At 42.0% G+C, this 115,306-nt stretch overlaps 2 protein-coding genes, 1 long non-coding RNA gene and 3 pseudogenes across 5 annotated transcripts; 4 read left to right on the forward strand and 2 right to left on the reverse strand.

Annotated features, from left to right (window-relative positions):
- Nucleotides 1-6,686: 6,686 nt before the first annotated feature.
- On the forward strand, nt 6,687-12,158 carry LOC104578102 (general transcription factor IIH subunit 2-like; annotated as a pseudogene). Its single transcript, XR_015914264.1, has 9 exons — nt 6,687-6,817; nt 6,919-6,994; nt 7,755-7,793; nt 8,459-8,545; nt 9,395-9,445; nt 9,929-9,983; nt 10,837-10,942; nt 11,783-11,873; nt 12,039-12,158. The product of XR_015914264.1 is annotated as a general transcription factor IIH subunit 2-like (transcript).
- Nucleotides 12,159-13,417: 1,259 nt separating this feature from the next.
- Nucleotides 13,418-15,914, forward strand: LOC148590729 (uncharacterized). The gene is made up of 4 exons (XR_015914260.1): nt 13,418-13,540; nt 14,968-15,070; nt 15,363-15,402; nt 15,804-15,914. It is a non-coding gene; the product is annotated as an uncharacterized LOC148590729 (long non-coding RNA).
- A 549-nt stretch (nt 15,915-16,463) lies between these two features.
- Nucleotides 16,464-35,582, forward strand: LOC148590730 (uncharacterized; annotated as a pseudogene).
- A 1,578-nt stretch (nt 35,583-37,160) lies between these two features.
- Nucleotides 37,161-41,648, reverse strand: LOC104569472 (survival of motor neuron protein-like; annotated as a pseudogene). Its single transcript, XR_015914265.1, has 9 exons — nt 41,637-41,648; nt 41,503-41,574; nt 41,247-41,366; nt 40,714-40,914; nt 39,786-39,926; nt 39,228-39,299; nt 38,595-38,705; nt 37,697-37,782; nt 37,161-37,272 (listed from the first exon to the last, which is right to left on the reverse strand). The product of XR_015914265.1 is annotated as a survival of motor neuron protein-like (transcript).
- Nucleotides 41,649-42,439: 791 nt separating this feature from the next.
- LOC104569470 (small EDRK-rich factor 1) lies at nt 42,440-44,819 on the reverse strand. Its single transcript, XM_088538654.1, has 3 exons — nt 44,815-44,819; nt 44,008-44,136; nt 42,440-43,130 (listed from the first exon to the last, which is right to left on the reverse strand). Exons 1-3 carry the CDS (start codon nt 44,817-44,819, stop codon nt 43,058-43,060), a joined length of 207 nt encoding a protein of 68 aa, XP_088394780.1. The 3' UTR covers nt 42,440-43,057.
- Nucleotides 44,820-53,751: 8,932 nt separating this feature from the next.
- On the forward strand, nt 53,752-100,590 carry LOC104570966 (uncharacterized). The gene is made up of 39 exons (XM_088538655.1): nt 53,752-53,930; nt 57,782-58,328; nt 58,940-59,049; nt 61,652-61,711; nt 62,079-62,210; nt 63,294-63,427; nt 64,072-64,166; nt 64,754-64,808; nt 66,134-66,277; nt 66,914-67,192; nt 67,536-67,541; nt 67,590-67,704; nt 68,737-68,896; nt 70,255-70,322; nt 79,245-79,389; nt 79,552-79,628; nt 80,299-80,458; nt 80,883-80,965; nt 82,061-82,292; nt 82,782-82,966; nt 83,024-83,043; nt 83,078-83,210; nt 84,360-84,576; nt 85,425-85,618; nt 86,590-86,962; nt 88,308-88,424; nt 88,711-88,747; nt 89,414-89,491; nt 89,937-90,168; nt 90,903-91,060; nt 91,509-91,650; nt 92,103-92,289; nt 93,630-93,690; nt 95,275-95,470; nt 95,770-95,986; nt 96,882-96,924; nt 97,790-98,078; nt 99,432-99,672; nt 100,276-100,590. Exons 1-39 carry the CDS (start codon nt 53,752-53,754, stop codon nt 100,402-100,404), a joined length of 6,030 nt encoding a protein of 2,009 aa, XP_088394781.1. The 3' UTR covers nt 100,405-100,590.
- The last annotated feature ends 14,716 nt before the right edge of the window (nt 100,591-115,306 follow it).

Below are 115,306 nucleotides of genomic sequence, written 5' to 3' on the forward strand. Positions count from 1 at the left end.
GGCATACCTACCGACCTCATGACACCGTTGTTCGAACTGCTGAAGGGCCAGATCGAGGCCCTAAAAAAGATCAAAAGCCTAGCCTCTGAAAGCCACCTTTGCAGGTGGGACCCAGCGCACCCTGTTGAACGGCGATGGCTAAGCTAATCATTAAAGGCAGGGCCGCATGCATTAGACATTTTGGCGTTGAACTGACTGCGGTGTGGGTGCCAATTAAAAAGGAATTATGGGATGAAGCGATGCAAAAGCAGAGCAGTCTGCTCGTGGCCATAGAAGGGTACCCTGGGGAGGTGAAATACGGCCCCGCCTTGGAACTATACCGGCACCTGCCACTCGTTGCACTACGGTGCACCCCACGAGTGTTGAGCGAGCCGAGGGAGGGCCTTACAGTCTTCACCGATGCCTCCTCCACGACTGACTCAGCTGTTGTAGTATGGCGTGATATTACCTGGGAAAGGGTCAGGATTACCGTACCGGGCAGTAGTGTACAATATCTGGAAGCTACCGCGGTCGCTCATGCTTTGAGAATCTGGCCAGGACAGCATGTGAACATAGTTACTGACTCAATGTTTGTTTATAAGCTACTGCTTAACATGGCCGCCCCCGGATGGGCAGGAACCCCAATAGCAATCATGCTGGAGGAAGCGTTACAGTATAGAACGGCCACGGCCTCCATTGTGCATGTACCAAGAAGGCAATCAGAAAGCTGATGAGGCTGCAAAAGGGGTTTGGACTGCTGCACGTGCCCGAGAGGTGCACGAGTACCTACATATAGGAGCCAAAGCGTTAGCAAAGCATTGCGGGATCCCACTAGCGGCGGCTAGAGACGTGGTGGCAGCTTGCCCGTACTGCCAGCGGTCAAGCCTTTGGGGAGCAGGAGTCAACCCACGAGGGCTGCAGGCGAATCAAATATGGCAGTCTGACTTTACCCTCTGCCCTCTCTTGAAGCCGCAACTATGGCTGGCTGTCACGGTGGATACGCACAGTGGGATAATCATGGCTACGCAGCACCGCAAGGTGACTGCACGTGCCGCACAGCAACACTGGACTACTGTCATTGCCTGGGTAGGTGTTCCACACACCATCAAGACAGACAACGGCTCTTGCTTCACGGCTCAGTCCACACAGGACTGGGCCGAGAAGTGGGGGATCCGTCTGGTACATGGAATCCCATACAACAGTCAGGGGCAGGCTATAGTTGAGAGAGCGAACCAAACACTCAAAGAGAAGATTAGGGTTCTTGGGGAGGGGGAAGGACATCCCCAAGGAATCCCCGTGGTGAAGCAACCAGAAATTTTAATGCGAGCGTTATACTCGCTAAACCACTTTGTCCGGGGTGACGAAAACAAGACGTCAATAGATAAACATTGGGCGGTTGCGGCTATGGAGGATGGACCTCCAGTTCTGGTCAGATTCCCGGAACAGGGGGTTTGGGAACCCGGCTGGGACCTGGTAACCCAGGGAAGGGGTTATGCAGCTGTGCGACGGCAGGGAATAATCAAATGGGTGCCGGCAAGATGGGTGAGGCCGGACCTTAAGACTAATAGCGGCTGCAAGTCTTCTCTTACAGGACCGAATTGTGGGACGTCCTCGCAACCCGTATGCCCGTCTGGAGGAGACGAGGAAGCCGGAGGAGCGAAACCCTCGTAGACGCGATGAGAAAAGGCCACCGCACTTGTGTGTTATCCTATTGTTGCAGGTTTTGTGGTAGTTCGTTCAAAGTAGTGATGTTTAGGTTAACATGGGATGTTTGGGTTAACATGGGACGTTTACGTTGACATAGGATGTCTAGGGGAGGGGGAGATGTAGGGTACGGCGGTCGGAAGATCTCGTGCTATGCGGAAAGAATAGGGGAGATGGGCACGTGCAGGGGAGGTGGGCACGTGCAGGGGAGATGGGCACGTGCCCGTATAAGGCGATGTTAACGCTATTGGCTACGGAGCGCGCTTCTGCACACAGGCGCCCTATATAAGTTCGGATGTACCTGCAATAAACGCCATTTGCTGCATCCACCATATTGGTGTCTGTGCTCATTTGGCCCGGGTTCCCGGGTGGTGGCGCCCGTGCTCGCTCGAGGTAACGACGAGGCAATTGAAGCCGAAAGGCAGCACTAGTGGATGGAGTACATAACACAAGAAGCTAAGGGAATGCTGAGAGAATTAGAAGGTTTGGCACCTTTTCCTTTGACACAGGCTTACGTCTTTCCCACTTGGAAGGTCTCAGTATCTTTTTCAGTCTGAACTGGGCAAAACGCAGTGCTATCCCTTGTCCTCGCTCTCTTCTCCGTCCTCTCTGGCTCAAGTTTCCATTCCTTTCAGTATAAAGGAAACCTCCCTACCTTGTAAGGGGGCTGGGACCAGGTGTTTTATATCTGTTGAGCTGCAGAAACGTGACAGGAGCTTCTGTTTGTAAGACATGTCCTTGTACAGACTGCTGTGGGTTAAATGCCCGCTCATTTAGCACCCAGATTTGCCTTTTTTTTTTTTTTTTTTTTTTTCTCAACAGCAGTTCTGGGTGTTGAGTCAAGGGAAGATGAATCCAAGTTTAAGGCTCAAGTAAAGTGCTAAAAAGATCCCCTCGCATTCCACGCCCCACCTTGCTTGCTTGGTGGTTTCTGTGTTAGGTTTCTAGTCAGTCCCTGGTGCGAGGAAGGCCTGTTAAGACTATGGAGACCCAGTTCCAGTCTCCTTTTGACAGTGGTCCGAGCTTCTCACTCTGAGAAAACAGCTCTCGGCCCCTGTGAAGCCAGTGAAGTGTCTGCAGAACCATCCAGCTTCTCTTTTCCATCTGCGTTTCCCTGAAAGGGGCTTGGAGAAGGGAACGCTTTGCCTCTTGTTGGAATGGGAGAAAGACCTGATGGAAGACACTGCGTGTGGCTCCCTTGGCACCTCCTGCAACGCTGCCACGTGTGTGTCTGGGCTCGTTTCCTGGGTCCTGGGAGAAGGTGGGCAAGAAGACCCTTCCGTGACTGCCAGGGCCAGACAGGATGTGGCGCCAGGTGTTGGGGTGGCACGTGCGGAGCATCAGACAGCAAGTCCGGGCACTTGCCTGCGGCTTAGGAAGTGCAGCCCGGCAGCGTGTTGTGGCTGTTGAGGTAAAGTACTGCCTTGAGCCTGGATCACATTATAGATCTCAACACTGCTGAGCAGGTGGGAGAAGGAACCAACAACACGCGAGCTGGTTTTACTCTAACCTGTGAACAAAGAACCAGTCTAAACATGCAAAAATAAAAATATTAGACTAAGAAACAATCTCTTGGAGGAAGAGATCAATGATATAAAAATTGGTGGCTGGGAGCTGAAGCAAGGCAAAGATGAGACAAATAGGGAGTCAGTCCAGTCAGATTTGGTTGCAGTTAAAATTCAAGGAGAGTTGTCTCCTGATGTCCTGAAAGAACAGAAGTTAGGTGAACACAACTGAAGATAGTTTTGTACTTAATACAGAGACTGGCAAATGTCACGCAGGTCTCTCTGTCTCCACTCTGAATCTGCATTGCTGCATGTAAATGTAAATATCTGTTACGCAGCCTTGCTAATGCAACTGGGTTTTGGCAGAAGGCAGTAATACTCATTAAAGCTTGCAAAAAATATTACCCTAAATCAAACAGATAAGCACGTTACTTCAATTAAAGCTTGTCCTCAGCCACAGAGTGTATGTAACAAGGACTTCCTTCCTCCAGTCTTCCTCTTAGGAAATACCTGCCTGTTTTGACAGATCCATACAGGCAAATGTCCAAGAGGAACTCGCAGGTTCCAAGATCATACGTGTTTTAAAACAGACCTGAGTTATGAAAAGGGCTCATTTTTCTTGATAAACAACTGGATGACTGTGATCAAGATAACTGGAAATATCCTCTTATTCCTTACTACCTTGTATGTTTATTCAGGGCAAGTTGTGTAATCAACATAAACTAAAGTGTGCATCGTATATTAGGGTGATATCATGATATCAACTAAGAATATTGATGTTGATGAAAAATGTAATGGCTTTAAATTTGTAGGAATAGCCATCCAGCTTTTAGTTTATTAATCTCAAAATTCTGTTGGGATTTGAAGCTTTTAGACAATCATAATCAACAGGATTGTATATCCTATATTCATCTGCAGTATTGCAATTCTTGACCTTGACAGTAAAAATCATCCCAGTTCTTGGGGAGAAAAAAAAATCATTTCTTTTGTTGTTGTTATAGCTTGAACCCATTTCTCTACTTCCAGATCTTAGAAATTGGGCTTTTCCTTTCTTAAGAAAAGATGGCATGGGAGTCAATCAAACTACAATTGTATTTCGGCTCCTAGAAGCAAATCTTGACTTCTTAAAATAAAGTAGTAATTTTTTTTCTATCCTCAGTAGTTTTTATTGCTTTTCTCTAAAACTTCGGATTTTTCCCAGGGTGTGTTTAAATTCACTTCTTCTTTGTTTTGCCTGTTCTTATAGTTTGCTGCCAATAAAGACATCGTTTGTATTTAATTGCCAAGTTTTCCACTCCTATTTAAGGAAAAAATTGTTTAAGTATTTTCTTCCTCATTTCTTGTCTTGCTTGGGTGCACAGTAACACCCCCTAGAAACGGATGCCTGGCGACTTTCCTGTAATTGAAGAGGTTGAACCCAGTGTTGGCGCATTTCCACTGTAGCTAGTGAGGTTCTGATTGCTCTGTAGAGACATTGGCCAGAACTACCTTAACTCCAGTGAGCAAATTCTTGGTATGATGCTTGTGAAATGGAAACTCCTGGTGAGATGGGTCTCCCTACTTACCACAATCCTGATTTAGTAGTGTATTACCTACAGCAGATTGGATCAAGCTAATTAATGTAAGCAAAAATGTGGCCATGCACATATAGTTTAACTTTATCACTGATGACAACTTACGATGTACTTGGTACTAATGAACTATTCCTGCAAAACCTAAAAGGCTTGTGTTTGTGCAAATAGCTGTTCAGCCTTGTACCATGTTAAATCTGCAAAGGAAGTGAGTGCTAGGTCAGTTGTGACAGTCTTTGCTACAGTAATTGTGAAAGGTGATTAGTGAACATCTACAGCTCTAACACTGCATTTTCAGTGTGAAAAGTCCAACTTTTACCAGCACATCTGGATAACTGAAATAAATTACAAGTGTTTCATTTTTTTTTCTTATACAAAACAGTAAAAATCATCTTGGACCTATCTACCAGCCAACAACCCAGTATTTTTACTAGATGTTTAAACTGTGACTCACTTTTCTCCTTGATGCTTATAGTGTTGAGTCAGAATTTTGCATGTGCAAGCAACTCAAGACCAGGGCTGTAAAGAGAAACAGCTTGTTGCCCAGTTTTGAAAAGTAAATGACAAGGAAAAGCCGGGAATACAATAGCTTAAGGGATTTTTTTAAAAAATCCTACATCACACCATTTTCTAGTCTACTAGTGAGGTGTTCCTGGTATAGACCAGGAAAACTTTTCAAAGTTGTATTTGGGGTATGTGGGGCTAGAACTCAAACTGCAGCATCTTGGCCATCCATGTTCTACTCAACTAAGCAATATTTCAAAATATCTCTGTGATCAACAATGTCAAAAGCTGGTGGATTTGAACTACAGAGTACTCCTTAGGGCTTCCACTCTTTTAAATAACTATTATCCTGACAGCATTTAAAAGTAAATTGTATGCTTGCAAAGAAACAAATAGTAATTTTATAGACATCTGAAAAATGGTGCTTACATGGTATTTAGTGAAAAACCCTTTAATTTGGTCAGAGTAATTACCACACCACATTCAGCATGAGATGACTAACACCACAACTGTTTTTTAAATGCAACTGCCAATTATTTTTTGTGGGTTTATAATGATAGCTTATTAAAAGAAGTTCCAAAATAAAATCATCATGGTGAGAGTTTCCAGGCTGAAAGAGGCAGTTCTGGGAGGGTTTTCCACAGCGCTGCAGAACACAATTCTGCAGTTCTTGGGGATTGGTGTGTGTTTGAAGAAATAGCTACCTTATTCAGCACTGTTTGCCTATGATGGCCTGTCCCTGGCCTGGGCTTAATGGCACTTAATGGGGGAAAGAGTACTTTAATATTGCCGAAAATCTCCTTTATAACACGTCCCCGCACACGCCTAGCTCGCAGGCAGTGCGTACTGTGGTGTCTTTCTACGCGTGCTGGCACACCTGTGCGTTCTTGGGCTGCCTTTGCCTGCACTGCCTCGCTTCTCCGTTAGCGTTTGTGTGTGAAAACGCGCAGCCCTGCGCGGCCTCACTCACCTGCTCCCCCTGGAGTCCATCTTGTGTCTGGCGGCGTCCCGGCCCGCAGCACCGTCCCCTCGCCAGCGGCGCCAGCCCCGGTCGGACCCGAGCCTTCGTCCTCGCCGGCTCCTCACGGGCTCCGGCTCCTGCGGGCAAGCGGCGCCTCCAGCGCGGAACGGTCGCTCCGCGGCCCGGGCGCCGCAGCCGGGGAGGATTCGCGGCAGCACCGAGGGAGGAGCGGGTGGACAAGCACAAGCGCTTCCGTCTGGAGCGGCGCCGCCGTTGGGAAGCTGGTAGGGCAGCTCGCGCACCCTGTCCCTCTCCCCAAATACCCTCACGCTGGGCCTGGCCCGGTTCCCCTCCGTCTGCAGCAGCCCCCCGCAGTGGCGGCTCCACAACCAGATTTACCTCGAAGCGGTGGCCGCGCCTCCCTGCCCGGCGGGTGGCGGCCCCTCGGCGAGGCCAGTGCCATTTGTGGGAAAGGTTCCGTGGTTCCAGCTATGACACGGTTGTGCCGCGCAGCGTAGGGAGAGCAGAACCGCAAACATGGATGACGAGCCTGAAAGGACCAAGTGCTGGGAAGGAGGCTACGGAAGAACATGGTAGGCTCTCCCTTTCCTTTGTGTGCCTCGCCTTACCCTAGTCTTCCTTGTGCTTCATTTTAAGTTTTCTGTATATTGCAGTAACAATTTGTTTTATGTAGGGAAATCCTTAAAGAAGACGAATCTGGTTCACTAAAAGCTACCATTGAGGACATTCTTTTCAAGGCTAAGCGAAAAAAGGTACGTTTATCCACAAGCATGTTTAAGAAATGTGGTTATTGTCAGCTATGAGATCTTTGTTTCAAAACTGGATCCTTTGGGTAGATGAAGCATCTCTACACCTGCAGTAATTTTTGGCCTTTGCTCCTTCAGAACTCCAGATGTAGAACTCGGGCTCCTATTTGTTGCTTGACTCGGAGCGGGGGGGGGGGGGAGGAAAGACTTATTTTAATCTTTAGTTTCTTCTAAGAGTGAGTGGTGTATGCTAACCAAGGAGGTTAGGTCTTGATCTGATATGCTGTATGGAGCAGTGTAATTGCAATAGTTGGACTGTTCAGAGGAATTCTGTAACTTATCTACAAATTTTGCTTTAAATTTTTTATTGGCACCCAATTCTTGTTTGATGCCGTCAGAAGAGTTGCTAGACAGAATTAGTGGGTTTTTTTGGTTGGTTGGTTTGGTGTTTTTTTTTTTTTTTTTTTTTTTTTTTCTCCATATTACCGTAAAACTTTCCAAGTTAGGTGAACTTTTAAAGTTTCATTAAATCTGGTCATAAGAACTGTACTTTGTTTTCTAAGAGTTGTTAGATCTGTTTATAGTTGAAGGTTGAGTTTATAATCTCCCCTTTTGTTTCTTTTCAATTGAAGTAAGCTACTGTGATTATCATGATAAATGATAATTTCATGTGTGCTGGAACTGTAGGATTAGAATCTTTTAAGATGCAAAAAAAAAGATTGATTTTATTTAAAACCTGTGTTTGTTTATTTATTTATTATTTAGACTCCAGGAACACCATGGACAGGTTCGACTTGGAATGGTATAGCTTATTCTTGTCTGTCCTATGTCCAAAACTACTTGAACTGCAGTAGCATGCCTAATATGAAGAACACTTTTAATTTATATGGCAGAGACTGAAGCTTTCTTTTTGCCACCCTGCAGTTTTTTAGACTTTTTTTTTGAGCTTAGTGGTAGTGTGGAATGTGAAGCATTAATAGCTTCAGAGGTTGAGATTTGGTTTATTTTCTGCATCAGGGCATGCTTTGCAGATGCAGTCAGATCATATACATTCTTGCTGTTCTGTTTTCTCTATCTGAATAGGTGGACAGAGTTTAAGAGAATTGTAAACTGTAATACTGCTTTATGACATGTTGAGTTCCTCGGGTGAAGAGATTAAATAAGTGCAAGTTTGCAAACTACGATTATTTTGTAACTTACTTGAGAGCATAAGAACAGTGACTATTAGTCATAAAAGACTCTTTTGTTTCCTTTTGAAGGAAATGTGGAAAAATATTTCTTTTTTTCTGCCGTTTTTGATTGCATAGCCTTAAAACCTATGATTTGGTTAGTATTTTAAATTTTCTTTGACATTTGAGTAAGGAAAATAATGAATCACTTATATAAACAACTCTTCTGTAGAGGATAAAATTTGATCTTTATCCTAAACTGGAAACTTGTAGAATTAGTATTATGTTGATACTGCAGATGCGTCACCTTTATGTAGTCATTGATGGATCAAGAACTATGGAGGACCAAGATTTAAAACCCAACAGACTTACTTGCACTTTAAAGGTATTTCTGTACTGAAAAATTATCTTTTACTAACCCACTGCTACTCTGTAAATAATTTTCATGTTGTATTTAGAAGTAATCTCTTGTGACTAGATGACTTGCATATCCTCATCTCTGATCTCATCTCCACTTTTTTTTTCCCCCTTTTTTATGTTATTAGACTGTAATTTTCCTGGAACAGTTTGGCTTTGTTTTTTGAGAAGTAAATGTAAGATCAGTTTGCCTTGCAGAAGTGCTACTGTAGAGTGTAAACAGTTCCTAAGGATGTATTGTGAAAAGATGATAAAGAAGTATGTAGAAATTGAGCTGAAGTGCTGCCCATAATAAGGGGTGGGAAGAGAGAAAATGTACTTTGTTTACACATATAGCAATGTTTACTTTTTCTTATGTTTGTGGCTTCAAAAAATTCTGATTTGAGTGGATGCTAGACAGAAGTTGTTTCTAAATGCAGAGAAGCAAAATTGGATTCTAAAATCCTATAGGATTTTCGCTTATAACATTAAGCATTGTACAAAATATTCAAAACCCAGGATTTCAGATTAATGCTTTTTGTTGCATCTTAAATGTCTATTTGAATTAACATGAATCTAGACCCTTAATATACAAAGTCAGTAAAATGAGTTTTCTGAAATATACTTTCCATAATAATACGGGAATGAGAAGGGTGCAAGGGCTAAGGCTTCCTTGGCCAGAGGAAGGAGAGTGGAAGTGAAGGCTCGTGCATCCTTTTTCTCCTACTCTCCCATTCTTAATGTCACTGAATCTTTGCTTTGCAGGTGTTAACCACTCAGTGTATGTGGAATTAAACTGTTTATATATTTTTTTAACAGTCTTAACTTTTCTTTATAGTTATTGGAGTATTTTGTTGAAGAGTACTTTGACCAAAATCCTATTAGTCAGGTATGTACAATCACTATTACCACAATTGATTAGAGAACTGAAGCCTGTTCTGAAAGCTTAGTTTTATTTATAACATTGTATAGTAAACTATTTTCAATTGATATGTTCCTTTCCTTCCCTTCCCCATCAGCCTGATGACTTTTTTTTTTTTTTGCTTTAACTAATGAAAAATGGGAAGACATATATATATTTCCCCCACCCCTTTCTTTTTTTTTTCTAGATGTGAATTGTAACACAGAAGACTTGATTAGACTTTATTTCAGCATTAGAATTTAGAAAGAGTTATTTTACATTTTGTGACAATGAAGGTGCAGGAATGTATGTTAATCGATACGTAGCATTGTGCTGCTGTTGTTACCCTTAAAAGAAAGCCTTTATGGTTAGCTAATTTGTGCTAGGTCGTCTTTGATACTTCTTGGGTCAAAAATATAAATTAAGTTGGTTCTAATTTCTTAAGAATAATTTTATCTTTTTCTCCTCCAGATTGACTTAATTGTAACGAAGAGTAAAAGAGCTGAAAAAATGACAGAACTTTCAGGTAGGATGGTAGTGTTCTCTTTAAAATTGGAGATCTGTTGTCATCTCTTGTACTATAAAGCCTTGATATTGCAATTTCCACCTGGATGACTCTACTGACAGTGGAGTATCATTAACATAGTATTTTCGATTAAGGTTACACTTTTCAGTGTAATTGTATGCTTTTCAGTATAACTGTTTCAGACAACTTGCAGATAACGATTTCAATCTCTTTGGATCCAGAACTGGCATCATCCGTTTGTGCCTGATCAAGTCTTACCCAGAATTCAAGGGAAATGTGTTTTGTCTCCCTGAAAGTTAATATCTTATCCTGTTAGTTAACTTTTATTTGCTGACATTCGTGTGTTCTGTAAGATTAGACAAAATAATAAGAAGCAAGATTTCTTGGTTTCCTATATTCTGCCACTAACAAGTTATGTGGTTTCAGGGAAGTTGTTTAAAATCTGGTCTCTTTACCCACCTGTAAAATTGGAACAAATTTACTGAGCTTGAGGATCAATCAGTGTTTGAAGAGTACTTTGGGGAAACAAAAAACAAAACACTGTTTCTACTGACATTCTTTAAGTCAGTTCAATTTTTTCTCTTTCATCTTGTTAAGCGTTTAATAATCTATATCAGTAACTTTGTTTTTGACCTTCTGAGTTTCTAACAACTGTGCCTGTAGAATAAATGTATTTCTGATAGTAGTGCACTGTTTTTAAACATTCCGGCCAAAGGGTCAATTTGTAAGAAATGGGGACCTGCAAGTAACAGGCTGAAAGCCATTACTCATCAAGTAAAATTTGTAAAATATGTATCATAAATATTTTCATTTTTAACTTGTTATTTCAGGTGAATGTTTTATTCCCTTACAGGTAACTCAAAAAAGCACGTAACTGCTCTGAAGAAAGCAGTAGATATGAACTGCCATGGAGAGCCATCTCTATATAATTCCTGAAATTTGGCTATGAAGACTTTAAAGTTAGTATATAAACAGCTCCTTTCTTTCCCTGTCTGTTTTCCTTAATCAGTATAGTGCTGAGGGGTAGGAAAGGCTGATTTTGACAAGTACTGCCTTGCATTGTGCTGTCCAGAGCCTTTAAAGAAGGCTTTACGTTCTTTTATGTTACAAATGGTTAGAAGCTAACTTCTGCGCTGCTAGCATATTCAGTATTCAAAGACAAGATGCTTCTGTTTAGAGATGCGCCTCTTACAAAAAGTAGCAGAGAGATGAATTTGGGGTAGGATAGACTTCTTAACCCCATTTTATACATATTCGCCATGTGAGGCATTGAGAGGGTAAAACATTTGTAGGAGAATTTGCTTAACAAAATTTGCTTAACAAATAGCTAGTAACACTGACAGAAAGAAGCTAGTAGTAATGTCATAGAAAATTATTTGACCATATTGGAGGAGGGTTTTCCATGAAGAACTATGAAAGGAAAGGCAGTAGTTAAAGTACATTTACGTCTATCAACAAATCCAAGTTTGTTATTTGTTGTTGTTCTTTTTGGTTTTGTTTTAAGAAGTTGAGAGGACTTACTACTAGTTTGAAGGTGAATTTTTACTTGTGAGAGTATGGATAAGTTATGGGGTAGCATGGTGACCATATCTATCAAGCAATCAGATGAAAGACAGAGAAAATTAAATATTGTATGTGAAATACTGATTCTCAGAAAAGGATCTTACCACAGTTTTTTGTAATCTGTCGGCATTTTCATATTGTGTTCTTTTCTGACTTCAGTACATCACAGTCCTTGAAAACTTTAGCATATATATAGCTTAGTGTACGTAGGTAGATTAACTGTATACTTTCTTTAGGCACATGCCAGGACATACAAGCAGAGAGGTTTTGATAATCTTCAGCAGTCTGACAACATGTGATCCAGCCAACATCTATGATCTAATTAAGGTACAGAAGTAAAGTTTAACTAATACTGCAAACCTCCAATCTCTTAGACTAAAACCAGTCAGTTAAGATGTCGTAACCGTTAAATTATCATTTAAAACTTTGCACCTTTCTACCATTTTCAGTTCTGCTGATGAATTTGAGTATGCTTTCTTTTTTCATATGAAGTGCTTAAAAGCAGTTAAGATCAGAGTATCTGTCATCGGTCTAAGTGCTGAAGTTCGAGTTTGCACTGTGCTTGCCCGAGAAACGGGTGGTATGTATCTGAAGTCTTGTAAATATACTTGAAAGTTGAAATTTGAAATTAAGTAACTACTTTGTTGCATTTCCTTGTTTAAAGACAATTATCCTGTTATGTTAGGAGAAAATTTTAGGGCTTCTCCAAGTTACAAAATTAATAAAATTTAGTGAAATAATTATCAGCTTTCAGCTGCTGCTTTGGAAGAGGAAATATATCCAAAACCTAGTGTTCCACAGATAAAGCTGTATGATGTGGAGCTTTAATATGTTAACATCAGTTTCTGTAACAGTAACTCCTACAATGTAATTACTAGTAATGTTAAAGAGAAAAGCTGTCAATGTTCTTATGTAATTATAAGGTGTTCTTATGTAATTTAAATATTCTGGTTTTCGGGGTTTTTTTTTTTTGTTTGTTTGTTTTTTTTAGTGACAGCATTGGTTACTTTTTTTTTCTAACTTAAGTTGTCGTTATGTTATTTGTGGAAATAAGTCTGTGTTACTTCCCAGCTTACAGATTAACATTCTGAGTGTGGATCATTTCTTTATCTTGTGTTCTTCTCTAAATAAGTATACTTTTAAAATTTTACTTTAAAGAAATTTTGAAGGTAATGCATGGCTTAGATGTATGTTGTGCAGTGTCCAGAACACAGGGATCTCACAAGGTATTGAAATTATTACCAATTTTACTAGCATTTTTGCATTGAAGAATTTTCTTATCATTGTAAAGATATAATCATGATAAAGAAGGGTATTATCTGGAATTAACTTTTTGTTTATTTATTGCTTTACTAATGTTTAGTGATATAAAATCAAAGTTTAAAACAGTTGCCTCAGTTTGATTAACATAACAGTGCTCTGTAAAAAGAATCATAGCCTTCAAGGCTGACAGCAGCATGAGTTTTCAGAAGGAAATGATGCTGTTAGAGGGAATAAATATTAATGTGCATCATAAAGTCAGTATAGACTATTGAGGGAGTAGTACTGATACATTTCATAACTTTATTTTTCTAAAGATAATTTGATTCTTCTTTATGTGGGGAGAAATTGTTTTTGTTCTACTTTTGTGGGAAAGTGGTCACTGATGTCTCACTCGGTTGTTTTCTGATTCTCCTATATAGATAACTGGTACAGAAACTTTTTAAACAATATTTGTTCTGAGAACTAGTAGCATTACCAGTATTATGTAGTGTTACCAGTTGTGTAGTATTACCAATATAGCCATTATTAATGGTGATATTTATACAGCTTCACAGCATACCATAATTTAGAAAATGGTACTGATTTCTTCCTCCAACCTCCTGTCTCTCCTGTCTGTCTCCATTCCAGGCAATTGGAAAACAACAGTGAGCCAGGTCTTACGCTGGGTGGATATTTCTGTCCCCAGTGCAGAGCCAAATATTGTGAACTTCCTGTGGAATGCAAAATCTGTGGTGAGTAGCAAGAATAGTTGAGCAAATAGATTGCGTTAGAGATAAGATACTTAAAGGTCAGGAAAACTCAGCTGTAACTCAGTAATCAAAGGCCAGTTGTGCTTTAAGAAGCCTTCATTCCTCTGTTTTGAAATGTCATCTTGTTGTGAGGACTCTCGGGATTCTACCTGTAGTGGTAAAGTTATATCACGTTGTTAATTGTAAATAAAGGGTGTTTTCTTGTTGTTGTGTTTGTGTGGGGCTTTTGTTTGTTTGTTTTGTCCTGAATTATTTGTGTATTCAAAACTGCCACAGACAGGGGAAAGCTTGAGTGGATGATGTAATTACCTCCTGTTCAGTTTCACAAATACATCTGCAGTAATAGTATGAATATTTTGATACTATTTGATACTATGATAAGAGGCTTAGGATTATGATGGAGAAATGCAAGAACTCCAGAAATATTTTCAAATCAGCATATACTGTATAGAAATGTAGCAGAGCCTAATAAGCTGTAGGCGGTTTGCTATCTTACATCAGGGACTAGGACACCTAAGACACGCACAGCAGGCATAGTGGTGTTTCAGACTCCTCAGTGTTAGGCCATGAGGAGGAAGTACAAGGGTGGAAGTTTTGTCCCCTCTGCTACGAATCTGTAGATGAAGGTTTCAGAAGGGAAAGCTGAAGGACAGACACTGCACATGATACATGAAAGGCTGCAGAGTTGCAAGTGGGAAAGTCTTCAACCTTGCAAAGATTAGGGAACTGTGCAACATATGGGTCCCTGCCTCCCTGCTTAATGGCAATGGGGGGATTACTTTTCATACTAGGAGTGTTGTGCTAGCTACAGCTTTACTCCTGTTAGCTTCTACATGTGCATGACTAATGTGTGATAGATGTGCATTTGGCAAGAGAATAAATAATTCTAGTTTAAGGTCACTCTCTCATAATTCATATCATTTGTTTTCATACCAACAGCAGTTTAATTTCAGCAAGCTAATAGTGTGCTTAGAAATCCTATATATCAGCAAGAGATTCCCTGTGGTTGTCAGCGAAACAAGAGGTGAAAAGTTTATGCTGCACATGAGTGAGTGCTGAGGAAGTCCCTGCCAGCCCACATGACATGAGCTTGTGTTAGCCTGAAGAGGCCTGTGGTGTGGCTTGGCAGCATTATAGCAGCGTGCAAATGTATTTCTAAAGGCTCAATTAAATCTTTTAATTGCAAAATTAGAAGAAATATATTCATTGCTTGTTGTTTTAATTAATTTAATTCTGGAAATGATTACAAACTTGGATTATTGAATCTGACAAGCTTTTTAATTATTAAAATTCTGAATCATTGACTTATTAAGCATTGCTTTTCTGTTTTGCCACTCTGTTTTGTTTAATATAAAAGAAATGCTTTGGAGGAAGTTCTGTCTTGTAATAATTCTGATATCTATTTGCAGGTCTTACATTAGTGTCTGCACCTCATCTGGCTTGGTCTTACCATCACTTGTTCCCTTTGGATGCCTTTCAGGAAGTTCCCCTGGCAGAATACCAAGGGGAACGGTACGTAAATCATATACGTGATAATGAATGTACTTGTGGAGTTTTTATCTTAAGAAAGTAAGAATAGTTGGCAGTAGCTTTAGTACTGTTGGTGATACTGTTGAATGTTTGGTGGGAATTGATCACCTCTGATAGTAAATGTTTGTAGTTTTCATTAGTTTTTATCCTGTGTGTTCAGGTGAATACCTGGAGAAAAAAAACATAAATTATTATTGTGTATGCAAAGACTATATAAAATGGTGTTTAAAAACTTTTTTTTTTTTCAGTAAAAATGTGCAATTTTACATTGTAGGTACTGTCAAGGCTGCCAGGGAGAAATGAAAGCTCAAAATGTAAGTATGGAAACAGTATGGAAACTTGCATTGAGAGGTGTCAAAGATAACCTCCTAGTAGTGTCTTTTAGGGAAAAAAAAAAAAAAAAAAAAAAAGCCAGGAAAGTCTGTGTCAGTTTCTCTTGTGGCTAGATAGAGTTTTCAGTCATATAGTTTTGCCTTTAAAACTGCACTTATTTTACACGTGTGGGAAGGGAGTTGCATAAACAAACATCCATCCACTGTTTGCCATTTGAATGTACCTCAGCACTTTATGCATTTTAGCTATAGAACCCATACTTCAGTTAATGAGCAAAATATTCAGTATATTACGTTATCTCGATGACATAACTACTGTCCTATTATAGTGCTTTAATGCTAATAATGTTCTTTTGTTTTATTTTTCAATCTTTTCTACCCAGGTTTACATATGTAAAGTATGTCAGAATGCATTTTGCGTGGAATGTGACTTGCTTATTCATGATTCTCTACACTGCTGTCCTGGCTGTATTCATGAGCACCCGACTCCAGCATCTGTATGATCTGCCTCTCTTTAGAGGCTATTCTCTCTGTTTCATTCTTGCATAAGTCTGTTGTGTTTATTCAGCCAGAGTTCTCACTAAAGCTTTTGTATTCATCTATGCCTTTCTTCTTGTTTTAATGTGCATGAATGCTGTCTTGGGACCAAATTTAATTTTATCTAGTGTAGTAATGATTTTGTTACTGTTAGTATATTCATGGCTCATCTGTGACTTGTTTTCTCTGCTCTTGTTTGAAAGGCTTTATTTTTTTTGTGAGTGCATTTATGTGGGTAACATGTAAATTTGTAAATGTAAAACTGATAAAATTGGTTTGTATGTTAACATGATTTGTTTGTTTCATCATTATTGGAAGAAAAGCTCTGAAAATATATTTTATACACTAATTGTTATATAATCTATGTCATTGTCCACTTAAAAAAGATCTGTTAAATTCTAGAGTAGAATATTTTTGTAAAAAGTTAACAAAGATATTTCTGAGCGATTAGTTGGAAGACATTTCAAAAAATTTAAAATGCAAGTGTGCAAAAAAGTAACCTCCTTATGCAGTTCCCCATTTTATATACTTACTGCATATAAAACACTTATGTTTTCGCAATTTTCGCAAGCAGTTTTTGTTTCAAAACCTTTAAATATGCAAGTTCTCTTATTAGCATAGCTGCTTCAGTGCTTAGTCTGAGGTTTATGTCTACTGGCTGTTCAGAACACGGGAATTCTGGGGTTTGGGGTGAGGGCGAATGAGAGTTCCAGCATCTGCATGTGTTTGTTTCTGTGCAGGGTGAAACCTTCTCTATTGCAAGCTGGGTCCTTCCCTATTGCAAGCTCATTTTTCCCATCTAAATATGGATTTTCACAAGTTAGCAGAAACAATGGAGGTGAAATTCCAACAAAGCCGTGATCAGCTTCAGAGTGGTTATAACCCTACCGTGAGAAGTGAATGCAAGAGATTAAAATCTTTCTTGTCCTATAAATCTTACTGATCTCATACTGAAATGGCTTCTGCTGGGTTTTATCACACAGGTGTTGAATCTGGGTGCCCAGTGTTTATGTTGCGGATTAGTTTTATTTGCCACTAAACTTGGATGTTCTCCATGTGAACAACACAAAAAAATCATCCCACGTGAATTTATTCTTGGTAAAGAGCTGGGTAATATCCCAAAGTATGACATATGTGTTTGGTATTTGAAGCAAAACCCAGCAGAGCTCATATGCAGCTACAAGGAGACTTCAGTCCCTTGACAGGTGGCCGTTCTATGTCAGAGGAACACAGCCTGGTTTGCTTGCCAGAGCTGGATTTTTCTTTACAGGTAATGAAATGATGCTTGGAAACATTTCTGTTTTAATTTATGAAACAGTGCAGGTCTGATTACAATATTGAAATGGATGCTATATTTGTACCTTATGGGTTTTTTATTATTATATAAATTGTATAAATCCTATTTTTTTGTCTGTTTTCTCATTCTTCTATTTCAACATTGACTGTTTGTTTACCAAAAAAAAAAAAAAAAAACCCAAACATCACAGAAGCCTAAGAACGGCTATATTAGTTGAGACTGCAGTAATCTGACCAATTTCCAACAGAGATAGTGTAGGGGTTAAATAGCTAATGTAGAATATGCTGAGTCTTAGAGTACAAGGACCCATGATAACTGGCGGAGTCCGGATGTCCTGCTCATGGCAGGGTCTGGACCCTTGATAGATGGCAGGGTCAGGATGTCCTGCTCATGGCAGGGTCTGGACCCTTGATAGGTGGCGGGGTTAGGATGCCCTGCTCTCAATCAGGATGATAGAAGGGCTGCTTATCCAGATGTTTTAAGTCAGCAAAATAGATAACATTAACAAGAATGCAAAACAGGAAAACGGGAGGGGGGAACACTCTTGGGTAAGAACGGTATAAAAGAGGGACGCCCGAAGTGGTCGGGGTCCGTGGTGTGACCCTTGCGTGGGAAAGCCCGGACCCCAGCTAGCTGGTAATACTTATTATCTTTCTTCTATTAATAAAAAACAATATATATCTATGGTGGTTGTCTCTCTCCCTGTCAATTCGGTTACCGGACCTAACATTTGGGGGCTCGTCCGGGATCCAAATGCAGGGGAGGAGAAAGAGATAGAGAAAGATAATAAGTTAAGGGAGGCCTCAGGGGGTGAGGGTGAGCCGACAGAAATCCAGGTGGATGCACCGAAGGATAGTCGGCTGGAGTCTGAGGGAGGCGTCCCTCAGACTCCCAGAAAAAGGAAAGGTGGTTGGTTGGGAATACCATTTCTCCTTGACGAGGGGAGACCGATTTGGGAGGGGCGAATTCTGTTAATAATCGTCCTTACTGGTTTACTGGCAGTTGTATTAATTTTGGTTTTAAGCGACGAGCTTGATACGATGGGACAAGGGAAATCCACCCCTTTGTCATTAATGTTAAATCATTTTGGATATGTTAAGCATCGGGCACATGATTTATCTGTAGAAGTGTATAAAAACCGATGGGAGATATTTTGTAAAAGTGAGTGGCCAAGTTTTGATGTAGGCTGGCCGAGAGAAGGGAGTTCAGATTTAGAATTAGTAAGGAGAGTAAAAGAGGTAATAATGAGACCTGGGTCAGAAGGACACCCAGATCAATTTCCATATATAATCACCTGGGAGGATTTGGTTTTACATCCACTCCCATGGCTGAAACCTTTTGTGGGGGGGATGGAAAGAACGAAAAGGTTGATATTTACTTAATGAAAAAGGAAGGGAAAAAGGCGGTATTATCAGATTCGACCTTATATCCAGAAATATTGGATGAAGAAAGTGGGCACAATTCCCCCCCCCCCCCCCCCGCCTTACGCACCTCCGCCCGAGGCACGAAGGGAGGTGAGTAGTAGTGATCAAAGAAGGGAGGGAGGGGAAGGTAGGGGCCCAGCGTTTGGGACTCGATCTCACCAAAGGGGAGACGAGGGAGGTGTGTCGATCACCTCTCAAGCTTTCCCAGTTAGAGCAATTGAAACAACAGGGCCTCAGGGACAGCGTACGTATCAATACTGGCCATTCTCTTCTAGCGATTTGTATAATTGGAAAAGTCAAAACCCCTCCTTTTCCGAGAAACCGGGGGCGTTAATCGATTTATTAGAATCCATCTTGTTTACACATAACCCTACCTGGGATGACTGTCAGCAGCTTTTAAAAGTACTGTTTACGACCGAAGAGCGTGAAAGGATCGTGGCCGAGGCGTGAAAGTTGGTGCCGGGAGAGGACGGGAGACCCACCGAGCAGCAGAACCTTATCGATGAAGGATTCCCATTGGTAAGACCACCGTGGGATTTTGAACAACCTGAAGGTAGGGAGCGTCTCCGAACATACCGGCAAACGTTAATGGCAGGGTTGCGGGCGGCGGCGCGTAAACCTACTAACTTAGCAAAAGTAAATGCTGTTAGGCAGGAAGCCGAGGAAAGTCCTGCCGCTTTCTTAGAGAGAATATTAGAGGCGTTTAGACAATTCACTCCTTTAGATCCTATGAAGGAGGAGAATCGGGCAGCTGTCATCTTGGCATTTGTAAATCAAGCTGCACCAGATATAAGAAGGAAATTACAAAAGATTGAGAGGTTGGGGGACCAAACATTACAGGATCTTTTAAAGGTAGCAGAGAAAGTGTACAACAACAGGGAGACTCCAGAAGAAAAACAGGAGAGAATAAGAAAGGAAGATCGGAAACACCAAAGGGAAATGGCTAGAGTATTTTTTGAAGCAGGAGAAAAATCAGAGAGGCAAAGAAGGGGACCGCCACCCCCCAGAGGAGTTGAGGTACGGTTAGGAAGGGATCAATGTGCAATTTGCAAAAAGAAAGGACACTGGAAAAATGAGTGCCCGGAAAAAGGAGAAAGGAGGCCACCTAGAGTACTGGTGGCAAAAGAAGATAGCGACTGAAGGGGCCGGGACTCGGAACCCTTCCCCGAGTCTTGGGTAGAATTAGAAATGGAAGGGAAACGTGTAACATTTCTGGTAGACACAGGGGCTGAATACTCAGTAATAAATAAAGCAGCGGGGAAACTATCGACAAGGAAAGCTCGAGTACGAGGGGTAAATGGGAGTAAGATATATCGGTGGACATCAGAAAGGAAGGTAGATGTAGCTAATAGACAAATCACGCATTCGTTCTTGTATATACCGGAGAGTCCGGTACCCTTAATGGGCCGGGATCTCCTAACTAAATTGGGGGTAAGGATATATTTCGAGGACGATGGGGTAAAAATCAATGACCGGGAAGGACAACCGATTCAGGTCCTGACTGTTAGATTAGAGGACGAATATAGACTGTATGAAGAGAGGAAGGAAGAAATTGGACCAGAAACTCAAAAATGGATGAGGGAACTCCCAGAAGTATGGACAGAGAATTCGGGGGTGGGAGAGGTTAAAGGGAAAACTCCTCTGGTCATGGAATTAAAACCAGGAGCTCACCCGATTAGGGTTAAGCAGTACCCAATGACCCCTGAAGCCCGACAAGGAATAGCAAAGCATATTAAAAGGTTACTGGAAGCTGGCATTCTGCGTAAATGCAAATCTCCATGGAATACTCCTCTGCTGCCAGTAAAGAAGCCCGGAGGAGATTTCAGGCCAGTTCAAGATCTGAGAGAAGTTAATAAAAGAGTGGAGGATTGTAGAGGAATGGTTAGAGAGCCGCGGACATGGCTGCCTAGCAGGCCTGCTCAATTCCAGCCTTCAGGTTTCAGTGAAAGAACAAAGGGACTGCTAACTAGGAGATAAGGAAGTAGACCAAGGTCAGAGGGAATAAAAGAGCTGTTGAACTAAAAGGATGAGCTAAACAAGTAAGGGGGGCTGTAAGGGTCTGAGTTAGATCATTGTCTACCAATTAGGAGCCTGTGTAATTACATCACTAACTGTTAGAATCATATAAATGTACTGCATGAAAAGCTAATAAACGAAGTCAGTTCCAGCTTCTATGAAGTTGATGTCTGGCATTCCTGACCCGCTCCAAGCTGCAACAAGTGGCGCCCGAACAGGGACAAGATTCCGAACAGGGACAAGATTCCGAACAGGGACCGGTACAGGGACTTGGCACAACGGTGCGGGATTCCGGAGGACGACGTACAGGTGCAGCCGAGTGATCCGACCAAGAAGGGGACCGGAGCGGGTAAGCCGGCCGTGATTGCGCACACGGAAAAGACGGCGTTGGGGGGCGAGAAGCCGGGACCCGGGACGGAAAGTCAGCGTTGCGGGGCGAGAAGCCGGGACCCAGGTTGCACGTGCAAGAATAGAGCGAGAAGCTGTGGTACAGCTGCTGCAGGCGAAAAGAGAAGCAGCAGTGAGTACGAAAATGGAGCAAGAAGCTGCTGTACAATTGCTGCTGGACTTATTAGCAAAGAGGGAGGCAGCAGTGAGCATGAAGAAGCTGTATGAGCTGTATAAATGGGCTAGAGACAAGGGACACTTGCAAAGACCCAAGCTGAAGCGAGGGGGTTCTGAGCCCCACCGTCGCCCAAAGGACATCACAGGTCCACCGCCGGATCGTGAGCCTCCCGAAGCTGCGAGCAGTGTACCTGTAAGGGCCTTTGCAAGCACTTCAGGACCAGGACCGCCACGCCACCAAAAACCGCTGGTGTCTGGAGATCCATTGCCAACCCCCCCCACATGCGTCCTCATCTGTGCCTGTGGTGCCTGCACTGTCTGTGCCCCCACTCCCAGACTCCCCCCCCGTCGTGCCTAAGAACGGCCCGGCTGGGTCCAGGACTTGTTAGATCACCTTTAAAAAAGGAGAAGGGGGGCCAGGGAAGAAAAGGCGAATGAGATCAAGGAGACTTATGTTGCTGAGGGCTTGACAACAGCCAGGAGGGAGGTGCAGGGGGATTTGATCCGTCTTTTAAAGTGGGGGTTGAAGAACTGTAATGCTTTAAGTGAGGACAGAAACCATTAGTAGGGCTATTATTTCTGTTTGCTATGTTCATCTCTATTATGTGTTGTATCCTTTGTATATTGATGCCGAAACGAGGTATGGTTGAAAGGTGGAAATTTGTATGATCCGTAGAGTCATAAAACTATTGTACAAAACAGAATCCAAGACCTTGAGAAAGAAGATGTTTGCCTGCCCAGGCTGAGTGATAAGGAGCATGGAGGCGGCTGCTCAGCCAGGCTCATAGCTGACTCCTCCGAAAGCAGTTGAAGGCAGCTGCTCGACCAGGCTTGTAGCCAACTTAACTGCAAACATCCTCTAAATTAATTTGAAGGTAAAACATCCGAGAGGGAGGGAGATGAGAAAGGCAGGACCCTCGGACTGACGGCTGGGACCACTTACTGGTAAGCGCACCCGCGCAGCCAGGAGGGAAGGTTATGTGACTGAAGGCGGAGTTTGTCCGCCCCCTGGTCTGCCTGCTGGCACGTACTGGCCCTACGTGGCAGGATGCACCGGGCATAAACAAGACAGTGCAGAGAGAAAGGAGGGGTGAGACTCCTAGCACCGAGACCCACGTTGTCTCTGCGGGGACGCCCGCTGAGTTAGGAGCCTGTCAGCAACCCTCTAATCTGCCAACTCGAGAGAATGTTCAGTCTCAGTGTCCTGCCGACAAGTATTACCTCACGAGTAATTAGGCATACTTTGCTTCTTTAACGTGCTTTCACCTGAATAGCCGTAGCCACTTTGTTCTGTGTGATTATTGCCGAATCCCAAACCCATTCGCAACCTAATTGGCAACGAGGATGGGATTAGGCAATTGAGACAGTGGAACTCACTAGTGGAGTGCACAGCTACGTGAGGTCGTGCCACTGGATGGAAACTGTGTTTGTGCTGTTTGTATGTGTGGTCTTTAGATCTTTATTGTATAATATATGTATCAGCAGAGAGGACTGAATAAGCACAACAGGAAAGTGCAGAATTTGAAAGTGGGAAAGCCAGGAATAACTCAGACTATGGCGTCCCACCCCCCCAACCAGTGGAGGACTGGGAGCCGTACTCTGACTTGTATCCTTGGAAAGAGACTAGGGAAGTACTTCAGCATGGGAAACAAGAATGAAGCGATGGCCAAGCTCCAGTGCAACTGACACGGAAGGACCTGCAACAGTCCTTACAAATTGTAAAAGCCTCAATGCTACTGGAGCGGGGGCCTCCTTAATATATGGAAATCCCAAGCAATTTCTGGGGAGGAAACCAAATTGAAGCTATGCAAACATAAATAGAAATGGAAATCGAGAACCTTTCAAAATGATTGGGACATCTTAATAATCGATTTGAAAGATTGTTTTTTCACCATACTATTGCATCCTGAGGACCTTGACATAGTGGAACGTATGAACCAAACACTGAAATGCCAGCTATTAAAAAAAAAAAAAAAAAAGAAAAGAAAAAAAAAATGAAAGAAAAAAAAAGGAAAAAAAGGAAAAAAAAGGAAAAAAAAAAAAAAAAAAAAAAAAGAAAAAAAAAAAGAGAAAGAGGAGAATTGGGAATTATGCCTGCAGAAAAATTGGCAAGAGCAGAATATGTTTTAAAATTTTGAGATTATCCCAGGACAGCCTAGTCCCTCTGATGGTCAAACACAGGGCTGGGCTAAAGGGAGCCCTGACAGAAGTAAAGTTGGGTCCGTGTAAGGTGATACTGAGAGACTGGAACACGGGAAAAGGGACGGGACCTTTGGACTTGATAACCTGGGGAAAAGGGTATGCTTGTATCGTTACAGATGCTGGAACCAGATGGGTGCCAGCAAAATGGGTAAAACCTTGGCTGGAAGCAAACTTGCATACACCAGATGTAGCAGGCAAGCAGCCGGTACCCTAGCTGTGGAAAGTGTGAGTCTGCAGAACAACAACATGGGAGGAAGAAGTGTTACTGTTCTTATTAGCTGTATATTGTGGCTGTTAGGAGGTAATGTTACTTTTAATGCTATTATAGAAGCTGATGCTACTTTTAACACTAATGGATATGTTATGCTTCTTGGGCATATTGTTAATTATACCCAAATTAAGAGTTGTTGGTTTTGTGGGACAGCAGACCAATTTGATGCACTGGTGTCAGGTATTCCTTTAAACAACTGAACAGTGTTGTAGAGTGACAAGAAAAGGATCTTAATAAGCTCCAGGCAGAGGTGGAAGATCTTGAAGAAAGGAACAGAAGTGTCCAGGCAGCACTTGACAGTGCTTACAAGGAACTTGCAGATCTTCATAAAGCTAATGCCACAAAGGACAGTGAGGCACAAGAGGCAGCCCTAAGTCGGGAAATGAAGGCAAAGGAAGAACTTGGTTTAGCTTTGGAGAAGGCCCAGGATGAGGCACGGCAGCAACAAGAAGCTTTGGCGATTCAGGTGGCAGACCTGCGGCTAGCGCTGCAACGTGCAGAACAACAGGCAGCAAGAAGAGAGGACTACTTACGGCAAGGAATCAGTGAACTACAACAGAGACTGCAAGAAGAGGAGAGTCGGAACCAAGAACCGAGCCAAAGTGTTACATCTGCTACACGGCCACTGCTTCGGCAGATAGAAAATTTGCAAGCCATGCTGGGAGCGCAAACCTCCTTGTGGGAAAAATTGGAAAAGAATCTTTCCAACAGACTTGGTGAATCTCAAGCCCTTTTGGCAGCAGCTGCCGAAAGAGAATGGGCTGCAACAGAAGAACTTCTTTCTACTAAAGTTCAGATGTCTTCTACTGAATCCCAGAATAGTCTTTTAAGGCAAGAAAATGCTCGTCTCCAGGCTCAACTAGAAGGGGAGAGAAACAGACTGAAGAAAATGGAAAATGAGAACAGTAGATACGAGGCTGAACTGGAAGGTCTCAAAGTTGAGTATGCAAAAACCCTTGAGGAGGCAAGAGGGGAAAAGGAATGGTGTAACAGAAATGTTACCCACAATACGGGAACTATCCGGCCTAGGAAGCTTCCCACCGGGTGGTTTTTGATATGTGGGAACCGAGCTTGGGCTGGCATTCCGTCCCAGCCTATGGGTGGGCCTTGCACATTTGGTCGCCTTGGTATGATTTGGCCACACGGCCCTCCGGGGAACAGCAAGACCCTGTTAAGACGATCAAAAAGAGCAGCGAACTCTTTTAGCTCAGAATGTGAGGATAGCGTTGATCTCTGGAGCACTTGGGGGTCTTCGTCCCTGGGGTATCAGCCACGCGGGCACACTGAAATATTGAGCTCCTTGCCTGCTAGGCCTTGAAACAAGCGAATGCAACCAGTACTGTGCTTAGTGAGTTGTCAGATGATTTAACCCAGGTACAACACGCTGTACTGCAAAACTGTGCCTCTGTTGATTTCCTGCTTCTTGCTCACGGACATGGGTGTCAGAACTTCGACGGAATGTGCTGCATGGACTTGCAAGATCACTCGACAACTCGGCGATACATGGACAACTCCACGACTTGACCAAGCATACGGAGAAAGTAACAAAGGATGCGGGATTTTTCGGTCTAGACGGACTAACGGACTGGTTAGGAATTGGGGGATGGATAAAATCGTTGATGAAATCGCTGTTAATGTTGTTACTATGGGGACTGTTGCTTGTAATTAGCTTAATGATTGGTTGTACCTGTTTGCGCGCTTTAATGTCACGTTTGTTAACTGCTTTTTCACGCAATCCGAATCTGACACCTCAAGGCTGGCTTGCTTCCCGGGGTCACCTAATCTAAAGAAAAAGGGGGAATTGTAGAGGAATGGTTAGAGAGCCGCGGACATGGCTGCCTAGCAGGCCTGCTCAATTCCAGCCTTCAGGTTTCAGTGAAAGAACAAAGGGACTGCTAACTAGGAGATAAGGAAGTAGACCAAGGTCAGAGGGAATAAAAGAGCTGTTGAACTAAAAGGATGAGCTAAACAAGTAAGGGGGGCTGTAAGGGTCTGAGTTAGATCATTGTCTACCAATTAGGAGCCTGTGTAATTACATCACTAACTGTTAGAATCATATAAATGTACTGCATGAAAAGCTAATAAACGAAGTCAGTTCCAGCTTCTATGAAGTTGATGTCTGGCATTCCTGACCCGCTCCAAGCTGCAACAGAGGATGTGCATCCTACAGTCCCAAATCCATACACTGTTAAGTACGATGCCACCAGATATGGGATGGTATACAGTTTTAGACTTAAAGGATGCTTTCTTTACCATCCCCCTGACAAAACAGAGCCAGGAAATGTTTGCTTTTGAATGGGAAGATCCCGAGAGCGGATACAAGGGTCAGTTAACTTGGACCCGATTACCACAAGGGTTCAAAAATTCGCCGACTTTATTTAATGAAATACTGCAGGAAGATCTGAGTGAATTCAGGAGACAGAATCCTAGTGTGAAATTGCTTCAGTATGTGGATGATCTGCTGCTAGAGCAGCAAGAACGAAAGAGGAGTGCGAGGAAGGTACGAGGAAGTTGTTGCAAGAATTGAATAAACTAGGCTACCGAGTGCTAAGAAAGCTCAGCTATGTAGTCCTGAAGTAACATATCTGGGATATAAGATACAAGATGGTAGGAGATGGCTAACTGATGCCATGAAAGAGACTGTTCTTCGGATTCAGGAGCCCAGATCTCCAAGGGAGGTTCGAGAATTCTTGGGGACAGTAGGATACTGCCGTTTGTGGATACCTGGGTTTGCAGAAAAAGCGAAACCTCTGTATGAGGCGAGTCGAGAGAAACCGGACTGGCAGTGGACAGACGCTATGGGAAAATCTTTTGAGGAACTGAGATTAGCCCTGCTAGAGGCCCCTGCACTTGCACTCCCGGACCCAGCCAAGGATTTCCATTTATATGTGAGCGAAAGAGCGGGAATTGCTAAGGGAGTGCTAACTCAGAAGCAAGGACCTTGGAAAAGGATAGTGGCGTACTTATCAAAGAAATTAGACCCAGTCGCCGCAGGGTGGCCCTCGTGCCTTAAAATCATTGCAGCCGTGGCAATGATGGTTAAGGACGCAGACAAACTCACGTTTGGGCAAAAACTGTATGTAACAGCTCCCCATTACGTAGAGGCATTACTCAAACAACCGCCTGAAAGATGGATAACAAATGCTAGGCTGACTTACTTTTAAACCCAGGAAGAATTATGTATACGTCCCCAACGACTTTAAATCCAGCCACCCTCCTACCTAACCCAGAATATGAAACACCTGTGCATAATTGTCAGGAGGTGTTAGCTGAAACTGCGACAGTGTGGGAAGATTTAAAGGATGAGCCGATGCAAGGAGGAAAAGTGTGGTTTACAGATGGAAGTAGCTTGGTCGAGCAAGGAAAAAGAAGGGCGGGAGCTGCAGTGGTAAATCAGAACAGAGAAATAGTTTGGAGCCAGCGTTTACCAGACGGCACTTCAGCTCAGAGAGCGGAACTGATAGCCTTGGCTAAGGCATTAGAAATGGCAGAAGGAGAGCGAGTGATGATTTATACAGATAGTTGCTACGCATATGGGACAATGCATATACACGGAGCTATATATAGAGAAAGAGGATTTCTTACCTCTGCAGGAAAAGAAATCCGAAACAAAGAAGAGGTTTTGCACTTGCTGTCAGCTTTGCAGAAACCAAAAGCAGTGGCAATTGTGCATACCTTAGGACATCAGAAGAAAAACCGATACGATAAGCAAAGGAAATGCAGCTGCAGATATTGCAGCCCGGCGAGCTGCGTTAGAAGGACAAATACAAAGGGTACTAGCCCTGACTCACAACACTTTAAGAGAAGAAGAGGAAATTGGAGAGGATGAATACACCCCGGAGGAGAGGGAGTGGATTCAAAAGGTTGCAGAAAAGCAAAGTGCAGGAGAAGGACATTACGATACAGAAGGAAGAATGTTAATTCCTAAGCGGTTGGGACAGAAGATGGCGCAACAGTTACACAGTACCACACACTTGGGGGAAAGAAAAATGGGACTGTTAATAGAAAAGTTTGGGTTGAGATTCCAAGATCAGAGGAAAATATTAAGAGGGATAATAGAAGAGTGTCAAGCATGTCAGGAAATGAAGCCATCGAGGGTCAGAAAGGTACATGAAGGTATAAGGGAAAGGGGTGGTGAACCTGGAAGGCATTGGGAAGTAGATTTTACGGAAATAAAACCAGGTAAATACGGATATAGATATCTGTTGGTATTAGTAGACAACTTTTCAGGGTGGGTGGAGGTCTTTCCCACTAAGCAAGAAACAGCCCAGGTGGTAGCAGTCTCATATATGCAAACGGGACATTCTGTGGGATAAAGGGGACAGTCGACGGGTTACAACAACAGTTCCCTGTGGGATTACCCTTAGGAGCATATGGGGGGGATCCATCAGGACAGGTACATAAGAGTACAGATTTACTCCTGTTGGAGTGAGAAGCAAGCAAATGTGACAACCGAAGTATTGGAACAACTCCTGCTCAATCAGAACAGCCTGCGTTCGATCCTGTTTGATCAGAACATTACTACAGGACAGAGCGGCTATAGACTTCTTGCTCCTTGCGCATGGACAGGGATGTGAAGAGTTTGAAGGACTATGTTGTTTTAACCTGTCCGACCATAGCCAATCGATTCAACAATTGTGCTGGCTCAAGGAACACACTCAGAAGATAACACGGGAAGAAGGACTGATGGACGGATGGCTAGAGTCATTGTTTGGAGGGTTACCTGGGTGGATATCAGGACTGATAAAAGAAGGATTACGCGTATTTGTAATTCTGTTATTACTGTTACTGTGTATCTGTATAATGTGGAAATGTGTAATGGGGGTAATGGAAAAAGCTACAAATCGAGTTAATTCTATGCACATAACGTTCATGCGACAAACTGAGAAGGATCGAGAAAGGATTCTCTTGATATTAGCAAAAGAAAAAGGGGGGAATGTAGGGGTTAAATAGCTAATGTAGAATATGCTGAGTCTTAGAGTACAAGGACCCATGATAACTGGCGGAGTCCGGATGTCCTGCTCATGGCAGGGTCTGGACCCTTGATAGGTGGCGGGGTTAGGATGCCCTGCTCTCAATCAGGATGATAGAAGGACTGCTTATCCAGATGTTTTAAGTCAGCAAAATAGATAACATTAACAAGAATGCAAAACAGGAAAACGGGAGGGGGAACACTCTTGGGTAAGAATGGTATAAAAGAGGGGCGCCCGAAGTGGTCGGGGTCCGTGGTGTGACCCCTGCGTGGGAAAGCCCGGACCCCAGCTAGCTGGTAATACTTATTATCTTTCTTCTATTAATAAAAGACAATATATATCTATGGTGGTTGCCTCTCTCCCTGTCAATTCGGTTACCGGACCCAACAATAGTAAGCAGATACCTTGGAAAGAGTAAGAAGGGGAAACATGATAGTTCCTCCTAGTATTTGCAGAACCCCAGGCTAGTTTCTACATGCTGGGCTTTTCCTAGCAATGAAGTTTGAACTGATGATATTCCATGGTGTATGTATGATCATGTGGCTCATGTAAAACCTGCAAAAGGATATGATAATCTTTGAGAAATGGAACTCTCCACAGGCAGGTGAGAAAGATATAGTGCAGTGTTTTGCTTGTGGTGGATGTCTGGGAAATTGGGAAGATGATGATGTTCCCTGGAGAGAACATGCAAAATGGTTCCCCGAGTAAGTGACCGACTATTCTAGAGATACTTTTTCATGTATAAAAAGTTTGATTAGTTTTGAGATTTCTTTTTTTTTTCTCTCTCTCTCTCAGCAATAAGGTTTTTTGTTTGTTTGTTTGTTTTGTCTTTGAGGTGTTTTTTTAAATAATTATAACTTTTGTATAGTTGAAGAGTGAAATTAAAATAGAATATGCAATTAAAAATAAGCATTTAAAAAAAACTGCAGGGAAAGGATTTTGCTGCTTCATTTATCAATGAGATTTCATCTACTGGAACAGGTATAAAAGTAGAATGTACTGACTATTTCTTTTCTTTAGAAAACATTGCCATTGTATTTTTTTTTACTACAGATGACCATTAAAAATGAAAACCGAGAGAGAGAACAAATAAGTAAAACCTGAAACGCTTGAAAGAAAAGCAAAGATTCTTATCTGTGCTATAAAATAATAATATACATTCATAGTTCTCTGTAAGATACATTCTTGTAATGATTTTGCTTTGCTGTGAGCTTGTCAGATATATTTGTAAACTGGTTCTATCCTGCTTTAAAGGCTTCAACATCTTTAATGATGAGGGAGTTCTACTGGATTCTTTTAAAACTTGGCCAGTAGAAGCGTGTGTCAAAGCCACCACTCTTGCCAAAGCTGGATTTTTCTATACGGGTTTTTACCAAGTTTATTAGCTATACAAACACGGAATAAGTAGAAGACTTGCCTTCCAGTGCAGATGGGATGCAGGTTCAAGGTAGCCCTGGTATCTAAAATCTTATGTTAATTTTCAACAGGGAGAGTAACACAGTTGCAAAATCAAAATGACTCCTGCAAAAGCAGAAGGAAGGAAAAGGAAATGCAATGACCACTTCTCAGATGGAAGCCAAACTGAAGAATTGAAAGTAGGGTATATTTTTAGAAAAGGGGCAACATTAATTTTTTATACTTATCTGGTGCCACAACCTAAAGGATAATAATGCCAGAAGAGGGTATCAGTATGAACTGGCAGCAAATGATTTTTAACTTGTGAATTAGGTGATGACTTCTAATTGTAAGATTGCCATTATGGAATAATGGGGGAAATGTGCAGCAGACTTGATTACCCCTGTAAACAGAGGGAAGGAAGGACTTGGCACGGTTCTTGCAGGTAGCCAGGAGCTCGGCTTGCAGGACCTGTGCCTGTGGGTTCCTTCAGGTGTCTCACACATCCCCAGGGCTTCTGCCTCTTCTTCATGCTTCTCTCAGAAGCAAAAGAGGAAAAGCCTCTTTCAGTAGTTTCACATGTAGAACCAGTGGCAGCCTCACTAGTGTCAGTGCAAAGCAGTGAAACCTCAGGGTTATTCTATAATTAGTCACCATCTGAAAGAAATACCAGAGACCTCCACTGTTTTCTGCATAGGCTTTCTTTGTTTGTTTTTCTTTTGGAACTAGAAGGGAAGGGGCTACATCATTCTAATTCTGGGAAAAAAAAATAAACAAAAGGCATGTTAGGTGTCTCGCCTGTCCTATGGACACTCTGAATCTGAGATTTTTTTTCCTTCATTTATTTTTGTATTATTCTTGCTTTAAGAAGCTACTAATTCTATTAGTAGACGGAGGCTATCGGTGTAAACTGATGAAAAGCTTTGTTGTGGTTGTTACACTGCTGGCATGTGAATGAGGACAAAATGCTGTATGTGATCGTTTCTGATACATCATGTATTCATTGCAGGAGAAGGTGATTGGGTGCAGTGTTACAATTGGGCAGGGTGCTTAGAGCAATGGGAAGAAGGTGACGATCCAATGGAAGAACATGCAAAATGGCTCCCCAAGTGAGTGGCATGTTGTCTTAAGAAAATTTCCTGCTCTGCAATGAAAACTTTTGCTTTTTTATTTTAGTATTACTATAGCATATAAATAGCTACTGTTTTTTTAATGCATAGGACATTGTGGCCTGGTGAACATGCTTTTTGTTCATTTAAATTTATTTTTAAACACTAAAATATGGTAGAAATTTGTGAAATAGTTCAACTTTCTGTTCACCGTAAGCAAATGTAGTGCATTGTACTAACCACCGCATCTTTTTAAAATTTCATTTCAGCTCCAACTGCTCAGAAATACTCGAAAAGTTCCTGGAAGAGCAACCAAAGAGCCAGTCAGCATCACAGTCTGTGCAGGTTTTCACAAGTCTGTCTGCACTATTTGCTGTCAGTCAAACAGTCTCATACTTTGCAATTTATAAATAATAGTTCTGGTGACAGTGAATCTCAGCAGTCTCTGTAGTAGAGTCTACACAGTAATCCAAAGTAAAGGTCGGTCTCTCTGTTTTTGAAGCTGACGCAAGTTGTGCTATTTTTGTCGTGTTGTCCGCTGAGCTGATTTCATTTTGGCGATGTCTTCCTCTTGGGAGGAAAAAAAGACTTAATAACATTTAGCTCCATCCCTGTTAACTTTGCAGACTATTCTTATTATGAGGAATGGGATATATGGTGCTCAGATTTGGGTTAGGACAAGGTTTTGTGTTACACAGGGTTGCAGTAACATTTTAGGACTACAGGAAGCTAAAGGATAAGAAGTTATATTGTAGGAGTTTATAGCTCCTCTTTTGGGTTGATTTGTCAGGTATCTTTAGATGGGTACAAGGAGGCTCTATGAACAGGATGTCTACAATTTACAAGTACAAAACAGTTATATATTGGCTAACGCATGTGAAAGATAGGATGTAATGAGCTATTAGGCTAATTAACAGTTAGCATCAGCACACTCGCCAGCCTGATGAGGCAAGCAGAGTGTCTTTGCTGGGCAGACAACTGTCAGAATCCTTGAGCTATGAAACAACTCCGTGTCACCAGTGCTTCCTCTGGCTGTAATGTTGCTTTTCTTGGCTCTCTACAGACTTTCTCACAGCTTTCTCCCAGCAAGCTGAGTGAAGGTTACGCAGCTGTGTCATTATCAGAGCTAGACCTTGCTTCTTTGCTAGACTGGCAGCTAAACCCTGGTGTGGGAGATGCTGGCAGTCAAGGTCACAGCAAGTGGGTGTTGCAGAAGATGCAGATGGCCTTTGTGTCTACAGGTGAAGACATTCTGGCTGTAGTCCTGCTTCTGGGAGGAGAAAAAGGCTTCTGCTAGTGTCTGTGTGAGACAGGGACATGTTGGAAAATAAAGAGCTGTTACTGCCCCTGTTGCAAATTGCTTTTGTAGCTGCTGGTGCTTGCTGGTACCTAAGCAAACTGAATAACTATTTTAAGGGGCTATAACTGGATTTATTTTTAATTTAGGAAAGTTCCTGTAGAGCAAATCTAGAAGAGGAAGAAACTTATTTCTGTAGCAGCTGGTAAGTTTGGTGCAGCTACAAAAAGCTTGGCAAATTGTCAGAAGAACAAATGGATTAAACTGATCAAGCTGGTTTCATTTTATGTTTGATTTCTTTGCAGAATTGCTTTTTTCAAATTTAGACAAATTTATCTGCCTGGAGGAACTGTCAGTGCTCCAATATGAAAACTGCAGTATATTTGATACAATACCTAATGGCTTTAAAAATCTCCGTAACATAAAGAAATTGTTGATCGATGAGGTGAAGTTTAAAAATTAGGTAAGGTGCGCTTTAAAACTTTAAGTTCTGTATTGCATTAGAATTAGTGAATATTCGTCCCTCTTGGTTGATCACAGTCTGCTGTACTTTGGGGGGAAGAGCACATTTGGGAACTCGGTCCAGATCATGGGCATAGGAGCCAGGTGAGTAAGCAAGTCTTGACACCAGTTTCAGCTGTCTTATTCCAGGAAGAAACTAATTTCTTAGTCCAAAGCCCCTAGATAACTATTTTTTTTTTGTGTTGTTATAATAATTATCCATCTGTATTGGAAAATCTACGTATAGTACAAACCAGCACCATTGAGAGCTGAACGTTCAACATCTGGCCAATGGGTAGCACTTTACACCATACCTAATAACTGTAGAAAAATTGTTAAAGGTGTTTTAGTCATAGTAAATGCTGAAAAATTATAGAGTATTTTTGTATGTGAAAGAAAACGGAAACAAATCTATAGAAAGTTTGCTTATAGTTTAAGGCCAGAACAATTCATAATGATTCAAGTTATAAAACACAGGCAATCTGATTTGTTTAAAAATCACCACTTGTATAAAACAAGATTCTGATTGCTCTTCTGAGTGATAATTTAATGCTTCCATTTTTCTTTGTATCTTTCTCTCTCTGTGGGGATAGAAGATGCATACTTCTGTAGTACAGTACAAGGTGGACGTAGTAGAGCCTTCTTAATTTCTTTTTCTTCTTTTTTTGATTTTCTTTTTCACTGTACAATGAATCTTCAGTGTTACTACACTTTGTTTTATAGTTGAATTTATTGAGAGCTTCCAAGACCTCTCTGTGTTTCATCTGAACTACGCTGGCTGCTTTGATTCTGAATCCCTTCCGTCTGCAATTTCTTCATGCAAGAAATTAACAGAAATCAAGCTAACTGGGTCATTTTTGAGAGATCAACACTTGCTTTCTTTAGGTAGGACAACTATTTAATATAAAAACCTAATTTGTTAAATCTTAGTAGCTTAAAGAAACTCATAAATGTAAGTTGCAAGCATGATAATACAGACTTTTTTTTTCCTATTCTCCTAGCAGTTGCTCTGCCCAGTTTTGTGCATCTCGAAGTGTTGGACCTTAGCAGTCAATATTTTGTTGTCAAGGAAGCTTCTGAAACATTTGGTCTGTATATATCTTCATTTGCTGTTGCTCTCATTTGTTGCATTGACAAAATTATTTTGTTTCATATGCTTTTGGAAATCTGGTTGGTTAGGTGACTTCAGTAGCTTAAGCACAACTGGAGATACTGGCCAATAGCTGGAAATAAGATATAAAATCGGGTGTTGCAAAACATAGTTTGTGATGAAGGACTTAATTGAAGGACGTGCATCCATGTCCTCCTGAGGCACATGAGTTGAGTGAGATGGACAGCTGTCTGAAGCCGTGGAATCAGGCATTCAGCACCTCTGAAAAAAAAAAAATCATCTCCCTACAAAGCCATGTCTACAGGGAACGGGTATAGACTGAGGGCATACATTTTGGGAAGAGGAGGTTACCCTGATTTTCTGTTGTCCCCCCTACCCGTTTGTCCTTTGAGTTAGCAGCATGGAAGGCGCCGTAAAAGATCTCTCTCATTTTTTGGAGGCTCACAAGACCTCTCAGTCTTTCTGGAGAAATAATCCTGCCTTTTCTGCTTTGACCTTTTCAACTATAAGATTAAAGAATGAATCCACCCTTGCTACAGTGGTGGCAGGGAACTGCTGAAAGGATGCTCACTGTAACAGCGTTGCTAGCCTCCTCCTTGACCCTGCTGCTGTTGCTATCCAACATCGCCAGAGATTTAGGAATATGGCTTCTTGTTTAATCTTAATGGGAAAAAAAAATCTTGCTCTTTCTGCATCTTATAATTTAGGTTTTCTCTTCAACCTGGAGAGGCTCATCCTTCCCTCAGGGAAAGGGATAAAGTCTGCAGCCAAACTCATTGTCTAGCAGCGTCTATGTCTGCTGCATCTCAGATGCTTCTTATTTTCCCCTATGCTGAATGATGAAAGCCTGTTGGAAATAGGTGAGTTAGAACAGAACATCAAGTGTATGAAACAGCATTTTCACACAGGGAAGATGTTACTTTGGAATAAATTAATATTCTATTTGTACACATTGAAACAGCAGCAAATTAATTTCTATTTTTAATGGATGTGAGCTCTTTCTCTTTGGTTTATGGGCAGCCCCAACCATTTCTTGTTCTGCTTTCTCAGCCTTCTAGCAACAAGTTTGTTCTGTTTTCATGTATGATGATGTCTCAGATTAATCTTATCTGTGCTCATATTTCAGATGGATTTGGAGTGTCTTTAAATCCTCACTGACATCTGTGTACTTTTGCAGCAAAGGTTGCAACCAGTGGGGGTTTCCAGAAACTTGAAGAGCTCTTGTTGTCAGCAAATCACAATGTTAGAGAAACGGGTTGGAGGAACTTTAAAACACTGAATAACATGCTTAATTTAAGAGCTGAGTATCTGTCACATGTTCACGCATCAGATCAAAGCCAGCGCTCCAACAGTGGCATCTTTTGTCCAGTGTGCTTTTTGGCTGCCTGGCCTTGTGACAATAAATATGCTGGGGTGGCTACTTGATGCAGAGGACCTTAAAATGTTTGATATCATGAAAGAGTAATGGCTCTTGCCCTTTTCACCAAATATTCAAGACTAGAAAAGTTTCAAAGCATTGTTTCCCCCCTTTGGTTAGGGGTTACATATATTGCCAGGTACTGCCTGGCAGATACTACCCAGGTACTATAGGATTATAAGCAAGGTGAAATGTGTGTGTCTTCTACAGCAGTGTTAAGGCAATGTAAAAGGATCACAGAATAGAAGACAGGATTAATGTTGTAAAACTTGACTTGTTTTATAGATTTTATTTATGGATCATACCCAAGTCATATCTTCTGTGGAACATGAAGCTTCCTTAACTTGTACAATTTCACTTAAAACCCACATAAAATAATGTTAATTTCTATTCTGATGTTTTGATTGCCATTAAGTTAATTACATAACTACTCATCATGAAATAAAAGTCATAAACCATTTATAGTCATGATGGCATTAAAAATAATGTTGGACATCACATTTCACTAGCTCTAAAAAATGAAGAATGTGACTTTCTCTTAGTGCCAGATACTAGCACATACCTAGTTTAGAAGGATGTAGCAATTTATGCCTCCGTAGCAACTGCTAAAACTGCTAAGTTGTTGAACTGTCAGCTGAGAAACTCTGCATCACTTGCAGCAGAGCAGTCTTTGCTCACTTCAGTGAGGCAATGAAAGCAGAGCCTTCCAATGGGCTTAGAGCAGTTAAGACTTCAGGTTATGATGTTCTCTTTTTAACATTAGTGGTGGGAACATTTATTCTTTTGAGACTCACCAGCCCAGGGAAAGGAACTGATTACAGCAGAATTCAGGGCTGTTCTATTGGGCTGCTTTTCCTGAAAGGCAAAGTGCTGGGGCTAACTCGATCATTATCCAGTTTTGTAGCTGCAGCCTTCCTTCTACAAGAGCTCTAAGATGGAAAGAGCTGAGGTGTAAAGCTGGACTTTCTCTTACCTTTCCCTAGCCTGGTTTTTTATGTTGGTTTTAGTATGGTACTACAGGAGTAGTTAAGAAGGCCATATCGCAAAAACTTCCTGGCCTATTTCAGCAACTCATATAGCAGACAGACTTTTATGGAAACTAAAAACCAAACAAAATCACACTAAAATTCAAAGTTTGAAAGGAAACTTTATTCACAGGCATGTGAAACAAACAAACCAACCAACCAACCTTTTTGAGTTCAGCTAACTATAAAAATAGGCCTCTCTCACTTGGGCAGTGCACTGTTTTCTAGGTCAGTGTCAGCAGCAGCTCAGTAATGGACATTGCTGCCATAACCATGTCTTGGCAGAAAATACTGTGCTTGCTTGCTCTCGTGCAAAGCACGGGGCTTATAACTCAGAAGACAAAAAAAAAAAATCAAAACTCTAAGGAATACAAGATAAAATAATTACAAGGTGTTAAACTGTACACTGAAAGAAATATATATATATATATATATTTAATTCACATTAGGCCTAAAATTTTTTCAAGGAAATAAAGAGCATTTTATTGATTTTTTTTTAAATTGCTGCAGTGCTTACTAAATATATGTTTGACTGGATGTTGTTAAGAAATAACCTGTTTCAATGCACATAGACAAATTACTGGAGACTAGAAATTCTACTAATTATATCACTATTAACAAAACGTTGAGGTTGTCTTGATAAAATTCTAATCTTTACTATCAACTAATTCAGAAGTGATATATTCCTCTCTGTGGGAGAGACTTGTACCTGGCTTTAAAAAAGAAACAAAATTTAAGTCAGTATATGTGGATTTTAACACCAATAACTCATCTGCACAGCAATGAGATGCTTGTCAGAATCAGAAGAGTTGTGTGATATAGTTTTGTGCTGTAAGGAATTGAACACTTTAGTGAAGAGTTTAGATACAAGCACAGCCAAAAAAGTAAGGAGCAGGAAATAATTCAACAGAATATAAAAATATTTTCTTTCTCTTTGGCCATGAAAATACTATGCCGTTGCAGCTAAGCAAGAAAGGATCAATACTGGCAGAATCTGAGGCAAGAGCAGTGGGAATTCTTGGACCCCAAAGCATTTGCATGGATATCAAGCTCTCCGCGGGCTCGTGACACTGTCATTTCAAACAAATTTCTCAACTGACAGTGTATCTTTGTTTAGGATAAAATTACAATACTTACAGTCCTTCAAGGCAATGATGGATAGTCAGTTATTTAGGATGGGATTCTCTCTCTAGGGCAGCTTCCATTTGACTCTGCTTTAAACCCTATAGGACACAATTTAATAAAATCCTGTTTTTACTAACATGAAAATAAAAGCTTAAGCCACAAAATAAAAACTTTTTAGGATTTTTCTTTCCAGTCCTTTATAAAGCAAGAATAGCTTTTATTTCTTTAGGGCTATCAGAACTTGAGAATTAAAAAGGCCAGATACCAAACTGTAAACTAAATGTCTTCATCATAACCAGTGTCTCCACACAATAATTTCAGATCAGTTTTCAGCCACTGTCCCATTCCCAACCTCCCCAATGTCAAGACTTGAATTCCTTCTGTACTTTTCTTCATAAATATACAAAGACAAGAGAAATCAATCCTCTGTCATAGATTTTAACACTGACAGCTCATAACAGCCCTTCACAATCACCTGAAACAATTATTAAAGAATGAAGTCTTTTCACTATTGTCAAATCTGATTCTAAGCATTATGAGCATCAATGCTCAAAGAAAATCCATAGAAACCTACTGAATAATAATCATATTGAGATTTACACCACCTGTCCACAAAACCAGAACTGCTTGTTTTACTAATGGGGCCTAACAAGACACTTTTGGGGGAACAAAGACTTAAACACTGCATAAATGTGCAATTTCAGCAGACAGGTATTTTCTACTTAAAGATGAGAAAACTTGCACAGCATGAAACACCCTTCTATCTATCTTATACTCGCATGCCTAGCTATCATATTAGAACAAGAGGGCCAAAAAGCAACATTCCCAATCAACTTTTTGCTGAAAACAGCAGCAGCAGCAACACCTGAGCAAGCTTACACAGGTATTTCCCAAGAGAAGTAGCACGTACCAGGTAATACCTGGTATGATAACCGCGCATATACCAGGCTATCAACATGCTCCCCAACGCTTCATCATCCTCAGGGGAATCTGGCCCCATAGGGGGTGGAGGAGGAATCAGCTACGAAATTACAGAAGAAAATGTGAGTTGACTGTTTCAGACAATTCTAAATGATCAACACACAAAACTGAAAAACAAGAACATATCCTCAAAGCATTATTTAAAAGGACAATCAAATAAGAGTTGAAAAAGATTTCATTGCCAAAGCTTGAAAGAAGTAGGGTTCCTGTGGCTTAATGATTTAGATGAAGTTTTATTTAGAAAAAATATTTGCCTGTATCAATTAAATGCTGTTAATCAAGTGAAAGGCACACAACCCTTTTGAGAATTTACTTCTCTTCATACAAGTAATTTTTTTTCTTGATATTCCCACCAACCGCTTTGTTGTCACAAAAAGATGATTACACACTATGCCTTACACATTCAGTTCTTGTGATACCGTCATTAAGTACATAGACAATACCTAGAAAATACACTCTAATAAACATGCTCCAAAACCAGAGTGGACCAGGACATTCCCTTAGAAAACTGGAGATCACAACTACTCACCTGCCATTTTCTCCTCACTCTACTGTCACTTACTGGGGGTCTTGTTGGGAAGGGTGGGGGCCAGCATGATAAAAATGGCAGAGATGCATTGAATTTTGATCCAGGCTAAATTGAAATGATTGAATAGTTCAAGTTAAAAGGAAATTTAAGGCATTGAGGATTTATTTAAGAGAATTATTTGAAGCAATTCACAAACCCTAACTAAAGGCAACACATCACAACAACATAAAGAAATGGCAACAAGAACACGAAGTAGCTGTTTCTTTCTAAGAACTATAATTTACACTACTTATGTCATTTAATGTCAAGGAATTGAAACTGTACTATTTAAGCATTTTTGTTTTCTAAAGAGAGGTCTGTGCTTGTACTATCACATGAAGAAACTTATATTCACCACTGGCAAGTGAATATACTCCAGGCCTGTGTGTGCCAACAATGTCACATGCAGTGCTGGGGTGGCCTGTAAACTGGCTGGTAAACTCACAGCTTTAAAGCATCAAGAGTGTGTCATTAACAGCATGAACACTGTCCAGGGAACAAAGCTCCTCCTTGAAATTAGATTTTACAGGCAAAGAAGAAGGCTGAACTTACCTTTCCCAGGCCTGGAGCTGCATGGGGCATGGGAAAATGTAAATTTCAAGGAGAGAATCTAGCTTTTGTGCAGTTTTTGTTTCGAGGTGACTGGGAAGATTTTTCACTTTCATCTGTTGAATACTGAGTCTCATTTTCATTCTAGAAGACCAAGACATGTTTTTATAATATGCATTAAATAGAAATCTAAAGTAAATACTTGTTGCACCTTGCGAAAGAACGGACTCAGTCTGGGATGCAGAGTGAGACAACTTTATTCTCAAACCAACTTCTTTTATACTCTCTTAACACAAGTGTTGCAAAGCTTATAACCAATCAGCATCTTGCCAGCCGTGCAGTTGTGGTTATCTTCTTCTCCTTGCTGGTTATTCCTTATCTGCTAACAAGACATTCCACATGTGGTTGTAGTCCTCCTCCTTTTCCTGCTTTGCTCTTTGCTGATAAGACATTAGTCCTTGCAGGTCAGCCCATCAACCGTGCACTACTAAGGCATTCTTGTGATTAACTATCTATTAACAAGGCATCTATTATCTACTGACAAGGTACTATGCCTCCACAAATACTTCCAGTGTAAAACTGCACTTGGAAAGCACTGTCCACATTCTTCCTTCTTTCTCTCTAGCTTCCCAGTTCTACTGTCAGTTTTCTAGGCCATTTGGGAATAATCTGATAATGTGTCCCCCTGCTCATCATTTGAGCCATTTTATCTTTTACTCATAGACTTCACCACTGCCCCATCCCTTTCATCCATATTGAGTTCAAGGGGATGCTTTCCACTTCCATTCCCTCTTTTGCTTTGTGCCCCTTCACAGCAGAAATGCTTTCTGATCCTCTGTCTCACCACAGCAGGGTAGATGAATTACTGAAAAAGTTGACTCTCCTGCTTTTTCTTTCCTTTTCAGTGGAACAAAAAAAGTTGCCCTCTCACCTCCCCAGAATTCCCCATCTCATTTACTGCTTCATTGATGGCTGGAGGAAGTAGGTCAGACAGGTTCTGCTCTTCCTTATTGCCATATCCAGTGTAAATAACAACACACATCCCCCTCTTGTGATTAATGGAGGCGATGATGGCCAGGTAGCCGTTGCCATCCTCAGACCAAACCACATTACAACTGCCACCAACTTTCCACTGGAACAGAAGCAAGGGGGGCAGGTAAGAGCCTGTAGCAATGACCACTGAAAAAGAAGCCAATTTGCAAACATAACTTTTGCCCCCCATCTTGAGGAACATGCCTCTCACCCTGGCAGATTTTTCCTTTGTATTTAACTAAAGCGCTCGACATAAGTTTCCTATAAACAGGATTCTATAAATAAGGTTCCTATAAACAAGGTAAAGCTTCAACATCATCACACCCACCCTTTCAAGATGAAGAAGCTACATTTTAGCACAGGCAGAACAAACACACTACACAACACTTGGTTCTACAGCTACACGACAGTTGATTTCACAGCCCAGGTGACCTGTTTCGATAGCACGGAGTTGCTCTTTCTGCTTCGGTTCTTCTTGTTGTTCTTCCTCCCGGTCCTCGACTCCTCCTGCTTGTCTTAGGGCTCAGAGCACTCCCCGTTCTTCAGGGTGTTCTGCAGAACAGAAAAGCGAAGGAAGCCACTGCGTTGCTGCCACACGGCACGCGTACTGATATCTATATAACATGATATTTATGTTTACTGATTTATTTACATGTGTGTTTCTGGTGCAGCCTCCCCTGCCCCTCACCTTGAAGGAGGCCACCGCCTTGTCGTACGCCTTGATAAGGGCCGTATCGTCCCAGATATTCAAGTTGCTGCTCTGCGGAAGAGGCCGTGCACACATTACCGCCACCCATCCCCCCTGCCCGGCCAGAACAGCACCGTGTCCGCCATGGCAGGGGCCGCCACAGCCCACACCCACACTGCGCATGCACTGCCACTGACTCGACACAGCCGACTGACATGTTCCCCCGCCCTCCTCCCCCCCCAGTGGCCAGCAGCAGCTGGGGCAGCATGAGGTGGCCCCAGGAGGCACCTGCAAGCAAGGCAGACCACTCTACTGCGCAACAAGGCAGCTCGAGGTCGCAGGGGCTGCCCCTTCCCTCCCCTTGGGTCCAGGGCTGCAGGGAGCGTGAAGTGAGTCCAGCCCAGAGCCTAGCCTTAGCTAAAGGAAGCTCTCAGTTGTTCTCACAGGTGGAGTGCCTAGCTCCAACAGCACTTTCTAAACTGGAATGCACTGTAGTTTCTTGCAGCACTCAGTGACCATGTGTAAGTACAGTTACAGCACTTTGGACTCACATTTCAGAAAAGCTTGCAGGCAGAGGGCAGAACCCAAGGCTCACTCAGCTTCACATCAACTACAGGTATAGCCAAAATGTACATTCCCTGAAACTGCTCAAGCTGCAACAGGTCTACTGTTTTTAAACAATAAAAGCACTTAGGCCCACAGAGTTCAGGCAAGCAGTCTGAGAGACTGTAAAGACCTTCCCCCTCCCAGGTATTTGAAGCAGTTAGCTCAGTACATGTCCAAAGCAGTCAACTTGTCCATGAACAAGCACTGCATTCACTTGCACTAAGCTTTATTCTTGAGATCAGTTTGAGAAAGTTGCAGTTTCAACCCCTTTTAGTGACAGCAGTTTTGCAATCTGTTAACATCTGCAGTTAACAACTTCAAAACCTGTGGCTTCTTAGCATAGTAATAGCTTCATGGTCTGCTGAAGTACACCAATGAATACTATAACTACATAAGCATCTTCTATAGTACAGGCTTCATACTGCCAGGTTATATTTCTCCATAATTCACTGTTCTTAATTCTTAAGGAACTAATGTATCAACCATAACCATTTTAATTAAACAATATTCCATGCAACATTATTGTAAACATAATTTAAGATGTAATTTACAGTTCAGACCTTTTCAATTTAACCACATTTTACAAGTATGTTCCATTCTGAAGTTGTAAGAAATCAAAAAAGAAAACCTGGTCTAACTGCAGTTTCAGAAATTCATTATTACTGGGACCGTTAAGTGAAACCAACAATTGCAACAAAAAGCTGAAGTTAAGCTATTGTCTGGTACCATTACTTATATGCATGCAGAAGAATACAGTCAGTGCTGAAATAACTTCAGATAACTAAGCCTACACTAGCCTGAAAATACTCTAAAGAAACACAAATTGAACAAGTCTGCAAGTATGAGAAACATAACAATTTAATGGCTGGCCATTTTTATAAATGTCTGATCTCCTTGGCCCTTTAGCTTCATTGACGCCCTCTCCTTAGGTCTTCTCCATAGAGACAGTTCATTCTGCTCCTGCCTGCAGAGACTTCCTTTCATTAGCTGCTTTTTGTTTCTGCTGCATGATTTCAGAGTCTCTGTAAAGAAGCAAAGTTAGATTTCAGATATTGGCTCACCATTTTTCTTGCAGAACATCTCTTGGCTTGCTTTCCAACAGCCATTGAGTGATGCCAGTTTCAAGGAAAAAGATCAGTGGTTAGGTATTAGCATAAAACAGTTTGCTGTTAAGTAAGCCTATGTTGTAAGTAAATTGTTTCATTAACAAATCTATGTTTAAGTTTCAAAAGTAAAGGATATAACAGATAGAAGAACTTCCAAGTACTGACAATCTCCTTTATTAGGCAAAAATTGCTCAAAATAAATTCCCTCCACCCCAGGGCTCACAAAATGAAGCTGCTTTATATCAGATACAAGCCTGCATCTAGTATTTATACTTTAGCACATTAATGGACCATGAGCTAAAGTATTTAAATCTCATTTTGACTGAGACTAGATTTCTCTGAACCATTTTTTTTCTTCCCACTTTGCTTATTTTAAGGACTTCAGCCTATTTGAGTAGCTACTGAGCAAGCCCTTACCAGTTTGATTTCAAAGTCATTTGATTTAGATTCAAACTCTTAGATGTTATAGCTGCCAAATTGCTACTACTTCTGCTCATGAAAACCTGCTACTTTCATTTGCCCACAACTGCATTCTGCTTGTTTTAGGGGTGCCAGAGTAGTTTGAAGTTACTTCTATTCATTCTGGAAAGCATCTCACACATTCACAAGTAGTCTGGGCAAGTAGCACAGTCATGGTCTGAATTAAGTCTTGCCTGCTTTGCCCCAGAACTCTGAGGCTTTAAGGACCTCTAACTCAAAGGCTGATCACTACATCTGGTATGACTACTTTGCCAGCAGAGCTTCTCTTTAAAAAAAAAAAAAATGGGCTCCTTCCTACAGTACTAAATCTTACCTCTGTTTCCTCTGAGAGGCAGACAAGCTATCCTCTTTCCTTTTCCCTTTGTGAATCTCCTGGGTCTTCTTCAGGTTCTTTTGGCGGGCAAGTTCACGCTGATTTCCACCTATGAGATATATTATATAACTTTATGCAAGACCTGACATTATACGTGTTCCTTTTCCTCTTATAGGAAGGACTACAGAATACCATGCCAGTTTGCAATACTGAACCTATGCACTGAAGTTGTCTCCAAGTTGAATGTGGCTACTACAACAGCCACTTGGTACATACAAATATAACTACTCAATATCAACATAAGGTTAATGCAGCACTTGGACATGGCCCTGGCCAGCACTTAAGTGTAACTTAACAAAACCTAAGTATGGAGTATATACACCCCACTGCTTGCAATGGGGAAGGCAACTCTTCAAGAGACAGGCAGGCCTTCCATGGGACTAATCAGCCCCTAGACTGATTATACTTCAGGCTTTGTTTTTGATCAGACAGCATTCCTGAGGGCATAATATCAAGAACAGCACACAACTGCTGCCCAGAGCAGATGTAACTTCCCAAATACTCAGTCCTCCTGGCAGCAGCAGCCATAGCCACCTCAGCTAAAATACTCTTTTCTGCACACTGGTAACCTTTTAATTATATCCACTTTCTTAGAGCAGTTCAAGTATGCTCTCCTGCTCATCTGACAGGGGGTTCTTTACTTAGTATTTCTTGCCCTGCTGCTTCTGGGCTCAAAATATTCCAGCCTATTCTAGGAGTAATCACTTGTATTCTTCAACACACACAACCACAAATTATTTTTCATACTCCATGTTCCTGTAATTTGTTGTGCCCATTTTAATCTCTCTCCAGTTATTTCAGGTGTTGCAGAAGCAGTTTACAACCAGGTCCAGACGAAAATTAACACTAACTTTTGGCATAATCCATGGCTTCGTACTCATTCTGTTCAAGTGGATCTGCTATGTCAAAAAGCAGACAAGAGGCATCCTATGGAAGCAGGGGTACTGCATATTCTGAACACCACTGTTTTTATGGTGGTGGGTATTTTGACTGCTGCTTCCTGAAGGCCAACACAGCCTTGGAAGGTAGTGGCAGGACATTATGTACTACCTTTTGTAAGTGCAAAGAGAACACCTAAGCCTCCTCCTCACTAGCATCCAAGGGGATCTTGTCCCCAGAGTCCTGCAGTATAGAGAAGGACCACTATTTGTTAAAGAACTGAAGTGAAACAGCTCTCCAGCAACATTACAGCTTGACTGGGGCTTGATGACTCATGGGCAGATGACACATTCCAGGCTATAAATAGTTCCAGAGTTCTATAATGCTCAGGAGGCACAAATGTTGTACACAGGTCAGCAGCAATCAAGTAGGTCTCCTATGGTGCTTGAAGACATTTTTTGCCCATAAAGAAATGCTCAAACTCAGAGCACTGTTTAGTCCCAGTTCATCCAGCAGCTACCCTGCACCCCTAACCTAAGGCATTCCCTCCTTCTCCCAGGCAGTGTTGTGCACAGCATCTGCAAAAGTCTTCTGCAAAAAGATAAGCTGAAGAACCAGGTTGAATGATTTTGGTTGCTGGTCTTGAATGACACTTCTGCACAGCAAAAGAGAGCAGGTAGAAGAACACTAGACCAGCAGCAGAGAGCAAAATTACTATCTGAAATGAAGGTTAAACTTTCAGGCCAAAGATTATTTGGCTCTAGTACTTTACCTGAGATGCAGGATAAGTTCATTTTTTTCTGAGTTTTCTACAGTCTGTAACATCAGCCTAAGCCTTCCATGGAACACAGTCCAATGCTGACTACTCAGCTTTCTCAAATGTGAAACTCAAGAATGAAGCACATATAGGCACATATATAATCTGTCTGCTTATAACTATGCTCCAGATGCCCCTACCTTACCAGACTCTGTAGAGCTTCTGTTCTACCTGTCCCTGCTCTTCAGGCTGCAAAATCAGGCAGTTGAAGATACACTAAAAACCTCCAAACACAGAAACTGGACCAAACAGCAATCATCTTTTTTGGAAAAAATGATTAGAAGAATGATAACAAGGATTGACATTTAAGATCAGGATCCCCAAGGCACTTTCCAGCTAGCAAAGGAACTTAATCACATACCAGAAGTTAACAATGGAATAATAATAATAATAAAAAAAATAACCTGCCACCATTTATTTGAAAATGGATCTAGGTCAGTTCTAATCATACTGAAATTTTGAGCTCTGGAAACATACCCTAAAGATAAGGCCACACAGTATGTCGCACACAGCTTTCTCCACTCACAGTATCTCTGATACCATATTGAACTAGGCTGTCCAAAAATGAAGTATGGGATTGTCAGACCAGATGTAATCTGATATGGAACACTGTACCTCCCTGCAACCTTAAATTATAGGTATTTTATCACAGAAAACAAGAATATATCAAAACCTGCTTCCTCCATAAACCCAAAATCTACCCGTGCACAAATTGCTCCAGATTTAATTCTTATGCACATCTAATTCTTCTGCATTTTCACCAGTACAACAGATTTGAAGGCACTTTTTAATTAGGTCTCGTATCAAGACACTTCCTCAAATAACAGGCAGCTTCTATACTGCCAAATATAGCAAGAAGAAGACAAAACGGCAACCCTGCTGATGCTCAGTAATCCCAGCATAGTCTAGATTTGGTTTAGGGGACCTCCACCATTTTGGAGCAGATACGCTAACACTTAATTTTAACTAAGGTGATGATTTGGAATCCCTGTTTCGCTTTCAGCGACACTCTCGAGAATCACAAATGAAGCAGTAAGCTCTTAAGTAATTAGCAACCCTTTAAATACCATTTGCAGCCAACATCGAAATAGAGCATTAACACTTTTTTAGCTGACTATCATCTCCTCTCCTCCCAAACAGCTACACTAGGGGCTGCTGAGAACACTCCGCTTTTAATCCTAAAACGGCGGCAGGACCTCGGGAGCCTCAGACCCAGTGCCGTGCCCAGACTGTGCCCGTCCGCCGGCCTCAACTGTCCGGCGCCATTACAGCGGAACTGCCGAGGCGCTCCCCCACCCCTCCGCGAGCCGCCACGCAGTCCTACCGCTCCAGGCACGGGCGGTGGAGCGAATGGGAGCCCGCCAGTGGTGAGGCACTCACGGGTCATAGCGAGACACTGCGCCTAGCCAAACCACAGCTCGTCACGCCAAACGCTCCAGCTGCCAAAACCTTGTAGGTCAGTGCCCCTGGCGCGCCCGCCTTATAATGTCTTATAATGTGACGTCATGGAGGGGCGGGATCGCCGCCCAGCCGCGCCCAATCGCTGGGATGTGCTGGAGGGGCGGGGCTTGCGGCGAGGCAGAGTCGGGGTACGAGCGGCGTCTGTGAGCGGCGGGGTAGGATGACTGTTTTGCCTCGTTTCGTCTCACTTCAGGGCGCTGTGTCTCTGGGAGCGGAAGGGAAAAGGCTGTTAGTATAAACAACTGCCTGTTCTTTCCTTTCTCAGAGACGGCTGGAAAAGGGAAAGAGGAGAGATATGATTATTTAGGGTTAACAGTGGTCTGAGAAAGAAACATGGGCCTATAAGCATGTTGTATTGCCCTGAGGTAACTAGAGGGGATTGATCAGCTTCCTGGTGAGCAGACTGCTCAAGTTTGTGTATTCATCAATATAAGGGGATTTCTCCACAGTTTGGCTGAAGAGCAGGACAAAGGGAGGGGGGGAGACTGAGTGGAGCCATGAGCGAGTGGGACAAAAGAGCATCTGCCAAGAGGTGGGGGCCTTTACAAAGGAGGGAAATAGGGGAATTCCCCCACATGCTTCAGCAAGGGGGACCAGGTGACCTTAGGTGAGAACAGATGGCAGGAGGCAGGAGTTTGGTGTAGGCGGGCCGGGAAGGCTGTAACTGCTGAGTACCTTGGCCAACGGGGAAAAGGAGCGGGCATCCCTCGGTCGGGGAAATTAGGATAAAAGAGGGGCTGCGTCCCCCAGCAATTTGAGAGACCCCACAGGGATATGCCCGGTGGACTCTCCCTTTATTTGAATAAAGTTTTAGGACTCCCCTGTCTCCTTTTTGGGCATTCAGTTCTTGACAGCGAGACTTAGAACTACCCAGAGATCCTTTCCATCAGACTTAGTAGTCCTTTCCATCAGACTACTTGAGGACCCCCCTGGTCCTACCTATGGATCCCTCTGATCCATTGCTCCTAGCAGTCCTTTCCATCAGACCTAGTCCTTTCCATCAGACTACTTGAGGACCGCCCCCCGGATCCTACCTACAGATCCCCCTGATCCTCCTCTTATCTGTCTCTAGACAGTCTCAGGAACCCGATCAGTCATCCGGTGCAGGCTGCCGTCAAAGGGAGTCAATCACCAAAAGCTTTGGTGAGGCACACCGTCAACCCCAATCACCATCTGCCATTCCCAGAAGGTGGAAGGATCCCAGACAAGCTCCCAATTGTGCAGAAAATCTCACTGTCAAGAACTGAACATCTAAAAAGGAGAGTCCAAAAACTTTATTTGAAAAAAGGGAGAGCCCACAGGACATAGCCCTATAGAGTCTCTCCAATTGCTGGGGGACGCAGCCCCCCTTTTATCCTAATTTCCCCAACCGAGGGATGCCCTCTCCTTATCCCCGTTGGCCAAGGCACTCAGAAGTTACAGCCTTCCCGGCCCACCTACACCCAACTCCTGCCTCCCTCCATCTGTTCTCACCTGAGCTCACCCACTCCTTTGTCCCCCTTGCTGAAGAATGTGGGGGAATTGCCCTATTTCCCTCCTTTGTAAAGGCCCCCCACCTCTTGGCACATGCTCTTTTGTCCCACTTGCTCATGGCTCTGCTCAGTCTCCCCCCTCCCTTTGTCCTGCTCTTCAGCCAGACTGTGGAGAAATCCCCTTATTGATGAATACAGAAACTTGAGAATTCCGCTCCGTCCCTCCTCTTTTTTTTTTTTTTCCTTCCTCTTTTGGACAATATTTGTTATTACAAACCTCTACGCCCATCTCTAGAAGCATAATGGACTCTGCATATGTTATTGACTAACAACCTGCATTCAGTAGGTCTAGTACCCATGGGTAGTCTTCATATCCTCCTGGACTCCCACAGACCCAGCAACCCAGCGTTTATTTTCCAGACCCACTCCCAGCCAGCGGTACAGATCTACGGAGAGTTAGCCGGGGCTTTCCATCCTCCTCCTTCAACTGAGAAGTCCAGACTTCTGGAGTCTTGGAAATCTTAACTCTGGTATGATGAGTCCACCCATGCTCAGCTGTCTTGATTGATGTTTCTGTGGTTAGTAATACCTGATAAGGTCCACACCACTTTGCTAGCAGTGGTGCTTCTTTCCATTCTTTGACCAAGACCCAATCCCCTGGTTGGATATCATGGAATGCAAAATCCAAGGGGAGGGTCTGTGTGAACTGGGCTTCCTGTCGGAGAGACTTCACAACAGAAAGTATTCTGGCCACATATTGCTTTAAATATATCTCACTTATCTCCACCTCCTTGCCAGGTTCGGTGTTAGCAGGATAGGGAATCCCAAACATTATTTCAAAGGGGGACATCTGAATGTCTCCCCTAGGTTTTGCTCTTATTCTTGCTAAAGCTAATGGTAGAAGTCTTGTCCACGGCATCTTAGTTTCTAACACCAATTTCAAAAGATGCTTTTTAGAGACTATCTGCCCTGGTTGCTTTAATGTAATTTGGAGAGGTTCCATGTCTAGTTTTCCATATTTTCCTCAAACTGCCCAGACTTCTGGGTTCACTTCAGCATAAGCTTTGTCAGACATTTTGCGCAAAGTTACAGTAGTGCTAGCTTCTTTATCATCTCTTATAATATTGATTTGCATTCCCAATTTAGCCATCAAATCCCTTCCCAGCAGACTGCAATCACAATTTGGGACAAAGAGAAAATCATGCACCTCAACTTTATTTCCTACATCCACTACCAGCAGCTGGATAATACGCACTCATTCGTCTTTTCCACTTACCCCTTGGATAACCAAGGAGCCTTTTGACAATCGCCCTCCTTTTGGCATAAAATTCAAGGTGGATCGAGAGGCTCCTGTGTCTATCCAGAAACACACTTCCTCTCGGTCCAGACCCACCCTACATGTTATCAAGGGCTCCCATGTGGTGGATCCCTGGTATAATGGGAGCCCCTGACACCCCTAGCAATCCATTTCCATCAGTCGGTGAATTTCCTCTTCCTGAGGATCTGTGGCCTCTGTGGGCATTCCCTCCTCCAATGTCCTTCCTCTTTACACAATGCACACTGATTTCTCCCCAATTTTTGTTTTAGTTGGATATCTTCTGTTGAAGAGACCATCCCCCTGCTCTGCCTTTGATTACGCCCTTGAGATCGATCCCTTCCTCTGGCTCTTGGGGGTCCCACAGGGGGTCCCACAGATCCTCGTGATTGTCTTATATACTGAGCCATAATCATGGCCTTTGTCTTTGCCTTTTCCTTATCCCTTCTCACATACACCTGTTGTGCTCTCTTTACCAATTCCTCTAATGGTTTATCCTGCCACTCTTCATCCTTCTGCATCCTCCTTCTTATATCAGGCCAAGATTTAGTGACAAACTGTACTTTTAGTAATGTGTCAAAGGCTGGTCCCTCAGGGTCCAGTCCTCCCTGTTTCCTCAAAGCATCTCTAATTCTTTCTAGCCAATGAGAGGGGCTCTCATCTTTTCCCTGTTCCAAGGCCATAGCCTTTGACATATTATTAGTTCTGGGGACTGCCATTTTAATGGCTCTGATTATGTATGCTCGATAATCTCGAAGACGGGTCAAACTGACTCGATCATTTGGATCCCAATGGGGGTCTCCCACTGGGATCATATCATCCACAGTGGGTGCATCTATCGCATTTTGGCCTGCCTGCGGGTGTTCGTCCTCCCATAATTGACGAGCTTTTTGCAAGATCATCTTCTTTTCCTGGAATCCAAATAGGATTCCTAAAAGAAAACCCAATCCTTCCAAGTGTAATCTGCATTTCCTAGATATTCATCTATCTTTTCCCCTACTCCTATGGGATCATCTAAATAAGAAGGTAGTTCTTTAATCCCCTTATATCTTGGGTGGTCAGTGGCACGATTACAAATCCAAATCCCCCATCCTGACCTCCCAGTGGAACCTGTCACAGAGGCATTTGCCAAATTTTTGTCTGAACTTGAGACTTTTGTCTGAACTTGTTTTTTTTTTTTTTTCTCCCCCTTTCTTCAGATTCCTGCTTCCCTTTTTCTCCTCTCTTTTGTTACATGGATTCCTCTAGATGTTGCCCTTAACCATATTGATGCACATTCTTTCTCAATGAGACCCTTCTCAGTATCACTGAGATACTGGCACAAAACCTGACAAAGACTAGGATCATAGTCCGACCCTACAGGGGGGCACCTAAATCCCCCTGGTAACTTATATTCTGGCTAATCAAAACAACAATATTTTATCATTAGTTCCTTGGTTATTTCTGGGGGAATGCACAGGTTATCCCAAACCCTCAAAAGTCTCCCCAAGGGACTATATGGGGATAAGTCGAGGTCATCATTCCTTTTCCCAGCATCCTCTTTTGGCTTCCCTTTGCTGCTCTCCCTGGGCGTCCATGTAGGGATGGTCACCCCTTTTGTTCCCCACTGTCCCATAGTACTCACCAGTGAGATTTCAATGGTCCTTTCCGTCAGACCTAGTCCTTTCTTCGGACTTTAGCGCTACCCGGAGGTCCTTTCCATCGGACCTAGTCCTTTCCATCAGACCTAGTCCCTTCCGTCAGACCCCTTGAGGACCCCCTCCCGGTCCTACCTGCGGATCCCCCTGATCCGCTTCTCATCTGTCTCCGGACAGTCTCGGGAACCCAATCAGTCGTCCGGTGCAGGCTGCCGTTGAAGGGAGTCGATCACCAAAAGCTTTGGTGAGGCGCGCCGTCAACTCCAATTACCGTCCGCCGTTCCCGGAAGGTGGAAGGATCCCGGACAAGCCCCCAATTGTGCAGAAAATCTCGCTGTCAAGAACTGAATGTCCAAAAAGGAGACAGAGGAGACATAAAACTTTATTTGAATAAAGGGAGAGTCCACCAGGCATATCCCTGTGAGATCTCTCCAATTGCTGGAGGATGCAGCCCCCCTTTTATCCTAATTTCTCGACCGAGGGACGCCCTCTCCTTTTCCCCATTGGCCAAGGTACTCAGCAGTTACAGCCTTCCCGGCCCGCCTACACCCAACTCCTGCCTCCCTCCATCTGTTCTCACCTAAGGTCACCTGACTCCTTTGTCCCCCTTGCTGAAGAATGTGGGGGAATTCCCCTATTTCCCTCCTTTGTAAAGGCCCCCACCTCCTTGCAGATGGCTCTTTTTGTCCCACTAGGCTCATGGCTCCACTCGGTCTCCCCTCCCTTTGTCCTGCTCTTCAGCCAAACTGTGGAGAAACCCCCTTATTGATGAATACAGAAACTTGAGCATTCTGCTCACACTGATTATTGCTGTTCTAGGAAAAGAGAAAGGGTTTTTGCATACTTGAAATTATGTCAGTATTAGGTCAAGTAAGGCATACCCTCTTTGGTCTTCTGTATGCTTAGGTCATGTTTTCCAATTTTTTACAGTACTTCTGTATGTTTTTATACAACTGAAAAACAGATGTGGCATCTCACAGTTGTGGAATTGCCAGAAATAAATTTTAAGGAAAAAAAAAATTAGAGGTGAAATATCTATGATATACTAGTTTGTCCTGCTGAGCTTTAGGTGTTCTTGTAAAATAACTACTTGCGACATTGCAGCACCCCTATTCTGAGCCTTTTGGGTTAACAGCTGTTTTTGATAGAAATTCAAGTTTTCAAATGAGAACATAAGTAAATGGAGAAAAAAAAATCAAAATGGCTTTGTGTAATATGAAACTTCACATCTTTTGATCAAGCAGAAAAATGGAGATCAATTTAGATCACCATCACTTATAATTACTGAGCAAAGTTAATAAATGTGCTTTGTGGCTCCCTTTAAGCACAGCTTGCTCTCTCCTCCTAGCTTTGCACCTTTAGTTTGCTCTGGCGTCACCTTTCCCTTTCATCCCACCACTTATCTCTCTCCTCCAGGCTCTTGCCTCCCTCACATCTCATGCCACCTTCCCTTTGCAATACTGGATCCAATCCCAACACACACTTTGATGTACCTGCACTTATGTAATAATTTAGAGTAGGGTTTGAAAGTAAAAGTTCATTTTTCTAAGCCTAGGGTGCTTTCTTTGCACTGCCTCAGCCCTTCCAAAGGAAAACACTTAACCAGCTTGAGGAACTAACCATCCTGGTTTAGCACGAATTTGATTATCACGAGGAAAACTGATTACTGGGAGTCTGTTCATAGAGATCTAAATTAAGTACAAATGGCTTTCGAGTTAATGAGATACTAAAAGTATTGTTTTGGCATTGCATTTATAGAGCTTTCTGCCTAGATCAAGGGTCAGCCTGTACAGACTTGCCTTTTAAATCAAAACTCCAGGTCCCCGTAGGTAACAAAGCAATTAACTTCATTCACACGACCATACCAGGCCAATGAGGGCATTTTTATTAATAAAATTAATTTGCGCCCTGTGAAGCACTAGGCTTAAAGACATAAACGTGACTGCGGGCCAACGTCTCCCGCGCAGCTGTCGCGTCCGTCGCGCGCGGATGACGTCAGCGCTGCAGACGGGGCAGGTGACATGCCGTGAGCGGCGGCGCCGTGTCCTGGGTCAAGCCGAGTTCAGTTTCGTGTCTGTTGCTGCCTCTGTTGGTGTTGGCGCCATGTTCCGCAGGGTCCACTGCAGCCCGCGGCCCAACGTGCGGCATGGCGGCAGAGGCAGCGCGGCGAGGCTCGAGCCGAAGGGCAGCCCAGGCCCGGGAGCAGCAGCAGCGGCCGCCAGTGACGAGCCCGGAGTGGGACCGGCGGCCGAGCTCCTGCCGGCCGCACCAGCGGTCAAGAGGTGAGTCCTGCCGTCTCGGCGGGCCGCAGTGGTGGCGCTGCGGGCGGGCCGGGCCGGGATGGCAGTAGGAGACGGGTGGGGGAGTCTCCTGCAGTGCTCGGTGCCTCTGCCTCCTGCGGGGCCCTCGCCTGAAGTCGCGGCTTCTCGCCGGTTCCCCGCGACCACGTGGGCCAGCAGCGGCACCCTCTGCCAGCGGAAACAGCGACTCGGCAGTGCCCGGCGCGTATGCTGCCTCAGCAGCGTTTCTTGCGGCGACGTTTGCAGACTTGCCACGCATTTCTTGCGTTCCTTGCGGTGGCGTTGCAGGTGTGCGAGGTGAAACGCGACTTCAGACTGCAGAGGAGGGGGCCTGGCGCACTCGGAGTCTGTGTTATGCCCATACCACTGCTGACAGTCGGAGCTTCCCTGGGCAGCACAACTGCTAGCCACCACAGCATGACTTTGTTTCATGTTCTTACAACAGTTCCGTTCTTGGCATTCGTTGCCATACACTCTTCCCTGTTAACGAGTGACAACTTTCTTGCTTTTTCTTTATTTTTTTTTGCCTTTATTATTATTGTGTGTGTGTTATTCCAAGGAATGAATATACTTTCTACGATTTTTCCCAGGACTGGTTCCTCAGGACCTTTCCCAGTCTGGTAACTGCATTTCAGAACAACTTTCTCTCTGAGTTGAATTTACATCTTGTATGAATGCCTATAAATACATATTTAGTTGAAACCTGTCCTTCATGACATGATGTGAGATTTTATAATCCTAAGTGCTTCTTTTGTCTAAAAAATCAGGTATAGTGCAAGTCTGATGTGATGTTTTTGGCTAGCCATACTGCCTTTTATCCAATTTCTATCATTTCTTATAAAGAGCTTCTTTTGCAATATGCTGTAACAAAGCTTTGCCTTCAAACTTTATTTTAATGTTCTATATGTAGAGAGATCAGATTACTGGACTTCTGTTATTTTTTTCTCTCAAATGTAGAATCATAGAATCATAGAATGCTTAAGGTTGGAAGGGACCTCTAGAGATCATCTAGTCCAACCCCCCTGCATACGCAGGGTCACCTAGAGCATGTGGCACAGGACTGCATCTAAGCGGGTTTTGAAGATCTCCAGAGAAGGAGACTCCACAACCTCTCTGGACAGCCTGTTCCAGCGCTCTGTCACCCTCACTGTTAAGACATTTTTCCTTAAATTCCTGTGGAACTTTTGGTGCTTCAGTTTCCAGCCATTTCCTCTAGTCCTATCAGTGGCCACCACTGAAAAGAGACCAGCACCATCCTCTGCACTCCCTCCCTTGAGGTACTTGCATACACTGATTAGATCCCCTCTCAGCCTTCTCTTCTCCAGGCTGAACAGGCCCAGCTCCCTCAGCCTCTCCTCATAGGGCAGATGTTCCAGGCCCCTGATCATCCTTGTGGCCCTGCGCTGGACTCTCTCCAGCAGCTCCACATCCCTCTTGTACTGTGGGGCCCAGAACTGGACACAATACTCCAGATGCGGCCTCACCAGGGCTGAGTAGAGGGGCAGGATCCCCTCCCTCGACCTGCTGGAGACACTCTTCTTAATGCACCCCAGGATCCCATTGGCCTTCTTGGCCACAAGGGCACACTGCTGCCTCATGGTCAACTTGTCATCCACCATGACACCCAGGTCCCTCTCTGCAGAGCTGCTCTCCAGAAGGTCAGTCCCCAGCCTGTACTGGTGTCTGGGGTTATTCCTCCCCAGGTGCAGAACCTTGCACTGGGCCTTGTTGAATTGCATGAGGTTTTTCACCGCCCAGTTGTCCAGTCTGTCCAGGTCCCTCTGGATGGCAGCGCAGCCCTCTGGGGTATCGGCTACTCCTCCAAGGTTTGGTATCATCAGCAAACTTGCTGAGGGAGCACTCTGTGCCTTCATCCAGGTCATTGATGAATAAATTGAACAGGACTGGACTGAGGACTGACCCCTGGGGGACCCCGCTAGCTACAGGCCTCCAACTAGACTCGGCACCACTGATCACCACTCTCTGGGCCCTGCCATCCAGCCAATTCCTAATCCACCTCACTGTCCACTCAAATGTAGGTAATGTAGTTGCTATTTTTCAGTTATATAGTACTGCTGCTGATTCAGTGTGTTTATAAAGTATTTTTATATTTGTAATTTAATTGTTGTTTTAGTGTAACTTAAGTGCATGCCTCAAAAATAGATACCAGTGCTGTTTTAAAATGGAGAGTATTCTAAAGGAGTTTGTTCACATGACTTGAAAAATGGATTTCTGCCATGTCAGTTAGAGACTCAGGGGTAATGACAAAGAAACTATCCAGGCAAGCGAATCGCGAATCCACAAAGCTGTTTTTTTTTTTAAAGAAAAAGCAGAACAGCAGTATAAATCTGAAGGTGTTTGGGATTCGTGGTGTTCATGCTGAAGTCAGTGTGCAAACTTCTTCAGCTTGCCAGCCCAGTGACATGTGTGGGGCAGGGAAAAGGGCTAAGAAAGAACTTCTTCACAGAAGTGTGGGTTTGGAAACGCCTTTCTTTTTTTAAGGAGACACGTGTGGTCAGCTGAAACGCTGTGGTGGGGTCCTCAGTTCGGATTTCAGCTGGAAGGAGAGGGTAGCCTCTCAAGTCTCCCTAGATGATGCACTGTAAAGCCCATCCCCCTGGGTGGGTGACTCTGAAAACTCTTGCTGAGTGGATTTGAGGGAAGTCGCACAATTTGGTTTCTTGAGTTCAGTTTCACTGTCTCCTGCAATGCAAACAAACAAATGATGGAAGAAATGGAAATAGCAAATATCTTGCACAAAGCACACAGAAAAGTACTGCATATATGAACAATGCTGAAATGTATGGGGCACTTTTTTTTCAAAAAAAAACCAACAACAACAAAAAACCATTGGGGCTGTTAAATGTGAAGACATCATCTGTAGGCTGCGCCTGAGCCACAGACAGCTAGTAGCTGGAGAAAATTTGGAACAATTTTGCTACGTGTTTATGCTTTTCTTGTAGTCTTTCAGAGGCATTTGCTTCTGACCCTTCTTGGAGGCGGGTTATTGGGTGTGGTCATCCCTATGTACAGAAAAACAAAAGGCATAGCTCAAATGTGAAATTAAGAATCACTTTATGACTCAGTTTTAATTGAGCTGCAATTTTTACTATAAGGGCAGTGAAGGCTCTGGAGTTGCTTGCAGACTTGGGAAGGGGACAGTAGTTGGCATTTTGCTTGCACTTTGAACCTTACATATTCCTTATGCAGAGATAAGAAAGCTTTCAATGAAAGCTAAAAGCTGTTAAGCTGTTGCTTCAAGAGGGCTACTTATTCTTGTTATTAGTGTGGGAAATGGAAAAATAGTGTCCAGTAATTCTCTCTCTTTTTTAAAATTTTTTTATTATTGCAATCACAGCTGAAACATGATTTACTTACAAATACGTAAGCGTAATTAATGTTCAAGTTTATTGTTTTGAAAATCATGGAACTGCTTATTGCATATAGATTTCTTGAATGTTTTTCATATGTAACTGACATAATGTGGCATATTTTTACAAGGCTTTATTATCTTTATTGTACTGCGATGTTTGATATTCTCTGATTAAAAGTAGAGAGCCTTTTATAAAGAATGGGGCAAAGGCGAAGAAGGAACATTCTTAATCAGCTTATAACGTTAGCAATTAATATTATAAAATAATATGTCAGTTCTTATGATGAGTTCAGGAGAAAGCAGCAACTGCAACCTAGTTTTCGTGTACCTTCTTGTATGTAGTCGCATTTCTCTGTAGCGTTGCATTTATATTATTTGGTCCATAAATATTCATACTGATTCCCAAAGCTGTAAAACTGCCACCATAAAGTATTTCAGAATACTCTTTTGAATTTTCCAGAGATGAAAAGACTGATAGCTCAAATGATGCTGGAGAAGCCAGTAAAGCTGCAGAGATGCCCACGCAGAGAAGAAAACGAATTTCTACTCTGCCTAATCTTGCAAAACCCAGAGCTGGACCTTCATCTGCACAATGTTCCTCTTTAAAACCACAGAGGCGAGCGGTTTCTCAGGCTCTTGATGGAAGTGCTTCACTTCAGAAGGATTCCTTCCCATTGGAAAAGACCGATGTGGAAAGTTCTCCAAAGTCTCCCATATTGCCTGAAAAGAAAACGCCTGTGCCACAGTTCTTTCCATTAAAAAAGTCAGCCAGCAAAGAACCAAATGTGGATGTAGCAGCTCAGAAAAATGATGATATACTGCAGAAGAATGTATCCTCCCCACTCAAGGAAAGGCCAACACAGGAAAGATCAGTGACACAAGAGAAAAAGCTACCTACAAAACCCACCCCTATAAAAGGGAAACGAATATGTTCTGACTGTGAAAGGATCCTCAAAGCTCGGAAGTTAAGAGAAATGCTTAAAGAAGAGCTGAAGAAAGAGCGTCTGGTAGGCCTCTGTGGTGCATAGCGCTCATGCGTGGAGGGCAGAGAAGTGTCATGTGCCTAATATATCACTTATGTATCACTTCTCCTTTGCAGTAGTTTTCTGACAGTTATCAGCTGCTTACTGTTAATAGTCTGTGATATCTTATAACTCTTTACAGAGGCTTAAATGATTCGTAAGCAATAGTAGCTTGTGTTCTCTCATAGTACAGATTATTTTATGAAATACTTTTTTTTTTTTTTGACCCACGGGTTTCGATCTGAGGCCTGCTAATAAATAATGGTCAGCATTCCAATTTAAATAACTTTACAGTTGGCAAATACAACAGGGAAGTGTGCTGTAAGAAGCCTGAGGTTTGGGATTCCTCATGGCTTTTTGACTTAATCATTGACTAAGTACTGGGATGTCTCATTTCTGACTGCCTAGAGTATTGAATTTCTGTAAGAGTTTAAGTTACTTAGGGATTGCTAATGTCTTCTCTGACAAATGGACACTTGTAAGATAAAATTACTGAAGTGATTGGGGAGGGGAACCTACATCCTAAATTGAAACTATCTATTTATTAAGTAAAAAGTATTTTTTAAGGTGAACTCATTTGTTTTATTTTTACACAGAAACAGTTAAAACACAGGCCTCCAGTAATTGAAGGATGTTCTCCACCAGATCATTCCAAAATGACTATGAGAGAGTTGATATACTATTTGCCAGAAAACAATCCTATGAAGTAAGTATGATTCCCCCACCTAGATCAAATGATTTTTTCATCTGCAAATTTAATATCTACATTAGAACCATAAACTTATAAACATTTTCACACTTACTCAGCTTTTGTACAGAAGTGAGAATGGAGCTTATGAAAATATATAAATATTTCCCTGATGAAATATTAAAAAAAGCTGTCCCCACTGATGATTTATCTCTGAACAATGTCAAATGCAGATTAACATTCAGTCTGTGTGTCTGTGTGTTATTTTTATGTACAGTTGCAACTTCCCTAGTTATGGATACTAGGGATGTTATAGGTCACTAAATCTAGTTGGCTCTAAGACTCGAGTGTTTCTCCTTCCCACAGGCTGCTGAAGTGCAGCTGGGTGTGCTCCAAGACCCAGGAGGTCTCTCCCTCCCAGCTGGATGGATGCAGCTGCTGCTGGTCCTGTGAGCAGGCTTGGTCAGTGGCAAGGTTGAGAGTGTATCCCAGATAGAGCACAGAGGTCATTCGCACAACTAGCCACATGGACAACCAGACAGAGCAGTGCCTTTACTTGCAACCTCCGCTAATGATCACGTGAATATAAATACAGCAGCCATGTCCTTTTTGTCCTTTCTCTCTGCTCAGAATTGAAGTTCCAGAGTGAAAGCACAAGCACCCCTCACTGTAGATTTGTAAGCACACTTGCAGTGACAGGTCCCTTAAATTCAGCATGACTTCGAAGTCTTGTACCGTGCCTGGACTGTGAGCTTCCTGGCCCAGTTTGTGGTTTCCTCTTACTTGTTGGTTAGTTTGGTTTGGTGTTTGCTAGCAAACCAGATGCATCTAGTCTTGCACTTGTCTTGTGATCATTGCCACAGTTGTGGATCCCTCTGATATTAGTATGCGTTCTCAGTATCCCTAATATTCCTGCCCAGATCTAGGGCCCTTACCAAGCAGCTGGTTCAGATCTTTAGTCTTTTTAGCCTGATATTTGCTAGTAAAGCACACCTATACACATGCACACAGGATTAGTTTTGCTGGAAAAATGTTAACATAGGCAGGTTTTTGCAGTTGCTGGCACTTAGATTTCCACACCCCCCTGACCTCTGCACTTGCTAGCCCATAGACTGCAGGCCCTGTGACCTGCAGCCCCTTCGCTAGTTGCCGGCAGTTGGACCTTTCAACCCCATACATCACACACCCTACACTAGCCAGTTCTTGGCACTTGGACATGTGGTCTGTGGTCTCTGTGGTTGTTGGCAGCTAGACCTACAGGCCCAGTGACCTGCAGCATTTTTTCCAGTAGCTGGCATGTACACTTTGCTGCCCTCACACAGAGAGAGTAGCAAATACACAAAAACACAGAAGAGGATAGACTGCAGTGGTCAGTCAGAAGGGCTTATTCAGATTGCATACTGTCTGGCAGCTTGCTTCGGAGTGGCTGCCTGAGTTACCCTCTTCCTCTCCCTTTTCCTGTGGGTCTTCCTCTCCATCCATACAGATATTTCCCATAAATATCCTCTAAGAAGTTTAATGTAGTCCCACAAGCCTGTACTCATACACAGTAAATTTCTCACAATCCTGCAAGACCCTCAAGTATTCCATAATGCTTTATGATAACCATATTTCTCCATTTTTATCAATTGCACAGTTTAGATTGATCCTCTTGAAGAACTACTTGGGCATAGACTTGTAATAGTCAGTCAATGAGTGGTTGAAGAGTTCTGGTGTTTCTTGTTGTTTGTATGTCTGTTTTATTTATGACTTTCCTTGTTACTTGTTATTTCTTCTGCACTGAATAGTCCTTAACCCAGGTAACTTACTGAACCATATGCTCTCATATTCCACATACTCTTAGGATGGATATATCCATATGCCTCTAAACCTGACTCTTGTCAACCATGATAGTGCTATTCAATTGTGATTCTCATGGCAGCATATGCCCTGAAGGTATTCACTCTGTAGATCCATTTGGGATGGTGTGAATGATGCAGGAAATGGTGCAAAGTCTTTGGAATGAGAACCTGATAAGCAGCAATTAAAAAAAAAAACAACAAAAACAACAACAAAAAAAACTTTGTTTAGCTATTCTCAAAAGTATGGTGCTTGCTGGAGGGACCAGGGCTAATAACGATTTTCAGGCTCACAGAACTTGTTAATCAGTGCAAAATGCAGACGCTTGTCTATAATAGCACTGTTGTACCCTCAACTAGCAGCCTCTGATGCAAGGTAGAAGGTACTTGTTTCTCAGTGAGTTGTTGGCTGCTGTTCATCCTTACCTATAAGGCACTTTGAACTCTCAGTGGAAAGCACTGTGGACATTAGTCAGCAGTGAATCACCTGATGATCATCATCATAATCTTATGGATCACTACCTGAAATCTCTTGCTTTGTCCTTTTAATAAGTCTTGAGCAATTAAGGATTATACAAAAATCCAGCAAAATTCATTAAGCAATCATGTTTGTTCAATCAGATCAAGTCCAGATATGGTGCAAAGAACCTAAAAAATATGAAAACTGTGTGTTTCTTTTTTTGTTATCCACTAAAAGCAGGGTTGGGAGTTTGTGTTTTATTAGATTGAAGCAGAAATGTGTCTGTATGAACTTTCATCTTTAGTGTTTTAAAAAATTTTAGGTCTTCACTGGCAGAGGAAAAGAGAACAGAAAAAAATACTGCACTGGGTCAAATGAAAGAGTAAGTCTTGTTGATTGGGGTATTTAGAGTCAAAAAAGATTTTTGTTTTTGTTGGAAAACAACACGCTGTAATGTATGTTGTAATATTAATTTAAGTTTTTGCTTTCTTTGCTTACTGTTTCAACATTGTAATTCTTAAGCAAAATGTAACTTGGGAGGGGAAGGTGGTTAAGTATTTTGTTTCATTATTATGTTTCTGGGTTGTTTGTTGTACAATGGAATGAAAAGCAGAGTTCAAGGTCCTTGTTGATTACAATAGTGGGCTATGTTGCTGAGTGGTTCATTAAATCGTTGAATGTCTGGTGTATTGAGCAGTAATTCAAAACATTAACAAAAGTAATGTTTTTGATTGATCTCTTAATTGTAGACAGGAAGAGAAAAATACTCCTGATCATGAGGAGGAGGAAGCAGAGAATGGAGAGGAGAGTCAGGATGGTCCCCTTCTAGTTCCTCGAGTGAAAGTAGCAGAAGATGGCTCAATTATTCTGGATGAAGAAAGGTACCAGATTCTGCAATCCAACTAGCGGACAATATATACTGGACTGCTGCTTGGTTTGTGGATAAAAAATAGTTATCTTGGACAAGGATGTGCGGAAAATCTCGCTGTCAAGAACTGAATATCCAAAAGGAGACAGAGGAGTCCTAAAACTTTATTCGAATAAAGGGAGAGACCACCGGGCATATCCCTGTGGGGTCTCTCCAATTGCTGGGGGACGCAGCCCCCCTTTTATCCTAATTTCCTGACCGAGGGACGCCCTCTCCTTTTCCCCATTGGCCAAGGCACTCAGAAGTTACAGCCTTCCCGGCCCGCCTACACCGAACTCCGGCCTCCCGCCATCTGTTCTCACCTGAGCTCACCGACTCCTTTGTCCCCCTTGCTGAAGAATGTGGGGGAATTGCCCTATTTCCCTCCTTTGTAAAGGCCCCCATCTCCTTGCAGATGGCTCTTTTTGTCCCACTAGGCTCATGGCTCCACTCGGTCTCCCCTCCCTTTGTCCTGCTCTTCAGCCAAACTGTGGAGAAACCCCCTTATTGATGAATACAGAAACTTGAGCATTCCGCTCAAGGACAAACAAGAATGTATTGATGTCTTGACAGCCAAGCTATCTTAATTTAGAAAGCAGTGCAAGCATATGATAAAATATGAGCAGCAATTGCCTACATCACCACTGTGGTGATGTAGATAATTCTCATATTTACTATGAGAAATGTATTTTTGGAGAAGAACGGAGAGAAGATGGTGCAATGTTTTATTCAAGTGAGTGAATAGTGAATATTTATCAAACTTCCAGATGTCTTTTGTTTAGTTTCCTCCTTTGTTTGTCATTCTTCACGAGCTTGCTCGTTGCTATTCAGTTGTCAGCGTGTCATTTGCTCCGGCTTTGTATCTTGAACCTTGCTGCCCTACTCAAGTGTCTGTTTTTTCTCTAACTTTGCTTAGAGTGCTATGACCGTTCAAAAATACTAGAGTATCAAATTATTGACTTTCCAAAAATCTGAATAGTTCATTGATAAACATCAACAATGTCCTGTTAGTAATATTTTCAGTAATATTTAAGTATCTTTTTGTTTGCTGTTCCAGTTTAACTGTAGAAGTACTAAGGACAAAAGGTCCATGTCTTGTAGAAGAAAATGATCCCATCTTTGAGCATGGCTCTACAACTACATATTCCAGCTTCAGGAAAAGTTTTTACACAAAACCATGGTCAAATAAAGGTGAGCATATTTTTGAGTATGCTATGCCGAATTCCCAGCTTTATTAGAAAATATTGATATTATTTTAGCGTTTATCTTCCTGAATGGAGAATGAGCAAGGCTGTTTGTGTATGTATGCGAATGTATGTGTGTGTATGAAAAGATGCTTTATTCAAACATGCTTTTGCTAAAATGGGTGGTGTTAGTAAACCTGATAACCACTAGGTGATGGGAAATGCTGGTTACTTATCTAAATAATTTCTTAATGGACATGTTCTGTATCGGTGAATTGATGTATGAAAATTGGAGAGTGTATAATTATATTGATGAGCTTAATACTGCTTTGTGTTATGTTTCTCATTAATGTTGGGAAGGTTTGTCACATGATGATAAAAAAGAAACTCATTCAACTTTTTAACTATGTAACTTTAAATTTCACTAGAATATTCCAATTCAATTTGCAGCCCTGTTAGATAACCCAGTGGTCAATTGTACTCATAATTTCTCTGATTATGTAGAATGAAAAAATGGTGTCTTCTATGAGTTATCTGCTTAGTTGTATTAATAGTTTATAACTAGTCTATTTTAGATAGTAAGAGGGATAATAACTTCTAAAGTATTTCTAAATATTGTCTTTTTTTTTTTTTTTTTTTTCTTTCTCCCAGAGACGGACATGTTCTTTTTAGCCATCAGTATGGTAGGAACAGACTTCTCTTTGATTGGGCAGCTGTTTCCTCATCGAGCTAGAGCAGAAATTAAGGTAAAAATTCAAGCATTCAAATGCTTAAACATCTATTTTCACTCTTCCGTTTCAGTTTGCTATTCTTGTTCTTCCTAGTAGTTGATAATTTTGATGCTAATTGGCTTTAAAGTAATGCTTTTAATAACAATTTAAAATATGAATATGCTGGGTTGCATTCTGATCACTGTATTTAATAAGCAGATATAGCTAATAATGATTTTATTTTAATTGAAAAATGCTGATAGTGGATGATTGAGGTTCTTTTGTGTTACTTCTTTCTGGTATCTTGTTAGTACCAACTTCTATAATTCAACCTCTACCTACATGGGATGTAATGAGGATGGACAGAAGATGATGTTGAAAAATAACCAAAAATAAGCTAGTGATACCTACTGATGACAGAAAACAATTTTTAATTGTCTATTTAAAAATTAATGGCAAAAACTTGTGTTCTATGAGTGTGCTTGTAACATTTAACAACTTCAGTTCCTAGAAAAATGTATTGTTATAAAATAGTGTAAAAACTTTGTCTTATTCTGTGTTTTGCAAACTATTATATTGTTGCGTTTCTTGCTTATTTAATTATAAACCTAACTTATTTTTAGAATAAGTTCAAACGTGAGGAAAAAGCAAATGGATGGAGGATAGACAAAGCTTTCAGTAAGTAAAGAAAACACTCCACCTCTCAATGACTCAGTTAAATGGAAGCCTCTTTCAGCATTGTCATTTTTGTGCTTTGCCTTACTTGAGTTAATTATATGAAAATTTTTGGTCTTAAATGAATTTAGAAATTAGGCACTCTCAAGGTTTTTTATAGTAAGTATGATTCACACTAAGATCTTTAGGTTTAACTTTTGGCTTTGTATTCATTCAGTACATGAGATAAATATAAACTTTCAGCTGAAGATTATTCTGCTTCACTGGAATTTAGAGCATAGTTACTACTTGTAAACTGCTTTGAGGCCCTTTAAGTGCTTTGTATGTTTTTTTGAAAGGGTCATGTAAGTCTTATGTTAGGACATGGATTCATTGTTTGCTGCTAAGATACAGTTGGGTGTCATGGTGGACGACAAGTTGACCATGAGGCAGCAGTGTGCCCTCGTGGCCAAGAAGGCCAATGGGATCCTGGGGTGCATTAAGAAATGCGTCTCCAGCAGGTCGAGGGAGGGGATCCTCCCCCTCTACTCAGCCCTGGTGAGGCCGCATCTGGAGTATTGTGTCCAGTTCTGGGCCCCACAGTACAAGAGGGATGTGGAGCTGCTGGAGAGAGTCCAGCGCAGGGCCACAAGAATGATCAGGGGCCTGGAACATCTGCCCTATGAGGAGAGGCTGAGGGAGCTGGGCCTGTTCAGCCTGGAGAAGAGAAGGCTGAGAGGGGATCTGATCAGTGTCTATAAGTACCTCAAGGGAGGCAGTGAGGAAGATGGTGCTGGCCTCTTTTCAGTGGTGGCCACTGATAGAATTATAGAAAACAGCCTGAAACTAAAGCATGAAAAGTTCCACAGGAACTTAAGGAAAAAATTCATAACAGTGAGGGTGACGGAGCCCTGGACCAGGTTGCCAAGAGAGGTTGTGGAGTCTCCTTCTCTGGAGATCTTCAAAACCCGCTTGGATGCAGTCCTGTGCCACGTGCTCTAGGTGACCCTGCGTGTGCAGGGGGATTGGACTAGATGACCTCTAGAGGTCCCTTCCAACCTTAAGCATTCTATGATTCTATGAATTTATCTATTGGTCACTTCTCAGATTTTTCTAAACTGCTAAATATTGTACTCTTTCTGCAGTCTGTTTTTTTTAAAAAAACAAGCTACCACAGTTTTTATACATCACATCTATCTGGTTTCTGCCAAGTGATATTCAGAAAAAAATCTGTTTAAATATGTAATTGTTACTTTTTAATATAACATGTAACGGTGATGATTTTACAAAAGTAGAATTTTGAAAAGATTATCAGCTACAGAGTCTTTTGTTTTTCTTTAACTGGACAGAAGAAAAGCAGCCCTTTGATTTTGAGTTCTTTGCTCAGCTCCTTGAGAAGGTTTTGGCTGATGAGGAAAAGAGAAAGCAGAAGACAGTTAAAAGCCAGAAGCTGAAAGAAGAGAGGCCATCAAGGACTCGGAAGAAACCAAAAGGTACTTCGAAAGAATGCTTGAGATACCATCATAGAGCAGCGATGTTAATGTTGCTTCAGAAATATATCACTAACAAAGTAAAAATCACATAGGGGATCTCTTCCTCTCCTGTTCTGAACAGGGCAAGAGAATTCTGGCTTCGTACCATAATTCTTTTTCAGATGTAGTTTGCTTATGTGCAGGATGGTAATAATTGGTTTCTTGAGGGACACTTTCTATAGGCCATGCTAGTATTATTGCTCTTCCAGTGTATGAAACACTGGAATACTAAAAGCGTTAATTTAATAGTTAATAAGTATCTTTGTGAGTTGCTGGTGAACTCACTTTTTAGCATCTTTGGCTCAAAACTTTGTTTTTGGTGCACTGTTTAAATTCTCATTTAAATTTTAACTTAATTTTATGATGCTGTTTCTCCGTTTAGCTGCATTTTGACTCCTAAAGTCTGTTGCAGTAAATCTATGCTGAAGTTTTTCTTTTTCATCAGTGACTGACTTCTCATGGACCTGCTTGTATGCCTAACAGCGTATCAGCACTGATTTATGAATTCACAAGATGTTACTTTTGGAAATATCTTTGAGATTTATGGCTCCTAATAGTTTATCAGCCTATTAATCAGGAGCTATACGGTCTCAATAGAGAAAGCTGCCAGTTCAGAAGCTGCTAGTGATCAAGATAATTCTCAGAAAGCCAGAATTTCTGATGTAGAAACAGAAGCAGATGCTGTGATGGCTGAGAAGGAGAATGAAGAATCTTTGGGTGTTTCTGAACGGACAGAACAACAGGCTACATTAGAGCTAGCATCAGCGAAAAATAAAAGAAAAAGGAGGAGAAAAGATGATCCTGAGCAGGAAGTGGAGAACCTTCCAGAAGGGTTGTCAGCAAAAACTGCTGTCAAAAGCAAATCCTCAAAGAAAAGTAAGAGGCAATGTTCACTGCTCACCTGTAAATGTTCAAATACAAAGTTTTTATGTGAAGACACTGTGGTCTTAAAAAAGAGAATTGGGGGTTTGTTTTGTTACTGATCTGCCTTGAAAGGTGCAGAACTGTGCCTTTCAAGAAGTCAGCTTTCATACTAAATCTAAATGTTATGTTTTATTTTAGCTGAGAACATTTCTCTTAAACATTAATTATGTTGTTTCCACCAGGGTTTTCTTTGTTCTATATTAAATCTTGCTTCACTGTAGCTGGTATGTGAGAATTGGAATTTCGTGCTGTTACCTAGAATGTCCAAATCAATTTCATTCCTATTTATTAGCAGGAGAAAGTTCAGTGTGTGATACAAACGGTCATGGTCCTACTACTTTGGGAAAAGAACTGGATGGTGTTACTGAAGAAAAGCAAGATCAGACTCCTGTTGTGGAGGAGGAGAGATCAGAGTCCTGTTTACCAGTGGATGACATAACTAAAAGTGATCTCAATTTATACAGGTATTTTTTTTAATAGAAAGCTTAGGCAAAATTTTTAAAAAATGTTTATTTTTTTAGAATTTATTGAATTTGATTCTTACCATCATGTTAATTGATGTAGATGGGCAGGATTTTCAGTTTCTTTGATCAGTGACCGTGTGTCCTGCAATGTTTTAGTCATTTCCTTTCAATTTATACCCTCAATGTATTCTCTGCCCTGATGCTGTCCTTGTAACTCAGTTTACATCAATATTAAAATCCCTTCAAAATTACTTCTGGTGGAGGCAGGGGATGAGGACATTGCTTGAAGATTGCCTTATCCTAAACATTGGCTTAAAACTCTTAACCGTACTCCTACTATTTCTCTCAAAAGAGTGCTTGGTAACGTTGCTTGGAATTTATTAATAAGGGTTTCCTTGTGAAAAAGGAAAGCTGCTCAGATTTTACTTGTGTTGAACTTGCATCTTGGGTTGAGAGGCAATATTTTAGTCTTGACTTAGGACATTCTTTTACTAGAACGAATGTGAATATTTGTATTTTAGATTTTTTTTTAACATATGAAAGTGGTAAATCTAAAAACTTAATGTGAAGCTGTCTGTAATGCTTCAGAGTTTTGCATATTAAGTACTCTATATGCTTATAGTGTAATTGCTGTTTTCATACAGTTTTCTTGAAACATTTATGTTTCATCCCTCACAGGAAGTATATGGAAGAGCAGTAATTCTTGTCTTTCAACTCAATGTAGATTGTTATGGAAGATCAGGGAAAATATTTTGTATACGGTAACGTCTGTTTATAAGCCTTTATTTAGTTTAGAATATTCAGATGGTATTTTTAATTTTTCTTGTAATGGTATTGCAAAAGCACAGAAGTGGTTTTAAAGCTCATGTCATGGGGTTATCACTAAAAGTTATGGGTGTTCTAGAGAACCTGACAAACATCTAATGTACAGAATTTGCAAACTGCTGTAAATCTAAATTTTACTGTTCAACTTAATCTGTAAACAATATTAGGTTTTTATTTACATTTTCACGTGCTTTTATTTGATTTCAGCTTTCAGGATGGCAGCGATAACATGCTAGAGACAGAATCTGCTAAACTGAGAATGCTAGATACTGGAGATGAAGCATTTCAGGAAAGCCAGCTTTCAAAGTTCCCACTTTCAAAGATTACAAACAAGGAAAGACAATCTGAAGAAACTGTGGAAGCCAAGGTATTTTTTTTTATTTTTTTAAAGTAATTCTGTTTTCTTAAGATCTTCCTGTTTACTCTTAGCAGTGTTTATGTAAATTAAAGCAGCTTTTTGATGTTTTTGTAATGTTTTTACTACTTACTGAACAAAAGGCAAAAAAACTGAGACCATCAACAGAATTTAAATTCTATCAACTTAGTTGGCTTGAATGTTTTTTGTTTGCTTGTTTTGCTTTTGTTACACTAAGCTTATTCAGAGAACATAATGCTCATGTTTGCCTTATAGTTTAAACATTTAAGCAGTTTAATTACTCAAAATTGAAGCACTATAATATCAAAAAAAAAAAATGAAACACTGTAATAACAACAATGAAATTTGATGTACTTCCTTGGAGCAAGTTTCTGCTGTCTGGCATGTACTAGCGATGCTGACAGCTGATTTGGGTGGGAAGAGTATAGGACTCTGTGTTGCCTCAAAATGTATGCCTCTGTATCCCCTCATCTCTGGCTGGTATGAGGTGTTTCAGGAAAAATGAAGTAAAGTGGAGCAAGACTGAATGACTTTTAAGGAAAAAGGAAATGACTTTTAAGGAAAAAGGGTACGCTCTAACCAGTGCTAGTGGTTCAGGAACTTTTTGAGATTGCATCTAGCTTCTTTCATAGCTGTCATTGGACCTTTTTATTCATCAGTTTGTCTAGCTGACATTTTGAATCTATTTGTACTTCTGTCATCAACTGCATACTACAGCTTCAGAGTTTCTTGTTTTATGCACTGCATGAAAAAGTATATTCTTCAGCTTATTTGAAGCCTGCTGCCTAATAGTTTAATATGATATACTCTCATTATTATGTTCCCATTCATCTTCTCCAGGCTATTCTTGTTTTTACAGCTGTTTTATCCAGCAATATCTTTTATTTATGTTTTCTAAGGTGGATAAAAATGATCTTATGGATAAAGCTTGGTGTGCATTTAGATTCTGTTTCCTAAAATAAAAAAAAAAAAAGCTGCTTAATAGAAAGTAGAAAATATAAATTAACTACTTAATATCTTCATAAATACTAACTGCTTGTAGTGGGAAGTGTTAGAACAATACATTCTTCTGATACTAGTTGGTGTAATAGTCATAAGAAATAATGAACTGAACAGGACAATCTGCCATTTACATGAGCAGAGTGTAGTGAAGTAGCTGAGCTTTCAAACTAATTCATTATGGCTGCTTGAAATAAGAAGGTCCTAAAACTTTCCAAACTTGATAATTTCAAAGGTAACTATTCTGTTGTGATTCTTTTGGCCTACTATGGTTATTTTAATTTAAAAGTTATGGAACACAATTATTGTCTTGCAGAGCTGAAGTAATAAGCATTTGTTTTCTTACTTAGAACAAAGATGTATATGACTCATGTAAAACAGAGTGTGCATCAGATGGTAATTTTCAACCTGAAATAATGTGAGTAGAATTATTTTACCTTGCATTAGTACTTGAGCTAAATGTGCATTTACTTATTTTGGATACAAATTCTGTTTAATCATACTAGGATTAGATGGTAGAGCATGATGACTTTTCTTCCTTATTCAAGAAGGACTTTTGGTAGAAATTTTGATTTGGGGAGGAGTGATGCTTTGACCAAAGCTCTAGAATATTACCTGGGAATGAGGAGGAAGACTTAACTAAGCTTAGAAAACCTAGTCCTTCTATGATCAGTGGCAGCAAGAGAGATTTTGCCATTTTGTTTGGGAATGCCAGTTATGAAGGTTGGCTAAAAATTGGGTCCTGTTGATTTCTTTGAAACTAGCAGATGTTCGTCAGAGCTTGTTACCTGCACACTCCACATGTTTAATGTATTCATATGTATGGACATTTTTGCTCTTTGGAATCTAATACTAGAGTCTAGGTTTAGACACACCTCTCTGGAAAATACTCCATCTCTGTGTGGCTGTTCTCCTATGTGAAGGTAATCTTTGTTACTATTTCTTACAGTGATGTAGTAGTGTTCAATCCTCTATATGATCAGAGACTTAAAAGTCATAATATGATACTTTAGAGATGATTTAGAGATAGTTTTCTGGTTTGCATTCAGTTAGCAGCACTTCTAAATGTGAAAGTTTCATCTTTCTCCTTCCCTTATTGAATGATAGGTCACTTCCATGGTAAAGATTGTCAGTTTTATTTGCCCTGTACTAGGGTATATTAGATCTGTTGGCTAATATCTATTATCTAATATCTATTAGGTAAGATAAGGTGGTAGTTCCCAGAGTGAAGATTATTGATCATCTTTCTTACTACTTTATTGGCTCCAGTAAAAAGTGTTGGGAACTTAGGAAACTCTATTGCACTTGTTAAGGATGCAGAGATTGATAAGTGCTTCTCATTTTTCAAGAATATTTGGGTTGTTGGCAGTGGGACAGAGTATAAAAACAGCAGATCATAGTTTTGTGAATTGGATAGCCCTGAAAGGGAAGGGACAGGAAAGGGAGACAGGAAATTCTATATGTGCACTAAGTCTGTTGTACTTTAGAAGCAGCTTTCTAGTGCTTCAAGTTTTAATTTCTGTTGAAATCAGTAGGCCTGTTTTCAGTAGCTTCAATTCTGAATCCTCAGGGAAAAGAGGTATTCCTGTGTAGCAGTACTTTCTTCTGGTATTTTAAAGTTGGATTCTGTTGGAACCAGGCGCAGGACAACTGCACAGGCCTTTACGGGAGCCGAGCCGGATTACAAGACACGATCCCAATATGAGTTTAGATCTTGCTCCGTTTATTAGCGGAAGTGCACATATATTTATACCTACAAGCATCTGAGGGATATCCAGGTTAGCTACGATTGGTTGCTAGGGGGGGTTGCTATGTCCCGGCCGCATAGGCTCTTTCCCAGCTCTGCAAAGTTGTTTACCAGAGACGGCTAACTACTCTTTCCCACATAGCTCCCCATTCCCAGCCGGCCAAGGACAACTCACTAACACTCCCCAGTACATTATCAGCAAGGCGCAGGTGGTGCAGATTCCCAGCACAGTGCAGATTCCCAGCACAGTGCAGATTCTCAGCACAGCATTTCTCTACAATTCCCCCTTTTTTCTTTTGCACTAACAAAGCCTTGCTGGTAAGTGAGAATACCTTATGTCTAGTACATGCAAAAACAGAATACCTCATGTCTAATACATGCAAAAGCACAGCCAAAAACTACAAGGCCTAAACAATAAAACAACTAGTAATATTAGCCGTGATTTACTAATACATGCACCCATCCCCAAGTCCGTGTTGGTCTGTAAGGTTTTTTCCAGTCAAAGAGTCCGACGTCCTGCTGAGCAGCGTCTGTTGTCTATTGATCTGCTGATGGGCAGTTCAAGGACTCTCGATCATTTCATCGCCAAGGTTTTACCAACCGCCTGGAGCCGTAAGGTGTCCTCGATCTCCAAGCCATTCCTCTATAAGTCCTCCCTTTTTCTTCTGCATTAACCAGGCGTTATGAGTAAGGGAGGATAGCATTCGCCTTAAGCATGCAAAGGCACAGCTGACTAAGCCTAGGATTAAAAGCATAATAATCAAAAGCATTAAACCTGTCTTAAGCAAGGATTTCAGCCACCCACCAATACCCAATAAATTAGTTAACCCATCCAGTCCAAAGAAGCCCACATCCTTCTGTATCTTCTGGGTGTGTTCCATCAGCTGTTGGATTTGCTGGTGGATTGCCTTAGAGTGGTCTTGCAGATCCATACAGCACATTCCTTCAAAGTCTTCACATCCGTGCCCATGGGCTAGCAGCAGGAAGTCGATGGCCGCTCTGTTTTGTAGCACCGCGTGTTGCATCTGTGATAAATCTAGCGCAAGATTAGAGAGGACATGACTGGTGACATTTGCTTGTTTAACCACCCAGCAGGATAGGGTGTCTAGGACTTTGTGAGCTCGCGCCGCTGCCGCCCCCAGTACAAAGAAGGATGCCAAAATTACCTCCCACTTGGACCAGAGATGGACGTTGTCGTTACAGTCCTCCGTCTGGGTTATGCTACGTGCCATTCGTCGAGTTCTTCTTTTGACCCTGGTGCTGTTAGGATGGACCCAGGGCAAAGCCATACTTACTTGGCCTACTGTACATGGACCCCCTATGGGCTTTGATGGAATTCCGGACCAAGCCCGGTTGCCGCATATGAGAAAATATCCTGCAGGCAACGTCCGAGGGGTTACAGGGCTGGATCCCGGATGTGAGGAATTGTGGGACATCTTACCACACCATTTATTCCAACGACTCCCGTTGCTGATTGGGTACAACCAGGTGGGCGCCTGAGAGCTACTGCGACAATTATTACTATAACCCGAAGCGCAACCCTTTTGCGATGCATTAATATAAAGGCAAATAGAAGCATTAAGAGAATCTATTAACTCTATCTCCTGTGGTTCAGGCCCTGCAGGCAGGTTGTGGCTCCAAAGATCGAAACGGTTGATTCCCGTTGCCAAGTTCTCGAGTGCTGTCAATCTTTTCAAAGTTTGAGGATTCCCCAACGACAGCATTGCCTTTACTGCATTCCAGAAATACTTCCACGTGGTCTCGTTTACAGGTACCCCAACTAGACAGGTTACAAAGAGGGTACTAGGGGTGGCCAGACTAGCGCAGAAGCGCGTGGTATTTAGCTCTCGAGCTAAGGTCACCCAGATGTTCTGTCGAGGATCAAACAACCGTGGATGGTACCCTGGAGCCCCTTCCGTTCCAGAGCCCAGTACCCAGAACATCAGCAACGCTGCTGCCCACCACTGTCCTGCATGTCCCTTTCGACAGGACGCTCCCTCGTATCCGTGGGCCCTTTTGCAGGGCGAGTCCATCTGCTGGGAACCCATAGTGGACCTGTGGGTGTAGAAACACACATATGCCCTCGACCATTGAATACAACTTCTGCTGGACCCTCCCATAACCCGGTCCGAGGGTGCCGGTAGTGCACGCTCATAGATGATTCTTGTATCTTTTGACTACGGACCTGCTGCGCGTGCACCCACATGGGGGGTTCCGTGTCATCTCCAAACACACAAAGATGGTTTAATACAAACAGTGTATAGGACAACCGTTCTTTTGGGTCTGTCATTTCCTTAAATTTCATCAGGTAATCTTTTAAGGTGCGACTAGCCCGTTCTACCATGGCTTGGCCAGTGGGTGAATTTGGAATTCCCCTGACATGCTTAATACCCCATTTTTCACAAAACTGACGAACGCTGTCACTGGCATATGCCGGACCATTGTCTGTCTTAATCACTTCTGGGACTCCTAATACTGCAAAGCAAGCGGTTAGATGTTTTTTCACATGAAGGGCTCTTTCCCCAGGCTGAGCGGTTGCCCATATTACATGCGAGTAAGTATCGATAGACACATGCACATACTTAAGTTGAGCAAACTCCGGAACATGTGTGACATCCATCTGCCATATCTCTAATGCCTTCAGGCCCCTGGGATTCACACCAATGCCCAGACCTGGCCCATGATGACTACATTGGGGACAGGCCTGCACAATTCCGCGGGCATCGGACATAGTTATACCATACATCCAGATCAGGCCTTTGGCATTAGTGTGGAACTGTTCATGCGCAATACGGGCGACTTCAAAACAACTCAGTGGCCCATGCTCGCGCACCAAGCTCACTAACCGGTCAGCCCGATCGTTACCCTCCAAACCTAGTGTCCATTGATGGCTCCAGACGTGGATGACACAGAACACCGTCAAGCGCCACCTCACCGCTCTTTTGATTTTGATTTGTAGAAACAGCTGGAACAATCGCTGGTTAGAAGTTTCTTTCAAAAGAGCATCCTCAATTCGCTGTACTACGATGACGACGTACAGGGAGTCCGATACAATATTCAACGGGGTGTCCTTCCAGTGCATCAGCGCCCATGCGACAGCTGCCAATTCTAAAGTCTGCAACGAGTCACCTTCTACTGCTTGTAGGGTGTGGGCTTTCCATAGGTCTTTCTCCTTCCAGGTGATATCCGCCCTTCTGGAAGATTTTCCTGCATCTGTGAACACCGTGAGGCCATCACGCAGAGGTCTTTCTACACACTTTGGTCTTTCTACCCACGAATAGCTGGTAAGAAAGTGGCCAAGCTTTCCTGCAGGCCTTTCCGAAGTCACCTCCCCAGGGAACTCCAGGAGCGCTAGCTGCAGCGCAGTGGAGTGCCACAGGGCCCATTCCAAATCTGCCGCCTGCAGGGGAAGGTGGATCGCCGCCGGCTCACCCCCTGAGATTGCCAGCACCCGAATTCTCCCACGGCGGACCATGTGAGCCACCGCTTCCAACCGAGGGGTCACACTCTTGCACGGTTGAACTGAGGAGAAAATCCATTCTAAAACTGCAAGGTAGTCTTCTCCCCCTTTTTTCTTTTGCCACTGCATGACTACCGCCGTGAGGGAATTCTCCCGTGAAAGAATGAGAAGGCGCAAAGGCAATCCTGGAAGATACCGCGGGCATAAGCGCGTAGCTACTAACTCCCCTAATCGTTCGACACAGGCTTGCTGCGCTGGCGTGAGCGAAATCGGCTTCCCAGCGTCTGTACCTTTGAGCAAAGGACGTAGTGGCTCAAGGCCTCATTAGAAATACCCAGCAATGAACGCACCCATTGTAGATCTCCCATTAGGGTCTGCACATCAGTTAATGTACGTAAATTCACATGTAAGGTAACCTTTTGAGGAGCGACTGTGGATTCTGTAATAACCCAGCCAAGGTATTTCCATGGGCTGGTATGCTGTACCTTTTCCGGAGCGATGACCAGACCGGAGCTGCTGAGTGTGTTGGCAATTGCTTCCTCATCCTCTGTCGTGAATCGAGTCTTTCGGGCAAACAGGATGTCGTCCATATAGTGGTAGATGATGGTATCAGGCCATCGTTGTCGGAGAGGCTGTAAAGTAGCAGCGACAAACATCTGACACATGTTTCGCATACCTTGAGGCAGGACGACCCACCGGAAACGCTGTGCCGGTTCTGCACGGTTCACCGAAGGTAGCGTGAAGGTGAACCTCGAGGAATCCTCCGGAGGTAAAGGAATGGTATAGAAACAGTCTTTTAAATCCACAATCAATAGATCCCACCCCTGAGGTAACATGACAGGGGATGGAATCCCCGGCTGTAGCGCACCCATAGGTTCCAGTATCCGTAATGACACAAGCATACCCTTTCCCCCAGGTTATCAAGTCCAAGGCTCCCGTCCATTTTCCCGTGTTCCAGGCTCTCAGCATCACCTTACACGGACCCGTTTTTACTTCTGTCAGGGCTCCCTTTAGCCCAGCCCTATGCTTGACCATCCGAGGGACCAGGCTACCCTGGTGCAATCTCAAAAATTTAAAACATATACTGCTCTTGCCAATTTTTCGTTTTTCGTAGCTGGCATTTCAGCGTTTGGTTCATGTGTTCCACTATGTCATGGTCCTCAGGATGCAATGGTATGGTGAAAAAACAATATTTTAAATCAATTATTAAGTATTCCCCTAAGCTCTGTCCAAGGATATAAGTCAGAGTACGGCTCCCAGTCCTCCATCGGTGGGGGGGGTGGGCGGGGGAGGTGGGGGGGGACGCCGTAGTCTGAGTTATTCCTGGCTTTCCCGCTTTCAAATTCTGGACTTTCTTGTTGTGCTTATTTAGCCCTCTCTGCTGATATATATTACACAATAAAGATCTAAAGACCACAGACACAAACAGCACAAACACAATTTCTGTCCAGTGGCACGACCTCACGTAGCTGTGCACTCCACTAGTGAGTTCCACTGGTTGTCGGCAGGACACTGAGACTGAACATTCTCTCGAGTTGGCAGATTAGAGGGTTGCTGTCAGGCTCCTAACTCGGCGGGCGTCCCCACAGAGACAACATGGGTCTCAGTGTTAGGAGTCTCACCCCCCCCCTCTCTCTGCACTGTCTGTTTATGCCCGGTGCATCCTGCCACGTAGGGCCAGTACATGCCAGCAGGCAGACCGGGGAGTGGACAAACTCCAACTTCAGTCACATAACCTTCCCTCCTGGCTGCGCAGGTGCGCATACCAGTAAGTGGTCCCAGCCATCAGTCTGAGGGTCCTGCCTTTCTCATCTCCCTCCCTCTCGGGTGTTTGACCTTCAAATTAATTTAGAGGATGTTTGCAGTTAAGTTGGCTACAAGCCTGGTCGAGCAGCCGCCTTCAACTGCTTTTCTGAGGAGGTCGGCTGTGAACCTGGCTGAGCAGCCGCCTCCGCGCTCCTTATCTCTCAGCCTGGGCAGGCAAGCATCTTCTTTCTCAAGATCTTGGATTCTATTTCGCACAACAGTTTTATGACTCTACGGATCATACAGATTTCCAGCTTTCAGCCATACCTCGTGTCAGCATCAATATACAAAGGACACAACACATAATAGAGATGAACATAGCAAATAGAAACAATAGCCCTAATAACGGTTTCCGTCCTCACTTAAAGCATTACAGTTCTACAACCCCCACTTTTAAAAGATGAATCAAATTCCTCTGCACCTCCCTCCTGGCTTTCATCAAGCCCTCAGCAACATAAGTCTCCTTGATCTCATTCGCCTTCTCTTCCCCAGCCCCCCTTCTCCTTTTTTCAAGGCGATCTAACAAGTCCTGGACCCAGCCAGGCCGTTCTTCAGGTGTGACGGGCGGGGGGGGGGGGGTGTGGAAGCAGGGGCACAGACGGTGTAGGCGCCGCAGGTGCAGGCACAGAGGCAGGCACGGGCCGGGGGGGTTAACGATGGATCTCCAAACGCCAGCGGTTTTCGGTGGCGTGGCGGTCCCGGCCCTGAAGTGCTCGCAAAGGCGGACGTGACTCCGGCGGCCACCTTGCTTTTGGCTTTCACATCGGATTTGAATACTAGGTGGGGCTCGGCTTGGAACCCATTCTCTCTGCACCAGATCGAAAGCTTGCAGAGGGTCTGTTCTTCAGTAGCTTGCTCCAGGGATTGCATAAGCCTATTCACCAAATTTCCGTAGGACTCCCGCAATCCCTGCTTCACCATCGTAAATGATGGGGCCTTTCGTTCTGATGGCACTAAAAACAGCGCCTGCTTCCGTGAAGTATTATACATGGGCATCGAGTAGGTTAGCTGAGTCGCGGGGTCACCATAGAGATCCCATCCCATAAGCATCTGCCCAGTCACACCACACAACGGATCTCCCAAGATGTTACGTGCGTTCACCACCTTTTGGATTTGTTTCTCCCACTCCCGTTCCCATAACAGATATTGCGCGGGAGTGAGGAGGACCTTCGCTATCATTACTTCTCGCCACGTACAACCCAAGTCCTTAGCCGTTTTACTACCCCCAATGGTGGCATCGCAGAGAGAGTCCCCTATCTCCTGCCACTCGGTGGCACTATACATAAGTTCCAGAGTTTGCAGATGTCCCATCTCTTGTGCCCATCGTAACAACTCATAGAGTTTCTTCGTACTCACAACCGCCTCTCGCTTGGCGAGAATATACAATAGCAGCTGTGTTGCCGCCCCCCAGTCCATGGTTAAGGCGGTCTTCGCGGAGGGGCCCCGACGGCTCAACCGCCCCCGCCCCTAGACCCTGTGCCCAGCACTGTCCCGGCGGTGTGGGTACCTCACACCGGACGCCGCTTCCCAGCTCCTCAATCCTCCGTCACGCTGTGGTGACCCTGGACTTTCCGCGATCCTCCGTCAAGCCGCGGTGACCCCGGATCTTCCGCCCGCGGATCTTCCCCCGTCAACCGTGGCTATCCAGGATCTCCGACCTGCCACAGCACCTTCCTGCCGCCAGGTCCCGACGACCCTGCCGTTGGGTCCCTGTTCGGGCGCCAGATGTTGGAACCAGGCGCAGGGCAACTGCACAGGCCTTTACGGGAGCCGAGCCGGATTACAAGACACGATCCCAATATGAGTTTAGATCTTGCTCCGTTTATTAGCGGAAGTGCACATATATTTATACCTACAAGCATCTGAGGGATATCCAGGTTAGCTACGATTGGTTGCTAGGGGGGGTTGCTATGTCCCGGCCGCATAGGCTCTTTCCCAGCTCTGCAAAGTTGTTTACCAGAGACGGCTAACTACTCTTTCCCACATAGCTCCCCATTCCCAGCCGGCCAAGGACAACTCACTAACACTCCCCAGTACATTATCAGCAAGGCGCAGGTGGTGCAGATTCCCAGCACAGTGCAGATTCCCAGCACAGTGCAGATTCTCAGCACAGCATTTCTCTACAGGATTCCATTGAAAGCAGGTAAAACTCAAGACCTTTGCTGGAGATTCTGTCCTTTAAGTAATCTAATAAATTGACAAAAACTGTATCTTTATTACTTATTCAGTCCATGCTGCTCTTTAAGTACATTTTAGACCATATGAAGCATTTATCTTATTACTAGAGAAAAAAAAATAATTCCTTTTTTTTTTTTTTATCTCTTAAGAGAAACCAAAAAGCCAGCCCTCAAAGGGTGCTTTCGAAGACCTAAGCCAAATTTAGCAAAATCATCTGGAAGGAGAGAATCAGCAAGCCAAGAAAAACTGGAGGCCAATAATTCTTCTCCAAAGCTTGTGAATGAAGTTGAAAAGGTTAGAGGAAGAAATGTTGTTTAATGTGCTGTGCTGTTAATATTGTATCCATTTTGATCAGTGCTGATCCCATGGTCCAACTGCACTCTAATATGAGTTCTGAGGACTGTCTTTTGAGGCATCTGTGCATTTGTCCAAGAATATTTCTTGTCTTGATTTCAGTGCACTTTGGAAGACAGTGGAAGTAGTAGAAATGAAATCACAGAAGCGGAGAACATAGGTTTGGGAACAAAATCAGAGTAAGTATTAAGTTAGCTTTTCCAGTCTACTGGTTTTAACTTACATCTTTGACTAAAATTGTTTATTTATTCTGATTGGTGCTGTTATACAAAGGTCTTCATGCAGCACTAGTTGGGAAGATTTGTGTTCATTTTAGCTTGGCTCAGCATTTCCTTGGATGGCATCAAATGGCACTATTGTAGAGGCACTTCTTTCTTGGAAAATTCAAGAAAGCATTAGAGTCAAATTTGCTTGGAATTTGGGGAAAAATAGCAATAACTGAACACGAATATAGGGGCAGACTAAACTAGGCTTTACAAGGAACGTACATCTATGACTCCCACCCTCTTTCCCATCTCGTGGCTCAGCTTTCCATGCTTGCAGAAGCAGCTGTGGCATGTCGTCTACTTAGGATCCTCATTTGTGGTATTTTAAGATGGTTCAGAGAAGGTGGCAAAAAAAGTATCCTGTTATTAGGAAGATAAATGGAGTTTTCACAGTGTAACATCAAAGCAGATTCTATACTTGTAATAAGAAACTTGCATAAGTGGTTGCAAATCTTTCCAAAGTCAACTCAATATAAGATTAATTTCCAGTAAAGAAAGCTCTGCAAGTCAGTGAGTACTATGTAAGCTTGAAATTAGGGAATAAATAACCATGTTGTGAATCCTTTGCTAATCTCCTGTACAGAGAACCTGAAAAAAATGTAATTGCGAAGACAGTAGTTAGAGGGTGTCGACAGCGTTTTAAGCCAAACATTACAAGAGCATCTGGAAAGAAAGAAGAGCCTGGAAAAGGTTCAGAAAAAGATAAAATCTCCCATCCAGAGCCTCAGGGAGAAACTGAAAAGGTATTTTTTTGAATACAATAACTGAAAGTGTGTTTAGCTTAAAAACAAAAACCACCCTCCTAACAGGGTTAGTGAGAACACTGTCTCCTCCTCCCCCTCCCCGAATGTGATCAGAAATCACCTGCTTGCTTAATCTTCAGTGACAGTGTGATATTGCTTAGAGGATTCGGCTAAGCTGGGAGTTTCACACATATAGTAGATGCCAATAATATCTCATGTTCTACACCAAATACAAGCTTGTGTGTGATCTATGTTTTATTGCACCTTTTCTGGCTGATATGAAAGTTACCATATGAATCTTCTGTGTCTGTGATAGTGTCATGCTATTTCATATCCTATTTTGGACAGTTATCTGGCTTGTTAGGTAGTCCTGTACTTGATATATGTAAAAGAATTAATGTCTTAACATTCTATTTGTGTTCAGATTACTGACCAAACTAATGTGTGTGACACTACCAGTGGAGAATCTGCAGGAAAACATGATAAACCCTTGGAGACCATGTCTCAGTAAGTATAAGAAAAATGAAAAACTGTGCACTGCTCTCTAGATGTTTGCTATCCCTTTCACTTCTGGTAGTATTATATAGAATGGTAGTGTTAGAACTTCCTTGAGAAATAACTTTTTTTTTTTTAAGTGTATGGATTAAATGAGACTTCAAACGTGATAAATGAGGGGGAAAAAAAAAAAGAATGCTAGTCCCTTTAAAACTAAAACAAGCCTTCTCAGCTAGCTTTAATACTGAAATACATAATTTCAGTAATGGAAAATTTTACTTAATAGGAATAAATGTTTGTTCTTAAAGCATAATTAAGTGCCTGGAATAAGGGAGGAAAAAAAACATGTGGGCAGTTTAGTGCATATGTTAATTAAGAAATGTTTCCTGTTTTCCTCTTCAGAGGAGAAATGGTAGTTGTAGTGGAAATGCTCCGAGGCGTGTATTTCACAGGAAAGGTTGTAAGATGCATTGTTTTTATTTTTAAAAGTATATAGTTGAAGAGGATGGAGGGAGGCAAACTGGGTTTTGATTTGGTAGAAAATATTTTAGCAGTTGTTACTTTCTTGAGCTGTGTTATGTAACTTGGTGCTCAGGGTGAATAGGCATAGAAACTGTTTGCTGGTTTTAATAATGTGCTGCTGACATATCATGTTAGTAAAATTATGGATGAAGTTGACTATAGTTTCTGAATGTTTGTAACTTAACTCTTTGGATCCTTTATTAACTTAAGTTCATGTGCCTCTAAGGCAGATGGGAAAATGAGAAGAGCTATTATGGGACAGAGGTCTGTCTATAGGCAGGTAGAAACATGAGAAGAACCTGTGATTGGGTAAGAAAAGGTCCATATAAGTTGGTATCCTGTCTCCTATTAGGAAAGAAAAAACAGGGCAAACGAATGTTAACATCACAAATATTCTTTCAGCCTCCAGTGGATATACTTTTGACTTTTAAGTTAGCAGTGAATAGCTTAGTTCTAAGTAAGTGTATGTTAAAAGGGTTGGAGGAGGAAAAGGGTGAGGAGAATATTGCTTCTGTGCAACCTCTCCAACTTTCAGACATCTTATGTACTTAGGAATCATTTTTTGTTTTGTTTTGTTTTTCCCAGGTGCAACGAAACAGCTGGTTTACAAGAGGGCAGCAAACAAACTGTGCTGAAACCAGCACTACTAAAGAGAGGTCGAATGCCAAGATCAAAACCTAATATAGGAAGAATTTCTGCAAGGCATGAAGTCCAAACACAGAAAAAAGATCCTGAAGAGGAGAAAACAGGATGTGGAGAGGTGGAAAAGGGTGTGACTCACCCTAAGAGTGAAAAAAATGATTCATGCCTCAAAGACGTGAGTTTTCTACTCCTGAGCAGTCGGAGGTGTTTGCAGTTGAAAGTATGCATTTAGGCACGCCTTTTTTTTTTTTTTTCCTTCTTCCTCCAGTCCCCAAGTGGATGCCTTAGTAACAAAGATCTAGCACATAACACGTTGTTCTTTCAGAATTTTCTGAAATGCCATAGGATTTCCTAATGCTTGCATTTAGATTCTGTTCTTCATGGAGAGAGATTGCATCCCACTTCTCTGTGTTAGGGATGATATTAGATATGGAAAGAGAAGTGCAGAAGAGAGGACATTCTTGGAAAAGAAGCCATTTCAAATAGTATACATTAAAAAAAATTAAAATAATCTAGTGATGTTAGTTAGCACAGGAAGTAAGATCTTTTTGAGCATTTTTATAGAAGTACTCTACCCCCCCATTTTTTTTTCTCCTCTGCTCTTTTAAGAGAGAGGTTGAGCATATCTTTTTCTTTCTTAGAGTAAAATATATATTCCTTTTAGGATGTGGTGGGTTCTGAAGATGCTCAGCCGTGCATTGTGATGTTAGAAGAGGATGTCTCTGCAGAGAAGATGGACGCAATACATGCAAGTGAAAGTTTCCTCAAAAAGTCCTCAGAAGTTGAAAGCTGTGAATATGAAAAGGAATCTTCAGCTGTCTTGAATGATGCTTCAGATTTTAATACAGAGTAAGTTCATTTCTTAAATGGAGGATGATTTATGTTGTCTTTTCCTCTAAATTTAAGGATGACGTGGAAGTATTGTTGTCTGTGGGGAATTTGGCTAAGAATGACAGTCAGATACAAATACAAGAAGTAAGAATTCAGAAATATTCTTTTGCCCTGAAAAATTGCTGCTAGTTTCTCAGAAGAGAGAACAAGAAGAGCCTCTATCTAGAGAGGCTGTAGAAAGCATTCAGGATACCACAGAGAGGTAAAGTTTGCTGTTGACAAACTAAAATAAGCTCCTTTATGGATTTATCCAGTGTATTTTCATATAGCACTTGCTTTTGAACTGTATCAGCAGTAAGCAATACCTGCCATTAAGGTCACTAGATGGCATCCTCACAGAATTTGAAGTGTATTTTTAATGGAATCACAGAATTTCTCAAGACCATTTCCTGCTTTAGAAGATGATATTTTGCAGTAGGAGCAAGCAGTCAGAGTTCAGCTGTTTGAATTTTTTACTAATACACTCCTAAAGAACAGTGGGCTATGGCTGTGGACCCTGAAAGAAGGACAAACACACTTTATGTTACTCTACGTAGGTACTCTACGTAGCAGTTCTCAATGAGCTTATTGTCTTAAATGTATTCCCAGCCTTCTCACTTTTCCTATCCATCTGGAAAAGTTTATGCAGTGATTTAGTGGAGGGGGTGCTTTTTATGCATGTGTAATATGAGGCAGATTGTGCCATTCACTTTTACAATTCTGGACTATGTTATAAACTACCTTTTGCATAATTTTAACTAATAAAGAGCAGACTGTGATCAAAATATTTTATTTTTCTCTAAAATTCTCTTCTATCTCCTTTCTGTTTCTGAACCTCTGTTTGGGATCTCTCATGGTCTGTGTTGCTGTCATATCCCAGAGTTTTTGTGCAAAGGTTAAAATGCCTTACATTACTGAATCTTCCTGGCCTCTGTCATGGGGGAATTTCCTCAGTCTGGAATTTAAAAGTCCAAGATCTCAGTGATCTTATGGATATGAATGTGCTTAAAGAGATGTGAGAATTTCATCCTGTTTAAGACAGTACCTTGAGCACTAGAATTAGGAAGATGCTTCTATGGCTGCTTAATTTTGGGGGCCCATGGTGGTATAACTGAGACTTTCAGCTGTTGCTAACTTTGTTTCAATGCTCATCTAAAAGCAAACTGAAAGGTCCATTACTGAAGAAAAGCAGATTATCTTTTTTTGTATTGCTCTTTTCCTTCCATTAGTGAGTGGAGTTCAATAAATAAGTTAAAATGCAGAAAACCTGGGTCAATACCTGGGTGGATATACTAGATATTTGTGAGCCAGGCTTGTACAGTCTGTTTAATAGTGCCTGAACACTAAAGTTAAATATCTTAATATTTAATAGGTCCAGTGATAAATTAAGTTCTGGAGAAAAAGGTAAATCAAGTGATACAAAACCATTGTTTCACGTGAGGGACCCTCTCTGGAAGCCAAGGTCAAACCTAATGATTGTTACTAGAAAGAGAGATCATTCTGAAGAAGGTGGAAGCAGAAATGAAGATGACACTGACATTAGAAATGAAGGAGAATGTTTGATGTCAGAAAAAACACATGTATCAATGGTAAGTGCTGAATGTTTAGTTTGGGCCTGTTTGTAATTTAAATCTTGTGCTTAACTTGTTAGAACTCATGCTGAAACGCAGTTTTTGGATGTTAATGGTTGTAGTAATTTTTTTTTTCCTTCACCATTGGAAATAATGTTGAATAAATCTACTCAGAATCCCAGACCTGTGGGCCTCGTTACTGTGTACTCTTCTTTCTCTTACAATTTATGTGGCTAGAGGTCTTCATTAGCGTAAATACATGCTAACCTTGTTACAGCTGGCATTTTTTTTGTGTGTGTGTTGAACAAGGAAAATAAAGGCAGCTGTCTAATTATCGAAGCTGTCAAGTACTTTGTAAAATCTGTATAAGTATACTTACATATACTTAGTTATTGATATACACCTGATTAGTCTGTTCAGACTTCCTTCTTAAATTCTCTTGGCAGACCTGAGCTGGCCCAGACTGCTTCTTTCTACCATTAGTTATGGTGTCTGAATCATGTTGTTCCTTATTTTCCAAATGGATCAGTAGAATTTTTTAGCTACTGTATCGTTTCTCCAAGTGCCCATAGTTGATGGAACTGCACTTACTGATGTATTTTCAAAAGCTATGTGTTTTGAACAGAATTGCGTAGTGTGTTCAAATGAAAGTTCTATCTCCATCCCAAGCAAGTGTTTTGTGAGAACAGCTCTGTAGGAACTTTGTCAAAACAAACATTGTAGGTGAGCAAAATTTTGACACTACAGCTCCTGCAGAAGAAGACAACTTAGATTTAAAGAACAAAGTCTGAGGTTCTTTTCTATTTGTCACTAAAACCGATCAAAGTATGTTTGGTAATATGGTAATAACTGCTTCATCTGTTCAGCAAAACTCCAGTCCCTTGGTGGAAGCTGCATCCTGCTCAGAGGTCTCAAGAAAACATCATTTTACAGACTCTGAGGAAACATCTTGTAAAAGAATCAGGCAAGAAAATAAATTCCAGTCTCCGGAGATTTCATCAGAGAGTGAGAGTCAGGAAGATGATTCTCAGCCTTCTGCTTCTCAGGAGGAAATGTCAAGGTAAAACAACTAATTTTGACTTTTAAGCTCCACTGATTTGGGTTTGTTTTTTAAATTTAATCTTCAGTCACAGTACTAAAACTGTGTATAGCACCTACAGGATGTCATTTCTTGAGTCTCCCCTGTTCTAGGTACATATAGGTATTCCTATGCCTTCTACCCTGTCCATACTCTCATCAAGCAAACACAGCCAGCACTCTCACCAACTCATCCTACCTTTTGTTCCTCTCTGTATCACAGCAGTCTTGGCTCCTGGGCCCATCTTGCAGTGGCCCCAGAACTCTGGGCCACTGCAGAGTTCCGATTTTTAAAGGTGAGGGCCTTCAGGTATCCAGAATGGGGACAAAGGCATTGTGGTAATATCCTAAATGAAAACTCTGTGCTGGCTGCCTCTGCTACTATGTTTTCTTCACCCTCATCTTCCAAGAATGCTGCTTTTTGGGGGGCAAGGGGGAATGAGGAGTCACTTTTGGTATCCAAACTCCTCACTTTGAGGAGAGAGAAGGTAACCAATTGATTCTTGAAGAGATTACATGTCTGCTCATGTTTCTCCAACAGCAGTTATTGGCTAATGATCCTGATTTCTAGGCATAAATCCAATGAGCTAAAGCCTCAGTTTTGGGCTCCTAGGATAGTCTCAGTAAAAGAGAACTGGAGATGTTCCTCTGATATAAGAAGCATGCTACTTCTAAATCCATCAAATGAGAATTAATCTGCCTTTTCCAATCAAAGATTTCTGCATCCTGTAAATGGCACTATTTGTACAAGTTTTCAATACATGTGTGCAATCAGCATTCTGTACATACATGAAATAATTGCCATTACTTCTAATTAAGTAGTGTTTGGAGGCATTTTTCTGGTATTAGTGATCCTTTCTGTTCAGTGTGTTTTTATATATATATATATATATATATTTTATAGAATCTTATGTTTCATTGTCTTTAAACATGCTCTGTTCTGTGTTTCGGAAGGCAGTCCAGAAGATCATCTAAGTGGATAGCCTCAAAACGCAACGTGGAGCTAAGAACTGCTTCTTCCTCTGCCTCTGAATGTGAGCCTGATCGCAACGAAAAGGGGAATCAACGGCAAAAAGTCAAACTGAATACGAAGGGCAAAAGTCTGAAATCTGCTCATAGAAATAAATCTGATAAAGAGCACAGAAATTCAAAGACAACCTTGGTGACTCTCCGGGCTTTGCAAGAGGAGGATGAGGCTGATGTCTTTGAGCCAGATGAAGGTCAATGTTTTGCACCACAGGAAGTAAACAAAGCTCCCATGTTTGTTCCTGTAGGCCTTGGGTCTCCAAAACTTGTTCCTGTTCAGATAGAAGAGACCATGAAGGAGGTATGATGCTGCTGTGATGTGCATGTGTACTTTGGTTTTGATTTTTTTATTGCATCTCCAGGTGCATTTGAACAAAACGCTCCACTAATCTAAGGTATGGCTCATGCTATGGACTGTAAAGCCCTGCAGGGTGTTCCCTGGCTAATGCACTGGGTTTGGATGGAGGCACAGGCTGCTGTGTTTACTGCATGGTTTGAGGCATGGATAGAGGTGAAACAACTGGAGCATTTCAACTTCACATTTGAATGTTACAAATGAGGGAGAAGTTTCATGCATAAAGGTGAAGTGTGTGTGTGTGTGTTCTCCCCCTTCTCCCTCCCACGTGAATCACTTCCCCATTAAGAAACTTTACCTGCCTTACAGCTTTATATAGCATTATATACTGTGTGCAAGTGAAAAAGGAACAAGTAGCTCTAGTTAAAAGAGCAAGAGAATTGAAAGCTCGGCCAAAGCACAGGGGGAAAGAATTTGTTGCAGGGAGAGCTCTGCTGATTCCCTTCATCCTGAAGATTTGGACTATGTTAAGTGTGGGGATGATGTTCAAATTACTTGGTTTAACACAGGAGCCATCAGGGTAAGGGATGTGATTAGATACCAGAGAACTCATCTGTCAGATTTAAGCAGGTCAGTGCAAAGTACCTGTAAAAATGCAGTCTTTTGAAAACTAGCTGAATTGAGTAGTCTTTTTTTTCATAAGATATCACTGGCAGTAGTGCAACCTTTTTGTCAAATTCCAAGTCCTTGAGTTTCTGAAATGTGAAGTGACTGAAGTTCTCAATGGAAAAGTAGCATTGAAGAGGAAAATAATACAAGCAAAACTTCATATAAAAATTCCTCTGCATATATAGATATTTATATGCTTTCTCTTTGTTTGTATATGTGTATACATGTATATAAATATCTTTTCATAGATGTGTATATCTATATACACAAACATTTATCTGTACATTGTAATTTTTAATATAATTTTGCTACATATATACATGATATGCAGGCACTGTGTGTGTGTTTATTTTCATAAACTTGGTTTGGAAGTTTTTTTTTTTTTTTCCTGAAGACTTAAAAAGTAGAAAAAGTGAGAAAACAAAATCTTTTTGAGGAAAATAGTTAGCATGAAAAATACCAGCCAAAAAGCTTAGTTTGGTAGAATAATAAGCAACTAGAAATAAGGCCTTTTAGTTGTTTGCTTCCAATTACAGTCCTTCCTACAACTCCTTCCTTCTCAGATCACATGGTATGTACTGTCGGAGATCCTCTAAGTGTATCCAGGCTCTAAAACTTGTATTCATCAGACTTTCTTTTAAGGCTGATGAACTGAAATACTTTTTAAAAATTATTTTTACAGCTGGAAATATCTGCAAATGTCCCAGATGTGCAGGTGGTTACTGATGTTGCATGTCTGTCTCACGTGTTTGTCCAGCCAGTGATGCAGAGGGAGGAAAATGTGAACACCTCACCAGCTGTAAGAATGTCTCCCTGCATTCAGAGCTGTTACAAAACTACATGGCCAGTGTCAGTTTAATATGCCTGCTTATAATACTATAGCTTAACAGACTCTTAACTGTCTCCCACAAATATAAGGGGGACAGATACAAGAAAACTGTATAAATAAAACTGTTAACCTGTAAAATGCCATTTTAAAATCAGAATAGTCTCTGTGTAGAGAATTTACTAGTAAGCATTGTATAAAAATAGCAGACTCATTTTATATAAAACTTTGATTTTTTTTTTCTTTTTTCCTGTTTAAGGAAGCAAACATTCTTGAAAATCCAGAGGAGGACAAAGGTAGATATGAAGTAATCTTGTGCATGCCTTGCTCATTGACTTATTGATATGTAGGTATTCTTGATAGAAGTTTAGAAGTTTATATATCTTAACAGAGCGCTGCTCATGGGATTTGGGTTGTGTTTATGTTTTGAAGGAGGCTTAAAACATTCTTTCCTTACTGTTCTCTCTGTTTAGTAGACCAAGCACTGCAGGGCTGTTTCTCAGTGTCAAAATGTGCCTTTGCCTTGTCCCTTGTATCAGTTTCACGTGTTTAGCTGTGTGAGAAGAGGAAACTTTGCAAGTGTTTTAAAGCATTCCCTTGATGTGTGAACAATACAAAAAATGGATAGTCATAGCTTTGGCATTGCCATTTCTGTGGTCTCTGACTATAATATCTTAAACTGGTAAGATAGCATGTCGGGAGTGGTCATAGTCTTCTGGAAGACTGTTTTTTCTTTTCCATTAATGGGAATAATGATGTTGCTTAATGTTTCTACAATAATTTGGATTTATTGAATGAGAATAGCTCTCTGTCTACAAGTATCTCAATCCACAAAAGGCAAAAATTTTAAAAAATATATATTTCACTGTACTGATGATGTCAGATGCTTTTTGAATGTGGATAAGTGAATTTAGTGTTATACATACTTGTGATTTTTAACCTGTATGTGCACAACTTCATAGGAATTAATGATGGAAACACTGAAGCTGCCATGACTTTACTTGCCATGGGTGATCCAACATTCCAGTTAAACACTGAAGGTATGACCTAATTTATGGGACAAAGCCTTCCTTGTGCTTCATGGGTTTGCCTAGAGGAATGGAACAGTGGCTGCTTCTTTTTGGTCTTTAAACTGAAAAATAGTTTGGTGTTTATTTTTTTTTTGGTGGTGGTGTTGTTTTGTTTTTCTCTCCACCTAATTAGCTGTAAGCGGAATTTACTGGTTTTCTGTTTTTAGTGTAGTTTTTGACTGACTTGTTTGGATTAGAATTTAGAATTGGCTTTCATGGAGGATTATTAATCTCTGCTTCCTTACTACCAAAACCAGTGACCTTAAACCTGCATTTAGCTGGGATTCGCATCTTTGGAGAAAGCAGATTTTATTAAATGAAGTTTGAAGTTAATCATCCATGAACAGCTTCATGCAGTTACAAAACCTGAGTCTTTTTAATTATACTTTTCTATCTTGTTTATTGTTCTAACCAGAATGGATGCAGATGTTACCTGCTCAAGATGATTTACACATGGCTGATAACCTTGTGAACCGAGTTTATTCTGAACAAAGTGTAGTTTCTTCTCAGCATTTACTTTCTTCACTTGCTTCTAACATGGACCTGTTCCCTCCTGAGGATGGAAGCAACATTAATCTAGAGCACCAAAGCACTGACACAAGAACAGATGACGAAGAGTATTTTGAGAAAAATGCTACAGAGACAAGGTTAAATTTCTACCTTAATTACTTTGCAAGGGAGATCCTCTGATACTGCTTACCTTTAGTGGGTTATTTCTGGCATGCTTCTTGAATTTTAGGTGTCTTGCTGTAGTGAAAGTTTCTCAGCTTCTGTAATTTGCTGTGTAATCTGGAAAAGCCCTCTTGAATTTTCCTTGCTGCTTTTATGAGATGTTGATATGTAATTTGGGGCAATTTGGCAGGGAAGAGAGGAGTGTTCATATGGGTTGCAGTTATGTTACTAGGCCCATTTTCTGAAAGTACTAAACAAGTAGTATATTAAACAACTAATCAGGCCAAGGCAAATTGCTTAAATTTCACTGTTGCCATAGGCTCTGATTAGAGCACACAAATGTCTGAGGAACTGTGTATGTGTGGGTTTTTGTGTGTGTGGTGTGTTTTTTTTTTTCCCTCCTCTATTTTTACTTTTAAAATATCAGCGAAATTTGAAAGAGCTGGAACACCTTTTTAGAAATATTAGGGCCACTGCTTGAACAAACTATCAGATTATACTTCTCTGAAAAATTATGATTAAAGATCTTTTGCTTTGAGTTTTGTGGCTTTTTCATTATATTATTAACTAGAATTTCTGGTTAACCTCTGTCCCACATTTCCTATCTGCTGTCTGTGCAGCCATCTTTGCTCAAATTATTGATTTCATCACACTGCTAACGGTCAGAATCGAGAATTATATTGATGATATTCTCCTTTTTTACCTGCAGTGATAGCTCTGTGCCTATGGTGAGCAGTATAACACCAACAAGCGATAGACTCCTGATGCCTGAGCCAGACTTTGGAGTATTGAGGTCAAATGAGAACATTATTCAAAATCCTGTTAATACAAATGTACTTGTGGAAGAACTAGAGCAAGTTCAAGATGGTGAGACTGTCTCTTATCCTAAGGTTTTAAAAGTGGTTTCTGGTGATAAATTCACATCTGTTTATGAAATAAAGCTAAATGAAAATCGCACTCCACTTTCTGTTCATGTTCACCGATGATGGATCAGAATTGAAAAAGCATTTATGGTAGAACTTTATACATAAATATGCCTTTTGGTATAAAATTAAATGAAATTTGCATAGAGCCTTTCTGTGCAGGTCTTAAATTACTTGGAAAGTAACTTGCCTTAAGTGACTCGAGTAGCCAAGACAGGAATAGTATAATACAGTATACTTTTCTTCTTTCATTAATATCTTTCTCTTCCATATATATCTCTGTATATATAAATACACACACACACATATATATATTATGTGTGTGTGTTATTTTTATATATAAATAATATTTAATGTCTGTGTGTAATATATATTTGTTTCTGAATCTTTAGAGGCCGCAGTTCTGAGGGATACTGCAGAAATGCAGAAGGTGGAACTAGAACAGGTCAGACCAGATGCAGGTGATTCTTTGGATCTTCATGATTTTGCAGCTGAAAGTACACAACTTGTCAAGCAAGTAGACATAACAGAGAGGTATGAAGAAATCATCGATTTACATTGAATGTATTCTTAATGTTTCTTAAAATATACAGCTGAAGTACATGTGGTAAAGTATGAAATGGCTTTGGTGGAAACAGTATGCTTACAGCAATGCTGTGTATTAATGCATACAAATTTACAGTATAGACTATTTTTAATGGTTTGAACTTTCTTGCATGTTGTCATAGAACTTTTAGAAGTAAAACATTAGCTTGTGTTTGCTATTTCATTTCTTAGTAATCACCTTGTTACTTAATTGTCTCTGGTAAAACTGCATCTGAAAGGAAATGTTTAGGATGTATTCACAGAGAAACTGAGCACCCCTTCAAAAACTAATTCTTTGTGACTATGTAAGCTTAATATTAAATAATACTTATACAGGATTTATTCCATGTCCCGGGATGATACGCTCAGTTAGTTTCATATTAACTATTTTTATTTTTCAGAACAAAAAGAGAGACGAGAAACACTTGTGCAACTTCAGGGGTATTACAGGCTCTAACTGCATCATCAAAACCTAAGGCTTCGGAAGTGGGACAAGAACTTTATCCAAGTCAAAGTTCTGTGGATGGACTTCCTGAGCACAGTCCTACCACTGCTGAGCACAGTCTGTATACAATCAAATTGACTCAGGTAAAGAACTAAATTTTACTACAGTCTAGAGGTGCCCAGTTTCTGAAACTCTAAATAGGAAGAAGTTCTGAGTGCAAATTTATTCACTCACCCATTTTACAGACCTGGTACTTCAGCTGGTGAATGAAAGTTCAGGTGAACTCTGTCTTCTTAAGCCTTGATTTATAGCATTACAGGACTAAAAGTGTTATATACAAACAAAACTCTGAATATTTTTTTAGGAGAGTTCTGATGAAAGAAGTTACTCATTTATTTCTATTATAGTCACTACCATCTTTACATTTTCATAATCAACTTCATTTGTTTTGCTTTAAACAAACTTTGCTTTCTTTAAAACAAATCTTGGCAAACCTAGATTTTAATTCTCATGTTAAAAGTGACTAGTATATAACAAAATATCCCTCTAGAGGATAATTTAAAAAGAGATATAGCTGTTGAATGTATTCTAGTCTGAAAATGGCATTTTTGGTATCCAAGAATCTTAAGATTTTAACTCTTTTACCTGAAACTATTTATTTCTCTTCCATTCTTACTGTGCTCTTTCTTACTTATTTCAAAACTAAGAACTTTAACATATCATGTTTGTCTATGATGATACCTGTATTTCCATTTCTATCCATTGCTTTGCAGTGGCTTGTGTATCCCTGCACTAGTATGGATGAGAATTGTCTTCTCTTCTCATGAGAAATAGATTCATTTTCCTGCAGGTTTTCTAGTGTTGCCCGAGGTCAGTGTCTGCACACTAATGGATGGTAGCTTGTTTTTTTCCCCAGTGCAATCTGCTGATGTGTCAAGGCTAATCTTGATTTAAAACAAGGTACAAGAATGATGAATTAGCTGGAAACAGGACTGGCAGTCAATGTGAAAGGAGGCAACTTCCAATTTATTTATTTACTTATTTATTTTTTAAGCAATGTAATGTGCCATGAAAGGGATGGGATTGATCCAAGCAGAGCTTGGAGTTTTTCTTCTGGCACTCAGTATTTTTTGTAATAGTTGAGGAAATTCATGTTCTTAGCACTACTGAGCAATTTATTGGGTGAGTCAGCTCTGACAGAGCTGTGCTTCTGCGAAGCACTTTTGTTAAGGAAAAAAAAAATCAATAGAGACAATGAGCTGCATATAAATAATATACAAGTACTGCCCAAGTGTTTCATGTCAGGCTGGTATCCTTTAACCTAGAATAGCCAAAAGGAAAAGTTGATCAATTGCGATGATGATGATGATGATGTTACTAGATTTTCTGGCCTTTCAAAATTTGTCACTTTGTTTATTTACTGTTTTCTAGAGTTACTTCTAAGATCTTCTAATTTGTTTTATTGCAAATGTTTTATTTCTAGAACGAAGGATGTATTCAGGATTTTCAACAGCAATATACAAGCAGTGCAGAAGAGACTTCAGGTATAACGTGGTAATATTCAAAGTTAATAAAATCTGACGTGTATTTTGTAATCACACAAAGATATATCAATGAAAACATTTTAATTTTTGATTTGATTTAAAACAGTCTACCTCACTAACAAAAATAATGATTCACGGTGAAATGCCACAGTGATTCTCAAGACTAGCCTCTCTGATTGCCACAAACCAGATTTGGTAGGTTTTTTGAATGGTACCTCAAGTTCAAAGATCAGTGGAAAGAAACTTGTTCCACTTTTCTCCCTGCTGTGAGCTCCAGCCGCTTACCTTGTGCTGACTTCAGCACTTGTGGGCTAGAGGCTCACAGAGGTCTAACAAATTTGTCAGAAATTGAAGGTGGAGTGGCAGAGTGAGAGAAAGAACCTGTGCAGTTTTCCACAGGCTTAGTGAGCTATAGTGTCTAATGGAAGTGTCCAAGGAGTGCCAGTTACTGCAGCTGTGTGGGTAGGAAGGTTCCTCTGTCAATATGGAACAGGAAAAAAGGAGAAGCAGGGAAGAAAATGGGAGAAAGAAACTAAACCTTCCTTTTCAGGTGTAGCAAGTCAGGGAAGCAGTTCCTTATTGATTAAAAGTGATGAAAGGTACCAAGATGATAGCTTTTACATAAAGCAAGTTAAAAAGAAGGTGTCTCAGAACCAGTATTTGACTAAAGGGTGGGAAAATCATTGTGCCAGAAGCCCAGAATACTTGCTTTAAAAACAAACAAACAAACAAACAAAAAACCTGCAATCTTCCTGCTAAATGTGCAACTTCTGAGGATGCACAAAAGGCAGGGCTAGTATTTCTTCTAGGTTGCCTGTTGTTATGCTTAGTTGTTGCAAGGGTCTTGGAAAGAGCTTCTTAAATCATCTTTAGATAAAGAACCAGAATGAGCTGAGGTTAGAATAACAGCTTTAAATCAGCAAAAGAATAGAGCTGTTTTAGTTAACTGAGCAGCACTATGGCTTTTTGTCTCTTGAAAAGAACTTTAAAAATATTTTCTTAAATTAACTCTAACAGATGGTGATTGGCAGTTAGCCAAGTAATGTCTACTTGTTGGTAAATTATGTATACTACTCATTTATTAAATTAATGACTATGCTTTTCTGTTGGTTCTCTTCTGCAAATCAACAGTAAGGGGAATAGGACCTTGGGATTTTTGACCAAACAGCAGACTTCTCTACTTCTTTGAATAAGTGACTCAACCCTTGGCAATATTAATTAGAGGGCCATTTAAGCACTGTTACACAAGTGTAGTTAAACTTCAAGTTGTTCTTGAATGCTAGAACCCCAATTTAAATAAATAAAGAGGCTTGATTTCTACTAGACATTCTTGCTCTTCAGTTTGAATGATAATTGGGACTCTAATGCACGAGGCCGCAGTGGGTAGTGATTGGTACCTCCTCGAAGAAGAAAGGAAGCAGATTGTCTCCAGGATGTTCCCAGGCCCCCTTTCCCTTGAAAAAATGAGCACCTAATTTCTAGTTACTGTAGGCGGTGTGGCCATTAAAAAAAAAATGACAAGTGTCATTTTATAGCTTGAATGATAGGCTTTTTTTGTTTGTTTATTTCCCTGAGAAGTTACAGTTGTGAATGATAATCACAGTAGATGTTCAGAGGAGGAACAGACATTCATTTTAACATTGGTGGAAATTCCAGCTGACTCGAGAGAATATGATGATGCATCTACTTTGCTGGAACAGACTTCAGAACCTTTGCTACCAGCCCCGATACTTATCAGCCCAGTCAGTGCAAGTGGAACAAGCATGACTGGAGTGGAGAGGTAAACTGATTTAGTCTTGAGCATCCTAGGAGAAACGTTTTTTGTGAACCTTGAATTCTTCAAGAAATTTTATTGTGTAAAAACTTATGCACATTAAAGCACAACTTATCTTAAGTTATAGAATTTAATGTGCATATCAACAAAATGCTGCTTGATGGTAAATGATGCATTTAAAGTTAAGCATTGACATTAAGAAAGAATATCACCAAAGATCTGTGCCTAATTGTCAAACAGAAATTTTTTACAAAGTAAACTCTGGTTTATTTTACTATCACAATAATGTCTTTTTATATAAACAGTATTGGATCCTTGAGAACTGCAGTTGATGAACTTGCTGCATCTTTAGATAGCAAGATGGAAACCAAAAAACTACAGAGTGCTTCAGGAGAGCCCATTCCAAAACTGGTGCAGACAGCTCAAAAAAGGTCAGGTGCTGAGCTTGAAGAGGATGATTTTCCTCCTGCTAAGAAAACCCTATCTACTTCAGCAGAAGATGACCTGGAAAGCACTTCTAAGGTGAGAAAATATTTGGGGGTTATTTATTTATTTATTTATATAGATGCACAGCATGTGATGGAGTACTTGTTCCTTGCTTAAAAATGCAATGTCTGCTTTGAAAGTTGACATATACAGATTGCTTATTTAGAAACATACAACAGTTTTGGGACTGTTTTTTTTTTGGGGGGGGGGCTGCAATTGTAGGCTCAGGGGTTTGGGGTTGGTTTGTTTGTTTTGTTTTATTATTTTTTTATTAGGCTTTCCAGTTAACATGCTGGTGATATGTCCATTTGACTGGTTCCTTTAGCACAGGCTTTCTGACAGCGATGTTGCAGGAGAGGAAACTCTAGATACATAATGCATGACTGGCAGACTGTCTAGATCTGCTGAGTGATACTATGGTTCCCAGTGCCATCTCTCACAGGAAGAAGTTGTTAGATATGTTACTACCATGTAACAGTCGTTGGCCAGTTTTTATTTGCAGCTTGTTTTAGATCAGCCTGTTTCCCGCTTCCCTCTGTGCTTTTTGAATATGATCAATCTCACATGATTGATTGGCCATTCATTTTGCAAGTAGGCTGAGTAGTGTATCGTGTGAGGGAACGGGCAATAATTCCCCCACGTGATTGAGAGAGCTTCTCTAGAAAGGATTGGGTAAAACGTTCCTCTTCCTTTTCTAAACTCTCATCTTCCTGTCTTGAGTCATCTATCATGAAAACACCTTGATAATCTGCTCAGGAAATGACTTAAGTGATGCCTAATAATCTATTGAAGATCTTTTCTTCTGTGTCACTCCTGTTCTTAGAACTGTGCATGTGTGCACAGTTATGAGTTTTTTGTCAACTTGCACTCTCTCTTGAATGGCAAGAGGAATCACTTTTTTTTTGTTTGTTTGTTTTTTGTTTTAATACAGGATTATTCAACTAAATCAACAAATTCTCCAAGGAGAGCTGCTGGTAGGTGAATTCAAACTTGTAGAAATAGAGTATAATACATATGAATGCGTAGTACATCACAGTCTAATTCTTTTGCTATTATTTGCACTTAAGATGTTCTTAGGAAAAACGTTGGAACTTTTGTACTTAAATACTTTAAAAAGATGGATACATTTTTCTGGTAAGATAAGTATTTAATATGATCTAGGAAGAAAATTTGGGGCCCAACACTGTATTTTCTTACATGAAGAAAAATGCACAAATATATGGATGAATGTGTGTGCGTGTGTGTGTATATATACACATTTTCTATAGAGCTATGAACTGAAAATATTAACTATTTTTAATCACAGTATACCAAAATGTTATCTATTTTATTTTATATTTGTCTTTTGAAAATATCTACACACTGGATTTACCCCCCTCTAAAGGCAGGGGGTAACCAGTACCCTTGACAATATAATCTTCAGTGGTATGAACCTGTGAAGGTTTTGGAGAACTATTTTTTTGGTCCTTACTTTAAAGAGGAATTGTGGAAGCTTAACCACCCAGGTGACTGGACCAAGCTGTGTGCTGTGTTGTAAGGGGTTGGCAGACTGTAAAACTGCACATCTGTGAAATTTCAGAATCTTTAAAAATAAACCTTGAACTTCAGATTCTTAGTTATGCTTAAAAAAAAAAACAACTCCAAAAAAAAAGCCCTCACTTGTTTCCCCCCCCCACCCCCACCATAAAACCACACACCCCTGCACAAACTGAACAAAAACTCTGCCCTTCTCCTGCAATGATGTAAGTCATTCTAACCTGTCTTTTAGACCACCATGTTATTACTTGAGGATAAACAATTGAAGTTCTTACTCTCAATTACTCTCAACTCTTCTTACAGGGAATCTTCTTGAAAAAGCAGGAGCTTCTGTAAAGGTACTTACTTCTGCATTTGTGTCTGCGTCTGAATCACTGCTGGTTGGAAGAAGCCAATCTGAGACTTTGCAGGATTCAGGGTCAGTATCACCTGGAAATTCAACATCCACATGGGAAGAGGAAGTGATATCTAGGCTAAACTCTGAGAGAAAAGCAGAAATAAGTGGGCCAAGCAAACTGAGGGATGTGTGCGAATCTGCACAGCTGGAACACACTGCGAGTGTAGCTGCATCTTCAAAACCTCTGTTACTCAGGTATTTATGGAATAAGAGTTTGTCAGCCTTTTCTGTTAGACCTTATTTCTATATTGGGTTTTTGATGTCTTTTTTCCACTTAGTATTGCAAGAAGGACAGTAGCCATGTTTGCCACCTACACAGATGAGAATTATAGTATCTATCCTCTTCAGCAAATTAGAAAGGTTCAAGCTGTCTACTTGGAAATTTGAGGTATTTTAGTCATTAAATGAGCAGATTGAGCAGGGTCACTGCTGATCTATGGTATGTTTATTTAGACACTGACAGATGTTTCTTGTGAGGGAGACATTCATTGACTATGACATGGATTTAGGATAACTGTTCTCCTTAGCTCAGTTTAATACTATAATATGTATTTACCTGTCTTCTTGTTTTGATTTTTGTTTTTCTGTCAGTAGGATTTGTTATTGGTATAGTACTCAGTATACTGGATTTTTAGGACTAACTTAAGATGTATCATTTCCCCAAAGGAGTTAGAATCTTGACAGCTCAGAGAATCTCTCTTTTATCTTTCTGTCTGTCTATTTGGATGTATTTTTTTTAATTCACCTTTTTCCCTTCTCTCTAGTGTTTTGAGTTCTTGCTCTCTGTTGCTGTTGTGCTCACTGGTTTCGATTGTGGTGTTCCCCTGCTGTCCTGATCTTTTTTCCTCCTTCTTTGTCATTGCTCTTGTGTCTAACAAAATTATATTATTTATACCTGACATTATTTGTAATAATGCATGAAACATTGAGAATTCTTGCTTCAGTTTACTTCCCAGATTATAAACTCCTTGATACTGTCTGCACCGCCCTCACAAGTGTGACTGCTTTCCAGCTTCTGTGCATAATGCAACACAAACACTGTTACTAAGCTGGATAGTTTCAGTGGATGGAAAGCTACAGCAGAGTTTTCTAGTGTCTAGGACAGTTTTATGTGGCTCTATCCTTAAATGAGGAACCATTTTCCATTAGTTACAAGAAGGAAGCTCTTTTTAGGTCTTTCCTTAGGAATATGTTCTTTCCACTTGGAATATTTTTTCTGAAGACTCGGGGATCTTGTTATAGGCTCTATCTTAGTAGCAAACGGTAGGTTCCTGTTGTCAGGGTTGGAGACTGTAGAGAGCTTCTGTAACTTTTTTTTTTTTTGAGCGTCTTGTGCCAGAATATTCAGTAATACAAAAGTTTTCTTCAAAATAAGAAAATATTTGGGGTTTGTATTCTTATTCTTTTTGTAATTTTATTTATTTATTTATTTTGTATTTGAGATGTTTGCTGCTTGTTGTGTAATGAATCGATCTCCTATAACACTATTTACATCTTGCTTTGTAGATGTCCTTATCTCATTCTGACTGTATCTATTTTGAACAGGAGGGGTGGTCGAAAACCATTGGGATTTTTATCTTTAATTTGCAAAAAAAGCAGTTCCGAATCTGCAGAGGATACCAAGGGGAACAGAGGGAAGGTCCAGAAGCCTCGGATAGTGACCCCAAAGCGAGGTCTAATAAAACCTATTGTGTCCAGTGAGACTGGTAGGGAATCCTGTTCCCTTCCCTCTGTGAGCACATCATCACCTGTGGAGTGTGAGAACATGGCTGCTGATGCTGCAGTTGAGGTACGTGTGCGCTCGTGAATGTCCTTCCATCCTGGGATGCAAAGAGCAGGGGAGTTGTCACTTTAGGGGGTGGTCAGGTAGGTGAGCAGCAACGTTCCAAGTTGAGAGCAGTAACCCTGACCTGTGCATGTCTAGGAAACTTATAAAGTAGTTGCTTTTTCTGTTCACATATATTTATTAATGTTTGGTTTCCGTGACAGCCATGGGGCATTTTTCTGTTGTTACTTTAGCAGAAATTGCACAAGATTCACGCATTTATCCAAGACGTGTGTGGTGCTGTGAGGGCTTCTACTGGTATTAGTGCTTATGTGCATGGGTCCAAGATTGGTATTCTGTGAAGTTGTGTGTTTTGGGATTAATTGGTAGTAATGGTTCTTTGCTTAAACTGATTCACACCAATTCAGTGAAGTCAAATAATGGGGACTGACTATTCACATATATGGCTTATCCCAAAATATTAATCAGTTTTCCCTGAGGAAGTACTCCTCAACAAAGAAGAGGGGAGCAGTCTGCTGTTTTTCAGTAATCTGAAATCTGAAGTTTGTATCTGAACTTCTTATCTAAATGGAAGCTCAAGTCTGTGTGTGTCTATTAAAAACACAGATTCCTGTTAACAAGCAACCTGAGAAGCCATCCCTTCAAGCTAAAGATCAAGAAAAGGAAGAAGCACCAACCAGGGTCTCTGAGTATTTTTTCAGTGACATATTTATGGAAGTGGATGATTCAGAATAGCAAAATGGTTTTATAAAATCCTAGATCCAAAAGTGCAATGCCACAGCAAAACAGTATTTAGAAAAGTTCCTATTTGCTCTACTGTTATGTCAAACTTCTTATCAGCCAAACTGTTATAAGCTTTGGTAAAGACAAAATTCTCTCTGAAGGGACCTGGAGGTTTTTAAAATGTTGCTATAACCTACATGACTACATGGATGTCATTGGACCAGAGCAGCTGGCTTAGTTTTTACTTGTTCAGATGCTGCTAGCGGGTGCATGACGATCTTCCAGAAAAGTGCTTATTATAAGAAATGCTTATTTTTGTGACAGTATCCCTTTGAATTGTAATGCTAAAGCTTGTGATACTGGTTTTAAAAATTCACTGCTTCTCTTTGTAAATTAGCTTGTTAGAAGGAGAAATGGACTTTTTATATATAATTTCTGTAGATCAAGAAGAAAATTCTGTAAGTATGGTCTAGTAAATACATAGTTATGTTCAGCATTGCCACCAATTTCTATTGGCAGATCCAAATTATGGATTTTTGTAATAAAGAAGTCTCACATAAATGGAAAGAGACTAACTTGAAAAGCCTAATGGTTCTAACTCCTTAAAAATGTGTAGAGAGAAACATGGAAAATACAGTATCTTTTAATAAATTAAATATGTATTAAGTTAATCTTTCCAACTATTCTGTTAGAGGAGGAGGAAGAGATTAACATTTCCCAATCTAAATGCTAATTTCCTTCTAAATTAGGTACACTGAAAACAAGGGACTAAATACCATTTCTGTTCCTTGGTATTATATATAGGTGCATATGTCTCTACTGACTTCCAAAGAGTTCCTCTTGTGTGAAGTAGCACAGAGCTGTGGTTAATGCTGTATTATCAAATGAGGATGCTTTAAGGATTTACTGCTTTGAAGCAGTTAAATTTGACTAGTTTTCTGTATATTTCGCATCCACCTGTACTGTAACTTCCTATAAAATTTTGGTGTAGCATTAGATTTTAGTCTAATTTTTCACTTGCATAGTAAGAATATTCCCTTGATGAGATAATAAAGTCCATGCAGTCTAAAAGTCAGGTGGCCATTGAAAATACATTCTTAAACTCTTTATTGCCTCAATTAAGTATGTAGTGTGAAGAAGTTCATTTTTTTTTAATGTTGCTTAATACCAGCAGGTATATTTGAAAAAAAAAATCTGATATGAAAGAGAAACTGATGTTTAGGGTTGTATTGTTAAGGCTCGCCAGAAACCCATCCTCAGTGTCAGACTGGAAAATGATCTTAATAGCAAATATTTTCATATAAGTATCTAGCTGATATGGAAATATTTGAAGCTTGAGAATGCTTGCCTATTCAGAAATTATTGGCAAGGCTTCTAAGGAAGCCTTTAAAACTTTGCCAGTAAGGGGAAAATGCACAGAAAAGCTACTATAAATTAGTACATTAGGAGGTCTCTGTCAGCCAAATGTGTCACAAGCAGCTGTATTTCTTGAGATGATGAAAAAGGGACTAAAAATCCCAGAATAAAGTAACTTACTTGAAAAGCATGCTGTCAAAAAAAAAAAAAATCCAACAAACATTTTCTGTTCAGACAGTATCTTGTGTTCTGCCTATTCCATTTAACTTGAAATGTCTATCTAAATATCATCTTACTGTAAACATTAAGAAATAGATTAATGTATACATAAAGCTTCTTGCATTGTATATCTTGTAGATACCATTTCATGTGTGTAAGTTTATTTCCTGTTACATATGGCATGTTAAGTCACTTGCACTGATGTAGTGTGAAAACTTGAGCGGGGAGAAGGCTATAAAGTAACGTGCCCTAAGTACCACCTTAGCTGATAGCCATTCTGCATTTAGTTGCATACATTTTAGCTTGCACTGAAATTACAAGACAAAAATGAGCATTATTTCATAACTAAGATATAAGGTGCCTTATCTATCCTGGTAATTGGGGCTACTCTTCCTGCTCCCTCCTCCCCAGCAGCAAACCACATGCACTTTGTTATAGGATACTCTTGTTTTTAAAAATGAAACAAAGGAATAGAGATGAAACAACTTGTGTTCTCTTTGCATGTGCAAGCTGTATAATGGTGAATGAGGGAAGAATTGTGAAATCTCAATGCTTATTAGTTTATTGTTTTTTATTAAAAAGATACGGCACACGACTGCTTTGCTTAGAGAGTTGTCTGGCGCATGTCTAATCACATATAGGCTTTCTGTTTCAATGAAAGCAGTCGTATTCTATATGTAAATTATGTGAATAAATTATTTTATTACCTGTGCTTCCCTTTGTTTGAATACCTATAATTCCTGGATGTACATGAGTTAACGGAAACATTTCTGAGGAGTGAAGGGTTTAGGCTTTGACCGTGGAGCAATGTGTTGCAATGCGGGGTGCAGGGTGATAACCAATGAATACACTTAAACGCGTGTGTTGCCTGACATCGGCAATCAACTCCGTCCGCCGAGGCGGCCAGGCACGTCCAACCTGTGCCCGGGCCAGAGAGCACAGACACCAATATGAGGATGCTGCAAATGGCGTTTAATATACGCAGGCTGGATCTTATAAAGGTAGCAAAGGCGGAAGCATGCCTATATAGCCAATAAGCGTTGCTCTTTACCTAATATGGCATATGCCTTAGTTCCCTATTCTTCCCGTACATCGCGAGATCTTCCGAGCGCCGTACCCTACATCTCCCCCTCCCCATGTTAATCTAAATATCCTAAATATCACTACTTTGAACAAGCTGCTAATAGCGTACATTGTGACTGCCTTGTTTCTGTGAGCGTCGTAGCTGATGCAATACATAGTGGATTATACATGACAAAATAGGCATGCCGCAAAAGACACCAATCAATACCATAATGATAATCAACCCAAGATTCCACAATCAATCCAATTGAGCCAGGATAGTAATCATGTCCAGATACTGTTGCCTATGCTCTCAAGCCATCTCCAGTTTCCTGGGTTACGTCTTATCACCTGTAGCAGATCTGATCCTATGTTTTGAATGGCCTCCGACCTCTTGCCGATCTTCTCGTAGTCTTTTGTGGTCAGGCAACAAAGTGTTAGGTTTTTGAATGTTCTGGACTGGCCTCCCCCCACCTGGAGAATCTCGAAGATTACGTTGATGACCTCGTGATGTGCTTTGAGTATCTGGTTGACATCCCTAAGACCTGCCGCTATCTGTTGAGACAACGTGTTTACTGCTTTATTCGTCCGCAACAAGTGACAGGTCGAGCTTTGAATTTTGTATAGCCCTGTTGATCCTAAAATCGGGCCGAGGCAAGTAATATTAGCATTCACCAGGACGAGGAATGGTGCCTCGCTCATATTACCCGGTAAAAGACACCAGGTGACATGGGGGCAAAAAAAAAAAAATTTTTACAAGGGTTGGGGGTATTTTGTCTGGTGGTAGGTATGCAGCAGCCAGCAAGCATAGCGCGCTAGAGCAGGAAACGTTTCAGTTGGGGAGAATTATAGTACCGTTCGTCCATCTTGTACCTGAGTGTCTAAACAAGTCTTCGGGTATAATCCACTCCCTGTTTCCTTCATCATCCCCGCAACTAAATCTTCCCACACCTCTGCCTATATTTATTGTATTATAACTTTCATAGGTGGCAGAGGGGTCTGATGTAATCTTTCTCTCCCATTTCTGAGCCTTCTGAGTGACTATCTCTAGGTACCCTGTGAAATTCACATGATGGGAGCGGTATGTCACATTAACATATGACCCATATGGTGACCATGATTCCCCATACACTGTCCCACTAGGCAGTATTGTGAGATTTGCTGCTCTTTGTGCCATTAATTTGCATAAAGCGTTATCTGTTAGCGGAGCCGCAAAACTTACAAAAGCAAAGCATGTTAGTGGATTGTGTGGAAGGAGCGTTTGTAGAAGAATTGTTTGAAAGCAGGAACTGAGAGGAAAACTAGGGCCTCACAGCTCTGGCATTACAGAGGCCTGCTTGGGGTGCTGCACAGTTGCCACTTCTAGGATGGTTGGTACGCACGGACTCTGCTCCTCCACGGTTCCCTGGGCAACGCAATCTGCCCTCCTCGCAGCTGCGAAAGGGAGTAACGGAGGACGGAGCGGGGTGAAAGCTCCGCGGCCAAACTCTGTTGCACTCCCTTTGCTGGGCTGCTGATAAGCTGCACAGTGGCCGTCTAATGAGAGATATACGATAACAAGTCCGGTGCTGAGCCAGCAAAAGTGGCAAATGATGAACTTTGCTTGAACTTTGCTCATTATAATGTGAAAACCGTACCTCCATCTCAGAAGTTACCCGCCTCCGAGGTACGACCACCCCTCACTGAGCATGCGCTTTAGATTTTCGGTTGACTGTACCTTTAAATGAAAGCGAGAAACTTTTCCACCAATCAATAACAATATTAAGTATGACTTTAGTCACTCAAGCTCCACCTGAATGTAAAGAAAAGTATAAAAGGTGAACTAAGGATGAAAAGTCTGGAGGGAAGAATTCATCGTAACTCCTGGGTCAGTTGAGAGGCTGAGCCCCCTTCCCTCCCCTTGCGCCGGGACGCTGCCTGAGGAGACTCGAGACTGGACGTCTTCTCCCATTTTCTGGGGTGAGTGATGATTGCACATTTGTACATCAGAGCTAGCTAAAAACCCCATGCTCTAGTAGAGAATTTCCTTTACTAACATCAAAACCTGCTTTGTAAATGCTGCACTTGAATAAATCATACTGTTTGTGAACTCGACTATTTGTTTGGGGGGAGGCAATCGGACCTACAGTTGACAGACTGTTCGTGAATCCGATACCTTTTTTGATACCTCCTTCCCCCCCCACCACCATTACCACTACGGCTTTCAAACTGCAACATTTTCAACACAGGTTGAGATCAGGACTTTCCCCTTTTTCCACCCCGGTGGGGAGGCAATAATGGGATGCGCCTCTCGCCCTCGCCCATTGTCGGGCCTAGGATTCTGTGTTTCCTGGTCGACTCCATACAACCTGTATCAGCAGGATAACGCAAAGAGACCCTTTCCTCGTCTTGCCATGTCGATCGTTTGTTTTGCTGTTCTCCAATATTTCCTTTTCAACCGGACAAGGTGCTTTCTTAGTAGGTCGGGGTCCAGTCGAATCCTCCATCACTGAGGTGTATGGGTTGTGGGGGTCGTCCCACCAGCTGTTCCTGTAGGGGTAAGCTCATAGTTGCCATGAGTTTTGAGGTTCGGTCTTATCCACCTTGTGGGTACCCATTTCACTACCTCCTGCTGTCTTACGGCCGCGTAGCCCCTTCCCTGGGTTACCAAGTTCCACCCAGACTCCCATATCCCTTTCTCTGGGAACCTGACCAGAACTGGGGGCCCATCCTCTATAGCTGCGACCGCCCAATGCTTATCCACTGGTGCCTTGTTCTCATTTCCACGAATGAAATGATTCAGCGAATATAGCGCTTGCATCAAAATTTCTGGTTGCTTCATACTGGGAATTCTTTGGGTATGACCTTCCCCCTCCCCAAGGATCTTGATTTTTTGTTTGAGGGTTTGATTTGCTCTCTCTACAATTGCCTGTCCTTGGCTATTGTGGGGAATTCCGTGCTGCAGTTGAATTCCCCATTTGTCAGCCCAGTCTTGCGTAGATTGGGCTGTGAAGCAGGAGCCGTTATCTGTTTTGATTATTCGCGGAACGCCTAACCATGCTATAGCCGTTATCCAATGCTGGTGAGCTGCACGCGCAGTAACCCTCTGGTGTTGTGTGGCTATGATCAGTCCACTGCATATATCCACTGTAACTGCTAACCAGGGTCGTGGTTTGAATAAAGGGCATAATGTGAAGTCTGACTGCCAGATTTGATTTGCCTTTAGGCCACGGGGATTCACCCCAGCACCCCATAGAGTCGATCGTTGGCAATACGGGCAAGTGGCTACCACATCCCTGGCTGCTGCAAGGGGAATATTGCAATGCTTTGCGAGGGCTCTCGCTCCTATGTGGAGGTGCTCGTGTATAGCACGAGCTTGTGTTATTGTCCATACACCCTTGGCTGCTGCATCAGCTTTATTGTTGCCTTCCTGATAATATCCCTGTATACTGGCATGACTTCTCACATGGACTATGGAGGCTGTGGTGCTGCACTGTTGCAGCGCCTCCTCCAACATGATGGCTATTGGCGTGCCCGCCCATACATTCTCCTGTGTGCACTGATATGATGTATTGAGTAGGCTATATGGATTCAGGTCTGTCCCGTTGCTCAAAGGAATACCTAACACCAGTGCATCAATTGATCCGCTGTCCCACAAAGCCAACAACTCTTAATTTGGGTATAATTAACAATACGCCTAAGTAGCATAACATATCCATTAGTGTTAAAAGTAGCATCAGCTTCTATAATAGCGTTAAAAGTAATATTACCTCCTAAAAGCCACAATATACAGCTAATAATAACAGTAACACTTCTTCCTCCCATGTTGTTCTTCTGCAGGCTCACACTTTCCACAGCTAGGGTACCAGCTGCCTGCCTGCTACGTTTGATGTATGCGAGTTTGCTTCCAGCCAAGGTCTCGCCCATTTTGCTGGCACCCATCTGGTTCCAGTATCTGTAACGACACAAGCATACCCTTTTCCCCAGGTTATTAAGCCCAAGGGTCCCATCCAGTTTCCCGTGTTCCAGTCTCTCAGCATCACCTTACACGGACCCGACTTTACTTCTGTCAGGCCTCCCTTTAGCCCAGCCCTGTGTTTGACCATCAGAGGAACTAGGCTATCCTGGGGCAATCTCAAAATTTTAAAACATATTCTGCTCTTGCCAATTTTTCGTTTTTCGTAGCTGGCGTTTCTGCGTTTGGTTCATATGTTCCACTATGTCATGGTCCTCAGGATGCAATGGTATGGTGAAAAAACAATCTTTTAAATCGATTATTAAGATGTCCGAATCATTTTGAAAGGTTCTCGATTTCCATTTCTATTTATGTTTGCATAGCTTCAATTTGGTTTCCTCCCCAGAAATTGCTTGGGATTTCTGTATATTAAGGAGGCCCCCGCTCCAGTAGCATTGAGGCTTTTACAATTTGTAAGGACTGTTGCAGGTCCTTCCGTGTCAGTTGCACTGGAGCTTGGCCATCGCTTCATTCTTGTTTCCCATGCTGAAGTACTTCCCTAGTCTCTTTCCAAGGATACAAGTCAGAGTACGGCTCCCAGTCCTCCACCGGTGGGGTGGGTGGGCGGGGGAGGTGGGGGGGGACGCCGTAGTCTGAGTTATTCCTGACTTTCCCACTTTCAAATTCTGGACTTTCTTGTTGTGCTTATTTAGCCCTCTCTGCTGATATATATATTACACAATAAAGTTCTAAAAACCACAGATACAAACAGCACAAACACAATTTCCATCCAGTGGCACGACCTCACGTAGCTGTGCACTCCACTAGTGAGTTCCACTGTCTCAATTGCCTAATCCCATCCTCGCTGCCAATTAGGTTGCGAATGGGTTTGGGATTCGGCAATAATCACACAGAACAAAGTGGCTACGGCTATTCAGGTGAAAGCACGTTAGAGAAGCAAAGTATGCCTAATTACTCATGAGGTAATACTTGTCGGCAGGACACTGAGACTGAACATTCTCTTGAGTTGGCAGATGAGAGGGTTGCTGACAGGCTCCCAACTCAGCGGGCGTCCCCGCAGAGACAACGTGGGTCTCAGTGCTAGGAGTCTCACCCCCCCTCTCTCTGCACTGTCTGTTTATGCCCGGTGCATCCTGCCACGTAGGGCCAGTACGTGCCAGCAGGCAGACCAGGGGGCGGACAAACTCCGCCTTCAGTCACATAATCTTCCCTCCTGGGTGCGCAGGTGCGCATGTCAGTAAATTGTCCCAGTCGTCAGTCTGAGGGTCCTGCCTTTCTCATCTCCCTCCCTCTCGGGTGTTTGACCTTCAAACTAATTTAGAGGATGTTTGCAGTTAAGTTGGCTACAAGCCCGGTCGAGCAGCCGCCTTCAGCTGCTTTTGGAGGAGGTCGGCTCTGAGCCTGGCTGGGCAGCCGCCTCCGCACTCCTTATCGCTCAGCCTGGGCAGGCAAACATCTTCTTTCTCAGGGTCTTGGATCCTATTTTGCACAATAGTTTTATGACTCTACAGATCATACAAATTTCCACCTTTCAACCATACCTCGTGTCGGCATCAATATACAAAGGATACAACACATAATAGAGATGAACATAGCAAATAGAAATAATAGCCCTAATAACGGTTTCCGTCCTCACTTAAAGCATTACAGTTCTTCAACCCCCACTTTTAAAGACAGATCAAATTCCTCTGCACCTCCCTCCTGGCTTTCATCAAGCCTTCAGCAACATAAGTTTCCTTGATCTCATTCGCCTTCTCTTCCCCAGCCCCCCTTTCTCCTTTTTTCAAGGCGATCTAACAAGCGGAAGCGGGGGCACAGACAGTGTAGGCGCCGCAGGTGCTGGCACAGAGGCAGGCACGGGCGGAGGGGTTAGCGATGGATCTCCAAACGCCAGCGGTTTTCAGTGGCGTGGCAGTCCCGGTCCTGAAGTGCTTGCAAAGGCTGCCGTGGCTCCGATGGCCACTTTGCTTTTGGCTTTCACATCAGGTTTGAATACTAGGTGGGGCTCGGCTTTGAACCCATTCTCTCTGCACCAGATCGAAAGCTTGCAGAGGGTCTGTTCATCAGCCTCTGTCTGCACTCCCACTGCTTCGCTCTTCCCGAGCGCCTCCCGTGCTGCCCTCCAAGTCTCCCTCTCCTCCCTTGCTCTCTGGAGGACCTGCCGTATCACTCCCCATGTCTTTAGATCTTTCGCACTCCCTTTAGACATACCATATTCCGTTAACGCGGTGGTACATCTCTGCCAGTACTGGGGGAATAAAACTTCCCCGGCACTGTTAACCGCCCCTTCTTCAAGGAGCCGCTCAGCAGCTCTTAACTGCGTTCGATTTCATAGAAATCCCCCATTCACGAGCAAACGATAATACGACCTTGATTATCCCTTCCATGATCCGGATCCCTCGACCGCCTGCGGTCCGCCGCCTCGGAGTATCACGTCGGGGTCACCACTTGTTGCCTGACATCGGCAATCAACTCCGTCCGCCGAGGCGGCCAGGCACGTCCAACCCGTGCCCGGGCCAGAGAGCACAGACACCAATATGAGGATGCTGCAAATGGCGTTTAATATACGCAGGCTGGATCTTATAAAGGTAGCAAAGGCGGAAGCATGCCTATATAGCCAATAAGCGTTGCTCTTTACCTAATATGGCATATGCCTTAGTTCCCTATTCTTCCCGTACATCGCGAGATCTTCCGAGCGCCGTACCCTACACGCGTGTTAAAAAACAAATATTTAACTTAGTATCAAACTTTCCCGTGTTACCTGTATGTAAATATTACAAACGTGTAAAACCAAAGAAACAGGGGCATGACAGAAAACAGCAGAGCTCTGAAAGGAAACAGGAACAAAAACTTAGAACTGTATAAGAGTCTGCCCCTCTTACCTTCACCTCATCTTGTGAAAGAGAGAACTCAGATTGCACAGTTCTTGTGCATTTATGTACATGCATGCACACACATGTGCGCACACACGGAATCTCAGAATGGATGAGGTTGGAAGGGACCTCTACTCCAACCCCCCTGCTCCAGCAGGGACACCTAGAGCACGTGGCAGAGGGTGGCATCCCTCCATCCTGTCTAGGTCTCTCCGAATGGCAGTGCAGCCCTCGGGAGTGTCGGCCACTCCTCCCAGGTTGGTGTCATCTGCAAACTTGCTGAGGGTGCACTGTTGCCTGACATTGGCAATCGACTCCGTCCGCCGAGGCGGCCAGGCACGTCCCACCCGTGCCTGGGCCAGAGAGCACAGACACCAATATGAGGATGCTGCAAATGGCGTTTAATATACGCAGGTTGGACCTTATAAAGGTAGCGAAGGCGGAAGCATGCCTATATAGCCAATAAGCGTTGCTCTTTACCTAATATGGCATATGCCTTAGTTCCCTATTCTTCCCGTACATCGCGAGATCTTCCGAGCGCCGTACCCTACATCTCCCCCCCCCCATGTTAATCTAAATATCCTAAATATCACTACTTTGAACAAGCTGCTAATAGCATACATTGTGACTGCCTTGTTTCTGTGAGCGTCGTAGCTGATGCAATACATAGTGGATTATACATAACAAAATAGGCATGCTGCAAAAGACACCAATCAATACCATAATGATAATCAACCCAAGCTTCCACAATCAATTCAATTGAGCCAGGATAGTAATCATGTCCAGATACTGTTGCCTATGTTCTCAAGCCATCTCCAGTTTCCTGGGTTACGTCTTATCATCTGTAGCAGATCTGATCCTACGTTTTGAATGGCCTCCGACCTCTTGTCGATCTTCTTGTAGTCTTTTGTGGTCAGGCAACAAATTTTTGTTTTTTTTTGAATGTTCTGGACCGGCCTGCCCCCACCTGGAGAATCTCGAAGATTACGTTGATGACCTCGTGATGTGCTTTGAGTATCTTGTTGACATCCCTAAAACCTGCTGCTATCTGTTGAGACAACGTGTTTACTGCTTTATTCGTCCGCAACAAGTGACAGGTCGAGCTTTGAATTTTGTATAGCCCTGTTGATCCTAAGATCGGGCCGAGGCAAGTAATATTAGCATTCACCAGGACGAGGAATGGTGCCTCGCTCATATTACCCGGTAAAAAGACACCAGGTGACATGGGGGCAAAAAATTTTACAAGGGTTGGGGGAATTTTGTCTGGTGGTAGGTATGCAGCAGCCAGCAAGCATAGCGCTCTAGAGCAGGAAACGTTTCAGGTGGGGAGAATTATAGTACCGTTCGTCCATCTTGTACCTGAGTGTCTAAACAAGTCTTCGGGTATAATCCACTCCCTGTTTCCTTCATCATCCCCGCAGCTAAATCTTCCCACACCTCTGTCTATATTTATTGTGTTATAACTTTCACAGGTGGCAGAGGGGTCTGATGTAATCTTTCTCTCCCATTTCTGAGCCTTCTGAGTGACTATCTCTAGGTACCCTGTGAAATTCACATGATGGGAGCGGTATGTCACATTAACATATGACCCATATGGTGACCATGATTCCCCATACACTGTCCCACTAGGCAGTATTGTGAGATTTGCTGCTCTTTGTGCCATTAATTTGCATAAAGCGTTATCTGTTAGCGAAGCCGCAAAACTTACAAAAGCAAAGCATGTTAGTGCATTGTGTGGAAGGAGCGTTTGTAGAAGAATTGTTTGAAAGCAGGAACTGAGAGGAAAACTAGGGCCTCACATAGCTCTGGCATTACAGAGGCCTGCTTGGGGTGCTACACAGTTGCCACTTCTAGGATGGTTGGTATGCACGGACTCTGCTCCTCCACGGTTCCCTGGGCAACGCAATCTGCCCTCCTCGCAGCTGCGAAAGGGAGTAACGGAGGACGGAGCGGGGTGAAAGCTCCACGGCCAAACTCTGTTGCACTCCCTTTGCTGGGCTGCTGATAAGCTGCACAGTGGCTGTCTAATGAGAGATATACGATAACATGTCCGGTGCTGTGCCAGCAAAAGTGGCAAATGATGAACTTTGCTTAAACTTTGCTCATTATAATGTGAAAACCGTACCTCCATCTCAGAAGTTACCCGCCTCCGAGGTACGACCACCCCTCACTGAGCATGCGCTTTAGATTTTCGGTTGACTGTACCTTTAAATGAAAGCGAGAAACTTTTCCACCAATCAACAACAAGGTTAAGTATGACTTTAGTCACTCAAGCTCCACCTGAATGTAAAGAAAGTATAAAAGGTGAACTAAGGATGAAAAGTCTGGAGGGAAGAATTCATCGTAACTCCTGGGTCAGTCGAGAGGCTGAGCCCCCTTCCCTCCCCCTGTGCCGGGACGCTGCCCGAGGAGACTCGAGACTGGACGTCTTCTCCCATTTTCTGGGGTGAGTGATGATTGCATATTTGTACATCAGAGCTAGCTAAAAACCCCATGCTCTAGTAGAGAATTTCCTTTACTAACATCGAAACCTGCTTTGTAAATGCTGCACTTGAATAAATCACACTGTTTGTGAACTCGACTATTTGTTTGCGGGGGGGCAATCGGACCTGCAGTTGACAGACTGTTCGTGAATCCGATACCTTTTTTGATACCTCCTTCCCCCCCCCCACCATTACCACTACAGCTTTCAAACTGCAACATTTTCAACACAGGTTGAGATCAGGACTTTCCCCTTTTTCCACCCCGGTGGGGAGGCAATAATGGGATGCGCCTCTCGCCCATTGTCGGGCCTAGGATTCTGTGTTTCCTGGTCGACTCCATACAACCTGTATCAGCAGGATAACGCAAAGAGAGCCTTTCCTCGTCTTGCCATGTCGATTGTTTGTTTTGCTGTTTCCTTTTCAACCGGACAAGGTGCTTTCTTAGTAGGTCGGGGTCCAGTCGAATCCTCCATCACTGAGGTGTATGGGTTGTGGGGTCGTCCCATCAGCTGTTCCTGTAGGGGTAAGCTCATAGTTGCCATGAGTTTTGAGGTTCGGTCTTATCCACCTTGCGGGTACCCATTTCACTATCTCCTGCTGTCTTACGGCCGCGTAGCCCCTTCCCTGGGTTACCAAGTTCCACCCAGACTCCCATATCCCTTTCTCTGGGAACCTGACCAGAACTGGGGGCCCATCCTCTATAGCTGTGACCGCCCAATGCTTATCCACTGGTGCCTTGTTCTCATTTCCACGAATGAAATGATTCTGCGAATATAGCGCTTGCATCAAAATTTCTGGTTGCTTCATACTGGGAATTCTTTGGGTATGACCTTCCCCCTCCCCAAGGATCTTGATTTTTTGTTTGAGGGTTTGATTTGCTCTCTCTACAATTGCCTGTCCTTGGCTATTATGAGGAATTCCGTGTTGCAGTTGAATTCCCCATTTGTCAGCCCAGTCTTGCGTAGATTGGGCTGTGAAGCAGGAGCCGTTATCTGTTTTGATTATTCGCGGAACACCTAACCATGCTATAGCCGTTATCCAATGCTGGTGAGCTGCACGCGCAGTAACCCTCTGGTGTTGTGTGGCTATGATCAGTCCACTGCATGTATCCACTGTAACTGCTAACCAGGGTCGTGGTTGAATAAAGGGCATAATGTGAAGTCTGACTGCCAGATTTGATTTGCCTTTAGGCCACGGGGATTCACCCCAGCACCCCATAGAGTCGATCGTTGGCAATACGGGCAAGTGGCTACCACATCCCTGGCTGCTGCAAGGGGAATGTTGCAATGCTTTGCGAGGGCTCTCGCTCCTATGTGGAGGTGCTCGTGTATAGCACGAGCTTGTGTTATTGTCCATACACCCTTGGCTGCTGCATCAGCTTTATTGTTGCCTTCCTGATAATATCCCTGTATACTGGCATGACTTCTCACATGGACTATGGAGGCTGTGGTGCTGCGCTGTTGCAGCGCCTCCTCCAGCATGATGGCTATTGGCGTGCCCGCCCATACATTCTCCTGTGTGCACTGATAGGATGTATTGAGTAGGCTATATGGATTCAGGTCTGTCCAGTTGCTTTGAGGAATACCTAACACCAGTGCATCAATTGATCCGCTGTCCCACAAAGCCAACAACTCTTAATTTGGGTATAATTAACAATACGCCTAAGTAGCATAACATATCCATTAGTGTTAAAAGTAGCATCAGCTTCTATAATAGCGTTAAAAGTAATATTACCTCCTAAAAGCCACAATATACAGCTAATAATAACAGTAACACTTCTTCCTCCCATGTTGTTCTTCTGCAGGCTCACACTTTCCACAGCTAGGGTACCAGCTGCCTGCCTGCTACGTTTGATGTATGCGAGTTTGCTTCCAGCCAAGGTTTTACCCATTTTTGCTGGCACCCATCTGGTTCCAGTATCTGTAACGATACAAGCATACCCTTTTCCCCAGGTTATTAAGCCCAAGGGTCCCATCCAGTTTCCCGTGTTCCAGTCTCTCAGCATCACCTTACACGGACCCGACTTTACTTCTGTCAGGCCTCCCTTTAGCCCAGCCCTGTGTTTGACCATCAGAGGGACTAGGCTATCCTGGGGCAATCTCAAAATTTTAAAACATATTCTGCTCTTGCCAATTTTTCATTTTTCGTAGCTGGCGTTTCAGCGTTTGGTTCATATGTTCCACTATGTCATGGTCCTCAGGATGTAATAGTATGGTGAAAAAACAATCTTTTAAATCGATTATTAAGATGTCCGAATCATTTTGAAAGGTTTTCGATTTCCATTTCTATTTATGTTTGCATAGCTTCAATTTGGTTTCCTCCCCAGAAATTGCTTGGGATTTCTGTATATTAAGGAGGCGCCCGCTCCAGTAGCATTGAGGCTTTTACAATTTGTAAGGACTGTTGCAGGTCCTTCCGTGTCAGTTGCACTGGAGCTTGGCCGTCACTTCATTCTTGTTTCCCATGCTGAAGTACTTCCCTAGTCTCTTTCCAAGGATACAAGTCAGAGTACGGCTCCCAGTTCTCCATCGGTGGGGTGGGTGGGCGGGGGAGGTGGGGGGGGACGCCGTAGTCTGAGTTATTCCTGACTTTCCCACTTTCAAATTCTGGACTTTCTTGTTGTGCTTATTTAGCCCTCTCTGCTGATATATATATTACACAATAAAGATCTAAAAACCACAGATACAAACAGCACAAACACAATTTCCATCCAGTGGCACGACCTCACGTAGCTGTGCGCTCCACTAGTGAGTTCCACTGTCTCAATTGCCTAATCCCATCCTCGCTACCAATTAGGTTGCGAATGGGTTTGGGATTCGGCAATAATCACACAGAACAAAGTGGCTACGGCTATTCAGGTGAAAGCACTTTAAAGAAGCAAAGTATGCCTAATTACTCATGAGGTAATACTTGTCGGCAGGACACTGAGACTGAACATTCTCTTGAGTTGGCAGATGAGAGGGTTG

The sequence above is a fragment of the Tinamus guttatus genome, unplaced genomic scaffold, assembly GCF_059628265.1.
Source record: "Tinamus guttatus ecotype Peru unplaced genomic scaffold, ASM5962826v1 Tinamus_guttatus_pri_ptg001135l, whole genome shotgun sequence".
NCBI lineage: Eukaryota > Metazoa > Chordata > Aves > Tinamiformes > Tinamidae > Tinamus > Tinamus guttatus.

Coding starts and splice junctions, on each gene's coding strand:
- LOC104569470 (XM_088538654.1), bottom strand. Junction 43,131..44,007: donor GCCTCTCAGAGGAAACAGAG/GTAAGATTTAGT, acceptor GCTTCTTTACAG/AGACTCTGAAATCATGCAGC.
- LOC104570966 (XM_088538655.1), top strand. CDS start 53,752: ATGTTCCGCAGGGTCCACTGCAGCCCGCGGCCCAACGTGCGGCATGGC. Junction 64,809..66,133: donor GAGGATAGACAAAGCTTTCA/GTAAGTAAAGAA, acceptor TTAACTGGACAG/AAGAAAAGCAGCCCTTTGAT. Junction 98,079..99,431: donor TCAAAACCTCTGTTACTCAG/GTATTTATGGAA, acceptor TTTGAACAGGAG/GGGTGGTCGAAAACCATTGG.